At 39.0% G+C, this 144,179-nt stretch overlaps 1 protein-coding gene and 1 long non-coding RNA gene across 2 annotated transcripts; one reads left to right on the top strand and one right to left on the bottom strand.

Moving 5' to 3' along the window:
• The first annotated feature begins 45,957 nt into the window (after window positions 1-45,957).
• Window positions 45,958-115,016, top strand: PLEKHO1 (pleckstrin homology domain containing O1). Its single transcript, XM_053705376.1, has 6 exons — window positions 45,958-46,099; window positions 46,823-46,969; window positions 91,145-91,285; window positions 92,354-92,458; window positions 95,352-95,453; window positions 96,893-115,016. The coding sequence occupies exons 1-6, from the start codon at window positions 46,073-46,075 to the stop codon at window positions 97,574-97,576; spliced, it is 1,206 nt and encodes a 401-aa protein (XP_053561351.1). The 5' UTR covers window positions 45,958-46,072; the 3' UTR covers window positions 97,577-115,016.
• Window positions 115,017-139,775: 24,759 nt separating this feature from the next.
• Window positions 139,776-140,996, bottom strand: LOC128643018 (uncharacterized). Its single transcript, XR_008399756.1, has 3 exons — window positions 140,943-140,996; window positions 140,392-140,445; window positions 139,776-139,961 (listed from the first exon to the last, which is right to left on the bottom strand). It is a non-coding gene; the product is annotated as an uncharacterized LOC128643018 (long non-coding RNA).
• Between the last annotated feature and the right edge of the window lie 3,183 nt (window positions 140,997-144,179).

Genomic DNA, 144,179 nt, shown 5'->3' with positions numbered 1-144,179 from the left:
TACTCTTATATACCATTACCTCTACTGATTCTCGTTTCAGTACTGGTTTGGCTGTCTACTATATGTAGATGAGTGTCTTAGGATAAGTAAGTCTTATTTTATTATGACACTCTAAGCTATGGTTGGGCACTTTCTATGTAAAGTTCTAAATATATGTCTTTAAACTTATATTTGCCATGATTCAGGATAATCAGTATTCCTTTAAAATCCAGACTGTCAGTTTCATTATTTGGGATAATGCATTTTAATTCAATTTATTTTTCTTTACCTTGAAAATTTTCAATTGATCATTTTTCCCTGTGTGCTGTTAGGCTCGCGGGGGCAGAAAATGTTTCTTTTTATTGCGTCATTCTTGGCGCGGACTTTTTGGTGCAAAAATGTCGTCATTTCCGGCGCCGTAGTTGACACCGGAAGTTGTATTCTGTTAAACGTCATTTTTGACGCATGTGTATTCAGACATTTTTTTGCGCCAAAAAATGTGGGCGTCGGTTCTGGCGTCAGAGGATGTGGCGTCATGTGGGCGTATTTTTTGTTTCACTTTTTTCCTCACATTATTTAAACCTCACTTTTTTATTGCTTCTGGTTTCTAGAAGCTTATTATTTTGCATTCTTTTCCCATTCCTGAAACTGTCATTTAAGGAATTTGATAATTTTGCGTTAAATATTGTTTTTTTCTATTACATATTGCAAGATTTCACTGTTCCTGTTTCAAAACAATCTAAGAGGATTCCTGTTGACTGAGTTCAGTCCTACCAAAGCTAAGTTCATTTATTTTAAATGTTATGAATGTTTATCTTTAGCTATGGTTTGTAATAAGTTATCATGATAAACTTTTACATGCAGAATCCATTAGTATTTATGCTATATATATTGCCATTCTTTTTACATCTTATGTACAAGAAATATTTAGAAGATTTATAAGAAATATTTTTCTGATTCTATTTTAAAGGCTTTGTCTGACATTGTGCCTTCTAATAACATTTTTAGGTCTTTTTCAAATCATACTGATTTATCCTTCTGATTTATCATACTGATTTATCCTTCTCTGATGATGTTTTTTCTCATTCAGAATTTTCTTCATCAGATATTGACACTAACAAATCTACTTTTTTATTATTTTTTTTTATTAAAGTACATTTGTTCTTTGTTGAAAAGGTGTTGATTATTTTGGATATTAAGGTAACTAGTTCTTTAAGACTAGCTAACACTATTTCTGCTTATTTATTCTTTTGTGTTTTCAGAGGTTTTTTTCCAATTCCTCATACTAGGGAATGGAATAGGCTGAGAATTTTCTTTTATTCCTTCTTCAAAGGTTTTAAACTATATTCTTTGCCGGCAGTTAAATTCAATTTGGAGGGTTCTCCAATTTATTGGGGCTATCTCTACTCCTACTAATTATGCTATTGTTTCTATAGCAAAATAGTATTTATTTTCCTTTAGATGGTTGTATCTTATTTATGGAAAATTATTTAGTTTCAGGTACTTTTCTTGGACCTGTGATTTATTTGGATGATGTTGCAATTGCTTCATTTTTTCTGTTTACTTTAAGATCAAGTATCAGATTATGATTTATTTTAGCATTGTTAAAGGGACAAATTTTACTAGACTATGTGCTGTTGCATTTGTCTTGTTGTTTTGCATTTGTTGATTATGCAAGTCCAGTGTGTTGACTGGTCCTTTAACTGGACTATCATGCTAATAATTTCGTTTGTGTCTTCATTTTATTGAATATTTTCGCAACTGAGGTTTAATCTATGTCTTTAGCTGTTTTAGCTAGAAGAATTTTGTGATTTCTAAAAATCCATATTTCTTTTGTTCTAAGATAATCAATTATTTGTTTTATAATTGGATTCAATTCTTAACTGTTACTCTGGGCTTCAAGATTGAGTTCTAAGACTAAAACTTTAAGCTTATACTAGTTTGGTTGTTCTTATTAAGGAATGAATTCCTGAATTCTTTCCCAAGTAACATGTTTTTAATTGGAAATTTTTCAGTTCGAAATCAGCTCCCTAAAATTGCGATGTACGTGCCGTATTCCAGCTTGGCTGGCAAGGGGCAGGTTAAGATTTTTTTTGAAATGTATTTGGTTCTATTCGGTCCAAATTTCTTTGATTTTATTCCAGTAAGGCTAACACTTTCTTTAAGTGTGTTTCGGTCCTATATATTTTGGGTACTGTTGAAGCATGGCTGATCACCCGTGGGGTTCAAGTGCTGCTCAGACCTGGAATCTTCTGGGGTATTTCTTCCAGTTCCATTTTTAGGAACTGGGTTTTGGAGTTTTATTCAAACTATTCTGCCTTTTTTTTTGGTCAGTGATAGCATCATTTGTTATCATTAGATACATTTTTCTGTTTTCATTCAGATTATTTTCTGAGGATGCGGAATCTCATATGATTCACTTTGTTCTTCCAGGACATAGTTAGAGGATCTTTTTTTCAAAAGCTCTTGATTCTTCACACAAGGGTCACCTTTCTTAGGTTTTCAGATAGTTTGTGTCACTGTCTTTGTCTCTATCAGACAAGGGACAATTTTATTGGGTTCCGTCTGTCGGTACCTTTAGTCTCTATTATTTCCTTCAATTGCTATATATGCATAGAAGTTTTAGGTCTTATGGCCACAGCATTGGATTCAATTCCCTTTGCTCATTTTCAATAGAAAGAGCCTTTCCAGTCTTTTATTCTGAATTATGGTGCAGGGATTCTAGGATTTCGCATTTTAAATCTTCGAATCCTAATATTTATCTCTCTTGATTTGGTGGTTAAGATCACCATCATTTAGTTCTACAGGTCTCTTCGTTTCTTTCAACCTGGACCATGATCTCTACAGATGTGAGTCTTTTTGGTTGGGAGGCTGTCTGAGGATCTCTGTCAGCACAAGGGGTTTGGAAATCTCAGGAGGCGAGATTACCATTTGATATTTTAGAACTCCGTGCTTTCTCAGAGTTTTTCAGTTAGTTTCTTTTTGAAGAAGAGACGTTTATTGTTTTTCAGACAATATCACAACTATGGTGTATGTCAATCATCAGGGTAGGACTATCAGTCCTTAGGCTGTGACAGAAGTGTCTCGGATATTAGCTTGGGCTAAATCCAGCTCCTATCTAAATTCTGTGGTTCTTTTCCCAGGTATAGATATTTGGGAAGCGGATTATCTCTGTTAATCAAGCTTTACTTCCAGGAGAATGGTCTCTCTTACCCAGATATCTTTTTCAATTTTTCAGATGTGAGCATTTCTAGAAATAGATCTGTTGGCATCTCATCTGAATAAAGAACTTCCCAGGGGCCTATTCAGGTCCGGGATCTTCAGGCGGAAGTAGTGTATGCATTGACATTTCTTTGGAATTATCTTTTTGCCTATTTCTTTCCGCCTCTAGTTTTTCTTCCAAAGTGATTTCCAAAATTCTTATGGAGTATTTGTTTGTTATGCTGGTGGCTCCAGCATGGCCTCTCAGGTTTTGGTATGCGGATCTCATTCGGATGGCCAGTTGCCAACCTTGGACACTTCCGTTTAAACCAGACCTTCTTTCTCAAGGCCCATTTTTTCCATCAGAATCTCAAATCATTAAATTTGAAGGGATGGAGATTGAACGCTTGATTTTTAGTCATAGAGGTTTCTCTGACTCATTGATTAATACTATGTTTCAGGCTCGTAAATCTGTCTCTAGAAAGATTTATTATTGAGTCTGGAAGACCTACTTCTCTTGGCATTCTTTTAAAATTCATAGAATTTTATTATTTTTTCAGGTTGGTTTGGATAAGGTTTTGTCTTCAGTTCTTTGTTAGGACAAATCTCTACTCTTTCTGTTCTTTTTTTCACAGAAAGATTGCTAATCATCCTGATATTCATTGTTTTGTACAGGCTTTGGTCCGTATCAAGCCTGTCATTAATTCAATCTCTCCTCTTTGGAGTCTCAATTTGGTGCTGAGGGCTTTACAGGCTCCTCCGTTTGAAACTATGCATTCTCTGAACATTAAATTACTTTCTTGGAAAAGTATTGTTCCTTTTGGTTATTTCTTCTGCTAGAAGAGTTTTTGAGTTATCTGCTCTTTTTTGTGAATATCCTTTTCTGATTTTTCATCAGGATAAGGCAGTGTTACTTCCTGATATTCATCATTTTGTTCAGGTTTTGATTTGTATCAAACCTGTCATTAAGCCAATTTCTCCTCCTTGGAGTCTTAATTTGGTTCTGAAGGTTTTTCAGGCTCTTCTATTTGAGCATATGCTTGCTCTGGACATTAATTACTTTCATGGAAAGTATTGTTCTTTTTGGACATCTCTTCAGCTAGAACAGTTTTTGAATTATCTGTTCTTTCTTGTGAATCTCTTTTTTCTGATTTTTTTCATCAGAATAAGGGTGGTTTTTGCTGTCCTCATTTCAATTCTTACCTAAAGTTGTAAATTCTAACAAACATTAGGGAGGAATTATTGTTTTCCTAAGACTTATTTGGTGAGATTCTTACTTTCTTTGGATATGGTAAGAGTTTTTGAAATTCTATGTTGAAGCTATTCAGATTTCAGATAGTCTTCTAGTCTATTTTTTATCTTTTCTGGTTTTAGGAAGGTCAAAAAGCTTCTGCCATTTATTTGGCATCTTGCTTAAACTTTTGATTCATCATGCTTATTTGGAGTCGGGTGGATTCCCGCCTTGGAGGATTACGGCTCATTCTACTAGGTAAGTTTCTACTTCCTGGGCTTTTTAAGAATGAAGCTCCTGTTGATCAGATTTGCAAAGCAATGACTTGGTCTTCTTTGCATACTTTTACTATGTTCTACCATTTTGATGTTTTCTCTTTAGAAGCAGTTTTGGTAGAATGGTACTTCAGGCAGCTGTCTCAGTTTGATTCTTCTGCTTATAATTTCAGTTTTTTTCATTATAAAAATTGAAACTTTTTTGATTTGGGTAGTGGATTAATTTTTCAGCGGAATTGGCTGTCTTTATTTTATCCCTCCCTCTCTAGTGACTCTTGCGTGGAAGTTCCACATCTTGGGTATTTATTATCCCATACGTCACTAGCTCATGGACTCTTGCTAATTACATGAAAGAAAACATAATTTATGTAAGAACTTACCTGATAAATTCATTTCTTTCATATTAGCAAGAGTCCATGAGGCCCACCCTTTTTTTGTGGTGGTTATGATTTTTTTGTATAAAGCACAATTATTCCAATTCCTTATTTTTTTTTATGCTTTCGCTCCTTTCTTATCACCCCACTTCTTGGCTATTCGTTAAACTGAATTGTGGGTGTGGTGAGGGGTGTATTTATAGGCATTTTAAGGTTTGGGAAACTTTGCCCCTCCTGGTAGGAATGTATATCCCATACGTCACTAGCTCATGGATTCTTGCTAATATGAAAGAAATTAATTTATCAGGTAAGTTCTTACATAAATTATGTTTCTCCAACATTGGTGTGTCCGGTCCACGGCGTCATCCTTACTTGTGGGAATATCTCTTCCCCAACAGGAAATGGCAAAGAGTCCCAGCAAAGCTGGCCATATAGTCCCTCCTAGGCTCCGCCCACCCCAGTCATTCTCTTTGCCGTTGCACAGGCAACATCTCCACGGAGATGGTTAAGAGTATGTGGTGTTTAGTTGTAGTTTTTTTATTCTACTATCAAGTTTGTTATTTTAAATAGTGCTGGTATGTACTATTTACTCTGAAACAGAAAAAGATGAAGATTTCTGTTTGTGAGAGGAAGATGATTTTAGCAGACAGTAACTAAAATCTATTGCTGTTTCCACATAGGACTGTTGAGATGAAGTAACTTCAGTTGGGGGAAACAGTTAGCAGACTTTTCTGCTTAAGGTATGACTAGCCATATTTCTAACAAGACTGTGTAATGCTGGAAGGCTGTCATTTCCCCTCATGGGGGCCGGTAAGCCATTTTCTTAGTCTCAAACAGAATAAAGGGCTTAATATGGGCTATAAAACTGGTAGACAATTTTATGGGCTAAATCGATTACTTTATTTGGACATTTTATACATGTTTATGCTGATAATTCACACTTATAAACTTGGGGAACGTTTTTTAACGTCAGGCACTATGTTAGACACCTTTTCCAGTCAGGAAGGGCCTTCCCAGTTGTAGGCTGAGCCTCATTTTCGCGCCTTTACTGCGCAGTTGTTTTTGAGAGCAAGACATGCAGATGCATGTGTGAGGACCTGAGAGTAGTTGGAAAGGTTCCTAGAAGGAGTCATTTGGTATCGTATTCCCCTCTGGGCTTGGTAAAGTCACAGCAAAGGCTGTAGCTGGGACTGTATAGGGGTTAAATCTGTAACCGGCTCCGGTTTCGTTATTTTAAGGGTTAAAGCTCTGAAAATTGGTGTGCAATACTTTTAATGCTTTAAGACACTGTGGTGAAATTTTGGTAAATTTTGAACAATTCCTTCATATATTTTCACATATTCAGTAATAAAGTGTGCTCTGTTTAAAATTTAAAGAGACAGTAACGGTTTTGTTTTAAAACGGTTTTTGTGCTTTATTGACAAGTTTAAGCCTGTTTAACATGTCTGTGCCTTCAGATAAGCTATGTTCTATATGTATGAAAGCCAATGTGTCTCCCCCTTCAAAATTGTGTGATAATTGTGCCATAGCGTCCAAACAAAGTAAGGACAGTACTGCCACAAATAATGAAATTGCCCAAGATGATTCCTCAGATGAAGGGAGTAGACATGGTTCTACATCATCTCCTTCTGTGTCTACGCCAGTTTTGCCCACGCAGGAGGCCCCTAGTACTTCTAGCGCGCCAATGCTTATTACCATGCAACAATTGACGGCTGTAATGGATAACTCCATAGCAAATATTTTATCCAAAATGCCTGCATATCAGAGAAAGTGCGATTGCTCTGTTTTAAACACTGAAGAGCAGGAGGGCGCTGATGATAATTGTTCTGTCATACCCTCACACCAATCTGAAGGGGCCATGAGGGAGGTTTTGTCAGATGGGGAAATTTCAGATTCAGAAAAAATTTCTCAACAGGCTGAACCTGATGTTGTGACATTTAAATTTAAATTAGAACATCTCCGCGCACTGGTTAAGGAGGTGTTATCTACTCTGGATGATTGTGACAACTTGGTCATTCCAGAAAAATTATGCAAGATGGACAAGTTCCTAAAGGTTCCGGTGCACCCCGACGCTTTTCCTATACCCAAGCGGGTGGCGGACATAGTGAATAAGGAGTGGGAGAAGCCCGGCATACCTTTTGTTCCCCCTCCTATATTTAAGAAATTATTTCCTATGGTCGACCCCAGAAAGGACTTATGGCAGACAGTCCCTAAGGTCGAGGGGGCAGTTTCTACTCTAAACAAGCGCACTACTATTTCTTTTTTTCAAATATCTTTTTATTGTTGTCAGGTAAAGCAATACACACATTCCAGTTATTACATTTTGTGTGGATATCATGCCTGGTGACAGGATTTACATTGTAGATCCAAAATTAAACACAGTATGAAACATAGCAATGTCACATTATAAGAGGTGGAACATTTTCTTCACTGGACCACACTACGTTCTTATCTTACATGATATTTACTTGGTCTGAGTGATTGCACTTCCCCGACATAATCTTTTTCCATTTTCTTTTAAACATACCTACAACTGAACACTTAAGTAACCTATTCTAACTAATAACCTAAATAAATAAGTCCTTGAGGCCCGGCGGAGGAGAGAAAAAAAAAAAAAAAAAAGAGAAGAGGGGAAAGTGGGGGAGGGGGGGAGACTGTAGGAGGTGAGGGAGGAGAGGAGGGGGAATCAGGTCCCCTATGAGACAATTGTCGTTTTAAAATAAATGTGCCCACTCCCCTCTCAGTCCCGCTTCTATGAAAAGAACTGAGTCCCTAAAGGGGATCAGAATAAGTCTCTGAATCTCCAACTCGAATGTAAGTATGAGTCTACGCCATTTGCGCAAGAATAAACCCAGCCTGTTCTGAATATCCATCCTAACATCCATTTGTTCCGTGAATATTTGTGTTCTAAGTAGGTTCCTAAAGCCCACAAAGGAAGGACCCTTCCTTACTGTCCACTTTTTTAAGATACATTTTCTAGCTAATAGAATTACCAGGCTCAATATTGCGTCTTGTTGCCTATGTTGTGTTTCCCAATTCAAAAATAGAATAGTTTCTGGGCTAAGCGTGAGGTGTATCTGTAAGGACTTATTGATCCAATATTGTATTTTATTCCAGTACTGTCTGACTGACGGACACTCCCACATATAATGTAAGAGAGTAGGTGCCTCTGCTGCACACTTCACACATTGGTTAGGGTGTGTAGGCGCCCATTTGGCTAATGTTCTTGGTGTGAGATAGGCCCTATGGAGGAAACGTGTCTGAGACTCCCTGTACATGGCGGACAATGTGGCTGATTTGGTTCTTTCGAGGCCTCTTCTTATGTCTTCCCAAGTAATACCCTCAATTCCCATACGGGACCACCCTGTCTGTATCGAATCCCTTGTGTTCTGTGCTCTATGTTGTATGAGTGTTTGATAGATTTCCGATAAGGAGAACCTACCCATGGTGTATAGTGTTTGTGAGATGCGGAAGGGGGAACCCTCCCAAAATTCAGGTGTGCTCCGAATTAAAGAGTTGATGTAGTGACGTACCTGCAGAAAGGCAAAGAAATGTGTTCTCGGTATCCCGAACTCTCTCTGTAAAGCACCAAAGGTTTTAACCTCTTTTGTTAGCGGGGTTAATAATTGTTTAAGTGAGGTCAGTCCTTTCCGCTCCCAAACCATGAAAGGTTGGGTTTCCGAGCCCGCCGGGAAATCTGGATTCTTGATAATAGGCAGGTAGCTTGAGGCATGACAAGATTTCTTGAGGAACTTATGAGCCTGATGCCAGGCCTTTAGTGGTTCGCTAAATAACATATTAAGGCCTAGAGCCCTCACCGATCTCATGTTTGAGACATGTGGTAGGTATGCCAGGGAGACATCCCCCAGAGTGGCTTGCTCCACAGAGGACCGGCAATAATGGTGAGTTCCCACTTGCCAGTCAAGCACCAGGCGAATCAGAGCTGCCCAATTGTACAGCCTGAAGTCTGGCAAAGCCATGCCTCCATTAAGAAAACCCATGCTCAGTTTTTCCCTCGAGATCCGTGGTTTACCCCCCTTCCAAATGAAGCGGGTCGCCGCCGCATTTAGCATTTTGACATCAGCCTTACTTAATAGTAGGGGAAGCATAAGAAGCGGATATAGAAGGCGGGGAAGTATCACCATTTTAAGAAGATTGATCCTGCCTGAGAGTGACAGAGGAAGAGATCTCCAGCTATCCATCTGCGCCTGTAGTTTTGCGCAGATGGGTGTCAAATTATTAGAGTATAGCTTATTTGGGTTGGCAGAAATCTTAATGCCAAGGTAAGTGATGTCATGTTTAGCCACCGAGAACGGAAATTCCCCATTTGAGTTGGTTTTTCCGAGAAGCCACAGGATCTCGGATTTGTGCATATTGACTTTATAGCCTGAAAATCGGCCAAAGTCGGTGAGGGTTTCTAGTATATGCGGTATATAAGTGCGGGGGTTCTGTACAAACAAGAGCATGTCGTCCGCATATAGCGCCAGATGTTGTGGATGCCCTGCCAAGTCTATGCCAGGAAAGATCTGTCTTAACTTGATAGCCAGCGGTTCCAGGGCGATGTTAAAGAGGAGGGGTGATAAGGGGCAGCCCTGTCGGGTGCCTCTATGTAGATAAATGTTCTCCGAGAATATATTGTTAACTAGTATGTTAGCCAGGGGGGCATGGTACAAGTGTTTGATAAAAGTCAGAAATGGGCCGGAGAAGCGAGCCTTAGCCAAGGTGTAGAGGAGGTGGTCCCACTCCACTCTATCGAAGGCCTTCTCTGCGTCAAGTGACAGCAGGAAGGCCTCCTCTTCATCTCTCACTACATCGCCCTTCCTTTTGGGCCAAAAGTGTTGGATAACTTGTAGAACCCTGCGGACATTGACCACTGACGATCTTGCATACATGAATCCTGTTTGATCCATGTGAATGATATCAGGTAATATAAATTTAAGTCTCTCAGCCAGAAGTTTAGTTAGTATCTTGTAGTCGGAGTTCAGTAAAGAGATAGGTCGGTAGGACTCCGGCAAAACACTGTCCTTCCCTGGCTTGGGTATGAGAGTGATATATGCCGCTGAGAATTCTGGCACCGGTGTCTTTTCCCCTTCGAAGTAGGTGGTATATAGACTCGCCAGCGTCGTAGAGACCTGATCTTTTAAAAGCCGATAGAACTCTATCGGCAATCCATCCGGGCCTGAGGCTTTGCCCAGGGCCATGGACATGATCGTTCTCTGGATCTCTTCTTCCCCTATGGGGGCATTTAGTTTCTCCAATTGAGAGTCTGAGATCTGTGGGAGGTTGATATTGTCCCAGAATTTATCTTGTAGTTCAGTGTCTGAGGCACCTTCACTTGTATAAAGAGTGGTGTAATAAGACGCGAATGCTTCAGCTATTGCATCAGCATCCTTCACTAGTTTTCCCTGTCTTTTCAGGGCTGTGATATGTTTGGAGGATGTGCTCATATTCACTAACGCCGCCATAAGTTTCCCTGACTTATCCCCGAATCTATAATATTTGCCCCTGGTTCGCAGAAGGGCTTGTGAGGCTTGATTGGCCAGTAAGGCATCATATTCCTTTTTAGTGTCAATATAACTCCGGTAATTTAGGCCAGAGGGAGTCGCACAGTAAGTACGGTAATTCTCCGCTAGACGGTCTCTCAGCTCCCCTAGTTTCTCGGTGAATTGCTTTTTCCTACGTGCCAGGTAAGCAACAATGTTGCCCGACAAGACAACTTTCGCAGTTGCCCAGAATAATTCTGGGGTGTTCATATGCTGTGCATTATTTACCCGGTAGTCATCCCAACAGTGAGTTAGGTGGCTCTGAAAGTCCTGAGAATAGAGCAAATATTTTGGGAATTTGAGAGTTCGTCTATTGCAAACCGACGGGTTCTTGTCTATGAAAAGTGCAATCGGTGCATGGTCTGAAACCGCCACGTCCCCTATTTTGGTGTCTATGGTACGTGTAATGAGAGAGTCTGAGATCAAAAACATATCTATGCGGGACATAGAGGGTGAGGTACGTGACGCACAGGTATAATCTTTCCCATCAGGGTTCAGTTGCCTCCATATGTCCACCACACCCAGGGAGCTCTCCAGTAGAGCAAAAGTGTCTTTTTCAAATTTTTCTGAGATTTTAGCCACCTTTCTGGGCTCTCCGCTATGTGTCCCTCTTAACCTGTCACAGTGGGGATTAGGGGTGAGGTTAAAATCACCCCCTAGTATAATATGTGTACCCAGGTAGGGGGAAAGGATTGTTACAATATTATTCCAGAACCCCCTATCTTTTATGTTCGGGGCATAAATGTTACAAAGTGTATATGTTTGTTCTGCAGCACATATTTGTACAATGATATATCTGCCCTCTGGGTCTTTAAGCACTTCTTTAACTTCATGTTCAAGTCTTTTGCCTAGAAGTATTGCAACCCCCCTACTGGCAGAGTTAAATGAGGCGTATTCAACCCTCCCTACCCAGTCAGATCTCAACTTCTCATGTTCCGCATCTAAAAGATGCGTCTCTTGAAGAAATGCGATCTCTGCTTTCTTTTTCCTAAGTAGCGTGAGTATTGTTTTTCTTTTTATTGGGGAGTGGATACCCCCAATATTCCAAGAATAGACGTTAAATTTTAATACTTAAGTGGATCCTGTATCTTGTTTTTGTATCTGTATAGGTGTATGTGAATAGTGTCCCAAGTGCGAGGGTGGGGAGAAGAGAAGGGGAGAAGAAGAAGAGAGAAAAAAGAAAAAAAAAAAAAAAAAAACCCAATTTAAATTTAAATTCCTCACCGTAGTGATCAGACTCCCGGTTCAGTCTTCCACCACTATGAACCACCGCCAGGCCTCTATTAGTATCACTAAATAACAGTAGCTTTACCCTGAAAAAACATAAAAGAGTTATTACCCTGAAATGAGTCATGGACTGTTCAACAAGCATGTGGAAAAATAGTGGAAGGATAGTAATAACTTTCATACAGGATGTAATAGGTTCCATCATTCTGACTATGTCTGAATGAGTTATGATCTGAGAATATTGCATATATACATATGTGTTCAAAAACCATGAAGCATTTAACAGAAGGGTTGTTACATTCCAATAATCAAGCGAGCATATTAAATCTCTCATCAACATTGTACTTTCTAACATAACCTGTGCTTGGGGTGGAATTAGGAGCGATGGAATACAAGAGTTTACCCCCCTCCCCTTTTCCCACACAACTGATCCTACTCCTTTGCTTACATGTTCTAAGTGCCCTGGACCTAGAAAGTAACCTATGTTAACATATAACATTATAAAACTCAAACCTGAACTTAAACTGAACTTCAAAGTTCTAGGTCCGCGTGCAGCTGCGGACCCATTGTCAGTTATTTCAGTAGCCATCAGAACAGACTATTTGATTGAAAACCTAAGGTGAGTTCCTATTTACTGCAGTTTCAACCCTCTTCCCCTCTTAGATGATTCTGGCGTGGGCTGTGTGGGGGGGCCCCCCCACCCTCTAAGAAATTTTGAGCCGCAGTTGGATTGTCAAAAAATTTTGGGCCTCTGGGGGTCATAATTTTAAGCCTAGCTGGGTACAGTAAGAAGGCTTGTCTACCCTCCCTATGAAGTTGTGAGCAGATTGGTGAAAATTCCCTCCGGCGTTTCATAAGATCCGCCGAGAAATCTTGAAACAGGAGCAAGCGTGTATTTTCATACATCACATTGTCCATTTTTCTGTAAGCTCTTAGTAATGCTGTTTTGGTCTGGAAATGTAGAAACTTGATCATAATTGGCCGGGGTTGGGGCAAGTTGTCTAGGCCAGTCCTTTCCGGGCCTACCCTATGAGCACGTTCCACCCCGCCCTCAAGGTCTTGAGTAGGTATCTTCAGTAATGTGGGGAGTGTATTTTCAACAAAGTGGATGATATCTGCTGGTTTTACTGATTCGGGGAGACCTAAGAGGCGCACATTATTGCGTCTCGACCTATTTTCTAGGTCATCTAATTTTAATTGCAATGTGACGGCTTGTCTTTCTAAGGCTTCAATTTTATTTGAGTTAGATACATTAGAATCTTCCAAATCAGAGATTCTATTCTCAGCTTCTGCTACACGTGTGGAGAACTGTTTAACATCATCTGAGAGGGTATCGACCCCCCTCTGCAAATTATCAATTTTAGGCATAAATAGTAAAGATATCTGTTTAACAATGGGGTGTGCGTCAAGTGAAACATTATCTAAGCAGCTATCAGTGCTAGCTCCCGCGTTGGAGGAGTCAGCTCCAAGTTTATTTCTGCCAGAGCTAGTTTTGCTGCGGCTTGCCATGGTGGTATTCGTTAAATATTTCTCCATATACCTTTACAAGTGAGAGAATGGCTAGCATATATGGATATTATTCTAACAGTAAAATAGAAAGATCCTTTTCAACCAAAGTATGGTACAGCGTATATGAATGACTTAACCAGTACTAGCAATATCTCTATCCCTATCACTGAGGGAAACCAAATGTTAGTGGGAGAAAATGGGTTAGTACAAATATACAATACAGTAATACAATACAGTGAGAGTTCCATAGATTCTACCACTCAGCCCCCAGCAGAGTACAAGGGGGATAACTCAAGACTGTCAGCATAGCGTCCTTCATGTGCTCTTTTAGGAGTGTGAGATTTCTGTATTTGGTTAGGTATGACAATACAGTCTTACAGTTTGCTGTAAGTTAGTGGTTCTAACTTATGTGAAGATCTTGCCGGGGTCAAGGTTCCCAACTCTAATAATGCCTCTGATGGTATGCTGAGTATCCAGTATCGCCAGCTCTAAGGCCCATTCATGTGCTAACAGGGTTAACATCTGCTATCAGAGATGCTGTAAGTATGTCTTGTGGAGATTGCACAGTAGCCCTGCCAGGGGTGTAGGTGGATGATCGAATGGGCTGAGTAATATACCCCAGAGTTAGTTTCTATATGCAGATCCTTGCAAAGTCCCAGTTTTCTGATTTTATTGGCTGCCTTTGGGGAAAATTATGTATACACTGGCAGCAGGTAGCCGTTATTTTGGCTCCAGCCTCTCTCATGTATTGTTAGGCCCAGTGTTTGTGGCTATAAGGCCGTTTTCCCCAGTCCCCTATACAAAGCAGCGGTATGCAAGAGTCCCCAGGAGCAAAAATGTGGGCTGTGATGTGCATGCAATGTCGTACTTTACCCAGCGTGGGTTCTGGCTCCCGCCAGCCTGTGGAGCTGTAGATTCGCGCCCAATGGCGGCCTCTGTATCAGAGGTTCTCCGGTGTCTGTAGCTCCTCACCAATTCGGTCCGGGTAAATTGCTGAGTGGTGTGGGCTATTCCGGGGGTCAATCCCGGTGCCTGCCTGAGTCCCAGTGTTGTGCCGAGCATTCAGCACCTCTGTAGTTCCGAGGAGGAGCGGGCCACGAGGTGCCAAGATGGCGGCTCACATGTGTGAAAGGAGTCTTTCTCAGCTGGGGGATGACCGTTGCGGTAGTCCTTCAGTGCCGTTTCCGACACGGTCTAGTGTCCCGCTGCTGCAAACTGTGTCCCAAGGGTTCGATGGCACTGGTAGCCGGCTTCGGTGGTGGAGCGGTGCGTGGCTCGCCTGAAAAGGGCAGAAGGATACTCCGTTGAGAGTCCCCTCCACTCCGGGCAGCAATGTCTGCCAAGGATTTTTCAGTGGGCTCCCGGTCGGCAGCAAGACTGGTGAGAAGCAGTGTGAAGGCAAAATAAAGTATTCCAAGCCGTTTTATAAGCTCTTTTAGGCACTTTTAAGCAAAGTCTGTGCGGAGCTCTGCTAGTCTGCTGCCTTCCAGGAAGCCCACCCACCGGAAGTCCACGCACTACTATTTCTATCGAAGATAGTTGTGCTTTCAAAGATCCTATGGATAAAAAATTGGAAGGTTTGCTTAAAAAGATTTTTGTACAGCAAGGTTACCTTCTACAACCCATTTCGTGCATTGTTCCTGTCACTACAGCAGCGTGGTTCTGGTTCGAGGAACTAGAAAAGTCGCTCAGTAGAGAGACTCCATATGAGGAGGTTATGGACAGAGTTCACGCACTTAAGTTGGCTAACTCTTCTATTTTAGATGCCGCTTTTCAATTAGCTAGATTAGCGGCGAAAAATTCAGGGTTTGCAATTGTGGCGCGCAGAGCGCTTTGGCTAAAGTCTTGGTCAGCGGATGTATCATCCAAGACAAAATTGCTTAACATCCCCTTCAAGGGTAAAACTCTCTTTGGACCAGAATTGAAAGAGATTATCTCAGACATCACTGGGGGAAAGGGCCACGCCCTCCCACAAGATAGGCCTTTCAAGGCCAAGAATAAGTCTAATTTTCGTTCCTTTCGTAATTTCAGGAACGGACCGGCCTCTAATTCTGCATCCTCTAAGCAAGAGGGTAATGCCTCACAGTCCAAACCAGCCTGGAAACCGATGCAAGGCTGGAACAAGGGTAAGCAGACCAAGAAGCCTGCTACCGCTAACAAAACAGCATGAAGGAGTAGCCCCCGATCCGGGACCGTATCTAGTGGGGGGCAGACTCTCTCTCTTTGCTCAGGCTTGGGCAAGAGATGTTCAGGATCCCTGGACGCTAGAAATTGTTTCTCAGGGTTATCTTCTGGAATTCAAGGAACTACCCCAAAGGGGAAGGTTCCACATGTCTCACTTATCCTCAAACCAAATAAAGAGACAGGCGTTCTTACATTGTGTAGAAGACCTGCTAAAGATGGGAGTGATACACCCAGTTCCAATGACGGAACAATGAATGGGATTTTACTCAAATCTGTTCGTAGTTCCCAAAAAAGAGGGAACCTTCAGACCAATTCTGGATTTAAAGATCCTAAACAAATTTCTCAGGGTACCATCGTTCAAAATGGAAACCATTCGAACGATTCTACCCACTATCCAGGAAGGTCAATTTATGACTACCGTGGATCTAAAGGATGCATACCTACATATTCCTATCCACAAAGAACATCATCAGTTCCTAAGGTTCGCCTTTCTGGACAAACATTACCAGTTTGTGGCCCTCCCATTCGGATTAGCCACTGCTCCAAGGATTTTCACAAAGGTACTCGGGTCCCTTCTAGCGGTTCTAAGACCGAGGGGCATTGCAGTAGTACCATACTTGGACGACATTCTAATACAAGCGTCGTCCCTTTCAAAAGCAAAGGCTCATACAGACATCGTTCTGGCCTTTCTCAGATCTCACGGATCGAAGGTGAACATAGAAAAAAGTTCTCTGTCTCCGTCAACAAGAGTTCCCTTCCTGGGAACAATAATAGATTCCTTAGAAATGAGGATCTTTCTGACAGATGTCAGAAAGTCAAAACTTCTAAGTGCTTGTCAAGTTCTTCATTCTGTTCCACGTCCTTCCATAGCTCAGTGCATGGAAGTAGTAGGGTTGATGGTTGCAGCAATGGACATAGTTCCTTTTGCGCAAATTCATCTAAGACCATTACAACTGTGCATGCTGAAACAGTGGAATGGGGACTATACAGACTTGTCTCCAGTGATTCAAGTAGGTCAGAAGACCAGAGATTCACTCCGTTGGTGGATATCCCTGGACCACCTATCCCAGGGAATGAGCTTCCGCAGACCAGAGTGGGTCATTGTCACGACCGACGCCAGTCTAGTGGGCTGGGGTGCGGTCTGGGAATCCCTGAAAGCTCAGGGACTATGGTCTCGGGAAGAGTCTCTTCTCCCGATAAACATTTTGGAACTAAGAGCGATATTCAATGCTCTCAGGGCTTGGCCTCAGCTTGCAAAGGCCAGATTCATAAGATTCCAATCAGACAACATGACGACTGTTGCGTATATCAATCATCAGGGGGGAACAAGGAGTTCCCTGGCGATGAAAGAAGTAACCAAAATAATACAATGGGCGGAGAATCACTCCTGCCATCCATCTGCGATCCACATCCCAGGTGTGGAAAACTGGGAAGCGGATTATCTGAGTCGTCAGACATTCCATCCGGGGGAGTGGGAACTCCATCCGGAGATTTTTGCCCAGTTGACTCAATTATGGGGCATTCCAGACATGGATCTGATGGCGTCTTGTCAGAACTTCAAGGTTCCTTGCTATGGGTCCAGATCCAGGGATCCCAAGGCGACTCTAGTGGAGGCACTAGTAGCGCCTTGGACCTTCAACCTAGCTTATGTGTTCCCACCGTTTCCTCTCATTCCCAGGCTGGTAGCCAGGATCAAACAGGAGAGGGTCTCTGTGATCTTGATAGCTCCTGCGTGGCCACGCAGGACTTGGTATGCAGACCTGGTGAATATGTCATCGGTTCCACCATGGAAGCTACCTTTGAGACAGGACCTTCTTGTTCAGGGTCCATTTGAACATCCAAATCTGGTCTCCCTCCAGCTGACGGCTTGGAGATTGAACGCTTGATTCTATCAAAGCGTGGGTTTTCAGATTCGGTGATTGATACTCTGGTTCAGGCCAGAAAACCGGTAACTAGAAAGATTTACCATAAAATATGGAAAAGATATATCTGCTGGTGTGAATCCAAGGGATTCCCTTCGAATAAGGTAAAAATTCCTAAGATTCTTTCCTTTCTGCAAGAAGGTTTGGATAAAGGATTATCTGTGAGTTCTCTAAAGGGACAGATTTCTGCTTTATCTGTCTTACTACACAAACGACTGGCAGCTATGCCAGATGTTCAAGCATTTGTTCAGGCTCTGGTTAGGATCAAGCCTGTTTACAGACCTTTGACTCCTCCCTGGAGTTTAAATCTAGTTCTTTCAGTTCTTCAAGGGGTTCCGTTTGAACCTCTACATTCCATAGATATTAAGTTGTTATCTTGGAAAGTTTTGTTTTTGGTTGCTATTTCTTCTGCTAGAAGAGTTTCAGAGTTATCTGCTCTGCAGTGTTCTCCGCCCTATCTGGTGTTCCATGCAGATAAGGTGGTTTTGCGTACTAAGCCTGGTTTCCTTCCAAAGGTTGTTTCTAACAAAAATATTAACCAGGAGATAGTTGTACCTTCTTTGTGTCCGAATCCAGTTTCAAAGAAGGAACGTTTGTTACACAATTTGGACGTAGTCCGTGCTCTAAAATTCTATTTAGAAGCTACAAAAGATTTCAGACAAACATCTTCTCTGTTTGTCGTCTATTCTGGTAAAAGGAGAGGTCAAAAAGCGACTTCTACCTCTCTTTCCTTTTGGCTTAAAAGCATCATCCGATTGGCTTACGAGACTGCCGGATGGCAGCCTCCTGAAAGAATCACAGCTCACTCCACTAGGGCTGTGGCTTCCACATGGGCCTTCAAGAACAAGGCTTCTGTTGATCAGATATGTAAGGCAGCGACTTGGTCTTCACTGCACACTTTTGCCAAATTTTACAAATTTGATACTTTTGCTTCTTCGGAGGCTATTTTTGGGAGAAAGGTTTTGCAAGCCGTGGTGCCTTCCGTTTAGGTAACCTGATTTGCTCCCTCCCTTCATCCGTGTCCTAAAGCTTTGGTATTGGTTCCCACAAGTAAGGATGACGCCGTGGACCGGACACACCAATGTTGGAGAAAACAGAATTTATGCTTACCTGATAAATTACTTTCTCCAACGGTGTGTCCGGTCCACGGCCCGCCCTGGTTTTTTTAATCAGGTCTGATGAATTATTTTCTCTAACTACAGTCACCACGGTACCATATGGTTTCTCCTATATTTTTCCTCCTGTCCGTCGGTCGAATGACTGGGGTGGGCGGAGCCTAGGAGGGACTATATGGCTAGCTTTGCTGGGACTCTTTGCCATTTCCTGTTGGGGAAGAGATATTCCCACAAGTAAGGATGACGCCGTGGACCGGACACACCGTTGGAGAAAGTAATTTATCAGGTAAGCAAAAATTCTGTTTTTTTCCGCATCACTCTCCCAAACGCTGAATTGTTGAATGATGCACAGTGACACCATCTGAAGCACGATGATCTTGTAGGTCTTTGGAGGTGGTCTGTTGGCTGTTTTTGACCGTTCTCACCATCCTTTGCCTCTCTGATATTTTACTTCTGGCCTTAACAAGAACTGTGCCTGTGGTCTTCCATTTCCTAACTATGTTCCTCACAGTGGACACTGACAGCTTAAATCGCTGCGATAGCTTTTTGTAACCTTCACCTAAAACCATAATGTTAAACAATTTTTATTTTCAAGTCATTTGAGAGTTGTTTTGAGGCCCCCATGTTGTCATTCTTCAGAGGAGAGTCAAAGAGAACAACAACTTGCAATTGGCCACCTTAAATACCTTTTCTCATGATTGGATGCACCTGTCTATGAAGTTCAAGGCTTAATGGGCTCACCCTCACCAAACTAATTGTGTGTTCCAATTAATCAGTGCTAGGTAGTTACAGGTATTCAAATCAACAAAATGACAAGGGTGCCCAAATTTATGCAACTGTCTAATTTCGTTTTGATGCATATTGCACATTTTCTGTTAATCCAATAAACCTCATTTCACTACCGAAATATTACTGTGTCCTTCAGTTATTTGATAGATTAAAATGAAATTACTGATCCAAACACCCAATTATTTATAAATGAAAATCATGGAAATTGTCAGGGGTGCCTAAACTTTTGCATACGACTGTATGTATGTATGTATGTATATATATATATATATATGTATATATATATATATATATATAAAATTATCTAGGTATAGATATATACAGATATATATATATATCTATATATATATATATATATATATATAGATAGATAGATAGATAGATAGATAGATAGATAGATAGATATAGGAATATCTATTTAAAGATACATAGAACACATTCTACTATATGTACACACTTGTGGACATATATATATAAATTTTTAGAGCTATGTATGTATGTTTCCCACTGTTAAAGCCCTTTGCTTGATCTCATATTTTTGAGCCTTTATAACTTTTGTATGCAATATTTTTATTTTATTAGATAGTGTTATTATAATTGTAAGTGTACTTTGTAATGTATTTTTGATGTGTTTTGAACAACTTTTTTGTTTCGCAAGTTAACCAGAGTCAAGCGATCGCGTTTACTTTCAACTCTTAATACCGGATAAATACGACGAGAGCAAAAACCATCGATAAACCCCTTATCAATTGAGCACAAATGTTAGCGCTCCACTCGTAATCTGGCCAATAGACATGTATATGTATGTATCTATATGTTAAAGCCCCTTGCAGTCCTTTTTTGACCTCATATCTTTAAGCTCATAACTTTATATGCAATTTTTTTTTCAAATCATTTTTATAAGATAGTTTTATTAACATTTAACCAAAGCTCTAAAGCTTGACGTGTTAAATTCAACTGCGCTCCAGTGAACGCGTTTACTTTCAACTTGCAATGTGCGCACTTCATTTGATGTGCGCTACCCAGGTGCTAAACCAAAAATGGGCCAGCTCATAAGCTTACATTCATGATTTTTTTAATAAAAATACCAAGGGAACGAAGAAAATTTGATAATAGGAGTAAATTAGAAAGTTGTTTAAAACTGCATGCTCATGAAAGAAAAATTTGGGTTCAGTATCCTTTTAAGTAGCTTGCATTGGCAAAGTCCAATGAACACTGGTGCTTTCAATTATGCAGTAGGGGTGAGGCTGTCACAGAATATCTGGTAGCTACAGCTGGTAAGAGAAAAGAAGACACAAGATTACCAGCAAGCACAGGATACCCAGGGGGTACTGTTGATGAGACTGTCACCTGAAACTAGATAGGTACAGCATTCCCAGTTGGTTTGAGTAAGGCTGTCACTGGTATAGTAGGCACAGGATTCTCAGAAGGCCCAGGATACCCAGTGGGTAATGTTGGTGAAACTGTCACGGGATACCAGATAAGTACAGCTTCAGGAACAAGGTGAGCATACACAGGTATCAGGCAAGTCTGCTTGGCTTTTAGGAACCAGGTGAGCAGCATACGCAGGTGCAAGGCGTGCTAACAGTTGTGCAAAAGCGAAAAGGAGTTTATCTTGGCTCTTTGTATTATGAGTTGAAAGTAAATGCGTTCGCTGTAGTGCAATTAAATTAACGCACAATGGGATAGTGCAACCTCAGAGCTCTAGTTAACTGTTAGGCGAGACAAATAAGTTGCACAAAAACATCAAAAATACATTTAAAACTACAGTTACAATCATAATAACACTGTCATATAAAAAATTGCATTAAAAGCTATAGAGCCTTAAAGGGACACTGAACCCAATTTTTTTCTTTTGTGATTCAGATAGATCATGCAATTTTAAGCAACTTTCTAATTTACTCCTATTATCAAATTTTCTTCATTCTCTTGGTATCTTTATTTGAAATGCAAGAATGTAAGTTTAGATGCCGGCCCATCTTTGGTGAACACACTGTGTTGTTCTTGCTGATTGGTGGATAAATTCACCCACCAATAAACAAGTGTTTTCCATGGTCCTGAACTAAAAAAATTGCTTAGATGCCTTCTTTTTCAAATAAAGAAAGCAAGAGAACGCAGAAAAATTGATAATAGGAGTAAATTAGAAAGTTTACCCCTAAACCTCCGGCCTTACACATCGCCGTCACTAAATAAACCTATTAACTCCTAAACCGACAGTCACCCACATCTCAAAAAATTAAATCAAACTATTAACCCCTAAACCTAACACCCCCCTAACTTTAAATTAAAATTACAATATAACTATCTTAAAATAAATGAAAACTTACCAGTGAAATAAAAAAAAACAACTAAGTTTAAACTATAAATTAACCTAACATCACTATTCTAATAAAATTAAAAAAAAAATACCAATTAAACAATCTAAATTACAAATTTAAAAAAACCTAACACTACGAAAAAAATAATACTAAAACTAAATTACAAAAAATTACAAAAAATAGGCTGTTCAAATTAGTCAATAGGATTTCGGTAGCTCTCATCCTATTGGCTATTTTGAACAGCCAGTAGGATTTCAGAAGCTCTCATCCTATTGGCTGATTTGAATTTGAAGAATCAAATCAGCCAATAGGAATGCAAGGTACGCCATTTTGAAATGGCTACCTTGCATTCAACTTCAGTGTATGGCGGTGACCGTATGAAGAGGATGCTCCGCGCAGGATGTCTTCAGCTTTCAGGATGGCCCCACGCAGTCGAGATGAAGATAGAAGACGCCCTTGGATAGAGATGGATGTCCGGACTTCAGAAACCATGAGTAGATATTCTGGGGTTAGTGGTTTTTCTCCTACATTGGTGTGTCCGGTCCACGGCTTCATCCTTACTTGTGGGATATTCTCTTCCCCTACAGGAAATGGCAAAGAGAGCACACAGCAAGAGCTGTCCATATAGCCCCCCCTCTGGCTCCGCCCCCCAGTCATTCTCTTTGCCGCTCTGAACAAGTAGCATCTCCACGGGGATGGTAAAGAGTATGTGGTGTTAGTTGTAGTTTTATTTCTTCTATCAAGAGTTTGTTATTTTAAAATAGTGCCGGTTTGTACTATTTACTCTACAACAGAAAGTGAAGAAGATTTCTGTTAAAAGAGGAGTATGATTTTAGCACCAGTAACTAAAATCCATTGCTGTTCCCACGCAGGACTGTTGAAACCAGAGAACTTCAGTTGGGGGGAGCAGTTTGCAGACTTATCTGCTTCAGGTATGACCAGTCTAATTTCTAACAATACATAGTAATGCTAGAAGACTGTCAGTTTTCCCTTATGGGATCGGTAAGCCATTTTCTTAGACTCAGTAACAGAACTAGGCTTATAAATTGGGCTCAATGCTGGTTGACACTTCTGTGGGCTAAATCGATTAGATTTTATTATATTTATGTGACATTTGGAGTGTTTTGTGAACTTTTAAACACTTTTGGGAACGTTTATTGCGCCTGGCAGTTGGTTAGACGCCTAATCTAGTCAGAAAGGCCCCTTCACTCTGGTATGCAGAAGGAGGAGGCCTCATTTTCGCGCCTCAGTTGCGCAGTTACTTCCATAAGCAGTGCATGCAGCTTCATGTGAGAGGGTCCTGTAGCTGAGAAAAGGACTCAGAAAGGCTTATTACTGTGGAGAATAACCCCTAAAGGAAGGTAAAAGCCGCAGCAAGGCTGTGGCAGGGACTGTAGTGCGGTTAAAGCAGTTAGAGACTTAAAATTTGGGGTGCAATACTTTCAAGGCATTAAGACACTAGGGTGTAATTTTCATAAAGATCGGACGTTTCTTTGATAGTTTTTCGATCTTTCAGAAACAAAGTGTGCTCTTTTTATTATTTAAAGAGACAGTAACGGTTTTTGTTTAAATTTAATTTATTGCATTAATAGCTTGTCTAAATCTGTCTATCATGTCTGTACCTTCAGATAGCATATGTTCTGTGTGTATGGAAGCCAAGGTGGTTCCCCCATTAAATGTATGTGCAAATTGTGCCATGGCGTCCAAACAAAATAAGGACAGTACTGTCACATTTCATAAGATTGCCCAAGATGATTCTTTAAATGAAGGTAGTGGGGATAGTTCATCATCCTCTCCTTCTGTGTCAACACCAGTTTTGCCCGCGCAGGCGATACCTAGTACATCTAGCGCGCCAATGCTTGTTACTATGCAGCAATTCACAGCAGTAATGGATAATTCTATAGCAAATCTTTTATCCAAGCTGCCAGCATTTCCCAGAAAGCGTGATTGCTCAGTTTTAAATACAGAAGATGAGCAAGTTGGCGCTGACGATAATTTATCTGTTATATTCTTACATCAATCTGAGTTGGCAGTGAGGGAGGGTTTGTCTGAGGGAGAAATTTCTGATTCAGGAAAAGTTTCTCAGCAGGCAGAACCTGATATCGTGGCATTTAAATTTAAGCTAGAACATCTCCGCGCCCTGCTTAAGGAGGTGCTAGCTACTCTAGATGATTGTGATTCTTTGGTGATTCCAGAGAAGTTGTGCAAAATGGACAAATTCTTAGAGGTCCCAGTGCACGCTGATGCTTTTCCGATACCCAAGAGGGTGGCGGACATAGTGACTAAGGAGTGGGAGAAGCCAGGTGTACCTTTTGTTCCCCCTCCTATATTTAAGAAAATGTTCCCCATTGTCGACCCCAGAAGGGACGCATGGCAAACGGTCCCTAAGGTAGAGGGGGCAGTTTCAACGTTAGCCAAGCGCACAACTATTCCTATTGAGGACAGTTGCGCTTTCAAAGATCCTATGGATAAAAAATTGGAAGGATTGCTTAAAAAGATATTTGTTCAGCAAGGTTTCCTTCTTCAACCAATTTCGTGCATTATTCCTGTCACCACGGCGGCGTCTTTTTGGTTTGAGGAATTAGAAAATTCTTACATTGCGTAGGAGACCTATTAAAGATGGGAGTGATACACCCAGTTCCAACAGCGGAACAAGGTCTGGGTTTTTACTCAAACCTGTTTGTAGTTCCCAAAAAAGAGGGAACCTTCAGGCCAATTCTGGATTTAAAAATTCTAAACAAATTCCTCAGAGTTCCATCATTCAAGATGGAAACCATTCGGACGATTTTACCAACAATCCAGGAGGGTCAATATATGACTACCGTGGACTTAAAGGATGCGTACCTGCATATTCCTATCCACAAAGATCATCATCAGTTCCTGAGGTTCGCCTTTCTGGACAAACATTACCAGTTCGTGGCTCTTCCATTCGGTTTAGCCACTGCTCCCAGAATTTTCACAAAGGTGCTAGGGTCCCTTCTAGCGGTTCTAAGGCCGAGGGGCATTGCTGTAGCACCTTACCTAGACGACATTCTAATCCAAGCATCGTCTCTTTCCAAAGCAAGGGCTCATACAGACATTGTCTTAGCCTTTCTCAGGTCTCACGGGTAGAAGGTGAACATAGAAAAGAGTTCCCTGTCCCCGTCCACAAGGGTTCCTTTTCTGGGAACAATAATAGATTCTGTAGAAATGAAGATATTTCTGACAGAGGTCAGAAAGTTAAAGCTTCTAAACGCTTGTCAAGTTCTTCAATCTATTCCTCAGCCTTCCATAGCTCAGTGCATGGAGGTAATAGGATTAATGGTTGCAGCAATGGACGTGGTTCCTTTTGCTCAAATTCATCTAAGACCATTGCAACTGTGCATGTTCAAACAGTGGAATGGGGATTATGCAGACTTGTCTCCCCAGATTCAAGTAGACCAGTTAACCAGAGACTCACTCCGCTGGTGGTTGACTCAGGATCACCTGTCTCAGGGAATGAGTTTCCGCAGACCAGAGTGGGTCATCGTCACGACCGACGCCAGTCTCTTAGGCTGGGGCGCGGTCTGGGACTCCCTGAAAGCTCAGGGTCTATGGTCTCGGGAAGAGTCTCTTCTCCAGATAAACATTTTGGAACTGAGAGCAATATTCAATGCGCTCCTGGCTTGGCCTCAACTAGCGAAGGCCAGATTCATAAGATTTCAGTCGGACAACATGACGACTGTAGCATACATCAATCATCAGGGGGGAACAAAGAGTTCCTTGGCGATGAGAGAGGTATTCAAGATCATCAAATGGGCGGAGGATCACTCCTGCCATCTATCTGCAATTCACATCCCAGGAGTAGACAACTGGGAGGCGGATTATTTGAGTCGTCAGACTTTCCATCCGGGGGAGTGGGAACTCCACCCGGAGGTCTTTGCCCAGTTAACTCAACTATGGGGCACTCCAGATTTGGATCTGATGGCGTCTCGTCAGAACTCCAAGGTTCCTCGATACGGGTCCAGATTCAGGGATCCCAAGGCGACACTAGTGGATGCATTGGTGGCGCCTTGGTCGTTCAATCTAGCTTATGTGTTTCCACCATTCCCTCTCCTTCCCAGGCTTGTAGCCAGGATCAAACAGGAGAAGGCCTCGGTGATTCTGATAGCTCCTGCGTGGCCACGCAGGACTTGGTATGCAGACCTGGTGAATATGTCATCGGCTCCACCATGGAAGCTACCTTTGAGACAGGATCTTCTAGTACAAGGTCGATTCGAACATCCAAATCTAGTCTCTCTGCAACTGACTGCTTGGAAATTGAACGCTTGATTCTATCTAAGCGTGGGTTTTCAGATTCGGTTATAGATACTCTGATTCAGGCCAGGAAGCCTGTGACTAGGAAAATTTACCATAAGATATGGAAAAAATATATCTGTTGGTGCGACTCCAAGGGATACTCTTGGAGTAAAATTAAAATTCCGAGGATACTTTCCTTTCTCCAAGAGGGTTTGGATAAAGGTTTGTCAGCTAGTTCTCTAAAAGGACAGATATCTGGTCTGTCTGTTTTGTTGCACAAACGTCTGGCAGCCGTGCCAGATGTACAGGTGTTTGTACAGGCTTTAGTCAGAATCAAGCCTGTCTACAGACCTTTGACTCCTCCATGGAGTCTAAATTTAGTTCTTTCAGTTCTTCAAGGGGTTCCGTTTGAACCCTTACATTCCATAGATATTAAGTTACTATCTTGGAAAGTTCTGTTTTTGGTTGCTATTTCTTCTGCTAGAAGAGTTTCTGAATTGTCTGCTTTGCAGTGTGTTTCACCCTATCTGGTATTCCATACAGATAAAGTAGTTTTACGTACAAAGCCTGGTTTTCTTCCAAAAGTGGTTTCCAACAGGAATATTAACCAGGAAATAGTGGTTCCTTCATTGTGTCTGAATCCAGTTTCGAAGAAGGAAAGTTTGTTACATAATTTAGATGTAGTTCGTGCTTTAAAATTCTATTTAGAAGCAACAAAGGATTTCAGACAGACATCTTCTTTGTTTGTCGTCTATTCTGGTAAGAGGAGAGGTCAGAAAGCTACTGCTACCTCTCTTTTCTTTTGGCTGAAAAGCATCATCCATTTGGCCTATGAGACTGCCGGCCGGCAGCCTCCTGAATGAATTACAGCTCACTCTACTAGAGCTGTGGCTTCCACATGGGCTTTCAAGAATGAGGCTTCTGTTGAACAGATCTGTAAGGCAGCGACTTGGTCTTCTCTGCATACTTTTGCCAAATTTTACAAATTCGATACTTATGCTTCTTCGGAGGCTGTTTTTGGGAGAAAGGTTTTGCAAGCAGTGGTGCCTTCCGTTTAGGTTACCTGACTGTTTCCCTCCCTTCATCCGTGTCCTAAAGCTTTGGTATTGGTTCCCACAAGTAAGGATGAAGCCGTGGACCGGACACACCAATGTAGGAGAAAACAGAATTTATGCTTACCTGATAAATTTCTTTCTCCTACGGTGTGTCCGGTCCACGGCCCGCCCTGGCTTTTAGTCAGGTTTAAAATTTTTATTTTTCTTTACACTACAGTCACCACGGCACCTTATGGTTTCTCCTTTTTCTCCTAACCGTCGGTCGAATGACTGGGGGGCGGAGCCAGAGGGGGGGCTATATGGACAGCTCTTGCTGTGTGCTCTCTTTGCCATTTCCTGTAGGGGAAGAGAATATCCCACAAGTAAGGATGAAGCCGTGGACCGGACACACCGTAGGAGAAAGAAATTTATCAGGTAAGCATAAATTCTGTTTTTTCCATTTTTTTGGGGTGTTTTTTTTTTTAGATTAGGGCTTTGGGCTTTTTTAAAAGAGCTGAATGTTCTTTTAATGGCAATGCCCATACAAATGCCCCTTTAGGGGTAATGGGTAGCATAGGTTTTTCTAGAGTTAGGTTTTTTATTTGGGGGGTTGGTTTGGTGGTGGGTTTTACTGTTGGGGGGAGCTGTTTAACTTAGGGCCCTATTGGTAGTTTATTGTAGGCTAGGGGGTGTTTTTATTTTGGGGGGGCTTTTTTATTTTTATAGGGCTATTAGATTAGGTGTAATTGTTTTGTTTTTCTGTTTATTATTTTTGTAAGTTTAGTGTTTTTTATTTTTCGTAATTTAGTGTTTATTATTTTTTGTAATTTTAGATTTTTTAATTTTTTTCGCAGTGTTAGATTTTTTTAAATTTGTTATTTAGATTTTTTAATTGGTAGTATTTTTTTATTTTATTAGAATAGTTATGTTAGGTTAATTTATAGTTTAATGTTAGGTTTATTTTTATTTCACAGGTAAGTTTTTATTTATTTTAAGATAGTTATATAGTTATTTTAAATTAAAGTTAGGGGGGTGTTAGGTTTAGGGGTTAATAGTCTAATTTAGTGTTTTGCAATGTGGGGGGCCGGCAGTTTAGGGGTTAATAGGTTTATTTAGTGGCGGCCATGTGGGAGGCCGGAGGTTTAGGGGTTAATAACTTTATTATAGTGTTGGGGGGCGGCGGATTAGGCGTTATTAGGTTTATTTAATAGTCGCAATGTGGGTGGGCGGCAGATTAGGGGTTAATACGTTTTAAATAGTGTTTGTGATGCGGAAGGGTGGCGGTTTAGAGGTTAATAAGTAGTTTATGGGTGTTAGTGTACTTTGTAACATTTTATTTATGAGTTTTGCGCAACATTTTTGTTGTGCAAAATCCAGAACTACTGCTCTCAGATGGTGGTATGAATTGTGTCGGTATAGGCTGTAATGCAAGCATTTTAGCCAGACCGCACAACCTGTAATACCGGTGCTATAAAAATCCTACACAAAACGTATTTTTTTTGAGTGAGGAATGGACGTTGCATTACAGGCTAAAATGCTTGCGGTATAGCTATACCGACACGACTCGTAATATGCAATACTGTCCATTACACTGGAATTGCAATTTTTTCATCGTTAAAAGCTGTAAGGCAAAACTCGTAATCTAGCCGTAAGTTTGTTTATTTCTCTTAGTATCCTTTATTGAAGGTATACATAGGTATGCTCAAAAGCAGCATGCGCTACTGGGAACTTGTTGCTGATTGGTGGCTGCACATATATGCCACTTGTCAGTGGCTTACCTAGGCCTAGATTTGGAGTTCGGCGGTAAAAGGGCTGTTAACGCTCCGCGGGTTTTTTTCTGGCCGCACCATAAATTTAACTCTGGTATCGAGAGTTCAAACAAATGCTGCGTTAGGCTCCAAAAAAGGAGCGTAGAGCATATTTACCGCAAATGCAACTCTCGATACCAGAGTTGCTTACGGACGCGGCCGGCATCAAAAACGTGCTCGTGCACGATTCTCCCATAGGAAACAATGGGGCAGTTTGAGGTGAAAAAAAACCTAACACCTGCAAAAAAGCAGCGTTCAGCTCTTAACGCAGCCCCATTGTTTCCTATGGGGAAACACTTCCTACGTCTGCACCTAACACTCTAACATGTACCCCGAGTCTAAACACCCCTAACCTTACACTTATTAACCCCTAATCTGCCGCCCCCGCTATCGCTGACCCCTGCATTACACTTTTAACCCCTAATCTGCCGCTCCGTAAACCGCCGCCACCTACGTTATCCCTATGTACCCCTAATCTGCTGCCCTAACATCGCCGACCCCTATGTTATATTTATTAACCCCTAATCTGCCCCCCACAACGTCGCCGACACCTGCCTACACTTATTAACCCCTAATCTGCCGAGCGGACCTGAGCGCTACTATAATAAAGTTATTAACCCCTAATCCGCCTCACTAACCCTATCATAAATAGTATTAACCCCTAATCTGCCCTCCCTAACATCGCCGACACCTACCTTCAATTATTAACCCCTAATCTGCCGACCGGAGCTCACCGCTATTCTAATAAATGTATTAACCCCTAAAGCTAAGTCTAACCCTAACACTAACACCCCCCTAAGTTAAATATAATTTTTATCTAACTAAATAAATTAACTCTTATTAAATAAATGATTCCTATTTAAAGCTAAATACTTACCTGTAAAATAAATCCTAATATAGCTACAATATAAATTAGAATTATATTATAGCTATTTTAGGATTAATATTTATTTTACAGGCAACTTTGTAATTATTTTAACCAGGTACAATAGCTATTAAATAGTTAAGAACTATTTAATAGTTACCTAGTTAAAATAATAACAAATTTACCTGTAAAATAAATCCTAACCTAAGATATAATTAAACCTAACACTACCCTATCAATAAAATAATTAAATAAACTACCTACAATTACCTACAATTAACCTAACACTACACTATCAATAAATTAATTAAACACAATTGCTACAAATAAATACAATTAAATAAACTATCTAAAGTACAAAAAATAAAAAAGAACTAAGTTACAGAAAATAATAAAATATTTACAAACATAAGAAAAATATTACAACAATTTTAAACTAATTACACCTACTCTAAGCCCCCTAATAAAATAACAAAGCCCCCCAAAATAAAAAATTCCCTACCCTATTCTAAAATACAAATATTACAAGCTCTTTTACCTTACCAGCCCTGAACAGGGCCCTTTGCGGGGCATGCCCCAAGAATTTCAGCTCTTTTGCCTGTAAAAAAAAACATACAATACCCCCCCCCCAACATTACAACCCACCACCCACATACCCCTAATCTAACCCAAACCCCCCTTAAATAAACCTAACACTAATCCCCTGAAGATCTTCCTACCTTGTCTTCACCATACCAGGTTCACCGATCCGTCCTGGCTCCAAGATCTTCATCCAAGCCAAGCGGGGGTTGGCGATCCATAATCCGGTGCTCCAAAGTCTTCCTCCTATCCGGCAAGAAGAGGACATCCGGACCGGCAAACATCTTCTCCAAGCGGCATCTTCTATCTTCTTCCATCCGATGACGACCGGCTCCATCTTGAAGACCTCCAGCGCGGATCCATCCTCTTCTTCCGACGACTAGACGACGAATGACGGTTCCTTTAAGGGACGTCATCCAAGATGGCGTCCCTCGAATTCCGATTGGCTGATAGGATTCTATCAGCCAATCGGAATTAAGGTAGGAATTTTCTGATTGGCTGATGGAATCAGCCAATCAGAATATAGTTCAATCCGATTGGCTGATCCAATCAGCCAATCAGATTGAGCTCGCATTCTATTGGCTGATCGGAACAGCCAATAGAATGCGAGCTCAATCTGATTGGCTGATTGGATCAGCCAATCGGATTGAACTATATTCTGATTGGCTGATTCCATCAGCCAATCAGAAAATTCCTACCTTAATTCCGATTGGCTGATAGAATCCTATCAGCCAATCGGAATTCGAGGGACGCCATCTTGGATGACGTCCCTTAAAGGAACCGTCATTCGTCGTCTAGTCGTCGGAAGAAGAGGATGGATCCGCGCTGGAGGTCTTCAAGATGGAGCCGGTCGTCATCGGATGGAAGAAGATAGAAGATGCCGCTTGGAGAAGATGTTTGCCGGTCCGGATGTCCTCTTCTTGCCGGATAGGAGGAAGACTTTGGAGCACCGGATTATGGATCGCCAACCCCCGCTTGGCTTGGATGAAGATCTTGGAGCCAGGACGGATCGGTGAACCTGGTATGGTGAAGACAAGGTAGGAAGATCTTCAGGGGATTAGTGTTAGGTTTATTTAAGGGGGGTTTGGGTTAGATTAGGGGTATGTGGGTGGTGGGTTGTAATGTTGGGGGGGGGGTATTGTATGTTTTTTTTTACAGGCAAAAGAGCTGAAATTCTTGGGGCATGCCCCGCAAAGGGCCCTGTTCAGGGCTGGTAAGGTAAAAGAGCTTGTAATATTTGTATTTTAGAATAGGGTAGGGAATTTTTTATTTTGGGGGGCTTTGTTATTTTATTAGGGGGCTTAGAGTAGGTGTAATTAGTTTAAAATTGTTGTAATATTTTTCTTATGTTTGTAAATATTTTATTATTTTCTGTAACTTAGTTCTTTTTTATTTTTTGTACTTTAGATAGTTTATTTAATTGTATTTATTTGTAGCAATTGTGTTTAATTAATTTATTGATAGTGTAGTGTTAGGTTAATTGTAGGTAATTGTAGGTAGTTTATTTAATTATTTTATTGATAGGGTAGTGTTAGGTTTAATTATATCTTAGGTTAGGATTTATTTTACAGGTAAATTTGTTATTATTTTAACTAGGTAACTATTAAATAGTTCTTAACTATTTAATAGCTATTGTACCTGGTTAAAATAATTACAAAGTTGCCTGTAAAATAAATATTAATCCTAAAATAGCTATAATATAATTATAATTTATATTGTAGCTATATTAGGATGTATTTTACAGGTAAGTATTTAGCTTTAAATAGGAATTATTTATTTAATAAGAGTTAATTTATTTCGTTAGATAAAAATTATATTTAACTTAGGGGGGTGTTAGTGTTAGGGTTAGACTTAGCTTTAGGGGTTAATACATTTATTAGAATAGCGGTGAGCTCCGGTCGGCAGATTAGGGGTTAATAATTGAAGGTAGGTGTCGGCGATGTTAGGGAGGGCAGATTAGGGGTTAATACTATTTATGATAGGGTTAGTGAGGCGGATTAGGGGTTAATAACTTTATTATAGTAGCGCTCAGGTCCGCTCGGCAGATTAGGGGTTAATAAGTGTAGGTAGGTGTCGGCGACGTTGAGGGGGGCAGATTAGGGGTTAATAAATATAACATAGGGGTCGGCGATGTTAGGGGTAGCAGATTAGGGGTACATAGGGATAACGTAGGTGGCGGCGATTTGCGGTCGGAAGATTAGGGGTTAATTATTTTAAGTAGCTTGCGGCGACGTTGTGGGGGGCAAGTTAGGGGTTAATAGATATAATACAGGGGTCGGCGGTGTTAGGGGCAGCAGATTAGGGGTACATAAGTATAACGTAGGTGGCGGTCGGCAGATTAGGGGTTAAAAATTTTAATCGAGTGGCGGCGATGTGGGGGGACCTCGGTTTAGGGGTACATAGGTAGTTTATGGATGTTAGTGTACTTTAGGGTACAGTAGTTAAGAGCTTTATAAACCGGCGTTAGCCAGAAAGCTCTTAACTCCTGCTATTTTCAGGCGGCTGGAATCTTGTCGTTAGAGCTCTAACGCTCACTGCAGAAACGACTCTAAATACCGGCGTTAGGAAGATCCCATTGAAAAGATAGGCTACGCAAATGGCGTAGGGGGATCTGCGGTATGGAAAAGTCGCGGCTGAAAAGTGAGCGTTAGACCCTTTAATCACTGACTCCAAATACCAGCGGGCGGCCAAAACCAGCGTTAGGAGCCTCTAACGCTGGTTTTGACGGCTACCGCCGAACTCTAAATCTAGGCCCTAATGTGCTAAGCTAGCTCCCAGTAGTGCATTGCTGTTCATTCAACAAAGGATACTAATATAATGAAACAATTTTGCTAACAGAAGTAAATAGGAAATCATAAAAAACAAAAACGGGTAGCACGTTACATACCTTGTTGTCTTGTTCAAATATTTCTGTCTTTTGAATTTGGTTGGTATGAAATCTCAAGTTGTACTTTAATGAATGTCTGTTATTTGTTTTATTGCTCAAATATTTATTTTATACATAACGTGATGGTGGCAAACATTTATACAGCTATAAAGGGTAACACTACACTTTCTTAATCTCAGGTTTATAATCAATTACAGTTACTGCTTAAAATGGAAACATTCTTGGCTTAAAAAAGTTGAATTATTCTTCTCTATTCAGTGTCTAAGGGGTAGATTTATCATAATGCGAGCGGACATTATACGATGTAGCGTATCATGTCCGCTGCACATCGATAAATTCCGACAGCATACACTGTCGGCATTTATCATTGCACCAGCAGTTCTTGTGAACTGCTGGTGCAATGCCGCCCCCTGCAGATTCGTAGCCAATCAGCTTCTAGCAGGGGGTGTCAATCAACCTGATCGTATTCGATCAGGTTGATTTCTGTCCGCGGCCTCAGAGCAGGTGGACAACGTATGGAACAGCGGTCTTTAGCCCGCTGCTTCATAACTGCTGTTTCCGGCGAGCCTGAAGAGACATCAAGCTCCGTATGAAGCTTGATAAATCGGCCCCTAATTTTTCTTTGATTTTTCCTCTTTCCTTGAAAAAATGTATTCTTGATAGTATAAGTGGTTGAGCTTGGTAAAATGATACCACGTGAAACCACAAATATTCTATCATAAACAATGTGCATGCTACTATTATTTTAACACCTAAGGGCTAGATTACAAGTGGAGCGCTAAATTATCGCGATAATTAACCAGCCATTACAAGTGGCTGGATATTGCTACTGCGAGCTTGCGGGAGCAATTATCGCTCCGAAAATTAACCAGAGATACGATCTCTGGTTAAAGTGAATGTTACTTTTTTATGCTAAAGTGCCCGGTTTTAAAAAATTTGATTAAAAACAGGGGCACTTTAATTCATCAAAATTTACATTTCATTCCTGTTGTGAAAAAAACTTACCTTTTAATCTTCACAGCAGCTCCAGCTTCCTCCAGTCATTGCAAGCCGTTTCTAACGTCAGAAATTATGGATAGGTCATCCTTTAATCACGGCTTCCCCCCGGGGGAATCATTGTCTGATTTAACGCTGTGATTGGAGGAAGCCGGATTCCTCATTTTAGACCCAGGAAGAGGCTTTGCAACGGTTGGAGGAAGCTTGAGCTGCTGTGAAGATTAAAAGGTAAGTTTTTTTTTCTCAACAGGAGTGAAATGTAAATTTTGATGAATTATAGTGCCCCTGTTTTTAATCGAATTTTTAAAAACCGGGCACTTTAGCATCAAAATTGACATTCACTTTAATTTTCTAAAAGTGCCCCAAATGCCCTTAAAATATAGGACATTTTAGTTTTTTTTTTAAAAAAAAACAAAATAAGATTTCTTTTTAATAAAAAACTACATTGTGGTTAATAAGAACTGTGTGTTCCCAGTAAATATATATGCATATGCTTTTATATATATATATATATATATATATATATATATATATATATATATATATATATATACACATACATACATTTATGTGTTAATGTGTATATAAGCATATACATATATATTTATATATATATATCGCTGCACTTTAGTTCTGATGCTGCCAGAACGAGGCTCCCATTGGAGCCTATGGAAGCGCACTCGCGTTCACATTGCTGTTAACTTGCAATACCAATGCACATTAGCGATTCACTTGTAATTTAGCCCTACATGAAAAAGAGTATTAACAGAGCTAACAAATGTAGTCCAATTTGTGAGATTGCCCCAATTCTGAAGCTTTGCCCATTTAAAAATCCAAGTAAGGAAGACTTGTAGGCCCATGTCCCAATTATCAGTAGATTTATAAAAACTTGTTAAAGAGTCATATCTTGATATTTGTTCTAAATGCAGGTTATCCTGGATAAGCCTTATACTGTGTTGAAAGTTATTGTATGGATTTTATCCTTGGTGGATTGAATATGTCTGGAAGGTTTGCATAGATGGAGCTTATTTAGTAAATTATGGTGTAAAAGGCCACTAACTTGAATGTTGCATGTTAAAGTGATACTGAACCCAATTTTTTTTTTTTCATGATTCGGATAGAGCATGCAAATTTAAGCAACTTTCTAATTTACTCCTATTATCATTTTTTCTTTGTTCTCAATGTATCTTAATTAAAAAAAAAAAAAGCAGGAATGTAAGCTTAGGAGCCAGCCCATTTGGGTTCAGCACCTGGGTAGTGCTTGCTGATTGGTGGCTAAATGTAATAAAAATGGATAATAGGAGTAAATTAAAAAATAGGGTTCAGTATCCCTTTAAGTGACAAGGAGTCAGTATTGGTCCTTCAGTTCTGTTATGTGCCCTTACTTTCTCTTCCCTGTGAATATTTGAGCTGCAGTTAAAGGGACATGAAACCCAAAAAAATATTTAATGATTCAAATAGAGAAAAAAAATTGAAACAACTTTCTAATTTACTTCTATTATCTAATTTGTTTCATTCTCTTGGTATCATTTGTTGAAGGAGTAGCAATGCACTACTGGTTTCTAACTGAACAAATTATTGAGCCAATGACAATCAGTATTTATATGCATCCACCAATCAGCAGCTAGAAGCTTTCCTAGATAAACCGTTCAGCAAAGGATAACAAGAGAAAGAAGCAAATTAAGTAATAGAAATAAATTGGAAAGTTGTTTAAAATTGTATTCTCTATCTGAATCATGAAAGAACATTTTTGGGTTTCATGTCCCTTTAATTGCAAGCCCATGGGTATGAGCAAATACAGTGTGCTATACATACCTATAAAAGAGATTTGAAGATTTCAGGTTGTTTGGATCTGATCTGGTTGTGAATGTATAAGGCTTTATATATATATATGGTTGCTTCATTTTGAGGTTTGAATGGAATGCTGATAGTTATAATCACTTTGAAAGTTTTCACTTCACACTCAAAGTTCTTTTTTTTCTTTTACAAATGCAAAACAAATTCAAAATGATTTGAGGGAAATAATGTTTGCTGCTTGTGATCTAGTTTTTGAAATTAAAATGTATGCTTTGGCAGCATATTACTTGTCACATAGTCTATATCCTTAAGCATGTAGTAATAGTATTTGTACTAATGTCATGCTCTTCTGATGCTGATAGTTTAAAATTGTGGGCAGATAAAATGGTTTTGGTAGGAGCGCCAAGGAAGGCTGGGTCAGGTTTGAGTTAAACTGAAACGTTACTAGGGTCCAATGATGAATAAGTAAAAATGTAGAAGGAGACCTAGTAGCAGGATAAATTACCTGAGGTTTGTGTCTTATACAAATTTATTACACATATATTAAATTCAAATCACATATGAAATTAAAAGTTATACATTAGACATGATAGATATAAAAGACATGGATCCATGTTAACATGTACACATAAAAATAACAATAAAATGTATCTAAAGATGTAACATCTATAAACTATAACAGATATCTTGATAATGCCTAAAAGTGGTTGGACTTTTAGATACAAGGTGGTATTAAATCAGAATATTCCAAATCCTGATAACTAGTAATTAGTGAATAATCAGGGATTTCTCCAAAAGAATTACAATAAATACAATGAATAATAAATACAACAATACATATGGTAAAAATATAAATGCAATATTATAAAAATGATAGTAGAAAAAATATATAGAAAAAGAATTCAAAACAAATTTAATTAAAATGTACTGAGTGGGTATAGATAATGTCAATATCCGTTAATCCATTTGGATCCCAAATAAACAGTCAAAGGATAAAGTGGTGTAAATATCCAGTGAAACGTGAAGCAAATCCTAGTTCAAATTGTGAAAAAAATTTCTTAAAAATTATCAAATCCAAAAAATACAATTCCAAAAATACAATTCCAAAAAATACAAAAAATTATAAAAATATATTTTGAAAGAGTAGTCACAAATCCACTATCGTGGTATAGTGCTTCCAAACTTTTGGTGCAAAACCTTGTGGGTAATCAAACAATCCTTGCAGGGAATGAATAAAAAATCATAAGATATAAAAAATAGTGATAATATCCTAAAAACCTGTGAAAGAAAAGATATACAACATAGAGTAGTATTGGATATGATAGATTTTAAACAATGAAAAGTATCTCACCATATAAGCCAACGCGTTTTGGCCCACTTGTGGGGCCTTTCTCAAGACTGAATATGGTGATGTTTGGTGTGTTCTTATAAAAGGGCTATTGGCGCCAAAAACGGCCGAAAATTGCGCCAAAATTTGACCTTTCACCCGGAATTGTTTAAAAACCGGATGTGCTCTTTTATTTTTAAAGCCATTTATATTATTCTTTTAGGCATAAATGTTATTAATTCTTTGCCCCTTTATGTGGGCTAACACTTTGTGTGATCACTTATAGTTGATTGTTGTATCTAACTAACATCCATATACCGGGCTCTATTTAGTTTTGGTTTTGCTCGAAACCGGTAGTTCTTTTTAGCCGCAAAACCGTAAGTCACTTATATAAGAACAGGAGAAGTGGACAGAGCACTACACGCTATACCGTAAGTCACTTCTGATAACTACCTCCGGTTTTTACCATATTTACCATCTTTTATGGAGTTCAAGACTTGATCCTATTTGGCCTTCCAGTTCACTACAACCGCCGTTGGTTGGGAGTGTATATATCCATTACCAACTGGATCAGGTCTTTGTTTACTTTCGGTTCTCCTCGTGACTGGAAGTGCTATCAGACCGTGAAACCGGAAGTTGTTTGATAACTTCCGGTTTGGCGTAATTACCCATTATTAAAATGGGAAAAATGACTATGTGTCATTTTGAATAACTATCTCACATGTTCAAGATGTCTCCACCAGAATAAAACAGGAGATATATTCATGAGTAAAATAAACAAACATATTGGGTAACATTAATAAATTAATACAATAGAAGATCAAACTTGTTTTGACAGTCATAAGGATGGCATTAAATATTGCAATAAAGGGTCACATTTAATACAAAAGAGGATCAAACTTGTGGGCATAAAGCCAGCTCCTGGACGTAGCGGAGCTTAAGGGAAGGGGCCTTTGACCCATGGGAGGAGTCAGTCCCTACGTTGCGTAGGAAGGGGTTGGTGGTATAGGGAGGACCTATAGGCTGTAGCGGCAGCCATTTTAGGTCAGTATTGTTTCATTACTGAAGAAAGCAAGTTGATTTCCTCGTGCTCTGCAGTTTTGCTGGCATGGAGGTGGAAGAGCTCCTCAGGAGGGTCAAGGAGTTGGCTAGCGAGAAGGGAGCGGCATGGATGCAGGAGCAGTTTGCAGATGTCATCCCTTCTGTGGTTCCCGGTGCATCGGCAGAGGACCCCCCACGGCAGCTTTCCACACAGCGATCTCGCCCTCCTGATAGACTCAGTCCTGAGGTCGGTCAGGGAATGGGGAAGAAGCGCAAGAACCAGGGCAGTGAGACCGGGCCTGGAGGCCACGGTGAGCAAGCGGTGGCGGCTGTCGGCGATGTGGTTGGGGCAATGACGCAGCAGGAGGCTCCAATTCATCCGCATGTATATGCTGAGGTACTCCTGGTGAAGCAGAACGTTGAGACAGGTGAGTCCAGGGAGCAGGATGCAGTACACGGCCCTAGGGGGTCTGAGGATGCAGCCATCAGCCCGGTGCTTATTGACGGCTCCTGTGAGCCTGAAGGGGGGCAGGGGAGGCAGGAAGTTAGTGGCCACAGGGCACAGGAGGCCCCATTTTCCTTAGTGTCCATTCCTGGGGATAGGGATACCATTATTGTACTAGACCCTCTTCCTACTGTTAGTGGGGGCCATGATAGGTTGGGGGCAGGCTACTCAACCCCTAGCCCTGGTATTATTTCCAGAGGTGGTACTACTGTGAGGCCTTATCGTCACAGCCAGAGATGGCCAGCCAGGGGTCCTGTTCAGAGATTAGGTTTTGGTATACGGCCTATTAGGGGTTCAAAAAATAGGGGCAGGGCTTCCTTAGGGGCGGGCGCTGCCAGAGCCAGAGGGCGGGCAAGAGGGGTTGGAAAGGGGAGAGGTTTTCAGCATAGTAATTTGGTAGAGGGCGATATTGAGTCCTTTTCTAGCCTCTCAGAAAGTGAAGATGTTATTCCCCCTTCCCCTGCAGCGAGTAGTCAGGCTAAAAAGGTGCAATTTCAACAGCAGTCTCAGAGAGGCCATTTGCAGATGAGCGCAAGGGGAGGTGTTTCATATGTAGGGAGGGGCGGGGGTGTGAATATTTCAACTCCTCATATGCTTTCTTCTACAGATAGATCCAGAGCCCAGCACAAGGGTATCAGAGTGGATGATGCCACGGACGGCGGGGAGGCAGACGCCTTCCAGCTCGCTGATTCCTGGACGGATTCTATTAGTTTGGATCCTGATGAAGGTGCTATTGTTGCTGAGGAGCAGGTCAGAGGTGGAGGGGTGAGTGCTGGGGCTTTGGGGGGACGTAGGGATGTTAGGTTTGAGGGGAATGTGGAGTTTGGAAGGACGATTGGGGAAAAGACTGGTATTGACGCTGAGTATGCTCAGGGTCGCCAGCAACACAGGGGTGGTGGAAGTGGAAAAAGAAGAGATGGAGTGCAGAGGTGGTCGGAGAGCACAGGGCCTGCAGTGGCAAAAAGAAGTAGGGGGCAATCTGGGGGAACGGCCGGTCCTTCTGGTCAGCTGGAAAGGGGGACATTTGCATATAGGGATGTATCTCAACATGCTATTTTACAGGTGCAATCGGATCAGTTACGGCCTGTGGAATTGGGCCAGAGCGTTGTTGGGGTGGATCGAGTGTCAAGGGATTCGACACAGGCTGTGGATGTCGCGGCTGCAGCAGGTAAGCCATCTCTATTGGTGAACTTGGGGGTAGGGGGCGGAAGTATGGGTCATGAGTGGGCCGCCAGTGATTCCGCTTCGTTAAAAATTTGGAAGGTATCCAGGAATTGTTATGGAGGGCGGAGACAGCCAGGGGGGATGTCCCTGCCCCCTCGGCTGCTAGAGCATGGGTGTCTGATAAGGGTGCCGTTCCCGCCCCAGCGGTAGTAACAGGTGTTAGCGTCGGGGGATCAGGAGGGACAGTTTTGCCGGTTATGTCTGGGCAATCTGATCAGGTTGGGTCGGTTGACCGTCAGCCTAGTGGGAATGTGAAAGCTCAGGATGGCCCGGAGTTGAGGGTGGCTGACACTGCTATGTCCAGGTCATGCTTATGTTCCATTGGGCCTTTGGGTTTGCATTTAACGAAGGAGACTAGAGAAAAAATTTGGAAAAGAGAGTACATTGAACTATTTTCTTTGTTGCCTCTGGAGCAGTCCTTCGAATTGCCCGAGGACTCAAAGAAGGAGGCATCCAAAAAGGAGGAGGATGAACGCAAAAAACGGTATAGGAAGCTTCCTAAAACGTTTACGAATTGGTTTCAAGCCTTCGTAATATACGCCAGTGTAATGGCAGAGAGGTTTCCAGAGCAAGGCGCCTCTTTGTTTTGTTACTTGGACGAAGTGGCCGCAGCACAACGCACCTATGGGGGTATGGCCTGGTGGTCGTATGACGAACATTTTCGTCAACGGCTGGCAGTGAAATCAGAAATGAAGTGGGATGACCAGGACATGGGGTTGTGGTTGAAGGTTATGACGCCTCTGCGTGCTTCACAGCCCTTTCGGGGGTCGGCCGGCGGACAGGCTGCGGCCGGTTCGTCGGCCCCTCCCTTTAAAAAGGGTTTGTGCTTTGCCTTCAATGAAGGACAATGCAAGTGGGGATCCACGTGCAAATTTCGGCATGAGTGCTCTGGCTGCGGGGGTAGCGGACACCCCTACGCCAAGTGTTTTAAGAAGGGAAAATTGCACAATAGACTGGACTGGTCTGATAAAGGGGGCAACTCCAATACGGGTGGAAAGGATGGAACGGTGGCTAGGCCGTTACGGCAGTAAACGTGGTTGTTTTGAGAAAGCTGCCACTCTGCTCCATGGTTTCACTCATGGTTTTGTTATTCCGTCAGTTGGCGGTTTGTCGCTGTCTTCTGGTAATTTAAAATCAGCAAGGGAACGGCCACAGGTGGTCAGGGAAAAAAATCGGCAAGGAAGTGGAGTTGGGGAGAATGGCGGGACCTTTCTCCTCTCCTCCTATTGATGGTTCGCGTATTTCACCCCTAGGCGTCGTTCCAAAAAAGGAGTCTGGGGCTTTTAGGATGATCCATCATCTGTCATATCCCGATGGACAATCGGTGAACGATGGTATTCCAGTGGAGTTGGTGTCGGTCAAGTATGCCTCTTTCGACCAGGCGGTGGCTTTGGTCAGGGAGGCGGGTAAGCACGCCCTGTTGGCAAAAGTCGATATAGAGGCGGCTTTCCGCCTTTTGCCGGTGCATCCAGCATCACATAAGTTATTGGGGTGTATTTTCGAAGACGCTTTCTACGTTGATTTGTGCCTTCCCATGGGGTGTTCCATCTCATGCTCCCTGTTTGAGACTTTTATTTCTTTTCTTGAATGGGTTGCTCGGGAAAAATCAGGTTTGTCGTCCATGGTGCATTACCTGGACAATTTTTTGTTCGTCGGCCCGGCGGGCTCTCAGGTTTGTGCAAGGCTCAGGGATACTTTCTGTGGTGTTGCTAGTGACTTTGGGGTTCCCATAGCGCACGAGAAGTCAGAGGGACCTTCAACAGTGCTCAGTTTTTTGGGTATTGTGATTGATTCGGATCTCATGGAATGCAGACTTCCTGAATCCAAGGTGCTCGACTTGCAAAAGTTGATAGCCTCCTTTTTGAAGGTCAAAAAGGTGAAGCTGAGGGAGTTCCAATCCTTATTGGGTAAACTAAATTTTGCTTGTCGCATTATTCCCATTGGTAGGATTTTTTCGAGGCGTCTGGCCTTGGCTATGGCCGGAGTTAGTCGCCCTCATCATTTCGTACGGCTTTCTAAGGAACTAAAATCCGATCTCCGAGTCTGGGCGGATTTCCTTATTGAGTTTAACGGGTCTGCTTTGATACAGTCCCCTAGACTCACATGTGATGAGTTGGGGTTGTACACTGATGCAGCAGGCAGCGTGGGTTTTGGAGCGGTCTTTCGGAACGAATGGTGTGCGGCTGAATGGCCGGTGGTTTGGAAGGAGGTTGGCTTGACCAAAAACTTGGTCTTTCTGGAACTATTTCCTGTATTGGTGGCCATGTATGTGTGGGATAGGGTTTTTGAGAACAGGTCTGTGTTGTTCTATTCTGATAATATGGGAGTGGTTACGGCGGTGAATACGCTGACGGCGTCTTCTCCGCCGGTTATCAGACTGTTGAGAATGCTGGTGTTTCAATGCATGCGTTTGAATGCCATGGTGAGAGCGAAGCATATAGCTGGGGTTTCCAACTCAATTGCGGATGCTCTTTCTCGCTTGCAGTGGCAACGATTTTGGGAGCTGGCACCTCAGGCGGACAAAGAGGGGAGGTCTTTTCCGAGCTGGTTATGGAACCTTCGCATGGAGGATTAGCTACTTTGGTGAGGTCGTCCTTAGCACCCAGAACTTGGTCAGCCTATGAGAAAGTTTGGGCGGAATGGGACACTTTGCTTGCCAGACGAGGTGTTGTGGATGGTGACAGTGCCTGCATAGAGGTGTTTCTACACTGGTTAGCTGAGTGGGGAACTGTTTCATTGTCCCTCTCGATGATTGATAAAAAGCTAGCGGCACTGGCTTTTCGTTTCAAATTGTTGGGTGTCACGGATTTGACAAAATTGTTCTGTGTTCGTCAGATTGTGAAAGGTCTTAAAAAAAGGGGTTGGGCGTATTATGGATAAACGGCGCCCAGTTTCCTTTTCACTTTTGGATAGGTTGGTGACGGTCTTGAAGGCGGTGTGTTCATCTGGTTATGAAGCCTCTCTGTTTACGGCCGCGTTCGCGCTGGCATTCTTTGGGGCATTCAGAATTTCTGAATTGGTTAGTTGCAATACTTGGTCACACAGGGGTTTGGGAGTGGAGGACGTGGTGGTCACGGACTTGCAGATGTCCATTTATATTAGAAAATCAAAGACTGATCAGTTTGGAAAAGGGAAGTCGGTGGTGTTGTTCCCGACAGGGGCTTCTGTTTGTCCTTGTGAGGCCGTGAGGGAATATTTACGTTTACGGCCTAATGCGGGGGGTTCTCTGTTGATACATGAGGATGGTGGGGCTTTGTCTCAATTCCAGTTCCGGTCTGTTTTGGCAAAGGCGTTGGCGGAAGTGGGGCTGAATCCAAAAGATTTCGGATCTCATTCCTTTAGAATAGGGGCGGCCACTGAAGCTGCGGTGTTAGGTTTGGGGGATAACATTATCAAGAACGTAGGTAGATGGACCTCTTCCAGGTTTCTTTCTTACGTGCGTCCGCACTTGAGAGTGTAAGTTATTATGTTTTGTTTATTTTGTTGTAGCTCCGGTACACGTATGGGTGGTTGGTCACTCATTTATTTATTGGGCCAGGAAAGCGGCGGCGGTCAAGTCGGATGGTCTGCAACTGGGTTTTGATAGATCGGCAGTGATCGTGAAATGGTTCGGCGTCAGGGGTCTCAGATGGGACCAGTTGTTGTTGTTGGTGATTGACTATGCAAAACAATTCCCCCCCCCCCCCCCCGAAATTTCTAGTGGTACACGCGGGGGGTAACGACCTAGGTTATTTGCCCCAAAGGGAGCTCGTCCGTAGGATCAAAAGGGACTTGGCTAGGTTATTGGAATTGTTTCCGGGCTTAACTGTTTTATGGTCGAGCATGGTCCCTAGGTTGGTGTGGAGGTCGGCCTGGAATCATGACAGGCTGAATAACAGTCGCAAGAAGGTTAATAAACTGGTCACAGCTTTTATGCGAAGGGTAGGAGGGTCCGTGATTTATCACAAGGACTTGGAGGATGTTGGTAATGGAGAGTTTTATGCTAACGATGGTGTGCATCTTAATATGTTTGGTTTGAGACTGTTCATCTTGGCGATCCAAGAAGCGTTGAAAGAGTTGTTGTGAGGGGTGGCGGGTCTGGTCTGGCTGGAAGTCAGTCCAGTCTATGGCGGGTGTTAGTCCCCTCACGTAAACAAGTTGACTATGGCCATAGGTGAATGCGTTAATCTCCCCACGGGGTGGGAGAGCAGTTTAATAACTTATTGGACACGGGGTTCCTTGGAGTTGAGGTTAAATAACGGACTTATTAAGTCCAGGTAATATAAATGTACGGCCTGGTCAACAATAAAGGTGAGGATGATGTGGACAATGGGGGACTAGCATTTACATATGGTGTTACTAGCTGGGTCTAGTTATTTAAAGTTAGTAAAGTTATTAAAGTTATTTATGTTTCATAAAGAGTTATTTATTTTGGTTTCAAATTGTTATTTAAATAAAAGGCTGTGGCCAGAATTTTCACCAAACAAAGTCTCAGTGTGTTTATTTATTAAGTAAGCTTGGGGTAATTAAGGTTTAAAGGGACTGGTGTTTGACGAGTCAGGGGGTCAAGCCAGCTCCTGGACGTAGCGGAGCTTAAGGGAAGGGGCCTTTGACCCCTGGGAGGAGTCAGTCCCTACGTTGCGTAGGAAGGGGTTGGTGGTATAGGGAGGACCTATAGGCTGTAGCGGCAGCCATTTTAGGTCAGTATTGTTTCATTACTGAAGAAAGCAAGTTGCCCTCCCTCCCAAGTTGTTATTGGATTTTAATTGTCGCAGCATTGGCGGGTGTTAGTCCCCTCACGTAAACAAGTTGACTATGGCCATAGGTGAATGCGTTAATCTCCCCACGGGGTGGGAGAGCAGTTTAATAACTTCTTGGACACGGGGTTCCTTGGAGTTGAGGTTAAATAACGGACTTATTAAGTCCAGGTAATATAAATGTACGGCCTGGTCAACAATAAAGGTGAGGATGATGTGGACAATGGGGGACTAGCATTTACATATGGTGTTACTAGCTGGGTCTAGTTACTTAAAGTTAGTAAAGTTATTAAAGTTATTTATGTTTCATAAAGAGTTGTTTATTTTGGTTTCAAATTGTTATTTAAATAAAAGGCTGTGGCCAGAATTTTCACCAAACAAAGTCTCAGTGTGTTTATTTATTAAGTAAGCTTGGGGTAATTAAGGTTTAAAGGGACTGGTGTTTGACTAGTCAGGGGCTCAAGATGTTATTGGAATCATTGTGGTACCCTGCACTTTACTTTCATGGCTGGCATTAATAAAATGTTACCCATGCTAAGTAGCCTAGCTAATTTCTGTATGTATCTGAAGATATGACCATTAGCAGTTTAAAAAAAATTAAAAAAAAATTAATAATAATAATAATAATATATATATATATATATATATATATATATATATATATATATATATATATATATATATATATATATATATATATATATATATATATATATATAATCTCTACCTTTTGTAGACATTACACACTCCTAATGTACGTATATAAGGTATTTGGTTTTTTTTTCTCCAATACGGTGCTTTATAAAATAATAATTAATTCCAGTTATTATTCATAATTATTAGGGCATACTATTTAGTGCCAAGTAAGGTCACAAATAAAATCATTAAACTGATCTCATTAAAGCTAACTATCCTAGAAAAATGTGATCACCAGGGAATTCCATTCATGAGCAGTTTTCAGATGGAGACTTGAAGTCAGGAGGGGGGCTCCGTCCGAATTACACGGTCAGACAGACCCTACCCTCCTCCTTTCTCTGCACTCTCCCCTCACGTGTTGTATTGTGACACATCACTGTGACTCACCATAGATGGAGCTACTGGACAGAGGGAAATGAGACAGGCAAAGGGGGGCTGCGTGTCTGATGTGAGTGTGTGTGGAAATGTCTGTGTGTGTGCGCGCAGTAAAGAGGCTTGTCTTGTCTTAGTGTAACCAGATCCTCTGTCTGATCTCCAACCTAGAAGGATACACAGAGAGTGCAGAGAGACATCCACTCCCTTGTTGGATATACCCACACATCGGCTGCAGGAGTAGGACCACATCCCCAGACTGTGGCCTCCAGAAAGGAAGCATGAAAAAGAATCTTTCCACCAAAAGGGTGAGTGCAAAATCACAGTGATTTCCATTCATGGATGAGAATCCACACAATACAATTTAATAAAGATCATTGTCTGGCTATTGTTATCACTGATCTTCCCTGCAGTGCAAATATAGCATCCTCCACAGTAGCTCCACTGCCTGCATAAGATTACACAGACAGTGACACACATGCATATATGGATTTTATATTATCTAAATATGTACATGTTTATGTTTGTGTGAGAGAGGTTCTTAACCTGTAAATCTGTAACATGAACATATGCTGAATTACTTATGTGTAGTATATATATGTGTGTGTGTATATATGTGTGTGTGTGTGTGTATATATATGTGTGTATATATATATATATATATATATATATGTGTGTGTGTATATACACACACACACACACACACATATATATATATATCTCTGTGTGTGTTATATATATAAGAATAGCAGATAATATATAGCTATAATTATTTAATTCATTCATTCAAAATACATTGTTTAACATTTATTTGTTGATCTACTTAACATTGTACAAACACATATATCTGCATTGATTTTGGTTTAATGTGGCCCTAATGTAGGTTACTTACATAGGGCTTGTGAGGCATGGCTAGACCCTGTGTTTGAATCCTTCTATGATGACAGTAGAGGCACATGCTTTTGGGGGCTTTCACTGCTGTTATTTCAATCTGCTCACTATTTAACTTATTTTTCCCCATCACTTGCTAGGGCCCTCTAGATGGGAATCAGCCCCCCAGCCAACCAGAAAAAGTGGGTTGGATTCGGAAATACTGCGGGAAGGGAATCTTCAGGGAGATATGGAAGAACCGATATGTATTGATAAAGGGAGATCAGCTGTACATGTCAGAGAAAGAGGTGATTTAAATGTTGTTTTCAGTCTGTTGATATGGCTTCCTGAAAATCATGTAGCTGTGTTATATAAAGAGCAGGGTGAAGCCAACTGCATGCAAGTGATCAATATGTGTATTAAGAAAAGACAACTGTGTATAAGGACCAAACAATGTCAGTATGATTTGTGAGTGCTTCAGTGCACAAGCTGCAGTGTAAACATGTAATGCAAGGGTTATAGCACAACACTCTATATGTGCTGCAAATATACAGCAATGGTTACTATACATATAGAGCACTGTATACATACTGCACATAAGCACTGTATAACAAGTGCACATATACAACATAAGCATTGTATACTTACTGCACACATACAACACTGGTTACTATACATATAGAGCCCTGTATACCAACTGCACACGTACACCACTGGTTACCATACATATAGAGCCCTGTATACCAACTGCACATGTACAACACTGGTTACTATACATATAGAGCAATGTATACCTACTGCACATGTACAACACTGGTTACTATACATGTAGAGCACTGTATACCTACTGCATATGTACAGCACTGGTTACTATACATATAGAGCACTGTATACCTACTGCATATGTACAACACTGGTTACTATACATGTAGAGCACTGTATACCTACTGCACATACACAACACTGGTTACTATACATATATAGAACTGTATACCTACTGCATATGTACAACACTGGTTACTATACATGTAGAGCACTGTATACCTACTGCACACATACAACACTGGTTACTATACATATAGAACACTGTATACCTACTGCATACATACAACACTGGTTACTATACATATAGAGCCCTGTATACCAACTGCACATGTACAACACTGGTTACTATACATATAGAGCAATGTATACCTACTGCACATGTACAACACTGGTTACTATACATGTAGAGCACTGTATACCTACTGCATATGTACAGCACTGGTTACTATACATATAGAGCACTGTATACTGGTTACTATACATATAGAGCACTGTATACCTACTGCATATGTACAACACTGGTTACTATACATATAGAGCACTGTATACCTACTGCATATGTACAACACTGGTTACTATACATGTAGAGCACTGTATACCTACTGCACATACACAACACTGGTTACTATACATATATAGAACTGTATACCTACTGCATATGTACATCACTGGTTACTATACATGTAGAGCACTGTATACCTACTGCACATGCACAACACTGGTTACTATACATATAGAGCACTGTATAACTACTGCACATGTACAGCACTGGTTACTATACATATAGAGCACTGTATACCTACTGCACATGTACAGCACTGGTTACTATACATATAGAGCACTGTATACCTACTACACATGTACAGCACTGGTTACTATACATATAGAGCACTGTATACCTACTACACATGTACAGCACTGGTTATTATACATATAGAACACTGTATACCTACTGCACATGTAGAGCACTGGTTCCTATACATATTGAGCACTGTATACCTACTGCATATGTACAGCACTGGTTACTATACATATAGAGCACTGTATACCTACTGCATATGTACAACACTGGTTACTATACATATAGAGCACTGTATACTTACTGCACATGTACAGCACTGGTTACTATACATATAGAGCACTGTATACCTACTGTATATGTACAACACTGGTTACTATACATATAGAGCACTGTATACCTACTGCACATGTACAGCACTGGTTACTATACATACAGAGCACTGTATACCTACTGCACATGTACAGCACTGGTTACTATACATATAGAGCACTGTATACCTACTACACATGTACAGCACTGGTTAATATACATATAGAGCACTGTATACCTACTGCACATGTACAGCACTGGTTACTATACATATAGAGCACTGTATACCTACTGCACATGTACAACACTAGTTACTATACATATAGAGCACTGTATACTTACTGCATATGTACAACACTGGTTACTATACATATAGAGCACTGTATACCTACTGCACATGTACAACACTGGTTACTATACATATAGAGCACTGTATACCTACTGCATATGTACAACACTGGTTACTATACATATAGAGCACTGTATACCTACTGCACATGTACAACACTGGTTACTAAACATGTAGATCACTGTATACCTCCTGCACATGTACAGCACTGGTTACTATACATATAGAGCACTGTATACCTACTGTATATGTACAGCACTGGTTACTATACATATAGAGCACTGTATACCTACTGCATATGTACAACACTGATTACTATACATATAGAGTACTGTATACCTAATGCACATGTGCAGCACTGGTTACTATACATATAGAGCTCTGTATACCTACTGCATATGTACAGCACTGGTTACTATACATATAGAGCACTGTATACCTACTGCACATGTACAGCACTGGTTACTATACATATAGAGCACTTTATACCTACTGCACATGTACAGCACTGGCTACTATACATGTAGAACACTGTATACCTACTGCATATGTACAACACTGGTTACTATACATGTAGAGCACTGTATACCTACTGCACATGTACAATACTGGTTACTATACATATAGAGCACTGTATACCTACTGCATACGTACAACACTGGTTACTATACATATAGAGCACTGTATACCTACTGCATATGTACAACACTGGTTACTATACATGTAGAGCACTGTATACCTACTGCACATACACAACACTGGTTACTATACATATAGAGAACTGTATACCTACTGCATATGTACAACACTGGCTACTATACATGTAGAGCACTGTATACCTACTGCACATGCACAACACTGGTTACTATACATATAGAACACTGTATACCTACTGCACATGTACAGCACTGGTTACTATATATATATATATAGAGCACTGTATACCTAATGCACATGTACCACACTGGTTACTATACATATAGAGCACTGTATACCTACTGCACATGTACAGCACTGGTTACTATACATATAGAGCACTGTATACCTACTACACATGTACAGCACTGATTACTATACATATAGAGCACTGTATACCTACTGCACATGTACAGCACTGGTTACTATACATATAGAGCACTGTATAACTACTGCACATGTACAACACTGGTTACTATACATATAGAACACTGTATACTTACTGCATATGTACACTGGTTACTATACATATAGAGCACTGTATACCTACTGCACATGTACAACACTGGTTACTATACATATAGAGACCTGTATACCTACTGCATATGTACAGCACTGGTTACTATAGATATAGAGCACTATATACCTACTGCATATGTACAACACTGGTTACTATACATATAGAGCACTGTATACTTACTGCACATGTACAGCACTGGTTACTATACATATAGAGCACTGTATACCTACTGCATATGTACAACACTGGTTACTATACATATAGAGCACTGTATACCAACTGCACACATACAACACTGGTTACTATACATATAGAGCACTGTATACCTACTGCACATGTACAACACTGGTTACTATACATATAGAGCACTGAATACCTACTGCACATGTACAGCACTGGTTACTACATATAGAGCACTGTATACCTACTGCACATGTACAACACTGGTTACTATACATATAGAGCACTGTATACCTACTGAACATGTACAACACTGGTTACTATACATATAGAGCACTGTATAGCTACTGCACATGTACAACACTGGTTACTATACATATAGAGCACTGTATACCTACTGCACATGTACAACACTGGTTACTATACCTATAGAGCACTGTATACTTACTGCACATGTACAACCATGGTTACTATACATATAGAGCACTGTATACCTACTACACATGTACAACACTGGTTACTATACATATAGAGCGCTGTATACCTACTGTACATGTACAACACTGTTTACTATACATATAGAGCACTGTATACCTACTGCACATGTACAGCACTGGTTACTATACATATAGAGCATTGTATACCTACTGCACATGTACAGCACTGGTTACTATACATATAGAGCACTGTATACCTACTGCACATGTACAGCCATGGTTACTATACATATAGAGCACTGTATACCTACTGCACATGTACAACACTGGTTACTATACATACAGAGCACTGTATACCTACTCCACATGTACAACACTGGTTACTATACATATAGAGCGCTGCATACCTACTGCACATGTACAGCACTGGTTACTATACATGTAGAGTACTGTATACCTACTGCACATGTACAGCACCAGTTACTATACATGTAGAGCACTGTATACCTACTGCACATGTACAACACTGGTTACTCTACATATATAGCACTGTATACCTACTGCATATGTAAAACACTGGTTACTATACATGTAGAGCACTGTATACCTACTGCATATGTACAACACTGGTTACTATACTGTACATGTAGAGCACTGTATACCTACTGCACATGTACAGCACTGGTTACTATACATATAGAACACTGTATACCTACTGCACTTGTACAACACTGATTACTATACATGTAGAGCACTGTATACCTATTGCACATGTACAACACTGGTTACTATACATGTAGAGCACTGTATAGCTACTGCAAATGTACAGCACTGGTTACTATACATATAGAGCACTGTATACCTACTGCACATTTACAACACTGGTTACTATACATATAGAGCACTGTATACCTACTGTATGCCTATTGCACATGTATAGTAATGGTTACTATGTATAGCACTTTATGACTACTGCATATGTACAGTAATGGTTACTATGTATAACACTGTATGACTGCTGCATATGTACAGTAATGGTTACTATGTAGAACACTGTATGACTGTTGCATATGTACAGTAATGGTTACTATGTAGAACACTGTATGACTGCTGCATATGTACAGTAATGGTTACTATGTAGAACACTGTATGACTGCTGCATATGTACAGTAATAGTTACTATGTAGAACACTGTATGACTGTTGCACATGTACAGTAATGGTTACTATGTAGAACACTGTATGACTGCTGCATATGTACAGTAATGGTTACTATGTAGAACACTGTATGACTGCTGCATATGTACTGTAATGGTTGTTATGTAGAACACTGTATGACTGCTGCATATGTACAGTAATGGTTACTATGTAGATCACTGTATGACTGCTGCATATGTACAGTAATGGTTACTATGTAGAACACTGTATGACTGCTGCATATGTACTGTAATGGTTGTTATGTAGAACACTTTATGACTGCTGCATATGTACAGTAATGGTTACTATGTAGAACACTGTATGACTGTTGCACATGTACAGTAATGGTTACTATGTAGAACACTGTATGACTGTTGCATATGTACAGTAATGGTTACTATGTAGAACACTGTATGACTGCTGCATATGTACAGTGATGGTTACTATGTAGAACACTGTATGACTGCTGCATATGTACAGTAATGGTTACTATACATATAGAGCATTGTATACCTACTGCACATGTACAGCACTGGTTACTATACATATAGAGCACTGTATACCTACTGCACATGTACAGCCACGGTTACTATACATATAGAGCACTGTATACCTACTGCATATGTACAACACTGGTTACTATACATACAGAGCACTGTATACCTACTCCACATGTACAACACTGGTTACTATACATATAGAGCTCTGCATGCCTACTGCACATGTACAGCACTGGTTACTATACATGTAGAGTACTGTATACCTACTGCACATGTACAGCACCAGTTACTATACATGTAGAGCACTGTATACCTACTGCACATGTACAACACTGGTTACTCTACATACATATATAGCACTGTACACCTACTGCATATGTACAACACTGGTTACTATACATGTAGAGCACTGTATACCTACTGCATATGTACAACACTGGTTACTATACTGCACATGTAGAGCACTGTATACCTACTGCACATGTACAGCACTGGTTACTATACATATAGAGCACTGTATACCTACTGCACTTGTACAACACTGGTTACTATACATGTAGAGCACTGTATACCTATTGCACATGTACAACACTGGTTACTATACATGTAGAGCACTGTATAGCTACTGCAAATGTACAGCACTGGTTACTATACATATAGAGCACTGTATACCTACTGCACATGTACAACACTGGTTACTATACATATAGAGCACTGTATACCTACTGTATGCCTATTGCACATGTATAGTAATGGTTACTATGTATAACTCTTTATGACTGCTGCATATGTACAGTAATGGTTACTATGTATAACACTGTATGACTGCTGCATATGTACAGTAATGGTTACTATGTAGAAAACTGTATGACTGTTGCATATGTACAGTAATGGTTACTATGTAGAACACTGTATGACTGCTGCATATGTACAGTAATGGTTACTATGTAGAACACTGTATGACTGCTGCATATGTACAGTAATGGTTACTATGTAGAACACTGTATGACTGTTGCACATGTACAGTAATGGTTACTATGTAGAACACTGTATGACTGCTGCATATGTACAGTAATGGTTACTATGTAGAACACTGTATGACTGCTGCATATGTACAGTAATGGTTACTATGTAGAACACTGTATGACTGTTGCACATGTACAGTTATGGTTACTATGTAGAACACTGTATGACTGCTGCATATGTACAGTAATGGTTACTATGTAGATCACTGTATGACTGCTGCATATGTACAGTAATGGTTACTATGTAGAACACTGTATGACTGCTGCATATGTACTGTAATGGTTGTTATGTAGAACACTGTATGACTGCTGCATATGTACAGTAATGGTTACTATGTAGAACACTGTATGACTGCGGCACATGTACAGTAATGGTTACTATGTAGAACACTGTATGATTGCTGCATATGTACAGTAATGGTTACTATGTAGAACACTGTATGACTGTTGCACATGTACAGTAATGGTTACTATGTAGAACACTGTATGACTGCTGCATATGTACAGTAATGGTTACTATGTAGAACACTGTATGACTGCTGCATATGTACAGTAATGGTTACTATGTAGAACACTGTATGACTGTTGCACATGTACAGTTATGGTTACTATGTAGAACACTGTATGACTGCTGCATATGTACAGTAATGGTTACTATGTAGATCACTGTATGACTGCTGCATATGTACAGTAATGGTTACTATGTAGAACACTGTATGACTGCTGCATATGTACAGTAATGGTTACTATGTAGATCACTGTATGACTGCTGCATATGTACAGTAATGGTTGTTATGTAGAACACTGTATGACTGCTGCATATGTACAGTAATGGTTACTATGTAGAACACTGTATGACTGCGGCACATGTACAGTAATGGTTACTATGTAGAACACTGTATGACTGCTGCATATTTACTGTAATGGTTGTTATGTAGAACACTGTATGACTGCTGCATATGTACAGTAATAGTTACTATGTAGATCACTGTATGACTGCTGCATATGTACAGTAATGGTTACTATGTAGAACACTGTATGACTGCTGCATATGTACTGTAATGGTTGTTATGTAGAACACTTTATGACTGCTGCATATGTACAGTAATGGTTACTATGTAGAACACTGTATGTCTGCTGCATATGCACAGTAATGGTTACTATGTAGAACACTGTATGACTGCTGCATATGTACAGTGATGGTTACTATGTAGAACACTGTATGACTTCTGCATATGTACAGTAATGGTTATTATGTAGAACACTGTATGACTGCTGCATATGTACAGTAATGTTTACTATGTAGAACACTGTATGACTGCTGCATATGTACAGTAATGGTTACTATGTATAACACTGTATGACTGCTGCATATGTACAGTAATGGTTACTATGTAGAACACTGTATGACTTCTGCATATGTACAGTAATGGTTATTATGTAGAACACTGTATGACTGCTGCATATGTACAGTAATGTTTACTATGTAGAACACTGTATGACTGCTGCATATGTACAGTAATGGTTAATATGTAGAACACTGTATGACTGCTGCATATGTACAGTAATGGTTACTATGTAGAACACTGTATGTCTGCTGCATATGCACAGTAATGGTTACTATGTAGAACACTGTATGACTGCTGCATATTTACTGTAATGGTTGTTATGTAGAACACTGTGTGACTGCTACATATGTACAGTAATGGTTACTATGTAGATCACTGTATGACTGCTGCATATGTACAGTAATGGTTACTATGTAGAACACTGTATGTCTGCTGCATATGCACAGTAATGGTTACTATGTAGAACACTGTATGACTGCTGCATATGTACAGTAATGGTTACTATGTAGAACACTGTATGACTGCTGCATATGTACTGTAATGGTTGTTATGTAGAATACTTTATGACTGCTGCATATGTACAGTAATGGTTACTATGTAGAACACTGTATGTCTGCTGCATATGCACAGTAATGGTTACTATGTAGAACACTGTATGACTGCTGCATATGTACAGTGATGGTTACTATGTAGAACACTGTATGACTGCTGCATATGTACAATGATGGTTACTATGTAGAACACTGTATGACTGCTGCATATGTACAGTAATGGTTATTATGTAGAACACTGTATGACTGCTGCATATGTACAGTAATGTTTACTATGTAGAACACTGTATGACTGCTGCATATGTACAGTAATGGTTACTATGTATAACACTGTATGACTGCTGCATATGTACAGTAATGGTTACTATGTAGAACACTGTATGACTGTTGCATATGTACAGTAATGGTTACTATGTAGAACACTGACTGCTGCATATGTACAGTAATGGTTAATATGTAGAACACTGTATGACTGTTGCACATGTACAGTGATGGTTACTATGTAGAACACGGTATGACTGCTGCATATGTACAGTAATGGTTACTATGTAGAACACTGTATGACTGCTGCATATGTACAGTAATGGTTACTATGTAGAACACTGTATGACTGTTGCACATGTACAGTTATGGTTACTATGTAGAACACTGTATGACTGCTGCATATGTACAGTAATGGTTACTATGTAGAACACTGTATGTCTGCTGCATATGCACAGTAATGGTTACTATGTAGAACACTGTATGACTGCTGCATATTTACTGTAATGGTTGTTATGTAGAACACTGTGTGACTGCTACATATGTACAGTAATGGTTACTATGTAGATCACTGTATGACTGCTGCATATGTACAGTAATGGTTACTATGTAGAACACTGTATGTCTGCTGCATATGCACAGTAATGGTTACTATGTAGAACACTGTATGACTGCTGCATATGTACAGTAATGGTTACTATGTAGAACACTGTATGACTGCTGCATATGTACTGTAATGGTTGTTATGTAGAATACTTTATGACTGCTGCATATGTACAGTAATGGTTACTATGTAGAACACTGTATGTCTGCTGCATATGCACAGTAATGGTTACTATGTAGAACACTGTATGACTGCTGCATATGTACAGTGATGGTTACTATGTAGAACACTGTATGACTGCTGCATATGTACAATGATGGTTACTATGTAGAACACTGTATGACTGCTGCATATGTACAGTAATGGTTATTATGTAGAACACTGTATGACTGCTGCATATGTACAGTAATGTTTACTATGTAGAACACTGTATGACTGCTGCATATGTACAGTAATGGTTACTATGTATAACACTGTATGACTGCTGCATATGTACAGTAATGGTTACTATGTAGAACACTGTATGACTGTTGCATATGTACAGTAATGGTTACTATGTAGAACACTGACTGCTGCATATGTACAGTAATGGTTAATATGTAGAACACTGTATGACTGTTGCACATGTACAGTGATGGTTACTATGTAGAACACGGTATGACTGCTGCATATGTACAGTAATGGTTACTATGTAGAACACTGTATGACTGCTGCATATGTACAGTAATGGTTACTATATAGAACACTGTATGACTGTTGCACATGTACAGTTATGGTTACTATGTAGAACACTGTATGACTGCTGCATATGTACAGTAATGGTTACTATGTAGATCACTGTATGACTGCTGCATATGTACAGTAATGGTTACTATGTAGAACACTGTATGACTGCTGCATATGTACTGTAATGGTTGTTATGTAGAACACTGTATGACTGCTGCATATGTACAGTAATGGTTACTATGTAGAACACTGTATGACTGTGGCACATGTACAGTAATGGTTACTATGTAGAACACTGTATGATTGCTGCATATGTACTGTAATGGTTGTTATGTAGAACACTGTATGACTGCTGCATATGTACAGTAATGGTTACTATGTAGATCACTGTATGACTGCTGCATATGTACAGTAATGGTTACTATGTAGAACACTGTATGACTGCTGCATATGTACAGTGATGGTTACTATGTAGTACACTGTATGACTGCATATGTAAAGTAATGGTTACTATGTAGAACACTGTATGACTGCTGCATATGTACAGTGATGGTTACTATGTAGTACACTGTATGACTGCATATGTAAAGTAATGGTTACTTTGTAGTACACTGTATGACTGCATATGTACAGTGATGGTTATTATGTTGTACACTGTATGACTGCATATGTACAGTGATGGTTACTATGTAGAACACTGTATGACTGCTGCATATGTACAGTAATGGTTACTATGTAGAACACTGTATGACTGCTGCATATTTACAGTAATGGTTACTATGTAGAACACTGTATGACTGCTGCATATGTACAGTAATGGTTACTATGTAGAACACTGTATGACTGCTGTATATGTACACTAATGGTTACTATATAGAACACTGTATGACTGCTGCATATGTACAGTGATGGTTACTATGTAGAACACTGTATGACTGCTGCATATGTACAGTGATGGTTACTATGTAGAACACTGTATGACTGTTGCATATGTACAGTAATGGTTACTATTAGGGCTTGCAACAACTAGGGCGCGATCCAATATAGATCAAAGTTTGCGGCACAAGCGAGGGAACCCCCGCCGCCTGTAGTTTCATCTCGCAACTCGAGTTATCCAATATACCCCGCCGGCAATTGTTAAAGTGCCGTAAGTCTGACAAACCAGCGATGTCCAGAAATCTGGTACAAATTTCTGGAGTCGCCAGTGACTTACGGCACTTTAGAAACTGCCGGCGCCTACAAAACCTGACTAAGTTATTAAATCACCCGTACTGTCTAACACGCCTCCCAAACATAGCCCGACACGTATACCCCTCTATCCGCTATCCCCCCTCACTCTCCTAATAATAAAAAATTATTAACCCCTAAACCGCCGCTCCCGGACCCCGCCGCACCTAATAAAGTTATTAACCCCTAAACCGCCGCTCCCGGACCCCTCTGCCACCTACATTAACTACCCCCTAATGTGAGCCCCTTACACCGCCGCCACCTACATTAACTAGTCCCTAATGTGAGCTCCTACCCCGCCGCCAGCTACATTAACTACCCCCTAATGTGAGCTCCTACCCCGCCGCCAGCTATATTAAAATTATTATCCCCTAATCTAATCCCCCTACCCTGCCGCCAGCTATATTTAAATTATTAACCCCTAATTTAATCCCCCTACACCGCCGCCAGCTATATTAAATTAATTAACCCCTAATCTAATCCCCCTATACCGCCGCCACCTATATTAAATTAACTATCCCCTAAAATAATAAACTATCCCTACCACTAAACCTAAGTCTAACCCTACAAATAGCCCTGAAAAGGGCTTTTTTGCGGGGCTTTGCCCCAAAGTAAACAGCTCTTTTACCAGCCCTTAAAAGGGCTTTTGGCGGGGCATTGTCACAAAGTAATAAGCTCTTTTGCCTATAATCTAAATCCCCCTATACCGTCGCCACCTATAATAAATGTATTACCCCCTAATCTAATCCACCTACACCGCCGACACCTATATTAACTATATTAACCCTAATTATATTAGGGTTAATATAGTTATTATATATATTAACCCTAATTATATTAGGGTTAATATAGTTAATATAGTTATTATATTATATATATTAACTATATTAACCCTAATTATATTAGGGTTAATATAGTCAATATAGTTATTATATTATATATATATATTAAGTACAGGGAGTGCAGAATTATTAGGCAAATGAGTATTTTGACCACATCATCCTCTTTATGCATGTTGTCTTACTCCAAGCTGTATAGGCTCGAAAGCCTACTACCAATTAAGCATATTAGGTGATGTGCATCTCTGTAATGAGAAGGGGTGTGGTCTAATGACATCAACACCCTATATCAGGTGTGCATAATTATTAGGCAACTTCCTTTCCTTTGGCAAAATGGGTCAAAAGAAATACTTGACAGGCTCAGAAAAGTCAAAAATAGTGAGATATCTTGCAGAGGGATGCAGCACTCTTACAATTGCAAAGCTTCTGAAGAGTGATCATCGAACAATCAAGCGTGTCATTCAAAATAGTCAACAGGGTCGCAAGAAGCGTGTGGAAAAACCAAGGCGCAAAATAACTGCCCATGAACTGAGAAAAGTCAAGCGTGTAGCTGCCAAGATGCCACTTGCCACCAGTTTGGCCATATTTCAGAGCTGCAACATAACTGGAGTGCCCAAAAGCACAAGGTGTGCAATACTCAGAGACATGGCCAAGGTAAGAAAGGCTGAAAGACGACCACCACTGAACAAGACACACAAGCTGAAACGTCAAGACTGGGCCAAGAAATATCTCAAGACTGATTTTTCTAAGGTTTTATGGACTGATGAAATGAGAGTGAGTCTTGATGGGCCAGATGGATGGGCCCGTGGCTGGATTGGTAAAGGGCAGAGAGCTCCAGTCCGACTCAGACACCAGCAAGGTGGAGGTGGAGTACTGGTTTTGGCTGGTATCATCAAAGATGAGCTTGTGGGGCCTTTTCGGGTTGAGGATGGAGTCAAGCTCAACTCCCAGTCCTACTGCCAGTTTCTGGAAGACACCTTCTTCAAGCAGTGGTACAGGAAGAAGTCTGCATCCTTCAAGAAAAACATGATTTTCATGCAGGACAATGCTCCATCACACGCGTCCAAGTACTCCACAGCGTGGCTGGCAAGAAAGGGTATAAAAGAAGAAAATCTAATGACATGGCCTCCTTGTTCACCTGATCTGAACCCCATTGAGAACCTGTGGTCCATCATCAAATGTGAGATTTACAAGGAGGGAAAACAGTACACCTCTCTGAACAGTGTCTGGGAGGCTGTGGTTGCTGCTGCACGCAATGTTGATGGTGAACAGATCAAAACACTGACAGAATCCATGGATGGCAGGCTTTTGAGTGTCCTTGCAAAGAAAGGTGGCTATATTGGTCACTGATTTGTTTTTGTTTTGTTTTTGAATGTCAGAAATGTATATTTGTGAATGTTGAGATGTTATATTGGTTTCACTGGTAAAAATAAATAATTGAAATGGGTATATATTTGTTTTTTGTTAAGTTGCCTAATAATTATGCACAGTAATAGTCACCTGCACACACAGATATCCCCCTAAAATAGCTAGAACTAAAAACAAACTAAAAACTACTTCCAAAACTATTCAGCTTTGATATTAATGAGTTTTTTGGGTTCATTGAGAACATGGTTGTTGTTCAATAATAAAATTAATCCTCAAAAATACAACTTGCCTAATAATTCTGCACTCCCTGTATAATAACCCTATCTAACTCTAACACCCCTAACTAAATTCTTATTAAAATAAATCTAATTAATATTAATATTATTAATTAAAATATTCCTATTTAAATCTAAATACTTACCTATAAAATAAACCCTAAGGCCTAGATTTGGAGTTTGGCGTTAGCCGTGAAAACCAGCGTTAGAGGCTCCTAACGCTGGTTTTAGGCTACAGCCGGTATTTGGAGTCAGTGATTAAAGGGTCTAACGCTCACTTTTCAGCCGCGACTTTTCCATACCGCAGATCCCCTTACGTCAATTGCGTATCCTATCTTTTCAATGGGATCTTTCTAACGCTGGTATTTAGAGTCGTTTCTGAAGTGAGCGTTAGAGCTCTAACGACAAAACTCCAGCCGCCGGAAAATAGCAGGAGTTAAGAGCTTTCTGGGCTAACGCCGGTTCATAAAGCTCTTAACTACTGTACCCTAAAGTACACTAACACCCATAAACTACCTATGTACCCCTAAACCGAGGTCCCCCCACATCGTTGACACTCGATTTAAATTTCTTTCATGTAATTAACAAGAGTCCATGAGCTAGTGACGTATGGGATATACATTCCTACCAGGAGGGGCAAAGTTTCCCAAACCTTAAAATGCCTATAAATACACCCCTCACCACACCCACAAATCAGTTTTACAAACTTTGCCTCCAAGGGAGGTGGTGAAGTAAGTTTGTGCTAGATTCTACGTTGATATGCGCTCCGCAGCAAGTTGGAGCCCGGTTTTCCTCTCAGCGTGCAGTGAATGTCAGAGGGATGTGAAGAGAGTATTGCCTATTGAATGCAGTGATCTCCTTCTACGGGGTCTATTTCATAAGGTTCTCTGTTATCGGTCGTAGAGATTCATCTCTTACCTCCCTTTTCAGATCGACGATATACTCTTATATTTACCATTACCTCTACTGATTCTCGTTTCAGTACTGGTTTGGTTTTCTACAAACATGTAGATGAGTGTCCTGGGGTAAGTAAGTCTTATTTCTGTGACACTCTAAGCTATGGTTGGGCACTTTATTTATAAAGTTCTAAATATATGTATTCAAACATTTATTTGCCTTGACTCAGAATGTTCAACTTTCCTTATTTTCAGACAGTCAGTTTCATATTTGGGATTATGCATTGAATTATCATATTTTTCTTACCTCAAAAATTTGACTTTTTTCCCTGTGGGCTGTTAGGCTCGCGGGGGCTGAAAATGCTTCATTTTATTGCGTCATTCTTGGCGCGGACTTTTTTGGCGCAAAAATTCTTTTCCGTTTCCGGCGTCATACGTGTCGCCGGAAGTTGCGTCATTTTTTGACGTTATTTTGCGCCAAAAATGTCGGCGTTCCGGATGTGGCGTCATTTTTGGCGCCAAAAGCATTTAGGCGCCAAATAATGTGGGCGTCTTATTTGGCGCTAAAAAATATGGGCGTCGCTTTTGTCTCCACATTATTTCAGTCTCATTTTTCATTTGCTTCTGGTTGCTAGAAGCTTGATATTTGGCATTCTTTCCCATTCCTGAAACTGTCTTATAAGGAATTTGATCTATTTTGCTTTATATGTTGTTTTTTCTCTTACATATTGCAAGATGTCTCACGTTGCATCTGAGCCAGAAGATACTACAGGAAAATCACTGCCTGCTGGATCTACCAAAGCTAAGTGTATCTGCTGTAAACTTTTGGTAGCTATTCCTCCAGCTGTTGTTTGTAATAATTGTCATGACAAACTTGTTAAAGCAGATAATATTTCCTTTAGTAATGTACCGTTGCCTGTTGCAGTTCCCTCAACATCTAAGGTGCAGAATGTTCCTGATAACATAAGAGATTTTGTTTCTGAATCCATAAAGAAGGCTTTGTCTGTTATTTCTCCTTCTAGTAAACGTAAAAAGTCTTTTAAATCTTCTCTCTCTACAGATGAATTTTTAAATGAACACCATCATTCTGATTCTTTGGACTCTTCTGGTTCAGAGGATTCTATCTCAGAGATTGATGCTGATAAATCTTCATATTTATTTAAGATGGAATTTATTCGCTCTTTACTTAAAGAAGTACTAATTGCTTTAGAAATAGAGGATTCTAGTCCTCTTGATACTAATTCTATACGTTTGGATAAGGTTTTTAAAGCTCCTGCGGTTATTCCAGAAGTTTTTCCTGTTCCTAATGCTATTTCTGCAGTAATTTCCAAAGAATGGGATAAATTGGGTAATTCATTTACTCCTTCTAAACGTTTTAAGCAATTATATCCTGTTCCGCCTGACAGGTTAGAATTTTGGGACAAAATCCCTAAAGTTGATGGGGCTATTTCTACCCTTGCTAAACGTACTACCATTCCTACGTCAGATGGTACCTCGTTTAAGGATCCTTTAGATAGAAAAATTGAATCTTTTCTAAGAAAAGCTTATCTGTGTTCAGGTAATCTTCTTAGACCTGCTATATCATTGGCTGATGTTGCTGCAGCTTCAACTTTTTGGTTGGAAACTCTAGCGCAACAAGTAACAAATCGTGATTCTCATGATATTATTATTCTTCTCCAGCATGCTAATAATTTTATCTGTGATGCCATTTTTGATATTATTAGAGTTGATGTTAGGTTTATGTCTCTGGCTATCTTAGCCAGAAGAGCTTTATGGCTTAAGACTTGGAATGCTGATATGGCTTCTAAATCAACTCTACTTTCCATTTCTTTCCAGGGAAACAAATTATTTGGTTCTCAGTTGGATTCTATTATTTCAACTGTTACTGGTGGGAAAGGAACTTTTTTACCACAGGATAAAAAATCTAAAGGTAAAAACAGGGCTAACAATCGTTTTCGTTCCTTTCGTTTCAACAAAGAACAAAAGCCTGATCCTTCGTCCTCAGGAGCAGTTTCAGTTTGGAAACCATCTCCAGTCTGGAATAAATCCAAGCCTGCTAGAAAGGCAAAGCCTGCTTCTAAGTTCACATGAAGGTACGGCCCTCATTCCAGTTCAGCTGGTAGGGGGCAGGTTACGTTTTTTCAAAGAAATTTGGATCAATTCTGTTCACAATCTTTGGATTCAGAACATTGTTTCAGAAGGGTACAGAATTGGTTTCAAGATGAGACCTCCTGCAAAGAGATTTTTTCTTTCCCGTGTCCCAGTAAATCCAGTGAAAGCTCAAGCATTTCTGAATTGTGTTTCAGATCTAGAGTTGGCTGGAGTAATTATGCCAGTTCCAGTTCCGGAACAGGGGATGGGGTTTTATTCAAATCTCTTCATTGTACCAAAGAAGGAGAATTCCTTCAGACCAGTTCTGGATCTAAAATTATTGAATCGTTATGTAAGGATACCAACGTTCAAGATGGTAACTGTAAGGACTATATTGCCTTTTGTTCAGCAAGGGAATTATATGTCCACAATAGATTTACAGGATGCATATCTGCATATTCCGATTCATCCAGATCATTATCAGTTCCTGAGATTCTCTTTTCTAGACAAGCATTACCAATTTGTGGCTCTACCGTTTGGCCTTGCTACAGCTCCAAGAATTTTCACAAAGATTCTCGGTGCCCTTCTGTCTGTAATCAGAGAACAGGGTATTGTGGTATTTCCTTATTTGGACGATATCTTGGTACTTGCTCAGTCTTTACATTTAGCAGAGTCTCATACGAATCGACTTGTGTTGTTTCTTCAAGATCATGGTTGGAGGATCAATTTACCAAAAAGTTCTTTGATTCCTCAAACAAGGGTAACCTTTCTGGGTTTCCAGATAGATTCAGTGTCCATGACTCTGTCTTTAACAGACAAGAGACGTCTAAAATTGATTACAGCTTGTCGAAACCTTCAGTCTCAATCATTCCCTTCGGTAGCCTTATGCATGGAAATTCTAGGTCTTATGACTGCTGCATCGGACGCGATCCCCTTTGCTCGTTTTCACATGCGACCTCTTCAGCTCTGTATGCTGAACCAATGGTGCAGGGATTACACGAAGATATATCAATTAATATCTTTAAAACCGATTGTTCGACACTCTCTAACGTGGTGGACAGATCACCATCGTTTAATTCAGGGGGCTTCTTTTGTTCTTCCGACCTGGACTGTAATTTCAACAGATGCAAGTCTCACAGGTTGGGGAGCTGTGTGGGGATCTCTGACGGCACAAGGAGTTTGGGAATCTCAGGAGGTGAGATTACCGATCAATATTTTGGAACTCCGTGCAATTTTCAGAGCTCTTCAGTTTTGGCCTCTTCTGAAGAGAGAATCGTTCATTTGTTTTCAGACAGACAATGTCACAACTGTGGCATACATCAATCATCAAGGAGGGACTCACAGTCCTCTGGCTATGAAAGAAGTATCTCGAATTTTGGTTTGGGCGGAATCCAGCTCCTGTCTAATCTCTGCGGTTCATATCCCAGGTGTAGACAATTGGGAAGCGGATTATCTCAGTCGCCAAACGTTGCATCCGGGCGAATGGTCTCTTCACCCAGAGGTATTTCTTCAGATTGTTCAAATGTGGGGGCTCCCAGAGATAGATCTGATGGCCTCTCATCTAAACAAGAAACTTCCCAGGTATCTGTCCAGATCCCGGGATCCTCAGGCGGAGGCAGTGGATGCATTATCACTTCCTTGGAAGTATCATCCTGCCTATATCTTTCCGCCTCTAGTTCTTCTTCCAAGAGTAATCTCCAAGATTCTGAGGGAATGCTCGTTTGTTCTGCTAATAGCTCCGGCATGGCCTCACAGGTTTTGGTATGCGGATCTTGTCCGGATGGCATCTTGCCAACCATGGACTCTTCCGTTAAGACCAGACCTTCTGTCGCAAGGTCCTTTTTTCCATCCGGATCTGAAATCCTTAAATTTAAAGGTATGGAGATTGAACGCTTGATTCTTGGTCAAAGAGGTTTCTCTGACTCCGTGATTAATACTATGTTACAGGCTCGTAAATCTGTATCTCGAGAGATATATTATAGAGTCTGGAAGACTTATATTTCTTGGTGTCTTTCTCATCATTTTTCTTGGCATTCTTTTAGAATACCGAGAATTTTACAGTTTCTTCAGGATGGTTTAGATAAGGGTTTGTCCGCAAGTTCTTTGAAAGGACAAATCTCCGCTCTTTCTGTTCTTTTTCACAGAAAGATTGCTATTCTTCCTGATATTCATTGTTTTGTACAAGCTTTGGTTCGTATAAAACCTGTCATTAAGTCAATTTCTCCTCCTTGGAGTTTGAATTTGGTTCTGGGAGCTCTTCAAGCTCCTCCGTTTGAACCTATGCATTCATTGGACATTAAATTACTTTCTTGGAAAGTTTTGTTCCTTTTGGCCATCTCTTCTGCTAGAAGAGTTTCTGAATTATCTGCTCTTTCTTGTGAGTCTCCTTTTCTGATTTTTCTTCAGGATAAGGCGGTGTTGCGAACTTCTTTTGAATTTTTACCTAAAGTTGTGAATTCCAACAACATTAGTAGAGAAATTGTGGTTCCTTCATTATGTCCTAATCCTAAGAATTCTAAGGAGAAATCGTTGCATTCTTTGGATGTTGTTAGAGCTTTGAAATATTATGTTGAAGCTACGAAATCTTTCCGTAAGACTTCTAGTCTATTTGTTATCTTTTCCGGTTCTAGGAAAGGCCAGAAAGCTTCTGCCATTTCTTTGGCATCTTGGTTGAAATCTTTAATTCATCTTGCCTATGTTGAGTCGGGTAAAATTCCGCCTCAGAGAATTACAGCTCATTCTACTAGGTCAGTATCTACTTCCTGGGCGTTTAGGAATGAAGCTTCGGTTGACCAGATCTGCAAAGCAGCAACTTGGTCCTCTTTGCATACTTTTACTAAATTCTACCATTTTGATGTATTTTCTTCTTCTGAAGCAGTTTTTGGTAGAAAAGTTCTTCAGGCAGCGGTTTCAGTTTGAATCTTCTGCTTATGTTTTTCGTTAAACTTTATTTTGGGTGTGGATTATTTTCAGCAGGAATTGGCTGTCTTTATTTTATCCCTCCCTCTCTAGTGACTCTTGTGTGGAAAGATCCACATCTTGGGTAGTCATTATCCCATACGTCACTAGCTCATGGACTCTTGTTAATTACATGAAAGAAAACATAATTTATGTAAGAACTTACCTGATAAATTCATTTCTTTCATATTAACAAGAGTCCATGAGGCCCACCCTTTTTTGTGGTGGTTATGATTTTTTTTTTTTGTATAAAGCACAATTATTCCAATTCCTTATTTTATATGCTTCGCACTTTGTTTCTTATCACCCCACTTCTTGGCTATTCGTTAAACTGATTTGTGGGTGTGGTGAGGGGTGTATTTATAGGCATTTTAAGGTTTGGGAAACTTTGCCCCTCCTGGTAGGAATGTATATCCCATACGTCACTAGCTCATGGACTCTTGTTAATATGAAAGAAATGAATTTATCAGGTAAGTTCTTACATAAATTATGTTTTTTTAACTCCTAATCTGCCGACCGCCACCTACGTTATACTTATGTACCCCTAATCTGCTGACCCCTATATTATATTTATTAACCCCTAATCTGCCCCCCTCAACGTCGCCGACACCTGCCTACACTTATTAACCCCTAATCTGCCGAGCGGACCGCACCGCTACTATAATAAATGTATTAACCCCTAATCCGCCTCACTAACCCTATAATAAATAGTATTAACCCCTAATCTGCCCTCCCTAACATCGTCGACACCTAACTTCAATTATTAACCCCTAATCTGACGACCGGAGCTCACCGCTACTATAATAAATGGATTAACCCCTAAAGCTAAGTCTAACCCTAACACTAACACCCCCCTAACTTAAATATAATTTACATCTAACGAAATTAATTAACTCTTATTAAATAAATTATTCCAATTTAAAGCTAAATACTTACCTGTAAAATACATCCTAATATAGCTACAATATAAATTATAATTATATTATAGCTATTTTAGGATTTATATTTATTTTACAGGCAACTTGGTAATTATTTTAACCAGGTACAATAGCTATTTAATAGTTACCTAGTTAAAATAATAACAAAATTACCTGTAAAATAAATCCTAACCTAAGATATAATTAAACCTAACACTACCCTATCAATAAATTAATTAAATAAACTACCTACAATTACCTACAATTAACCTAACACTACACTATCAATAAATTAATTAAACACAATTCCTACAAATAAATACAATTAAATAAACTAGCTAAAGTACAAAAAATAAAAAAGAACTAAGTTACAAAAAATAAAAAAATATTTACAAACATAAGAAAAATATTACAACAATTTTAAACTAATTACACCTACTCTAAGCCCCCTAATAAAATAACAAAGCCCCCCAAAATAAAAAATTCCCTACCCTATTCTAAATTAAAAAAGGTAAAAGCTCTTTTACCTTACCAGCCCTGAACAGGGCCCTTTGCGGGGCATGCCCCAAGAATTTCAGCTCTTTTGCCTGTAAAAAAAAAACATACAATACCCCCCCCCCCAACATTACAACCCACCACCCACATACCCCTAATCTAACCCAAACCCCCCTTAAATAAACCTAACACTAAGCCCCTGAAGATCTTCCTACCTTGTCTTCACCATCCAGGTTCACCGATCCGTCCTGAAGAGCTCCTCCGATGTCCTGATCCAAGCCCAAGCGGGGGGCTGAAGAGGTCCATGATCCGGTCAAAGTCTTCATCCAAGCGGGGCAGAAGAGGATCTTCCATCCGATTGAAGTCTTCATCCAGGCGGCATCTTCTATGGTCTTCTATCCGGAGCGAAGCGGCAGGATCCTGAAGACCTCCAGCGCGGAACATCCATCCGGCCCGACGACTGAACGACGAATGACTGTTCCTTTAAGGGACGTCATCCAAGATGGCGTCCCTCGAATTCCGATTGGCTGATAGGATTCTATCAGCCAATCGGAATTAAGGTAGGAATTTTCTGATTGGCTGATGGAATCAGCCAATCAGAATCAAGTTCAATCCGATTGGCTGATCCAATCAGCCTATCAGATTGAGCTCGCATTCTATTGGCTGATCGGAACAGCCAATAGAATGCGAGCTCAATCTGATTGGCTGATTGGATCAGCCAATCGGATTGAACTTGATTCTGATTGGCTGATTCCATCAGCCAATCAGAAAATTCCTACCTTAATTCCGATTGGCTGATAGAATCCTATCAGCCAATCGGAATTCGAGGGACGCCATCTTGGATGACGTCCCTTAAAGGAACAGTCATTCGTCGTTCAGTCGTCGGGCCGGATGGATTTTCCGCGCTAGAGGTCTTCAGGAACCTGCCGCTTCGCTCCGGATAGAAGACCATAGAAGATGCCGCCTGGATGAAGACTTCAATCGGATGGAAGATCCTCTTCTGCCCCGCTTGGATGAAGACTTTGACCGGATCATGGACCTCTTCAGCCCCCCGCTTGGGCTTGGATCAGGACATCGGAGGAGCTCTTCAGGACGGATCGGTGAACCTGGATGGTGAAGACAAGGTAGGAAGATCTTCAGGGGCTTAGTGTTAGGTTTATTTAAGGGGGGTTTGGGTTAGATTAGGGGTATGTGGGTGGTGGGTTGTAATGTTGGGGGGGGGGGTATTGTATGTTTTTTTTTACAGGCAAAAGAGCTGAAATTCTTGGGGCATGCCCCGCAAAGGGCCCTGTTCAGGGCTGGTAAGGTAAAAGAGCTTTTACCTTTTTTAATTTAGAATAGGGTAGGGAATTTTTTATTTTGGGGGGCTTTGTTATTTTATTAGGGGGCTTAGAGTAGGTGTAATTAGTTTAAAATTGTTGTAATATTTTTCTTATGTTTGTAAATATTTTTTTATTTTTTGTAACTTAGTTCTTTTTTATTTTTTGTACTTTAGCTAGTTTATGTAATTGTATTTATTTGTAGCAATTGTGTTTAATTAATTTATTGATAGTGTAGTGTTAGGTTAATTGTAGGTAATTGTAGGTAGTTTATTTAATTAATTTATTGATAGGGTAGTGTTAGGTTTAATTATATCTTAGGTTAGGATTTATTTTACAGGTAAATTTGTTATTATTTTAACTAGGTAACTATTAAATAGCTATTGTACCTGGTTAAAATAATTACCAAGTTGCCTGTAAACTAAATATAAATCCTAAAATAGCTATAATATAATTATAATTTATATTGTAGCTATATTAGGATGTATTTTACAGGTAAGTATTTAGCTTTAAATAGGAATAATTTATTTAATAAGAGTTAATTTATTTCGTTAGATTTAAATTATATTTAACTTAGGGGGGTGTTAGTGTTAGGGTTAGACTTAGCTTTAGGGGTTAATCCATTTATTATAGTAGCGGTGAGCTCCGGTCGTCAGATTAGGGGTTAATAATTGAAGTTAGGTGTCGGCGATGTTAGGGAGGGCAGATTAGGGGTTAATACTATTTATGATAGGGTTAGTGAGGCGGATTAGGGGTTAATAACTTTATTATAGTAGCGCTCAGGTCCGCTCGGCAGATTAGGGGTTAATAAGTGTAGGCAGGTGTCGGCGACTTTGTGGGGGGCAGATTAGGGGTTAATAAATATAATATAGGGGTCGGCGATGTTAGGGCAGCAGATTAGGGGTACATAGGGATAACGTAGGTTGCGGCGGTTTACGGAGCGGCAGATTAGGGGTTAAAAATAATATGCAGGGGTCAGCGATAGTGGGGGCGGCAGATTAGGGGTTAATAAGTGTAAGGTTAGGGGTGTTTAGACTCGGGGTACATGTTAGAGTGTTAGGTGCAGACGTAGGAAGTGTTTCCCCATAGGAAACAATGGGGCTGCGTTAGGAGCTGAACGCTGCTTTTTTGCAGGTGTTAGGTTTTTTTTCAGCTCAAACAGCCCCATTGTTTCCTATGGGGATATCGTGCACGAGCACGTTTTTGAGGCTGGCCGCGTCCGTAAGCAACTCTGGTATCGAGAGTTGCATTTGCGGTAAAAATGCTCTACGCTCCTTTTTTGGAGCCTAACGCAGCATTTGTTTGAACTCTCGATACCAGAGTTAAATTTATGGTGCGGCCAGAAAAAAGCCCGCGGAGCGTTAACAGCCCTTCTACCGCCAAACTCCAAATCTAGGCCTCAGATAGCTACAATATACAGGTATACCCCGCTCATACAGCGGGTTAGGGACTGGAGCCCCGCTGTAAAGTGAAAACCGCCTTAAAGTGAAACAAGGCAGTTATAGCGTTCTTTTCAGTGTTTAAAATTTTGAAAACATGTTTGAACTAACATATATTAGGGGTGCAATAGTGCTACGTTTAGTTTAACACTAGCACAGCAAGTATTCAATTAGTATTCAATTAATACTGTACCTGTAAAATACTGACAATTACTGTAGTAAAATTTGCCAGACTAGCACTGAGACAAAGATTGCACTGCAATGCTGTTAACAGAGTGAACTAAGCATAACAAAATAGTGCCATTCACTTTTTTCGCAATCTCACGATGATTACAGCACTGTTTCAAAATCCTTGGAGGTTGAACTTCAGCTCCACAAAGCGCTGTATTAACGAATCGCTGTAAAGTGAAGCGCTGTAAAGTGAGGTATACCTGTAATTAATAATTACATTGTAGCTATTTTAGGGTTTATATTTATTTTACAGGTAACTTGGTATTTATTTTAACTAGGTACAATGGCTATTAAATAGTTAATAACTATTTAATAGCTACCTAGTTAAAATAATTACCAATTTACCTGTAAAATAAATCCTAACCTAAGTTACAAATACACCTACAAATACACCTACACTATCAATAAATTAAATAAACTACAAATATCTAAACTAAAATACAATTAAATGCACTAAACTAAATTACAAAAAAACAAAACACTAAATTACAAAAAATAAAAAAAGATTACAAGAATTTTAAGCTAATTACACCTATTCTAAGCCCCCTAATAAAATAATAAAGCCCCCCAAAATAAAAAAATGCCCTACCCTATTCTAAATTAAATATTAAGCAGCTCTTTTACCAGCCCTTAAAAGGGCTTTTTGCGGGGCATGCCGCAAAGTAAACAGCTCTTTTGCCTGTAAACTGCTCTTTTGGCTGTATGTTTTTTAAGGTGTATGTAGCATAATGTCTATTTGATGTACATATAGCACAATATGTACCTAAGGTGTATGCAGCATGATTAAATGTATATGCAGTAGTGATGCACCGAAATAGAAATTCTGGACAAAAAAAAAAAAACCAAAAATCCAGGATGCACTAGGTCGAAAACCGAAAATGTATTTTTTTCAAATTATTGATTTTTTTTTTTTTAAATAACAGACTATAAACCTGAAATAACCGAAAATAAAATTTTCGGCCGAAACATTTCTGCGGCCAAAATTTCAGTGCATCCCTAATATGCAGCAGAATTAGTATCTAAGGTATATGCAGCATAATGTACAGTATATTTAGTGTACATACAGCACAATTTGTACCTAAGGTGTATGCAGCATAATGTCTATCTGATGTACATACAGCACAATTTGTACCTAAGGTGTGTACAGCATAATGTCTGATGTTCATGTAGTTTAATTTGTACCTAAGGTGTATGCAGCATAATGTCTATCTGATGTAATTACTGCACAATTTGTACCTAAGGTATATGCCGCATAATGTCTATCTGATGTACATACATCACAATTTGTACCTAAGGTGTGTGCAGCATAATGTCTATCTGATGTACATACAGCACAATTTGTATCTAAGGTGTATGCAGCATAATGTACAGTATATTGAGTGTACATACATCACAATTTGTACCTAAGGTGTGTGCAGCATAATGTCTATCTGATGTACATACAGCACAATTTGTACCTAAGGTGTGTACAGCATAATGTCTATCTGATGTACATACAGCACAATTTGTACCTAAGGTGTGTGCAGCATAATGTCTATCTGATGTACATACATCACAATTTGTACCTAGGGTGTGTGCAGCATAATGTCTATCTGATGTACATACAGCACAATTTGTACCTAGGGTGTGTGCATCATAATGCCTATCTGATGTACATACAGCACAATTTGTACCTAAGGTGTATGCAGCATAATGTTTATCTGTTGTACATACATCACAATTTGTACCTAAGGTGTATGCAGCATAATGTCTATCTGATGTACATTCAGCACAATTGGTACCTAAGGTGTATGCAGCATAATGTATATCTGATGTACATACAGCACAATTTGTACCTAAGGTGTATGCAGCATAATGTCTATCTGATGTAATTACTGCACAATTTGTACCTAAGGTGTGTGCAGCATAATGTCTATCTGATGTACATACAGCACAATTTGTACCTAAGGTGTATGCAGCATAATGTCTATCTGATGTACATACAGAACAATTTGTACCTAAGGTGTATGCAGCATAATGTATATCTGATGTACATACAGCACAATTTGTACCTAAGGTGTATGCAGCATAATGTCTATCTGATGTACATACAGCACAATTTGTACATACGGTGTGTGCAGCATAATGTCTATCTGATATACATACAGCACAATTTGTACATACGGTGTGTGCAGCATAATGTCTATCTGATGTACATACAGAACAATTTGTACCTAAGGTGTATGCAGCATAATGTATATCTGATGTACATACAGCACAATTTGTACCTAAGGTGTATGCAATATAATGTATATCTGATGTACATACAGAACAATTTGTACCTAAGGTGTATGCAGCATAATGTATATTTGATGTACATACAGCACAATTTGTACCTAAGGTGTATGCAGCATAATGTATATCTGATGTACATACAGCACAATTTGTACCTAAGGTGTATGCATCATAATGTATATCTGATGTACATACAGCACAATTTGTACCTAAGGTGTATGCAGCATAGTGTCTATCTGATGTAATTACTGCACAATTTGTACCTAAGGTATGTGCAGCATAATGTCTATCTGATGTACATACAGCACAATTTGTACCTAAGGTGTATGCAGCCTAATGTCTATATGATGTACATACAGAACAATTTGTACCTAAGGTGTATGCAGCATAATGTATATCTGATGTACATACAGCACAATTTGTACCTAGGGTGTATGCAGCATAATGTCTATCTGATGTACATACAGCACAATTTGTACATACAGTGTGTGCAGCATAATGTCTATCTGATATACATTCAGCACAATTTGTACCTAAGGTGTATGCAGCATAATGTATATCTGATGTACATACAGCACAATTTGTACCTAAGGTGTATGCAGCATAATGTCTATCTGATGTACATACAGCACAATTTGTACCTAAGGTGTATGCAGCATAATGTTTATCTGATGTACATACAGCACAATTTGTACCTAAGGTGTATGCAGCATAATGTATATCTGATGTGCATACAGCACAATTTGTACCTAAGGTGTATGCAGCATAATGTCTATCTGATGTACATACAGCACAATTTGTACCTAAGGTGTATGCAGCATAATGTATATCTGATGTACATACAGCACAATTTGTACCTAAGGTGTATGCAGCATAATGTCTATCTGATGTACATACAGCACAATTTGTACCTAAGGTGTATGCAGCATAATGTATATCTGATGTACATACAGCACAATTTGTACCTAAGGTGTATGCAGCATAATGTCTATCTGATATACATACAGCACAATTTGTACCTAAGGTGTATGCAATATAATGTATATCTGAGGTACTTGCAGCATACATCTGATGCAGAACACTTTCTATGTAAGCTTTAGATGTAGATTAGTATGAACAGAGCTGTGGTACCCTATATTCTAGGATTAGCCAGACCTCTGTCTAACACAGAACAAAGTGTATCTGACATGATCTCTATAAACCCTCATTTAATTAAACAGACTCTTGCCTGATCTCTAAAACAAGTATTTTAACAGAAGAAATGTATTTGGTTGATGAACATTTTATTTTTCTACCTTATAGAGTCACATCTCTGAGACATCATAAAGCTGGGTTTAAATGTAATTATGTGCATAGATCTTTGTAGTTTGGGGCCAGTGAAGGACAAATTCTGCATCTCTTGCTCAGAAGCAACGCTGCAGAGAGTAAGAAGCTTAGCAAACCATCATGGGATACTGTTCTGATTGGCACTTGGCATGTCTCATTGTTTGATAATTCTCAGGGGCCATGTATTTCATGTCTTCATTTCCAGTTCCTATTTAGCAAGAAGAGTAAGTTTTTCAATCCACTATTACATCAAAGCATCTAAATCCATTTGACTCCCCTGCACTGCCTGTTTGTTATGACTCCTTTATATGACCCTCTAATATTTTTGTTTTTCTTTAGTTTTTCAATATCCCTGGCTGTTTCCCTCCTTCTTTTCCCTTACTATCTCTCCTGATCTTTGCTTTCCCACTCTTTCTCTCTATTCCCTTATCCTGAATACAGGTGGCCCTCGTTTTACAACGGTTCAATTTACACCGTTTCAGAATAACAACCTTTTTTCCCAGTCATGTGACTGCTATTGAAAAGCATTGAGAAGCACTGCATTTATTAAAATAGCCAGTAGGTGGAGCTGTCCGCTTGTGTTGCAGCAAAGCCAAGCAAGCTGAAATTAATCAGTTTAACCAGACCTGAGCTATAGAGCAGATTTCAAAGGACCAAGATCTTCCTGTCTATAAATCAGTCCAGATTGGAATGCATAGAAAGAACTGTTTGCAGAAAAATGCAAGTGAAGTCTGTGTTGTGTGATTATTGTATTAGGTTTATAATGCTGTTTAGCAAATGTTTTTGTTCATTTAACTTAGTTTAATTATATATTCTGTGTTGTGTGGTTATTTTATTAGGTTTATAATGCTGTTTAGCATTTAAAGTCTTCATTTCAAAGCTTTAAAAATAATGTATTAGGTGTTACTTATGACAATTTTGAGAGGGGCCTGGAACCTATCTCCCTCACTTCCCATTGACTTACATTATAAACTGGGTTTCAATTTACAACAGTTTCGATTTACAACCATTCCTTCTGGAACCTAACCCCGGCGTAAACTGAGGGCTACCTGTATATTTTTCTCACTTTAGTTGGCGCTTCATGTTAAAATATTATACCTTGCCAATATAAAATAAAAAAATATGTAGTTATGAAGATATATTTTGCATGATGAATGGTTGACATGAATACTTGAGTAGAAATCTTACTAGTTGCCCCTCAGCGCAAACTTGTGTCTGTAAAGATTGTTTCACTTTCTCTTGTCAAACAATAGCTTGGCCTCTGCAATTCAAAATATAGTTCAAAATAAGTTTCTTCAATAATACTTACTGGGCAAAATACTTCTCAGATGCAAACCGACATACTCTGATGAAAGCTTTTTAAAATGGTATGCTTGTACCAAACAGCTTTGTTTATAAATCTTGTTTTATGTCCCTTTAAATGCATGATAGTTGGTTTCATGTCCCTTTAATTTTATATTATAGGCCCTTCTGCAGCTGAATACTTAGAAACCATCTCCTGATTATAGCTTTCAAGAGATGTTATATTTGTGTGTCTCAGTAGCTTCTCAAACACCATGGGAACGTTAGTTGGGGAATACGTGGGTGGTGAATCAGTGAGAGCAGAGAGGACTATGGGAAATAAAAAAAAGACTTTTTCAAAGCCGCTCACAATCTCCAATACGTACAAGCTCCTTTAGTCTTGGGGATAGCACAGAAAGCAGCTGCAACTGCCGTCTGCATTATTTATCCCATCAAAAAACTGTAATTATACCAGAAAACATGCTATCTGCTTTTTTCCCATGTAAATGTATGTTATAATTAATACTGTATGCTTCATGCTTTTAGACAATCATGGGTTCCAAGATATCTAATGAGTGCTGTAATAAGATTTAATCTATTTTTTAAAATGTAAAGTACATTACCAAAATGTGTTGTTTCTATGGCAATAGAAGTCACAAAATTCTTGCTAATGGATTAAAATGACATGAAACCCCCCCCCCCCAATTCTCTGTCATGATTAAGAAAGATCATACAGTTGTAAACAGCTTTCCAGTTTACTTCTATTAGCAAATTTGCTTCATTCTCTTGGTATCTTTTGTTGGTAGAGCAGCAATGCACTAATGGGTACTGGCTAAACACATTGGCTGAGCCAATGACAAGAGGCATATAGGTGCAGCAGCTAATCAGCAGGTAGCTCTCAGTAGTACATTGCTACTCCTGAGCCTCCCTAGGTATGGTTTTCATTCAACAAAAATATAAAGAGAACAAAGCAAATTATATAATAATAATGACTTTACTATCCCTTTAAAGGGATATTTAACCCACATTTTTTCTTTTCTGATTTGGATAGTGCATACAATTTTAAGCAAGCTTTCAGAAATGAAAGCTTAGAAGCCAGTCCATTTTTGGTTCAGCACCCTGTATAGCGCTTGCTGATTGGTAGCTACATTTAACCACCAATCAGAAAGCGCTACCCAAGTGCTGCTCCTAAGCTTTCATTCCTGCTTTTCAAATAAAGATACCAAGAGAACGAAGAAAATTTGATAATAGGAGTAAATTAGAAAGTTGCTTAAAATCATAAAAAAAATAAAATTGGGTTAGTATCCCTTTAAAGAGACACTGAACCCACATTTTTTCTTTTGTGATTCAGATAGAGCATGACATTTTAAGCAACTTTCTAATTTACTCCTATTATCAAATTTTCTTCATTCTCTTGGTATCTTTATTTGAAATGTAAGTTTAAATGCCGGCCCATTTTTGGTGACCAACCTGGGTTGTTCTTGCTGATTGGTGGATAAATTCATCCACCAATAAAAAAAATTCTGTCCAGAGTTCTAAACCCAAAAAAAAGCTTAGATGCATTCTTTTTCAAATAAAGATAGCAAGAGAACGAAGACAAATTGATAATAGGAATAAATTAGAACGTTGCTTAAAATTGCATGCTCTATCTGAATCACGAAAGAAAATATTTGGGTTCAGTGTCCCTTTAAGTAAAAGTTAAAGCAATTCTACAGAAGCAATTGAGAATATTAGCAATAATAAACAAAATATTAGCAATAATAAACAAAATTCTTTATCTGTAGATCAGCAATTACAATACCTGTTTAAATGCTAACTGTACTGTATCTGGCAGAAGTATATTCTGCACCTACACGACACCTCCCTTCTTGCATTTGTTATATCCCCAGTTTACCAGCTCTGTATTTTACAAATATACTTCTTTCCTGCACTTGCTATCCCTCTTATCGGTCATACTTCTGTTTTCACAGCTCATATATTACTGGGCTTTAGATACTCAGTGATCTGCAGACTGATTTTCATTTGACCTATTTCTAAACCAATGTCTGCTCTCTGTCTCTAGCATAAGCTTCAAACAACCTGCATGGATTTCTGTGTATCCTTTTCCAGTTAAAAGGTTTAAACAATTTTAAATAATATTAAATAATGTCTCTGACATCATTTATATACTGCAGGCTAGATTCACTAAGTCTAGTGTAGGAGGCAAGGAGAGATAACAGAGGGGACATCTCACCCACTTTGTCATTTCAAATAAAGGCGTGCATCTTACATTTCTCAGGGAGATGTGAAATCTTATCATTAAAGGAAGTCTACTCCAAATTTTTTTATTCCTTGAAAAAATAGATAATTTATTACCAATTCCCATTTTTGCACAACCAACACGGTTATATTAAATATACGTTTGACCTATGTGATTATCTTGTATCTAAGCCCCTGCAGAGTGAGTGTATTAAAGGGACACTGAACCCACATTTTTTCTTTCGTGATTCAGATAGAGCATGCAATTTTAAGCAACTTTCTAATTTACTCCTATTGTCAAAATTTCTTCGTTCTCTTGCTATCTTTAGTTGAAAAAGAAGGCATCTAAGCTTTTATTTTGGTTCAGACCTCTGGACAGCACTTTTTTATTGGTGGATGACTTTATCCATCTAAACTGACATTCTTGCATTTCAAATAAAGATACCAAAAGAATGAAGAAAATTTGATAATATGAGTCAATTAGAAAGTTGCTTTAAATTGCATACTCTATCTGAATCATGAAAGAAAGCATTTGGGTTCAGTGTCCCTTTAATGTATTTATGTTGTGCTTGGTGCTACATTTTATTTAGCCCTAACCCTTTACGTGAGGATTTCAGTCGCACTAACCTGGCGAGCGAAAATTTAGTTTGTGGTTGTTCGGTGTTTACCTTCAACTTGTAATACGTGCTTAAGTTGTGATATTGCAATATTGCGCCCATGCTAAGGATAGCGTGCTACTATCGCTAGCCCAGAATGAGCTAAATGTGATAATAGTAATGTGAAAAATAAATTGTAATGTTTTTTATTTTTTATTTTTTAAATTGTAAGCTCTTTCTGAATTATGAAAGTTTAATTTTTTGTATCGGTAAAGGGACCTTTTTTTTAACCTAAAACTGTCCCTTTAATAAACTCAGTAGTTCTTCAATAGGTGTTTTATGCTTTTAATATAGGCTTTTTGGTTTACACTTAAAAATTCAGAGCGTTATAAACGTATATACTTCGAGAAGAAACATTTTAAAAACTATAGAAAGAAAAACAACACTGGAACTTCTAATTACTAAGGAAGTTTATTTTAAATGTGAATCTTGGATATGTTGCCAATAACTAAAGCAATGCTACATCACTTTTTTACTTGCTAACACCTCTGGCGCAGTTTGAAAGCTTGTACCATAGAAAGTTCTCTATTTATAAAATCTTATGAATAATGCATGAAATCTGTTATTTCACTTTTATAAAGTTTGCAAAGCTGTAATAGTTCCTTATAGATAGGGTTGCCATATTGCCGCTTTAAGGGAGTACACTTATGAAAAATACATATGTCTGTTTTAAGAAAGTTTTGAATAACGTTCCATTATAAGAACCCTGACATATGCATTTTTCATGTGTCCCCTCTTAAAGTGGCAATGTGGTATCCCTACTTATAGAACATTTTGCAGTGAAATGCAAGCTAGAATAAATAATACCACCAATATGGGGATGGTGATAAATAACTCAAGGTTGTCTAGTATTAGTCCTGGATGGCTGGAGATAGACAAAGTTTTTAAAAGAAATTAAAGGGACATGACACGCAATATTTTACGCTTGTGATTCAGACAGCATATCATATTTAAAACATTTTCAATTTATTTATATTATCAAATGTATTTTATTCTCATGGCATTCTTTTTTGAAGCGATATCTAGATAGGCAGAATGCTCATGTCTGGAACTGTACATGAGATGAAACACTGCTGCCAACTACCATTCTGGCAAATGCATAATATACAGTTGTGCTCATAAGTTTACATACCCTGGCAGAATTCATGATTTCTTGGCCATTTTTCAGAGAATATGAATGATAAAACAAAAACTTTTTTTTTTCACTCATGGTTAGTGTTTGGCTTAAGCCATTTATTATCAATCAACTGTGTTTACTCTTTTAAAATCATAATGACAACAGAAACTACCCAAATGACCCTGATCAAAAGTTTACATACCCTGGTGATTTTGGCCTAGTAACATGCACACAAGTTAACACAAAGGGGTTTGAATGGCTATTAAAGGTAACCATCCTCACCTGTGATCTGTTAGATTGTAATTAGTGTGTGTGTATAAAAGGTCAATGCGTTTCTGGACTCCTGACAGACCCTTGCATCTTTCATCCAGTGCTGCACTGACGATTCTGGATTCTGAGTCATGGGGAAAGCAAAAGAATTGTCAAAGGATCTGCGGGAAAAGGTAATTGAACTGTATAAAGTTCAACTACCTTTTTCCCACAGATCCTTTGGTACACATCCTAAACCACAGCAAACTCCAGGTTTTCTGTGTGTTGTGTTGATAATGTTTGTAATGCTTCCCTGTGGGCCTGTCACACAGGCTGCTCTGGGGTTAACTGCCTGGGATGCTGGGAACTTTGCAGCTGTCTGTCAGTGTTCAGGGCTGTGGAGTTTTCTGTGGCTTACGATGTGTACCCAGTCCAGTCTTTGAGTGCGGTCAATTCCTGTGTTTTGTATTTTTGATAGGGGAGGCTACTAAAGCCTGTGTCACCCTGGGAGGTTCCCAGTTCGTTTGTATGAAAGCATACATTGTGTGGGTGCTGGTTTAGGGTCACAGGAAGGGGAGACTTTGTCGTGTTCCTAGGCTTGATCCTTTGGCGACAAATGTACTGTAACTGACTTCCCCCAGTTTTGCTTTTAAACATTACTGTGAATCTGCTGGCGAGTGCCAGTTTTTCTGTGTGTTGTATATATGTGTGTGTATATATATATATATATATATATAAAACACATACATCTTTGAGCCCAGTCCAGCACCTGATCATAGACCATATCCCTTTAAATCACTGTTAACATTTTTAAATAATAAATGTTTAGTTTTTTACATATAGGGGCCGAATTATTATTGTCTGGCGGACATGATACGCTACAGCATACACTGTCGGCATTTAACATTGCACAAGCAGTTCTAGTGAACTGCTTGTGCAATGCTGCCCCCTGCAGATTCGCGGCCAATCGGCTGCTAGTGGAGGGTGTCAATCAGCCGGATCGTATAGGATCTGGCGGATTGATGTCTGCAGCTTTAGAGGCGGTGGACCAGTTAAGTAAGGAGCAGCGGTCTTAAGACCACTGCTTCACGACTGCTGTTTCCGGCAAGCCTGAAGGCTTGCGCAGAAACAGGGGCATCAGGGGCCATTCGGCCCTTAATAAATTGGCCCCTTAATGTGTATAAACATTAGTGAAATGCTTTATTTTTTATATATTTTGATGTGTTTTTTGTTTTCAAAATAAATTTTCCAGTGTTAATTTGTGGCACGCTCGACCACAACACTTAGCTTATCACTTGTAATATGAGCGATAATAACGCACCTTGCGCTATCCATTAACTTAGAGCATGCTAAATAAATGTCTGCCGCATTAAGGTTCTCTAGTAAACCTTTTTTACAATCCATTTGTAGTACCAAATCGTTTACAGTCCTTTGTTTAATTGCTGATCTGAAATTACTATTTGCCTACCACATAAATATCAATATGACTTATCTTCCCTTCAAGTTCTGGTCTGTTTCGAATCTACATTTAGACAGAGCAATGCTCATAGATCTTCAGCCTACAAAACCACCCACGCTCTCCCTGTAACAGCGTATAGATCACCCACCCTTTTTGTGCTAGTGTTACACCCTTTGTTGCAAATAAAATATAGATCATAATGATTTGCATAATTCATTATTCATCATCATACCGAATCACAAGCTGTTACTGCTGAAATCCCTCAAACCTGTAAGAATTTCTATACATATGATGGTAATATTTAGTTCTTCAAAACTATATTATTTACTTTGACCCAACCTTCCAAAATACTATATCAACCCCACCCATATCTTCATAGTCCAGCACCTGAAATATTTAATCTGCTTTCTAATCAGTTCTTTATTGATTAGCATCCTGTGCAGATAATTAGCTCTCTCACTGATGAATGCTCCATAGATTAGCACTGCCTACAGATCATTCAGTTCTCCCTGCACCTTCATTACATCATCCAGATCTAAACATGTGTGTGGGGGGATAAATATGTGCTTCAACAATAATAATGGTGATAGACAAACACACACATGTATGAATTCTCTCCCCCCCGCCCGATCCTCCATGGGTCTAAGGTAGACCAGTTTGTTTTACTGATCATGCAGCGTCTCACACTCAGACAACACCACCATGTACAGACTATAAAAACCTCTTCCAGCACTCCCTCCTGTGTTACAACTCATCCACCCTCTCCCTGAACACTGCAAAGATAGAAACTTATTACACACAACTTCCCCCTTATCATCTTGATAGATAAAAAAACTCACCCTCCCTCTTCTGACACATCTCATAGATCAGTACCTCTTAAAGATCATCTATCTCCTTCACTTCCCCCTCATAAACCACTCTGATTACCAAATATAGGCTGTAACCCTGTTCACATCATTATTCTGAATAAGCCCCCTCTCCCAGTTTCTTACACAATGCCTGCTGTGACATTTTTTCCCCTCAAGTCTGTGACACACTGGTTGATAATTACTACGTCAAAGCCTTGTGCAGTTTGTGCACCAGTGACAGTGAACAGTTAAAACAATGGTATTTGGCTGCTGTTGTACCAGAATCCCTTAGACTCTGGATGTCTGGCTCTCAGACAGTTTGGGTCTGGGTGTTCCCTGGGGGCCATATCTAGGGTTTCTATTTCCACCCCCAGGGCTGCAGTTTCACAGCTTTGTCAATAATAGATGCTTCTTTAATACATACTGTGCAGCTGGGCTCACAGGCAAGACAGAAGCAAAGGTCATATGACAAGCAATAACGCTGCTGTGAAGCTACCATTTTACTGTATTGAGTTCCGCTGCTCTGGAAAACGTAAACATATTGTTTTTAGTACAGGTATTACGCAAATATAATAATAAAATAATTCTTCCAGTGTTAGATTCACTTATCATTTTAATAAACTAAAAATTATCGGCCCTGAATTTTAAAGACAAAGAGTTTCAGATTTGTATATGTAAAGCAGGGTGTCATGAAAAAACATCTAGCGCTACGGTATAAGGTGGCGCTACGCAAATAAAGAATACTAATAATAACTGCTGGCTTATCACTGGCCTAATCTGAACTGTATCAGCATTTCTGACATGTTTGCCAAACTATAGGAAGCCAGAGTCAGACCTGTGCCTCTGAGACTATTAAGGAACTAAAATCAGGAACTGTCTTATTAAAAGAAGATTAAAGCCACAATTGATTTCTCAATAAAATGTTCAGTAAAAAAATAAATAAATTGTAATGTGCTTTCATTTTTTGTTTGGCCATTTTCCCTATAATTAAATTCTGAAAGATAATATTATAAAGAGGTATGTCTCTAGATTGCAAAACAACACTTTCTTAAAAATGTTAAATGTTTTTTTTTATTTGTATTTGCAGATCTTTTGCGATGCAATATTTAACTGCTTATTTATTCTTTGAATATATGCTCTGTATGATACATATATCGATAACTAAAAGAATAAACAGATGGGGTGGACAGAACTTTGGATGGACAGAGACCGGGCAGTGGAGAAATAATGAACAAAATTAAGTAGGGCAATAGAGGAAGGCAATTATAGGAAGAAGTTGGTAGAGCAATAAAGACAGAGAGTATTATGGAAAATAATCTGAGAGATACATAGAGAAGAAATCTAGAAAAAGGAAGCTGAAAGACAGCGTAAGTGCTACTGTAGATCCGGACTAAATCACCCAAATACTCACAAAGCATTCTGGGAGATCCTGCATGCTGTGTATAACGTGTATGGTATAACACATGAACAGAACATTAGGTATAATTACACCTATATCTAGGTTTTCCCTGATATTATTTACATGATACCCGTGGCTGGAATAGTGCTAATGGACTATGTATTAAAGGAATAGGAAAGTCTGAATTAAACTTGCAGGATTCAGATAGAGTATGTTATTTTAAGACACTTTTAAACTCACTTCTATTTTCAAATGTCCTAATTTAGTTAGAGCTAACTGCTGATTGGTGCCTGCATACATTTGCTTCAATCTCTTGTTATCCTTTAATGATGCAACAGCATTGCACTACTGGCAGCGAGCTGAACACATCTAGTTAGCCAATCACAAGAGACAAATGTGTGCAGGCACCAATCAGCAGCTAGCCCTCAATAGTGTAGGATATGTGCGTATTCTTTTTCAACAAGGGGTACAAAGAGAATGTAGCACATTTGAAAATAGAAGTGAATTTAAAAGTGTCTTAAAATGAAATGTTCTATTTGAATCATGCAAGTTTCATTTTGACATTCCTATCCCTTTAAGTCAGGGATCACAAAGGGCACTTCATAATGTCTGTAATGTGTGTTTTTCAGTCTTTTAATGTGAGCCGTGCAGTATTGCTCTTGTGCTGGTTGGATTCCCAGAGCTTGTTTGAGAGCGTCTTGCTGGAGAAGTGCTTTGTTCTCATGTTTAGACCGTAGAGAGAGCTTTGAATTCTGTGCATGCCGATGAGGGAATTCATACAAAATATCTATCCGTACGCGAAGCAAGATGATTACCTCACTGCCCTACTTTAGGAAATAGATCTTCCAGACTGCTTAAACCCAGTAAACTTAATAGTGCAGACAGCTAGGCAAGCAAGGAGATATCATTACTGTTACTAAATATACCCGTGACAAACAGGGAAAGCTGTTACAAGAACCTTAATATTTACATGCAATCCCTGCTTTATTTTAGTGGAAATACAAATTTCACAAACAAAATATTCACAAACAAGATATTATATGTAAGATAATTATATGTATGTGTATATATAGATCTCTGATGAAGCGCATGTGAGCGTGCGGGAAACGCGTCCGATCTAACCCTGCACACTGTGATTGTGTCTCTTACCTGTCTGCTCAATAAATTATCCACTTTGGAAAGAGTTCTGCAGCTCCTCGTTTTTCTTCTCCCTAATCCTATATATATATATATATATATATATATACAGTATGTACATACATACATACAATGAACAGTGATATCACAGGATTTTCCAAAACAGTTCAAATTTATTTAATTTAATAAATTTAACCTGTTTTGGAAAATCCTGTGATATCACTGTTTATTGTTTATTATTCATTTTCAGTGCTTACACAGCTGGCTGTACCAGGAGGGCAGATTCATAATTGGATTTTGGGGGTATATATATATATATATATATATATATATATATGGTTGTGTGTGTGTTTGAAAATTTAAACATAAGAAATATTATATAGTATAATTATGATGATAGATAATGGCCATCTGCTCTGTCTACCCTCATATTGTGTACTTGGCCAATTGCGCTTTTACGCTTCCTCCTGTTTATCTTTAATACCTTTGAATAATCTGAAACGAAGCAAATTTGATAATAGAAGTAAATAGGATAGTTGTTTAAAATGATATGTTCTATCTGAATCATGAAAGTTTAATTTTGACTTTACTGTCCCTTTAAACTCATAGCAAGTCTTAAAATGACATTCTCTAACGAATGAGGGCATGCCGTTTTTCGACTATAATGGCCCTTTAAATGCATTGTTTACTATAAGTAATTTATAAACTTACAATAATAATTAAAAAGTTAATATCCTTGTGATCAAGACTTTGTAGGCTTATGCTATATTAGGGACCAAAAGACCAACTTCCTCTTCTCCAAGGCTAAAAAGAAGGAAGCAGAAACATGCACACGTTACACAATTTTAAACAGTTGATATCACTGTAAGTAAATTCTTCCAAAAATAGATGGTCAGCTTTTTGACGCTAATAACTACTTCCTTATTTCTCAGATATGACAACATAAAAAAACATGTCTCTTTTGGCACTGTGGAAAGATCAGGGTACCTGGCTTCTCTTCCACTGCGCTCCATGGGGCTGATTTATCAAATGTCTGTCCGACATGATCCGCTCAGCGGATCATGTCCAACAGACATCGCTGAACGCCTACAGCATATGCTGTCGGCATTTATCATTGCGCAAGCAGTTCTGGTGAACTGCTTGTGCAATACCGCTAGCAAGGGGTGTCAATCAACCCGATCGTACACGACCGTGCGGATTGATGTCCACAGTCTCAGAGGCAGCAGACCAGTTAAGAAGCAGCGGTCTTAAGACCGCTGCTTCATAACTGCTGTTTCCGGCACGGAAACAGGGGCATCAGGGGCCATTTAGCCCTTGATAAATTGCCCCCCATGACTATAGTTAAAGAGATACTAAACCCAAATTTTCTCTTTCATGATTCAGATAGAACATGCAATTTTAAGCAACTTTTTAATTTACTCCTATTATCAATTTTTCTTAATTCTCTTTGTATCTTTACTTGAAAAAGCAGGAATGAAAGCTTAGGAGCCAGCCCATTTTGGTTCAGAACGCTGGATAGCGCTTGCTGATTAGTGGCTACATTTAGCCACCAATCAGCAAGCTGTACTCAGGTGCTGAACCTAAAATGGGTGGGCTCCTAAGCTCTACATTCCTGCTTTTCAAATAAAGATACCAAGAGAACGAAGAAGAATTGATCATATGAGTAAATTAGAAAGTTGCTTAAAATTGCATGTTCTATCCGAATCATGAAAGGATAAAACTGGGTTTAGTATCCTTTTATCCATCCATCCATCCATTAGTAGTGGGTTGGGCTTCAGTATATCAGTCACAGGCTTTCTTGGTTGTCGTTTTCAGCTTCCTATGTTTTGTTGCTGTCCAAAAATAGAATCTTGTAATCCCTCAATGTTATGTAGAGGCTGATTCTTGATCTGCAGATAGCAGCTGTGTGGGTATTAAAAGTCGCTTTGGCGCTTAATAGCTTGAGTAAGGTTATAAAGCAGGCTCTTTGCAGACAAATACATTACAACTGATTTGTTGTGGGATTTGAGGGTTAAACTTGGACACTTGGTTTATTGGAGAGTATAAATCAATCAATGCTTTTTTCTTTTGCATATGATTTTTGTTTCAATTTGCCACATTATTTATATTTGTTGACTAAATTACATTTTAAATTAAAGAGATATGAAAGCCAAACATTTTCTTTTATGATTCAAATAGAGCATGGGACTTTCTAGTTTACTAATATTATCAATTTTTCTTTGTACATTTGGTATCTTTTGTTGAAAAGCAGGGATGTAAATTCGATAATACAAGTAAATTGGAATCTTTTTAAAAATTGTATTCTCTGTCTGAATCACAAAAGACATTTTGGGGATTTCATATCCCTTTTAATTGCAGTTCTATTGTGAATGCATTCTACATATTATATAGCCATATTTCTCTCCTATTGTTAGCTGCCCCCTGAAAGGATATAACGGGGTGGGAACAATCGCAAGAAACATATACTGCAGAGCACTTTTTGACCTTCTTTCTCAGCAATTTGAGTAATGAATCCAAAGTTACTACACTGGACAAAGTGTTTTGAAGCATTGTGGTTGTTACTGCTGCTGTGCAAACATTAGCCAGGACCTATTATGATGTATTTGCTGGAAGGCTATATAAAAGGGTATTAGTCTGTCTTTGGGTGGAATTGTGTTGTACTTTAGGGGAGTCATCGGCCTGTCCCGTTTCTATTAAGAGTTCACTAATGTAGTATACAAAGTACAGCTGTATATAAATGTAGTATATAAAGTACAGCTGTATATAAATGTAGTATATAAAGTACAGCTATATATAAATGTAGTATATAAAGTACAGCATTGCTGCTAATAAAACTAATAGTTACACACATATGTGGTTTTACATGTTAAAGAGACATAAAAGATCAATAATAACATGCTGTAATGTTCTTTCGCATGCTATTACTGCTCTATTGCATGCATAGACCTATGTGTTTAACCCTCACAAAAGCTTTAAATTTATAGTTAAATTTATGTCTGGATTGACAAGACAGAGCTGAAAATGGCTGTTGATTGATTGGTATGCACATATGCTGCCCCATTAGGGTTGCCACCTCGGCCATGTTTTCCTGGACACTTATGAGTTACACATGAATAGTGCTGTCTAGGGCAGTGATTTGCAACCTTTTTTTTGCCGTGGCACACTTTTTTACATTAAAAAATCCTGTGGCACACCACCATCCCAAAATTTTACAAAATCACACATTGTAGCCTAATACAGGATATATATATACAGTGTGTATATATATATATATATATATATATATATACATACACACTGTACTGTCATGCCATGCCTCCTACAAACTATACATGACATATTGACATTCATTCACAAACACCCCCACACTGTTGTCAGTCTGCCGCGGCACACCTGAGGACCTCTCACGGCACACTAGTTGAAAAACACTGGTCTAGGGTCACTATTTTTTTGCTGTCCAGCAGCACAATGCAGTTTTCCCTCTGAGCACCCTGCAGCATGTGTAAGTCATAAGTGTCCAGAAAAACATGGCCGAGGTGGCAACCCTATGCCCCATACTGGCTCAGTGGCCATGTTTAGCGCAGGCCCAGTACTGCATTTTGGGTCCTTAGCTGACTTTCATTATGCGTTAAACCCCTTTGCAGGGTTAAGCTCATAATTTGGAGCATTTAATTGTACAATAATAATAAAATCATCTAGCACATTACAGCATTTTATAATAATGTCCCTTTAAAATCTGAGAGACTAACAAAGGTTCCACGAGGCTGCAGATCACGGCTGGAGCGTGGTACTGGCGGGTGAGGGGGTGATAATTTTTACAAAATGTTCCGGCTTTTTATTATTTAAAGCCACATTTTCTCTACCTCCCCCAAGAGCTTATGCCGGCTAAACCCTGTGTGTCACTAAATGAAAATTTATTAAAGTATTTTTTGTTATATATTTTATATATATTTAAAAAACAGCGCAAACTAGTGCTGAAACCCTTGGCTGTGAGAGAGCTGTGTAATTGCGTAGAAACGCTTTGCTGTTGGCATCTTTGGCAACAGAGGAGTTAATGTTTATGGATAGAGTTGCCAGGTGTCCAGTATTCAACTGGGCACTCCAGTATTTTAGCAGTCTGCCCAGTAAAATCTTCTACAAAATACTCGACACCTAAAGTCTCTGAGTGTAAGGTGAATATAAAAGTCCTCCTATGCCTAAATGCATTACTAATATGGAGCACAAAAAAGTGAGGAGTAGTAAAGGGGGTCAAATTACTTCTATTTACTTATGTTACTGGCAACCAAGGAGTAAAATTACTGTTGTGAAACATATACATTGTGGGATCAAGAGTGAGAGCTAAGGTAGAGCTTTTAGGGGGCATTGTGTTACCCCACCTACCATTCTGTCCAGTCAGCGACAGATTGTCCAGTATTTTTGTGGCAAACTACTAGCAATAGTATTTATGGCTGCACATGTCTTCCACAGGGTACTAGGAGGGTTTTCTGGATTGTCCAGTGAGTTGCAGAAGCTGATACAACCTTCTAGAACTGCCCAGTGGATGCCAGCTGCATTCTCAGAGCTGTGAAAGCGTACACCAAGCGTATATGTGTTGCTAGGGAGTTCAGTCATTGCAATCCTTACCTAGTTACGCAGGCAAATTAGTTCAAGTTGGACAGGCCAGCAGGGCATTTTTAGGCAGCTTTGTTCATGCAAAGACTCACTGAATATTGTACACACAGCTAATTATAATACACTGAAATTCTGTGACTTAAAGGGACAGTACAAACCAATTTTCATTTAACTGCATGTAATAGACACTACTATAAAGAATAATATGCACAGATACTGATATAAAAATCCAGTATACAACTTTTCAAAAACTTACTTAGAAGCTCACAATTTAGCACTGTTGATGAGGTTAGGCTGGAACAAACACTGAAAAACGCTGAGAGTACCCCCCTGCATATGAAAACTTATTATACAATCTGAAGTCTGTATACATCAGTATACATCTAAAACTTTGGGGATTGGTTAGGAGTCTGCAAATCAGCACAATGTTATTTAAAAATTAGCAAAACTATACATTTTTTTAAAAAAAACTAGTGTACAATGTCCCTTTAAGTATTAGTCATGTAGCATTTGAAGAATATTCCACCTAAGGAAAGATATTTAAATATAATCTCTTGGATTGCACTGGATTGTAAAGTGCAGAGTAACAGAGAGGATTTAGTGCAAACTCCTGGATAGTGATCAGGCCACACAGGAATCAGTTATATCGGTAAAACGTAACAGGACCACACACACAGACCTCTTATGAGAAATCTCCAGGCTCCCAAGCAAGCGGCTGGAAGAGGTGCAGCCGGAAGATGCATATAAAGACCTCACACACAGAGACAAGTAGCCACCTCTTCTTGTATTGATAGTAAGAAATGTTATGCTTGGTCTGTATATAATTATGCATAAGGTAAAGGTAAACAGTATTTGTCATGGGAACAAAATGTTGTTATAAGTTTGCTAGGTACTCCAATTATTATTCTTGCACTCCAATTCTCAAAGCCGCCAACCACCATAAATATGTAATGTAATCAATTTGTTACTCATCCTTTTTTTCTACCCCTTAAATGGTCAACTATATAGCATAAGCGACTGTAGCCAGGAAGATTGCACTCTAATGCAGGACCTGTTTAATGGGCACAACTGATTTTACTGACCACCTGCCTAATATTTAAGCCAATATTAAGATAAAATGAGCTCATATTACATTTTTTCAATACTGTTGGCAAAAATGATCTTTGAATCAATTTATGTTAAATTATGCAATAAATGTGTGCTTTTTAAAAGTATTACACTGCCCCCACCCAGCTACTTCAAAATGCCGCCCGGCTGGCACAATTTCCTTTGGAGAACATTGTAGTGCTAAGCGTAACAAGTATTTTGAGGTCTACAACAACTGTAATGTGATATGAAAATATAAATGTAATTTATATTGGTGACAAAGTAACGGGTACTGGTTTGCTGCCTACTTTCAAAATTGCATGAAATACTAAATTTGAATTAGAAGTTAATTCTGCCTATGGATGCACCTTAGCTAGAGATGTTTCTCTTAATGACCTGTGGACCCATCGTTTCTAGGTGAAAGAAGAAAAAAATGGACAAGAAGTTTTTGACCTAAGTGACTATGAGAAGTGTGAAGAGTTGCGAAAGTCAAAGAGCCGGTCAAAAAAGAACCACAGCAGGTTCTCGCTGATACGATCCAAACAACCTGGAAATACGGTAAATTGTTATATTGTAATGGTTAGAGAGACATTAAAGGGATTTAAATTTTTTTTATATATATATATATATATATATACTTTAGAAATTAAATGGACATATTACTCATATAATATACCACTCAAAAGTAATGCAGCATATATGTAAAAAGGTGACTAGAAAATATCACATGAACATCTCAAAATGTCCCCAGCACCTACATCCCCATCTTCTGCATTTGTTAGCTCCCGAAGTGCACAGATGCACATATCTAATACCAAGAGAACAAAGAAAATTAGATAATAGAAGTGAATTAGAAAGTTTAAAATTGCAGCTCTATCGCGGGGGTTTTCAAACCTGTCCTCAGACCTCCCTAACAAACCAGATTTTAAGGATTACCTTTTGTGAGAGCAGGTTAGTAACCATGTTTACTAATCCGCTGGTTATTTCACCTATGCTACAGTTCAGATATCCTGAAAATCTGGCCTGTTAGGGAGGCCTCAGGACAGGTTCCAAAACCCCTGCTGTATCTGAATCATGAAAGAAAAAGTTTAGTTTTCGTGTCCCTTTAAAGGGATATTAAACCCATTTTTTTTATTTCATTAAGATAGAGCATGCAATTTTAAGCAAATTTCTAATTTACTCCTATTATCGATTTTTCTTTGTTCTCTTGCTATCTTTATTTATAAAGCAGGAATCTAAAGCTTAGGAGCTGGCCCATTTTAGGTTCAGCACCCTGGATAGCACTTGCTTATTGGCGACAGTGAAGCATGCATCCAGGCTTTTCTTCCTCAGTTCAAGGAAGTTTACTCTGACATTTTGTGAGATCACAGAAAAATCTCACAAGATTATGGTGAGAAAAGCAAATTGTCCACTCAGCACTAATGATGTTGATTGACTGCTTTTCTTTGTTTTCTTTTTTCAAAACCATTTAGAAAAGTTGATAAAGATAAATAAGGTTTATATGCAAACTCTGAAGTCTCCAGAGTTTGCATATAATGTTTTCACACAGCTTTTCTAATAGTGTGGAATTAGGGGACCTATGTATTCTTACATATGGACTCAAAGATGCTTACTTTTTTTCTTTAGGCACCAAACTTGATCTTCCTTGCAGTCAGCCCAGAAGAGAAGGAATCTTGGATCAATGCCTTGAACTCTGCAATTACTCGAGCCAAGAACCGCATCTTAGATGAGGTAAGCAGTATCCAGCCGAGCTGCATTTAGGCTCCTTGCCAGTGGCCATTCTCTTCATAAGCAACCGAGGCAAACGTTCTGGACCCCACGTGCATCAGAATCTAACAATAGCTCAGGACTCTGTAATTATTTCTCTAGACTTTTTTTAACCCTTGCATGGATTGCTGCTCTGAAATCAAACATAGCTGAATGGATAAGCAAAACTAATCATGATAACTTGAAAAGCACCGATGATGTACAATATTAGAAATATATCAATACATATAAAATAAGTATGGAAACATCAAATAAGATTTCAATAAAAATTCTGAGTGATTTGAATGTAATTATTCAGGGGAAGAGGCAAAGAGATAGCCTTGGGGAGGGAGACGAGAGAGAGGGATAGGAATAGGATGGAAACAGACTAATAGAATAAACAGAGAAAGGTAGGTGAGGAATGCAAAGTTAAAGGGATGAAAGAAATAGACTCCAATAAAGGGAGAATGAAACATGCAGAAGACAAAGAAACCAGGAATAGGAAAGGGAAAACTCGGAAAGCAAAAAGACAAGGAAGAATATGAAAGGAAAAATACAACAGGGAGAAGAGCAGAAAAGGTAGAGACAGACATAGCAAGTAAAGGAGATACTGCCATAGCTATGAAAGGAAGTGACAGACATAGCAAGTAAAGGAGATACTGCCATAGCTATGAAAGGTAGAGACAGACATAGCAAGTAAAGGAGATACTGCCATAGCTATGAAAGGAAGAGACAGACATAGCAAGTAAAGGAGATACTGCCATAGCTATGAAAGGTAGAGACAGACATAGCAAGTAAAGGAGATACTGCCATAGCTATGAAAGGTAGAGACAGACATAGCAAGTAAAGGAGATACTGCCATAGTTATGAAAGGTAGAGACAGACATAGCAAGTAAAGGAGATACTGCCTTAGCTATGAAAGGAAGTGACAGACATAGCAAGTAAAGTAGATACTGCCTTAGCTATGAAAGGAAGTGACAGACATAGCAAGTAAAGGAGATACTGCCATAGCTATGAAAGGAAGTGACAGACATAGCAAGTAAAGGAGATACTGCCATAGCTATGAAAGGTAGAGACAGACATAGCAAGTAAAGGAGATACTGCCATAGCTATGAAAGGAAGAGACAGACATAGCAAGTAAAGGAGATACTGCCATAGCTATGAAAGGAAGAGACAGACATAGCAAGTAAAGGAGATACTGCCATAGCTATGAAAGGTAGAGAAAGACATAGCAAGTAAAGGAGATACTGCCATAGCTATGAAAGGAAGAGACAGACATAGCAAGTAAAGGAGATACTGCCATAGCTATGAAAGGAAGAGACAGACATAGCAAGTAAAGGAGATACTGCCTTAGCTATGAAAGGTAGAGACAGACATAGCAAGTAAAGGAGATACTGCCATAGCTATGAAAGGTAGAGACAGACATAGCAAGTAAAGGAGATACTGCCATAGTTATGAAAGGTAGAGACAGACATAGCAAGTAAAGGAGATACTGCCTTAGCTATGAAAGGAAGTGACAGACATAGCAAGTAAAGTAGATACTGCCTTAGCTATGAAAGGAAGTGACAGACATAGCAAGTAAAGGAGATACTGCCATAGCTATGAAAGGAAGAGACAGGTATAGCAAGTAAAGGAGATACTGCCTTAGCTATAAAAGGAAGTGACAGACATTGCAATTAAAGGAGAGACTGCCATACCTAAGAAAGGAAGAGACAGACATAGCAAGTGAAAGAGAGACTGCCATAGCTAGGAAAGGGAGAGACAGACATAGTGAGTGAGAGACTGCCATAGCTAGGAAAGGAAGAGACAGACATAGTGAGTAAGGGAGAGAATGCCATAGCTAGGAAAGGAAGAGACAGACATAGCTAGGAAAGGAAGAGACAGACATAGTGAGTGAGAAACTGCCATAGATAGGAAAAGAAGAGACAGACATAGTGAGTAAGGGAGAGACTGCCATAGCTAGGAAAGGAAGAGACAGACATAGCTATGAAAGGAAGTGACAGATATAGCAAGTAAGGGAGGCACTGCCATAGTTATGAAAGGAAGAGACATACATTGCAAGTAAGGGAGAGACTGCTAGTTAAGGAAGAGATGGTCATAGCAAATAAAAGAGAGGCTACCATAGCTATTAAGGCATATCAATTAGAATACAGTAAAGGAGTGATAGCCATAGGATGTTTGTCACTGAAAAGTAGTTTACAGGGAAAATGGAAAAAGGCAGGTACAGATAACATTCTGAACCTTCTGAAATTAACTGGGACACCCTAAATATCATTCTTGCCAAGGGCAACCTTAGTGGTTCTACACATCTCATAATTGAATGGTCTATGTGTCTGAACCAGGGAGAAATGTTTTTTAGTCTTTTGCTCTTATAATAGAACCAGTAAGTGTGCACTGAGATCCTGTATGTGTCTGTAAAATAACCCAGTTGTATCACTGTAATCTGTTGCCAGTAAATATTGGCACATGTGCAAGCCAAAACAACAACATTAATCTAGTAAATGTATCTTATTAGTATTTTTAAATTTGTCCTCAGCCCTATAATTGACAACTATTTACAATCTGGCCCCTCCTGTAAAAATATTGGACACCTATACTATATATTAAAATATACACAAATTAATATGGAATGTAAACTCACTAGTCCATCTGTCCTGTTTACCATCTTATGTAAGGGGGGCGGGTTGCCACAGTTGCTCGTATATTATGTAAATGCATTTGGGTTATTGTACGTTTTGTCATGTAGTGTGTAATATGTATTTGGTTCTTTATAAATACATTATAATAGTTAATTATAATAGTTATGACTATTGTGGGTGTTTCGGTGCTTTTTGCTGTTAAACAGACTATCTTGTTGCTTCCCTTTTCTTTCCTGCAGGTTACAGTGGAAGAAGAAAGTTATCTTGCTCACCCCACCCGTGACAGGGCAAAAATACAGCACTCCAGACGCCCACCTACAAGGGGCCATCTAATGGCAGTGGTGAGTCACCAAAGGCTTTGTGTGGTTATTTACTGCTTGGGGTGATTTATGCTTACAGTAATCCAACCCAAGACAATGGCATCTGATACAAAACACTACCTTAGCCATGATGTGGAAATTACTCAAAAATGCAAATACATTTCTCCACTCTCATTGATACCCGAGTATCCAGAGCAGTGCTCCCATGTAGCCAAAAGAGGGAATTCTTGAACTTCCCCCAGTATTCACTCTGCATAATAGTATCAGTTTAGTCATAATTTAGTGATAGATAGCAATTATGGTGAACATACAGTGCAGTACAGCGATAAAAACAAAAATCATGGCATTTCCTCAAAGCATACGGTGAGGTAACGGTACTTTCTTTATTAAATGCATCAGTATTTGTACAGCACTGTATGTTTACCCTAATTATTAATCAACAAGGAAGTGGCTTTGTACCTAAAAAAGATGATTCTATTGTGCAAGATGTGGTTAATCAGATGATATAAGGAGAGTCATGATAAGAAGCCTCATGAGGTCCATGGAGGGCACGGGTGTACTGTCTGTCATTTTCTTAGCTATCTTCGCCTACACTCTATCTAAATATATGCATTTAGGGTTTTGGCCCCACAATGTCACTGCAAGGTCCCTGTGGCTTTGCCCCACCACCAGTAAAAATGTGACCTTTGCAAAATATATAATTAGTAATTTAAAGTATATATTGACTAACTATTCATTTATTAATCCTATATACATAATATACATAGTAACTGAACTTGTAGATATTCATAGACACAGTTTGTGATACATCCAGTTGTACTCAGCCAAGTGGAAATAGTGCTTCAAGCAAATTGTTTAGTTTAATAGTCTCCTTAGTGCTTATTTCTAGTAACAGATGTAGCGGCTCAACCACATGCAAAGAAGCTGGGCTTTGTCAGACCTATGTATTTCAAATATTATTTCTTTTACATGAAACATTCCATGAGTTCAGCAGATTTAAACTATTTTCCCCTTTCAAAGTGCATGAAATGGACTAAGCACTCTATAGCAAGTTTTGCAAAGATATTTTTTGTAATGTAAAATTAAAGGGCTATAAATGTCAGGATAGCCAACCATTCAGCTCTTTGTCACTTGGGGCCTGATGATCTAAAGCTCTACGCTCAGGTGAGATGATCTAAGAAGTGTTGTCAGTATAGTGAGGTCCCTCAAACAATTCTAGAAACATAAATTTTACCTTAAGAGAAGTGTATCTCACTTTGCAGGGTTCTTTATGTGAATGGGGAGGCACCTATATCACAATACAAGTAAAAAAAAAAAAAGTTTTTTTGTGTGAATTTACTCTGGCAGAGAGTTTTCGATCATCAGGCCCTTAGAATCATTTACCATAACAAGAAACCTGCAATGGATTCACACTAGGTATTTTTTCTCATGGCTAAAATGTTTGTGTCACATTTCTGCAGGCATCTACCTCTACATCTGATGGTATGCTGACATTGGACCTTATCCAGGAAGAGGAAGCTTCCCCAGAGGAGCAAGCTTCTTGTGACCAGAGCTTCAGGGTGGACCTGGATAAATCTGTGGCACAGCTGGCATCCAGCCGTCGAAGGTCAGACTCTGAGAACCTCAAGTGCCCAGAAAAGGGCAGATCAGAAAACTTACAAGGTAGAGACCACTTATCATGGGACAAGTGGGGGCCTCACCGCGATTCTTTTGGGAAGGGCACCACTTACACACCTCAGGTCCCCAAAAGGTTGTCTTATTCTGAAAAGAACAAATGTGCCTCCATGGAGGAAATCTTGTCTCGATCAGACTCTGCAGCTCAACGATCTACACCCAAAAAGGTGCCAGAGTCTGAAAAATTATCCCATATACAGGAACTGATAGCAGTGAAGATTGAAAAAACTCAGGAACTTCTCTCAGAGGTAAAGGACTGTGGAGATGTGAAAAAGAAGGCTAAAATTGACTCAGAGAGTACCCTTCTGGAGGCAGAGAGGCTTCTGTCTGAGGCCTCCTCCAACTGGAGGCAGGCTAGGAAGGTTCTACAAGAAATAAAGGAACTGAGAGACCTGTACAAACAAGCAGACCATCAACCCTTAGACCCCAAACAGAAACTTAGCAGTCATTACAGGAAAAGTCTAATGTGAGGGACAAAAGCACTCAAAAAACCCTCAAGTTCCCAAACGGATATTTTCCTGTTTGATCCTGCTTCTGGCTTGACAGGTCCATGCCAAGCTCCAAGGCTGACCAGGAGCCCACACAAGAGAAGATGGTTGTCTTTGGAAGGGTCCCTTGGCTTTGCACTCGAATCCCCATGGGCAGCTGAACAAGCTGTGAATCACATTAGGCTGGTGATACATGCAGGGAGCACAATGGGAGTGCTTGACATCTACTAACGTACACAGCCTGCATATCCTGGCTTAGAATCTTTGCATTATCAGTGTTTACAATTAATGAGATATGGAAAGCTGGAACAAGCTGTAGGCGAATGGATGAAGCATGTGGCAAATTGTAGTTTTTGTAGTATGTTCTATCCAATTTGACGCAAACTAACCTGTTTCAATGTTACCTACTGTATGTTTACACGCATTTCTCCCTATTGCGTTTCTAAAGAAGCTCTATGCAGAGTTGATACTATAAATCTCCAGGGGTTTCTGATTACTAACCTCTAGTCAGACATACATAAGCTGTAGCATATGCCAGTATGGAGTATGACTATGCACTTTTCTATTCTGTCCAAGCTTATTTTATTTACTATGTTTAAATGTTACAGGGGTCATCAGTTTACTGCTGGATATCCAAAAGATTTGCAGTTTTTCTATTTGATTGGGGTTGGGCACCACAGACTGAAAACACAACAGGCGTAGCTGTGGCCAATGAGTAGATCTTTAGCAGAAATAATTTAGTTTGACCTGAAGCCAATAGTTAGTGCAGCATATCTGTGTCCCAGTTCACCTGCTTCCCACCATTAAGGACACTTGTATTTTAATTTAAGTATTCACTGTAAGTTCATTTACACCATTTTTTATTTTGACTCTTTTCAAATCCAGTAAATTAATTATTCCCATACATGATACACCATGTATCTCACCTTATAGTTTTCGATATATAATGGTTATATCAGTGTTTAGATTAAAAATACCAGTGACTTCCTGGTCTTCTGGCTGTGAAGGGCTTTATCCATCGTATGTATACGTACTTCGTTACTAGCATACAAAATCAGGAGCAACTGAGTCTGCCTCTAAACCTTCAGCATCAGCTAGCGCCTTAAATGGAGGGTATGGTGCCTTTTAATGAACCTACTTTATATTTCTTCATAGATTGCACTGGATGTGTTATATAGTTTTGACTTTTATACATCTATTGGGAACTACCACATCTGGAAAAAAATCTTACCAAGAAATAAAATGTTCACTCTTCTACAGGAACAACAGGGCCAGTTATGATTTGAATACATTGTGATTGTCCTTAGTCAAAATACATTTTGATGTTTGGCGTTATAGAGTTTACAGTTCTCTGATCATTAATGACAGTTTGCACCTTTGTTACTAAAAACTAACTCAATTACCACCATTTGTATCTGCTGCCATTGTGGTAGCACTTGGCAAATAGCTCAAACTAGGAAAATTATCTAACCTTAATGGAAATTATAATTATTTTCTGATGCAGAATAGGTAGATTAAACAAAATTCACTATCTATAAACCGTTTTGATATACAATAATAATTTTAAAAAAACTGTGGGCTTTGACCTTTCCATGTTTTTTATTACTCTACATATATAATATGTATATACAAACTACTTTGGCTCATAACAAAATGTGTTACTGGCTCCTCACTATTGTCAATTTGTCAACCCCTATATTAAGATAATAGTCAGACATTCTAACATTTTTCTTTTGTGCATATGTGAATAGAAAAGATCAGCAGTTAAACTTTTTTTGCATCAAACAAAGTTAAAAGATGTTTAAATTTAAAGGGAAGCTAATATAACTGATACTGAGGTATATACTGCTCACTGGATGACAGAAAAATTACCACAGGAAAAAAAAATGGTTTATTCAGTATGGTTTATTTCCAAAATAGAAAGCACTATAATATTGTATTTTGAAATGATCCCTTATAGGTGGAACATAGAACATTTTGTGTAATCATGTACCTTTTATTTGGCTCATTATTGGATTATAGGAACCTGAGTTATATGGCCATGCAATCAAGTGAATGTTCATACCATGATCTCAGAATGTTCATAGCAATCATAGAAACTGGTTGTAGCATAAAAATTCTCCATAGACTTTACTGGAAATAGATGTTTTTACCAACAGTTTCCAAACTTTACCATCTCAATGGAAACTAGGCCTCTGTTGGATGCCAGAAGCTGCTATCTTGTGTCTAACTGGAAAGTTTCTTCACCAGGGTACTCAGGACACCATATATTGTTATACAAATGTAACCTTAACATAAGAATCATAGAGCCCTGGTTTAAGGCATTTATGTCTAACTACATTTTGCATATTTATCTGATATAAATGGCTCCCCAGAAATCCAATGCTTGTAATCACTTATAAATCACTTAGGCCTAGTTTCCATTGAGGTGGTAACATTGTGGAAACTGGTGGTAACATTAAAAATCTCCATAGACTTTAACGAAGATTAAGGATTTTATCATCAGTTTCCACAATGTTACCACCCCAATGGAAACTAGGTATTATTTCTTTCCTAAGATATAGTGAGTCCAAGGATCATCTTAATTACTGTTGGGATATCACTCCTGTCCAGCAGGAGGCAGCAAAGAGCACCACATCAAAGCTGTTAAATACCACCCCCTTACCCATAACCTCCAGTCATTGTCTTTGCCTATGCAAGGAGGTGGTAGATTCTTCAATCAAGAGTTTGTTATTTTTAAAGCAGAGCTGTTTGTTCTGGTTTTTTTACTGGGGTCTAGCTGTGTTCCACATCAGTCTCTTCAGTAGAGCTGTGGTGGCTTTTGAGCACTTGAAAACTGGTGGGATTTTTCATTTCACCATGCCTTTCATGTTTGGTGCTGCCCTACCCTGAATGCCTGATTAACTTTAGGCAGTCCTTCATTTGTTCCACGGGTCTATGGAGGGAGGAAGCCTTTCCATATCTGTGAACTGCCCTGCTGCCGGGCAGATGTGACTCAGGTAAGTGCCGGTTTTTATTTCTTTATTAAAAGAGAGTTTGGCACTTTGATGGGTACAGGGACTGTTAAACCAGTGTGGGTTTATATTTGGGCACTGTATGACTCTCAGGAGAGGCTCTGTGTGGTTTTTTAAAACGTGTTTTTTTTTTCTCACTGTAATAGAAGGCTGGCCTTTAGCCACGCCCACAAATGGGCGAGGCTTAGTCTGTTTGGCGGTTTTCATTGCTTTCAAAGGCTGCTGTGTCCAGATTGTCAACATTTTCCAGCTTCAGGGGGGTCAGGTAGGCACTTCAGCAGGGCCTGTTGAGGTAAGGAGGCTGCCTGAAGGTGTTTTTTAATTTTTAAAGCAATCGTATTTTTTTGCAGTAAAAAAGTTGCAGTTTAAAATTTAAAGTGACAGTAACATTTTTTGTTTTAAGCCAATTTAATTTGTTTTTGGTAAAGATGGAACAAGCTTTGCAAGATGTTACATGCAGCTTTTGTTTTGATTCTAATGTGGAACCTCCAATGCCTTTTTGTGCCTCATGTATTGAGAGGACCTTACAGTGTAGGGAAAAGATTTTTCCTGAGCCATCATTAGCTGGGGTGGATGCTGTTCAGGGGTCTCCTGTTCAGAATATGCCACAGCTTTCTCCTCATGTGTCTCTTCATTCAGTGTCATCTCATGCAGTGCCCAGTGTTTCTACTCCAGTTGGATGTTCACCAGGGTCTGGAAAGGCAGCCTGTGGTGTGTATTGCTACTGTTACCAGTGCGGCAGCATATTGGTCTAAGAAGCCTGTTTCTGACTCAAAGTCAGCATTAGGAGTCTGCCCCCGGTCCGGGAGCAGATCCTGTGGGGGGCAGACTTTCCCTGTACGCTCAGCCTTGGGTTCGGAATGTTTCGGAATCCTGGGCAGTGGACGTAGTGTCCCACGGGTACAAATTAGAGTTCAAAAGTTTTCCTCCCAGAGGCAGGTTCCATCTTTCAAGGTTATCTGTAAACCAGATAAAAAGAGAGGCATTTTTAAAATGTGTTCAAGATCTGTCCGACCTGGGAGTAATAGTTCCTGTTACAATACAGGAACAAGGTCTGGGTTTTTATTCCAATCTGTTTCGCGGTTCCCAAAAAAGAGGGAACTTTCCGACCAATTCTAGATCTCAAGAGTGTAAACAAATTCCTCAGAGTTCTGTCTTTCAAGATGGACACTATTCGCTCCATCCTTCCTCTGGTTCAGAAAGGTCAGTTCATGACTACTGTGGATTTAAAGGATGCGTATCTACATATTAACATCCACAAAGATTATCACAAGTTTCTGAGGTTTGCATTCCTAGACAAACATTTCAATTTGTGGCCCTTCCTTTTGGTCTGGCAACGTCTCCCAGAATTTTCTCAAAGGTCCTGGGAGCGTTGTTGGCAGTTCTCCGATTGCAGGGTGTTGCAATAGTGTCTTATCTGGATGACATTCTGGTCCAGGCATCATCTTTTCAACAAGCAAACTTCCACACGGAGTTGTTGTTGTCTTTTCTCCGCTCCCACGGTTGGAAGGTGAATTTAGGAAAACGTTTCTTGGTTCCATCTACAAGGGTAGTATTCTTGGGAGCAAAACAAAGAAAGGATTGGATGGAGCACCGACAATTTAAAACACAATTTTCTTTATTTGTAAATCCTTAAAACAAAAAGGATTAAAAAGGATAACAGGATGATATGTCCTAAAAAAGAGTCAGCTCACACAGCTGACATGTTTCGGCTGAATGCCGTTCTCAAAGCTGCTAACCTGCGTGGGTTTAATCCCACCCTTAAAAACACAGTACATGACTCTAATTGGACAATGATAAATTGCACCTGTTTAACACATTCAGTGCACTTTAACCCCTGAAAGTTGCCAATACGCAAATAAGTAGAGTGTAATGAGGATATGTTTTCTAATCAGAACACAAAATACTAATATTCATTCAACTTACCCTATACATTTATTGTGACTGTTTAAATTAATGGATTACTATATGTGAAAACTATCTTTGCTAGACAGAGGCTTTTACTAGCAATAGCATGCTAGCACATTTGGACAATGGATTATACAGCTCAATTTTCCTGTGCAGGAAATAGCTAGCCTCAACCACTCATTAACTATATAGCTAATGTTCCTGTTCTCAAAGATGTTAAGACAGGTGGTTAACTCCTATTTAGCTAGCGAGGTATTGTTCCTCCAACCTGTTTAGGCTCTATGCTCCCTATGTAAAATTTAAAACTCAATTATGGGTGGGGGAGGGATATATGTTCTAGTTATACAGATGCCACCCTGTTAAATCTAGCTACCAGATTTACTTATTGCAAATCATATAGATTTTTACTATATTATGGTAACCCTTAGTTTAAATGCTCCAGTGGTGTAGCAGTTCCAAAGCAGAACAACACAAAACGAAACAGAACAGAAGGGGGGTATTGTAGCATATCTCCAGAAACCAATATCCTGAACAGAGAGCAAATCGGTCAATCCAGACCAAGATAAACATTAAAAGCCCCCGGCAGGTATTATATAAATACTAGCCCTTATTAGTAGTGTCACAGGGACGGTACACGTTAGATTTGAACTCTTACTTGTACTTAGTAGAATACCAAGTACTGGTAGATGGTGGATGTTGATGTAATGTATTACCTCACTGATTGTATTGACCACCTACTACTCCCAGTAGTTAATTAGGTCATACATTGAGTTCAGACCTTGGGGGTGTCTAGTTTTTAACGTGAAGATCCAAAAGATCTCTTGTTTGGCTAGTAGTAGATCTCTATCACCCCCCCTTGGTGGTGTGAGTACCTTTTCAATACATGTCCAGCGGAAGGTATCTGCACTTTTTCCATGGACATTAGCAAAATGCTGGACCAGGGGAGTGCTTGCCTTTCCTATTCTGATGCTGGAGAGGTGTTCTCTAATGCGGGACCTGACCTCCCTTGTAGTGAGGCCTATGTATTGTATTCCACACTTTTCGCAGGAGGCAAGATATATTGTGTACGTTGATCTGCAGTTTAAACACATATTTTTAGTGAATACTTTGCCTGTGACAAATGAAATAAACTGACTCCCTGTCTGTACCTTCTCGCAAGCGACACATTCCCTATTATGGCATTTGAACATCCCTTTTTGGGTAAGCCAAGAGGATGCCTGTGCTTCATTCTTGCTGATTTTTGTTGGCGCTACCAGATTGCCTAAGGTTTTGTTCCGCCTATAGGAGAAGTGGCATGATTTGAGCAACAGATCTGTCAAGCCCTCGTCCGCCTTGAGCATTGGTAGGTGCTTTTGGATTACATCACAAATTTGTGTGTACTGTTCCGAGTAGTCAGTGACAAAGTATAATTCATCCCTGGTACTATCTGCTTTTCTGATTTTTTGGGCCTTGGGGCACAGGAGATCTTTTCTATCCAAATGCCTCACTTCTTCTAGGGCCCGATTTACCAGGGTTTTGTGATAGCCCCTTTTCTGCAATCTAATGGAAAGTAATGAGGCTTCCTCTTCAAAATCTGAGTTCAAAGAGCAATTTCGTTTCAAACGAGTGAACTGTCCCTTGACAATTCCCTTGAAGACTCCCTTGGGGTGGCTACTTTTAGAGTGCAGCAGTGTGTTGCCTGATATAGGCTTCCTATATGCTGTGGTGCAGATTTTTTCACCAATCACCCCCCACAAGGTAACATCCAGATAATTGATGTTAGAGGAACTGAATTCAAAGGTGAAACCCAAAACTAAGTCGTTGTTATTTAATGATTCCACAAATGTGGTAAGTTCGGTTTCATCACCCTTCCAAATAAATAGGAGGTCGTCAATGAACCTCCTATAAAACACTATCTTCGAGCTGAGGGGGTTCCCACCTCCATAAATGTGGTCCTTCTCCCACCAACCCATGTAAAAGTTGGCGTACGAGGGGGCAAATTTTGCCCCCATCGCAGTCCCACAAATCTGGAGGTAGTACACCCCCTCAAACTCAAAGTAGTTGTGTGACAGCAGAAATCCAGCCATTTGAATGACATATTCACAAAAATCACTGTCATCTCCATGGTAAATGTTGAGAAAGTGGGACAGGGCTAATAAACCCTTGGAATGTGGGATGGAAGAGTAGAGCGATTTTACATCGACTGTAAGCCAGATATAATCATTCTTCCACTCAACGTTTTCAAGGAGATTTAGAATATGCAGGGACCATCGGCTTCAAAATTTGGTCGAGCCACTCGGAGGTGTGCTCAAGGAGTGAGCCGATACCACTCACAATGGGTCTGCCTACCACATTGACAAGTGACTTGTGGACTTTTGTCAGGAGATTGAAAATAGGGATCTTGGGGTTGCTAACCAATAGGTAGCTTGCGGTATCCTCATCAATAAAGCCAGCTTCCATAGCATCATCTAGCAGACTTTCAAGTTTTTTCTTAAACTGGTTTGTTGGGTCCAAATCGAGAACCCTATAGTCCTTGGTGTTATGTAGCTGTCTGTGGGCTTCATTGATGAAGTCACATCTATTCAGGACTACCACTGAGCCACCTTTGTCCGCTGCCCTAATTACAATTGTGGTGTTGTTACTTAACTTTGCCAATGCTTCCCTTTCTCTTACAGATAGATTCTGTCTGCTCCTTGTATCTGAATGATAGATCATACTCAGATCGGTTTCAACCCTACTGTGGAACCTCTCAATTATGGGTCCCCTAGTATGTAGCGGGTAGAACCTGGAAGGATTTTTGAACTTTGGAAAGCTTTTAACAGTGGAAACCAAATTACTTTCACTGGACATATCCAGAGACTCAAGATTTTGTGGACTACAGAGATCCTGAAAATCCCAATCATCCATCGCCAAAATGGCTCTATCATTACCTGTACTCTGTTGTAAAACATCAGAAGTACCACAGCTCTCTGTGTTGCTTGAAAAATGCTTTTTCAAGGTAATTTTCCGCACAAATTTATTGACGTCTATTAGGGTGTTAAATAAATAAAATTTTCTAGTTGGGACAAATCCCAACCCCAACCCTAGAATCTTGGTTTCCACTGTGTTTAGTTGGTAAGAAGATAGATTTATCACTGATATCTTGTGTTCATTTGGTTTCTCCTGAGCGCATAGCCCCCCTTGTTTGTTCCCTTTGGATCTTCTCCCCCCCGCATCTCTTTGGGGGGGGGGGGGGAACCTGTTTTAATTGGTTGTGCATTCTTTAGAATAGAAGGTGGTAAAGCATTATTTTTCTCTTTCTGTTTTATTGCTTCCTGTGTCTGTATTTGAGGGGCAGATCTAGTCTGTGTGTGGGAGTCAGGAGGGAAATTATCTTCCTCTCCAGAGGTCCCACTTCCACCTCCTGATGAGGATTCTGCTTCACTTTCTGAGAAGTGAATTCTCCTGTGTTGTCTGCCTCTACCTCGCCCCCTCCGTCTACCCCTGAAACCTCTACCTCTGTTGTTAGGGCCCAAAGTGTGATTATACTCTGTACTTTTGTGTGCGTTCCCTTCTGTTCCACACATAAATGGTATTATTGTTAAAATCTGTCTGATCCCTTATATACTTTGTATGTTTGATTTCTAATAACAAATTTTTGGCTTCTGCCACAGCATCTTGTAGTAGCTTATCAAATCGAGCAAAATCAACATCCTCACATCTTCTATTTAATTCATCCTGTACTTCAGTTATCTTAGTGGTAATTTCCTGAACCTGTTTATTTTTGTATATAATCAACACGCGCATGAGGTTCCAGGAACATTCAGAAAGGGTGTCATTCCACTCGTTAATAAATGCCCTATCATCAGTGGTGAAAGTGGGGTATTTATTAATTCTAAGCTCCCTAGGTATAAGTTTGAGCTTAAGATAATTTTCCATAGTCCAAATGTCCCATTTATATTTATTTTCCTTGTTCAACAGATATTCAATTTCTTCAAAAAGGGTAGTTAGTTTTTGTTGTATTCTGTCTAGTGTGAAAAAGCTTTCAGCTAATACTGTGCAATCATGCCTTTCACTTGCATTCCGCAAAGAATAAAAAGTCACATTAGTAACAGATCCTGCATTCATCTCTGTCCTGTTATCCATAGTCCCAAGTACACACTTAGTTGCAGCCCAAACACAAAAACTCTTAATCAATACAATTCAGTCAGTGTTCAATTTCAGTCCGTTGCTAAACACACAGTAAATGAGGGTAAAAAGGCCTGACCCATGAGCCTATGTAAGAAATACAAAAGACGAAACCCCCTCACAGCTGTGTGTTTTCAATATAAGACTGTTGTCCGTTGTATTAATATGGCATAATGTGCAACCTTATATAACATACATAGTATTCTTGGGAACCATTATCGATTCACTAGAGATGAAGCCAGAAGAACAAAGATCTTCAATTCTTGTCTTGCCCTTCAGTCCTCTCCTCAGCCGTCAGTGGCTCAGTGTATGGAGGTAATCGGTCTGATGGTGTCAACTATGGACATCATTTCGTTTGCTCGGTTCCATCTCAGGCCTCTGCAGTTATGCATGCTCAGTCAATGGAACAGGGATTATGCGGATCTGTCTCCGTGTATTGTTCTGGATCAGGTGACGAGATTCTCTTCTGTGGTGGTTGTCTCAGGAACATCTCACTCAGGGAACTTGCCTTTGCAGGCCTTCCTGGGTGATTGTGACCATGGATGCCAGCCTGCTAGGATGGGGAGCTGTCTGGGGCTCGTTAAAGGCTCAGGGTCTATGGACTCAGGAGGAAGCGTTTCTTCCCATAAACATCTTAGAGCTGAGGGCAATCTTCAATGCTCTTCTGGCCTGGCCTCAGTTAGCTTCAACCCAGTTTATCAGGTTTCAGTCAGACAGACGTTTCATCCCGGGAAGTGGGAACTTCACCCGGAGGTGTTTGTCAACTTGGTTCGCAAGTGGGGGCAGCCAGAGCTGGATCTTATGGCATGCCAAGCTTCCGAGGTACGGGTCGAGATATCCTCGGGCTGTGCTAATAGATACGCTAGCAATTCCTTGGGACTTCAGCCTAGCATATGTGTTTCCTCCATTTGCTCTCCTTCCACGAGTCATTGCTCGAATTAGACAGGAGAGGGCGTCAGTGATTCTCATTGCTCCGGCATGGCCTCGCAGAATCTGGTATGCGGATCTTGTGAAGATGTCATTTCTTCCACCTTGGAGTCTTTCGTTAAGGAAGGACCTTATACTTCAGGGGCCCTTCCTTCACCCAAATCTTGTTTCTCTAAAGCTGACTGCTTGGAGATTGAACGCTTGATTCTATCTAAGCGTGGGTTTTCAGAGTCTGTCATTGAGACTATGATTCAGGCTTGCAAGCCTGTTACTAGAAAGATTTACTATAAGATATGGCATAAATATCTATTGGTGTGAATACCAAGGCTACTCTTGGAGTAGAGTTAGGATTCCTAGGATTTTGTCTTTTCTCCAGGAGGGTCTGGAGAAGGTTTTAGCTGCAAGTACCCTGAAGGGTTAAATTTCTGCTTTATCTATTTTGTTGCATAAGCGTCTGGCAGATGTGCCAGATGTGCAGTCTTTTTGTCAGGCCCTGGTTAGAATCCAGCCTACGTTTGCTACTCCTCCATGGAGTCTTAATTTGGTTCTTAGAGTTCATCAACAGGCTCCGTTTGAGCCTATGCATTCTTTGGATATTAAAATGTTAACCTGGAAGGTTTTGTTTTTGGTTGCTATCTCTTCGGCTAGAAGAGTTTCGGAGCTCTCAGCACTGCAGTATGAATCTCCTTACCTTATTTTTCATTCTGATAAGGTGGTACTGCGTACTGCCTTAGGTTTCCTTCCAAAAGTGGTTTCGGTTAGGAATATTAATCAAGAAATTGTTGTTCCTTCTTTGTGTCCTAATCCTTCTTCTCAGAAGGAGCGTTTGCTGCACAACCTGGATGTGGTTCGTGCGTTAAAATATTATTTACAGGCGACTAAGGATTTTCGCCAGTCTTCTTCTTTGTTTGTTGTGTTTTCTGGAAAACGCAAGGGTCAGAAAGCTACGGCTACTTCTCTTTCTTTTTGGCTGAGGAGTGTTATTCGTTTGGCATATGAGACTGCTGGACAGCAGCCTCCTAAGAAAATCACGGCTCATTCCACAAGGGCTGTTTCCTCATCTTGGGCCTTCAAAAACAAAGCTTCTGTGGAACAGATTTGCAAAGCTGCCACTTGGTCATCTTTACACACTTTTTCTAAATTTTATAAGTTTGATACTTTTGCTTCAGCTGAGGCTTCTTTTGGGAGAAATGTTCTTCAAGCAGTGGTGTCTTCTGTTTAAGGTTACCTGTCTTGTCCCTCCCTAATCATCCGTGTCCTATGGCTTGCGTATTGGTTCCCAACAGTAATTAAGATGATCCGTGGACTCACTATATCTTAGGAAAGAAAACATAATTTATACTTACCTGATAAATTTCTTTATTTCCGGATATAGTGAGTCCACGGCCGCCCTTATTTTCAGACAGTTTATTTTTTATGTAAACCTCAGGCACCTCTGCACCTTTTTGTCACTTCCTTTCTCCTTGCTTCTGGTCGAATGACTGGAGGTTATGGGTAAGGGGGTGGTATTTAACATCTTTGCTGTGGTGCTCTTTGCCGCCTCCTGCTGGACAGGAGTGAAATCCTAACAGTAATTAAGATGATCCGTGAACTCACTATATACGGAAATAAATAAATTTATCAGGTAAGCATAAATAATGTTTTTGTTGCCCTACTGAGATGCAAAGCCCATGTAATTACATTTTTTATAACTTTACAAGTTGTAAATTGTGGTAATAGAAATGGACAATATCCTCAGAGGTGAATTGTGCATTTTTTTTTGTAATGCATCTGAAGAATCAAACTTAAATAGGAAGACACATTTACCTTTTACATTTTGGTTTTACAAGTGCAAGGATAGTTACAACACCGTCTTTTAGGGCTAGGTTACGAGTGTAGCTTGTTTTATTGATCCCGCATTGCAAGCTAAGTCCGCTAGAAGTAAGCTTTTTGCGTGCCTGGGTACTGTGCCTAGTGCAAGTTGAAAGTGAAAAGTTTTCACTTGCCTGCTAACCCGATGAGGGCAAAAGGCGAGTTAGAATATCACGACCGCTTTAATGTATTCCCCCAAAGACTTCAATGGATCATGAAAAAGGGGGGGGGGGGGGGAGAAACACTTTTACTTGCGTGCAAACCCGATCGCATTTTCTCTAGTGCGCTAACCTGACATGAAATATTAAGATTTCACATTACGATGTTCCTCATATAGAAGAATATGTTCTATTTATTCATAAATATATGTCAAATATTTACAGTACAAACACAGTTAAATACTTTATTAAATATGATTATTGCATAAATATGATTTTTCATGTTTTCCGATACTTGACTGCAAAGGGCTCCAATACACTTATAAATATGTCTATATATATGTATACATGTGTATTATGTGTCTATATACACATATCAATACATATGTACACACACACACATATATATATATATATATATATATATATATATATATATATACACACATACATGCATATACATATTTAGACTTGTTTATGTATGTTACACTATTTTAAAGCCCTTTGCATGCCTTTTTTCCTAAGACCTGAGACATCATATCTTTGACCCCTTTTAACTTTTTAATGAAACAAATTTATTAGATGGTGTTATTATAAGTGTAACTGTACTTTTTAATGTATTTTGTGAAACCTTTTTTTTTCGAGGTAACAGTTAAACAGAGCTCTGAAGTTGCATGTTAAATTCAGTTGGCTCAAGTGAACGCATTTACTTTCAACTTGTAATATGCGCGCTACTTCCAATGCATGCAAACACTTGCGATAAACCCATTATCGTTTGCACGCTCATACTCTAGCCCTCATACAGTAGATTATAGTGGAGACTGGGATTAGGATACTATAGGCTTTGTTTTTGAATTATTGGGATTATTAATTAGTTCTTGTGTGCAACATTGTATGCGCACAATATCAACGCCTGTATGAAGGGTTGCCTGTTGTCTAGCATTAACTGAACAGTCAGGTATTTTAAACTAGCTGGTGAGTATGTACACAAAAACAAAATGGACACTGAACTGATTGGTTCTAATGTGGGGGCATATAGCTGTCAGGGCTTCAGGTTGATGAGTCTGGCACCTGATACATACATCAGGCCACTGGATCTGATTTGCTGTCCATTGTGTACTCATGGTGGACATAAACAGTAGAGCCATGGGAGTTAGTCTAAGGTCTCTTCAATGCTCTGCCTCCTCTTTTCCCCGGGTTTTCATCCAGTATTCTTATGGATGGCATCTGGCAACACTGTGTGTGGGATAAAGCTGAGGGCATCAATATGGCAGCATACCCATAGTCCTTACTATCGTCCAGCGGTATAATGACTATTGCCATGTCAGTGTTACAGCATTATGACTTGCTAGATTGTCATAGCTAATAATTTAAGTGATTATACAAGTTCTCTGAAACTATGTCATCTTCCTACCACAGACATTACTGATGTTGCCATGTTAATTTCAAGAATGATATTTTGCTTTTTATTCATAAACTGGTGTGTCACTGATTGTTTATTTGAATTTTCTTTTGGAATGTGGTATTGAAAAAATGTATTTGTCTTCACCTAGTACCATTTGGCGTTTTACATTCATAGAGCTATTTCTAAATTGGCTTGGTAAGTTAATCTTTTGCTTTTGTCAAGGTGTGAGTTTGGATATTATCTTGGGAGGCTATTACATCATCAGTTCTATTTACTGATTAATATCCAATTTGTTTACATTTTGTTTGTAGTTTAGATTTTTTAAGCACCTAAATGCTTAACACTTTGGCTGCCAGGAATTGTATAGCAATGTATAGCAACTCCTTACGGGGAAAAAGTACTATATTGAGAATTTTGCAAAATAAAGCTTAACACTTGTTTATTTTAAGTAGTAGCCTTGTTTACTACAATTAATACTTGCCAATATGTTTACCAATGTTTACATGGCATTTTACGTAGTTGTTAAGGTTATCATACAATTTAACATTTTCACACCCTCTTTTCTGTTCATTCACAAGAAATGTTGTTTAACTAATTCCCAGTTGAGATTTCCTGTGAGAACAAAGGACGTGTTTAGTCAATTTGTAACCTTCTTTTGCTATTAGTTGCACTGAATATACTGCACCATATTGGTAGAGCTTAAAAGTTGATGCTGATATGTATAACTTTGTAAGATTTGTTTTGCTGATGTTGAAAGTGCCCGTAGCAAAATTATATCTGCACATTTATTTTATATTATATTTGGAGAACGGATCTTAGATGAATGTAGATTATAGCTGCATAACAGAATTCTGAAACAGCACAGTTAAAGTGATGGTAAACTATACATGTTTTAAATCAGGTCCAGAATCTAAGCGGTATTTTACACAGACTTTATATGATCACTTCTAATAAAGATGCAATGTAATTAACTCTTTAATCTAGCAGTGACATTCTAATACCTGCGCACTGGCCCCCCACTTCGAAACTCATATTTTTTGTGACCTAACGGTTTGAACTGTTCTCCAATCGGCACTCTAGCCCTACGGCACTTTTTTTGTAGCAAGGGCACCAATTGGAGAGCAATTCAAACCATTAGCTCAACAAAAAAAAAAGAGTGTTTTCAAGTGGGCGGCTGGAGCGTGGGTTATTAGAATGGCGCAGCTAGATTAATAAGTAAATAACAGCGCTTCTTTATTAGAATTGATCAATTAAAATCCCTCTAAAATATTGCTTAGATACTGGACCTGATTTTAAAACATATAAAGTTTACTATCACTTTAAAAGGACATTAAACTTTACATTTAATCTCCTGATATAATGATGAATTATGGAAATGAAACACTGTAATATATATTCATTATACGTTTTGCTGCAAAATGCCTCTGAATTAGTTTCATTACCTGAGTCTGCAACATTTTAAACAGTGATTGGTTATCTCAAACTAATTTTCATCTGTTCTAATTGCCACATTACAGTAGACCAGGAAAAAGATTTTTACCTGGTTTCTCAAGTGGTGCAACATTATAAATTGTGCTAACAAAATCGCAGCATTAGATGATTTTAATAAATTTATTTTGCAGTGCAGTTTTTACTTACTGATATGTGCTATGTGATTAATGTCCCTTTAAGTAACATCACAGCCATAAATGACATGTCAACTTGTCATTACTTTCAGGTAATCTGCATACATGGTAATATGTCTATAAACATGTATCTCTTTTGAATGTATACTTTTGCTTCAAGGTAAATATTCAGTAAAATTAGCATGTACTGCAGTAAGCTTCAGGGAACATCCTGTATTTTGTTTGTCTAAATAATTAAGTGAAACATTTAACTACAGCTCCTGAAGCTGTATTTAGACCCAAAAAATCACTATGCACCATTCAGTCTTTTGTAGGGATTCAGTTATTATCATCTGATCTAAACTAAAGTAGGGCTCTGTGTATGTAACAATTTCAAGAGAAGCTGCAATCTTACATATGTAAGGGTTTTACTTTGTTTCAGTGATTGATGCATCAATTAAGTTTCCTGTTATATAACAGTTCCCTTTTTCTTTTAATAAAAGCATTTTTATTTGTTGCATGTGAAAACTGTTTCAGAGAAAATCTAGGTACCTATGTGGTTGATTCACTAAGATTTTGAGGGGTACCTCATGGTTTAACTCCATAAGACACCAGGTTGCTGCTTGAATTGACAGATCTAGGGATTTTTTTTTTAACTGGTATGACAGTGTGGAATAAACTGCCATTTCCTGAGACTTATGTAGTCTTTTCTCTGTCTACCAATGAGAACAGTGTAATATGCCCTCAGCCAATATTCAGCTGTATAATTTGCATTTCTTTCAGGTGTCTGTTAAAGGTTCAACAGCTTATACTGTAATATGTCATTTTTTGTAATGCTTGGACAATGCTTGGACAAGCCATTTTAAGGATATTCTTATGTAAGTTAATCAATGGCTAAGTCACAGCTATGTACTCATACATAGATTGTTAAAATTTAAAGGCAACAGTTAAATAAGGGTTCTTTCTTATCTAGCTCACACCTCAGTGTACATTTACCTGAAAGTCTGATATGCTGAAAAACATTATGTGTACTATTAAAGTACATTGAACTGAAAACTAAAATGTACATCACTTTTGGGACCAGATATTCAAAAGCTTGCTGTCATATAGAGAAATCATGCAAAATCTTTAGAATTTGTTTTTAGACCTTATATTGTATAATGTAGATGTCTCTCCATCACATCAAAAACGCTGCATAGTGTGATAAATATCTTTCAAATTATAATTTTTTTTAGGGACCTCTCCATGCTGACGAGATGTTTAGATCATCTCACCTGAGCAGAGAGCTTTTGAATATCAGGTCCTTAGTCGGGTGGTGATCACAACACGTTTAGAAATAATTCTATAAATATTTGTTTTTATATAGATAATTTTTTTGCAGCAACGAATGTGTTCCTTTAAAGTGCAAACTTTCCTCTTACTCTGCTGAAGTACAGGACAAACTACTGACACACATCATTCTGTTGTAGTGTGACACTATAAATTAGTTTTAAAATTCTACTTTTAAAGGGACATTAAATCCAATCCCCCCCCCCCCCCCACGATTCAGATAGGGCATTCAATTTCAAACAACTTTCCAATTTACTTCTATTATCTAATTTGCTTCATTTGTTTGCTATTCTTTGTTGAAAAAACAACAATGCACATGAATGAGCCAATAACATGAGGCATATACAGTATGTGCAGCCACCAACCAATCAGCAGCTCCTGAGCCTACTTAGGTAAGCTTTTCAACAATGGATATCATCAGAATTAAAAAAAATTAGATAAGCAAAGTAAATCGGAAAGCTGTTTAAAATTGCATGGTCTCTCTGAATAATGAAAGAAAAAATTTGTGTTTCATGTCCCTTTAATATTTCACTAATTCCATATTTGATCCACAATCTCTGGCCCTTCTAGGTTTAACACACATTATGATACTTGTGTTCACATTACAATTATCTGTATGCTTTGTAGACCATTTATAATGTATACCACAAATCATTTATGTTATTTTCTCTCTAATAAAAACATCAATCAGGAAATGGGATTATATGAATATTTGAACTTGCAGTGGGATAAATAAAATGTATTTTTTTGTTTCCAAACCTTCTATGGCTCTGGTAATGTGAACAGTGACACAAAATCCTTTTGACCGTTTCATGGTGCTTATAATTGGATCCTATTGCAATGTGCTAATGTAACACAGCTGGACAAAGTGACATTCTATAGGACTTGATGTTTTTTTCCCCTGTTTCTCCTCTGTTTAAAAGTTTGTACAATGTGTCAAACTTTCTCTTCTTCCGCTGGGGATGAAACCTGCACTGATATTTTATGCTTTCTATATTTCCCTGGCCAGCCGCCGATAGCAGAAATGTTACAAAATAAAGCTGTGATAATGAATAAATGATATGGGAATTTTATATAAAACTCTGTGTTGTGTGTGTGTGTGTTTTTATTTACCTTCTCCATCAAATAAACACAGGTTGTAGTTTCCTTTAAAAATAACTAATGATCTTTTTTTTTTTTTTTTTTTTTACTGGAATTTAAAGAAAATATATTTTCCTTCTTTTTAAAGGGACACTGAATCCAAATTGTTTGTTTCGTGATTCAGATAGAGCATGCAATTTTAAGCAACTTTCTAATTTACTCTTATTACCACATTTTCTTCATTCTCTTGGTATCTTTATTTGAAATGCAAGAATGTAAGTTTAGATGCCGGCCCATTTTTGGTGAACACACTATGTTCTTGCTGATTGGTTGATAAATTCACCTACCAATAAACAAGTGCTTTCCATGGTCCTGAACCAAAAAAATAGCTTAGATGCCTTCTTTTTCAAATAAAGAAAGCAAGAGAACGAAGAAAAATTGATAATAGGAGTAAATTAGAAAGTTGCTTAAATTTGCATGCTCTATCTGAATCATGAAAGAAAAATGTTGGGTTCAGTATCCCTTTAAGTTTTGTAACTCAGTGCTGACATAAATAACTCCACTGGAGTGAGGACAATGTTATCTATATGGCACACATGAACTAGCGCTGTCTAACTAAATTTATGTCTTCAGTGAGTTATTAGGATTGAGATTGGAATGAGATGAGATGTGCAGCCATGAAATTTTTGTTTCAGACAAACTTTTTGTTCCGTATATTTAGGGAAATCCGTTTCCCCAAATATTCGGTGGCTGTACTATTTGGTATTTGTTTAGTTTAAAACAAAATGAATACTGAATTTTCGTTAAACATTTACATTTTGTTTTTTGTTAAAACTATGTAAATGTTTCAAAGCTACAAGTTTACCTGTATCTACAATACGTACCTTAAAGGGACACTGTACCCAAATTTTTTCTTTCGTGATTCAGATAGAGCATGACATTTTAAGCAACTTTCTAATTTACTCCTATTATCAAATTTTCTTCATTCTCTTGGTATCTTTATTTGAAATGCAAGAAAGTAAGTTTAGATGCCGGCCCATTTTTGGTGATCAACCTGGGTTGTTCTTGCTGATTGGTGGATAAACTCATCCACCAATAAAAAAAAGTGCTGTCCAGAGTTCTGAATAAATAAAAAACTTAGATGTCTTCTTTTTAAAATAAAGATAGCAAGAGAACGAAGAAAAATTGATAATAGGAATAAATTAGAAAGTGGCTTAAAATTGCATGCTCTATCTGAATCATGAAAGAAAGAATTTGGGTTCAGTGTCCCTTTAATCTGCTATGGAGAGCATGCTATGTTAAGTATTAACCGCTTAAAATAAATAAAGTAAACAAATTAAGACTATTTTTGTCAGTATTCTTTTGTTTTCTTTTTTTCCGTTGGAGCATTCATTCAGATATTGATTTAGTTCAAATTAAATGAAAATCCGGTTTTCATGACAAATGTGCAATCGTCCAAAAACGAATGTACATCTCTCGATTGTAATAATGTATTTATTTATTACACTATTGCTTGCATATTGCATTTTGCTTCCTTTGAAAGGGTTAAACACATAGTTAAAAAGGGATAGGAAAGTCAAACCTGAATTTGCATGATTCAAAAAGATCATGTTATTTTAAGACACTTTTAAAGAGACAGAAAGGTCAAAATTGAATTGTGCATGGATTCATTTCAATTTTAAATATAAGCATTTTTACAATATACTTCAATTAGCAACAGTCATTCTAGTAAAAGATATTATTGTTTTTCAGCAGAATACGCAAATATCCTGTTAGTGCCCATGCACTATTTTTTAAACACTTTCTTAGCGAGTCAGCAGTGGCTTATATGATACAAATTAAAAGGACAGTCTAGTCAAAATTAAACTTTCATGATTCATTTAGGGAATGCAATTTTAAAAAAAATTCCAGTTTGTTATCAGATTTGCTTTGTTCCCTTGGTATTCTTTGTTGAAAGCTAAAACTTGGTAGACTCATATGCTAATTTCTAAGCCCATGAAGGCCACCTCTTATCTCAGTGCATTTTGACAGTTTTTCAAGGCTAGACAGCGCTAGTTCATGTGTGCCATAGATAACACTGTGCTCACTCCCGTGGAGTTATTTATGAAGCAGCACTGATTGGCTAAAATGCAAGTCTGTCAAAAGAACTAAAATAAGGGGGCAGTCTGCAGCAGCTTAGATACAAGGAAATTACAGAGGTACAAAGTGTATTAATATAACAGTGTTTGCTGTGCAAAACGGGAATGGGTAATAAAGGAATTATCTATTTTTTTAAACAATAAAAATTCTGGAGTAGACTGTCCCTTTAATTGTCCATAGGCACAATACACACCACCCCAGGTCTCTGAGTTTGAATACTGGTGCACGGTCCAAGGATATGTGTGAATGCTGCTGGAAAACAGTAATGACTTTTACTAGAAGCATTTTAGCTAATGGAAGTATAATACAAAAATGCTTCGATTTAAACTTTAAATGCACCTTTGCAAATTTCAATTTTAACCTTTAAATTCACTTCTATTTTCAAATGTACTTTGCTCTCTTGGTGTACTTTGTTGAGAGGGAATATGTACGTATCCTACAATACAGGAAGCTAGCTTGTGATTAGTTGCTACACACAATTGTCATTGGATGACTAGATGTGTTCAGCTAGCCAGTAAGCGCATCATTGTTCCTTCAGCAAAGGATAGCAAGAGAATTAAGCAAATTAAATAATAAATATAAATTGTAAAGCAATAAATAGAAAAAGTTTCTCAAACCTGCATGCTCTGTCCAAACCATGACATTTTGACATTCATGTCTCGTTTCATTTTTTTAAATAAAATATTGCCCTACATAAAACATATTCCAGAGACCCCTTCAAATTATTTTGGAATAACCAGCATATATTTAAAGTTTTTTGTTTGCTGTTTAAATCCTATTGGCATTCTCATTCTTGCAGTGTCAGGCATTTTTATTTGTGTCATGTTGATTAGAAGGAAGAAAGATCTGTAAGCATTATAAAAGGGAAGAAAGAGATCCTCTGACATTGGTGTAGATAGTTTTTCAGAGAGAATAAAAAAAACAGAGCTTCAAGCATCTCTCATTTTGAGACTGACGTGGGTTTGGAGTTCTATCTTATCTTTTCTGCAACATTTTTTTTTCCAATCTTTGTCTTTGTTCCTATAAATATAACACGGACCATCCAAACTGAGCTCAGAATGTATAGCCCCCAGGGATGCCAGAAACCTGTCCATAAAACAGACCAACTCCAATGCCAGACTGTCTAGTCTCCACTATGTGTCTCCTCGCATTGAAATGGGAGCAGAGAATGTTGGGAAGTATTGGAAGCTTCCTCAGAATTTTAATACAAGGACAGAGACTTATATTTTGCATAAGCCTTTTCCTTTACTACTCAACAGCCATTTAAAGTAACATAATACATTTTAAACATATAACATAGAAAGAATAGATATAAAAACAATGAGCAATGAAAAGCAACGTTGAAAGTTGATATTCAAAACAGACCAATCATCAATGTTCAATATGTTATAAATAGTCCACACACAATCCCAACTGCCTCTTTTCTTTTGCTACTCTCAAAGATAAGTATTTTCTTGCTAGCTCATTGGAAATTATTGTTGTTGTGCATTAAAAAAGTTGTTCTCTTTTATTATTATCGTTATTCCGATTTGTTTGTCAAATATATATTAAGTTTTATTTTAGCTTCGTTTTTCTTATTTTTTGTTTTATGTCCGTTTTTTCATTGTATTCTATTTTGTTTTAATACCTTTTATTTTCTTATATCGTTGTTCTATCCTCATATTTCCGTTTTTGGTCCCCCTCCTGATTGTTTTTTATACCTGTCTCCTGCTCCGGTCGGTCTTACAACTCCTATGCCGACATTTTAGCCTCTGGTCACGTGGGTACGCCCATCTTGTGACGTTTGTTTTTTCTTCTAGTCCTAGTGACGCAGCTCTTTCCCGCCCACTTTACCTCAGCTGTTAGACTAAAAAAGACCGTTACATCGTTGCTCTCTGTATATTTTTGGCTACTCGCCCAGACTTATTTGTTACTTACTTAACGTTATTGACAATTTAATCTGGTGAAGCTCCCTTATTATTTTATTCATATTTATTCAGTTCAAATGTTTTATTATATTTTACTTATATTAATTATTAGATTATTAATTTTATTGCACAATCTCCTAACTTTTAACCCCTTAGTTATTTACTAATTATTTAATTAATTTTTATAAATTAATGTTATGTATCTTATTTTAAAAATATATTTTATTCACATTTACAATATGTCTCTTTTGCTTTTAATGCAGAGTCTGTCAAAACTTTGATTGACTCTTCCATAAAAGATTTAAGGAATCAATTCCAGACAGCAATTAATATTGTCAACAAAAATTCTGGAACCCCCAGAAAAGCTACTCATAAGAGTAAGCATTTATCTAAAAAATCAAAAAGAAAGATTTATAATGATTTTGATGGAGCATCCAGTCTGTCTAGATCAGACTCTAGATTTAAAGATCGCAAATTAAAATTTTTTAATTCAGATTCTGATTCCAAAATAATTGCTCCTAAAAAAACGTGCTGTCAAGAGAATGGTTGACTTAGTCTCTACAACTGAGTCTTCGGACTCCAATATGGAAACTGACGTTAATTCCGATTTAAATTCTTGGCAGTCCATTTATTCTCCAGAATTTTCTGAAAGTTCCTCTTCAGATTATTATCCTAAGGCCAAAAGAGCTAAAAAAGCTAAAAAAAAACTAACATTTTTTAAAAAATCAGTAAAGAAATCTAAAATTAAATTTGTTGATAATGAAGGCTTAGAATACTTGGACCCAGAAGATCTCCAACACCCTTGATCTTCTAATTGGAGACCATCTAAAAGGGTCGCTATATTTCTGGACCACTATTTGAGAAAATCTCTCTCTAATAAAGCCAACTTTAAAAGCCGAGTGTCCTCGACCAGACTTACCCCACAAAACTGCAATTACCCCGGAGATTGATGCAAACATTATTAAATTTGTTAATAATAAAAACTTTAATCTTAAAAAAGGTCCTGACAGATACCTTAAGGCATGCCAGGATAGATATTTGGGGGCATATGTATCAAGCTCCGAATGGAGCTTGATGCCCCGTGTTTCTGGCGAGTCATCAGACTCGCCAGAAACAACAGTTATGAAGCAGCGGTCACAAAGACCGCTGCTCCATAACCTGTCCGCCTGCTCTGAGCAGGCGGACAGACATCGCCGGAAATCAACCCGATCGAGTACGATCGGGTTGATTGACACCCCCCTGCTGGCGGCCGCGAGTCTGCAGGGGGCGGCGTTGCACCAGCAGCTCTTGTGAGCTGCTGGTGCAATGCTGAATACTGCGAGCGTATTGCTCGCCGTATTCAGCGAGGTCTGGCGGACCTGATCCGCAGTGTCGGATCAGGTCCGCCAGACCTTAATAACTATGGGTCTTGGACTCTTTGGGTCCAATTACAAAAATTGTTGAGCTCACAGAGGAGGCAATTGTTAATAAGGTTATGTTGGATCCTTACACTGTAAGGCAGTGGATCCAAAGATCCGTTTATTTATTCGGGGACGCCAACACGGCCATGTCTTCACAACGCAGAAGAATGGTCTTAAGACGCATTGACCCCAAAATTTCAGATTTTGCTCCCACAGAGATGGGTCCTCAGGCAGAGGGCCTCTTCTTTGGAGATCTTGGATTGAAGGAACTTAGTGCATATGTGAATACCTTCAATTCTCTAAATAAAGTTAAAACTTCCACAAAAAAGATTTTTTATCCTCAACACAATCGTGTTTTTGAATGGGCCATGAAAGGAAGAGGTCGCTTTCCCGGTCGTTCAAACTTTAATAACCGACCTCAATTTCAACAATTTCAACAATATCCTCCTCCCAACCCTTCACTCTCAAGTTTCTTCCCCTCAAGACAACGTCCCTGGAATCCTAGATTCTCAAGGTCAAGATCTCGTCCCAGACCTTTCTCAGGTAAAACCATTTTCTTTACACTTCACAAATTTTTCTACACACAAAGTTGGAGGCAGATTATCCCTTTTCATAGAAAATTGGAGAGTAATTACTTGAGATCTTTGGGTAATAGAAGCTGTTTCAGGTCTTCTTCTAGATTTTCTTTCCCCTCCCTTTCAAGTTCAAATTCCAAACCCCATCATGTTTGCAAAAACAGATTCAGATTTATTAGATCAAGAGATCTCCAATCTCCATTTGAAACAAGCTATAGAACTGGCTCCAGACACGTTAGACTCCTTTCTCAGCAACATGTTCTTTGTGAAAAAGAAAGAAGGTTCTCTTCGTCCAGTGATAAATCTGAGAAATATGAATGCCTTCCTATCGTACAATCATTTCAAGATGGAAGGTATTCATCTTTTGAGAGATTGTCTTATGGACAAGGATTGGTTAGTAAGATTAGACCTAACAGATGCTTATTTAACAGTTCCTATTCATTTTTCCCATCACAAGTTTCTCAGATTTCTTGGGAAAGATTCTATTCGGCAGTTTACTTGTCTCCCTTTTGGTTTATCTTCCGCTCCATGGGTTTTTACCAAGATTTTAAAACCAGTTGTAGCATGGTTGAGACTAAGGGGAATTCGTTTAATTATTTACTTAGACGACATTCTCATTATGAATCAAGATCCTAGATGCATTTCTCCAATCTTGGCCACGTCAAGGAGCTTATGCCTTCCCACTTTTCTTGATGATCCCTCGAGTGTTGAATGTGGTCAGGAGGAGCAAGATTTTGCTACTCCTGATCTCCCCCTTCTGGCCAACCCAGTCCTGGTACCCGTCCCTGTTGGAGATGTCATATAAGTTTCCAATCCTTCTTCCCATGGTTCCTTACCTTCTGTCAGATCCAAATGGAGATTTTCACGACCTAGTTCTTCAACGTTCTCTGCATCTTATTGCATGGACAATTTCAGGGGATCTTGGGCTTCCGAAGGTCTTTCTTCATCAGCTAGATCATTATTACAAGACTCAAGGGCTCCAGGAACTAAGAAATCTTACTTATCTTCCTGGTCTAGATGGTCTGGCTGGTGCAGTCAAAGACATTTGGATCCCTTTTCAGCTACTTTAAACAAAATTTAGAATTTTCTTTCTTCCCTTTATGAGGAAGGTCTGGCTTATAGGTCTATTAATGTTTATAGATCCGCTATTTCGGCAGGCCATTAATTAATTAACAATTCTCCTATCGGCCAACATATTTCTGTTTCCAGACTTATGAAATCTATAAAGATTAAGAGACCTCCTTCGACCTAAGTATTCCTCTTTTTGGGATGTTAATTTAATGTTTTCACTTAAACAACTTACCTGTAAACTTGCTTCTCTTCTTTGTCTTTTATCTTGCAGAAGAGTTTCTGATGTCAAGGCTATAGATTTTTCTTCTAAAATGTTTTCCCCTCAAGGTGTAATTTTTAATATTTCTAGAAGAGCTAAGTCTATGTCTTCTTCTATATTCTATCCTTATTTTTCTGATCATCCTTCCTTATGTGTATAATCTGTATAATCTGTATAATCTGTCTTTACATATGCAGAGCGGGGGTCTGCTGTTTCTGCTTTCCCAGCCCCTTTCACTGGGTGTCCCAACCTAACCTCATCAACAGTGCCGCTCTGGGAGATTCTAAGTAAGTTTATAATACTGGATGTTTAGATTATTGCCTGTGCATATTCTTCTTTATAGTAGTGTCTATTACACACAGTTATATGAAAACTGGTTTACTCTCTCTTTAAAGGGACAGACTACTCCAAAATTTTTGTTTAAAAAGATAGATAACGCCTTTACTACCCATTCCCCAGCTCTGCACAACTAACACTGCTAGATTAATATACTTTATAACCTTTAATCATCTACATTTCTGCCTTTTTCTAAGACCCTGCAGGCCTCCTTTATCTCAGGGAATTTGTATGTTGTTTCCTTTCATGTAATTGGCAAGAGTCCATGAGCTAGTGACGGATATACAATCCTACCAGGAGGGGCAAAATTTCCCAAATCTCAAAATGCCTATAAATACACCCCTCACCACACCCACAATTCAGTTTTACAAACTTTGCCTCCTATCGAGGTGGTGAAGTAAGTTTGTGCTAAGATTTCTTCATTGACATGCGCTTCTCAGCATTTTGAAGCCCGATTCCTCTCAGAGTACAGTGAATGTCAGAGGGATGTGAAGGGAGTATCACCTATTGAATGCAATGGTTTTCCTCACGGGAGATCTATTTCATAGGTTCTCTGTTATCGGTCGTAGAGATTCATCTTCTACCTCCTTTATTCAGATCGACGATATACTCTCATATTCCATTACCTCTACTGATAACTGTTTCAGTACTGGTTTGGCCATCTGCTATATGTGAATGGGTGTCTTTTGGTAAGTATGTTTTCATTACTTAAAGGGCCATAATACCCAAATGTTTAAACACTTGAAAGTGATGCAGCATAGCTGTAAAAAGCTGATTAGAAAATATCACCTGAACATCTCTATGTAAAAAAGAAAGATATTTTACCTCAAAAGTTCCTCAGTAGCCACCTCCCATTGTAAAGGATTTCTAAGCAGCATATTAGTGTGTCTGTCCCGGGACAACTGAAAGGATGAGCTTCGTGCACTCTCATATTATTTCACCAATCAGGTAAAGGAAGCTTACTATGAAATCTCATGAGAGTTAAGTCAAATCTCATGAGATCACAGTAAGAGTTCATGACCTCAGCACTGCTGATGCGGATTGGCTGCTGTTCATTTCTTCATTTTTTTTATTTTTTTACCTGCAGCTGGGAGCAGCTGAGTATAACTTTTTACACAGAACTTACTCTGGTGAGCTGAGGAAATTGTGAGGTAAAATATCTTCCTTTTTTACATAGAGATACTCAGGTGATATTTTCCTGTCAGCTTTTTACAGTTATACTCCATCAGTTTCAAGTGATTTAGCATATGAGTATTATGTCCCTTTAAGACACTCTCAGCTATGGTTTGGCACTTTATGTATTAATATAAAGTTCTAAATATATGTATTGTACTTATATTTGCCATGAGTCAGGTTTATGTATATTTCCTTTTGCAGACTATTCAGTTTCATATTTGGGAAAAAACATATTTAGGAAAATATTTTTCTTACCTGGGGTATAGTCTTTTTTTCAAATTGACTGCTTTTTCACAAAATTTTCACGGGCAAAATTAGGCTTGCGAGGCACAAAATGCTGATGTTTATTGCATCATTCTTGGCGCGAGAATTTTTTTGGTGCAAAGGATGTCCATTGACGCAAGTTTGACATTTCCGGCATCTTAGTTGACGCTGAGTTCCTTGTACAAGGTGCGTCTGCAATGACGCGTGTGTCATTTCCGGATGTTGTTAGCGCCAAAAAAAATTCAGTATGCGTTGTGCGTCATACTTGGCGCTAAATAATTTCATTATTTAAAACCCCATTTCTATATGCCTCTTGCCTTTTTCTATGTCAGAGGGCTATGCTGTTTGCATTGTCTTCCCATTCCTGAAACTGCCATATAAGGAAATTGATAATTTTGCTTTATATGTTGTTTTTTTCTCTTACATTTGCAAGATGTCTCAATCTGATCCTGTCTCAGAAATCACTGTTGGAACCCTGCTGCCTGATAACAGTTCTACCAAAGCTAAGTGTATCTGTTGTAAATTTGTGGAGATTATATCTCCAGCTGTGGTATGTAATAGTTGTCATGTTAAGCTTTTACATGCAGAGAATGTATTCGTCAGTAATAGTACAATGCCTGTTGTTCCTTCAACATCTAATGTACATGATATCCCTGTGAATATAAAAGATTTTATTGCTGATGCGATTCAGAAGGCATAGGCCCATATTTATCAAGGTCTGTCGGACCTGATCCAACAGTGTGGATCAGGTCCGACAGACCTCGCTGAATACGGTGAGCAATACGCTCCCCATATTCAGCATTGCACCAGCAGCTCACAAGAGCTGCTGGTGCAACGCCGCCCCCTGCAGACTCGCGGCCAATGGGCCGCCAGCAAGGGGGGTGTCAATCAACCCGATTGTACTCGATTGGGTTGATTTCCGGCGATGTCTGTCCACCTGCTCTGAGCAGGCGGACAGGTTATGGAGCAGCGGTCTTTGTGACCGCTGCTTCATAACTGCTGTTTCTGGCGAGCGTGCAAGCTCGCCAGAAACACGGGGCATCAAGCTACATTCAGAGCTTGATAAATATGCCCCTTTGTCTGCTATCCTGCCTTCTAATAAACGTAAAAGGTCTTTTAAAACTTCTCATAAAGTTGATGAATTTTCAAATGACCGACAACATACTGAATTATCCTCCTCTGATGAGGATCTATCTGATTCAGAAGATCCTACCTCAGATATTGACACTGACAAATCTACTTATTTATTTAAAATGGAGTATATTCGTTCCTTGTTAAAAGAGGTGTTGATTACATTAGATATTCAGGAAACTAGTCCTCTTGATGTTAAAACTAGTAAATGTTTAAATTCTGTTTATAAACCTCCTGTGGTTACTCCAGAGGTTTTTCCAGTTCCTGATGCTATTTCTGATATGATTTCTAAGGAATGGAATAGGCCTGGTACTTCTTTTATCCCTTCTTCAAGATTTAAAAAATTGTATCCTTTGCCAGCAGTTAGTTTGGAGTTTTGGGAAAAGATCCCCAGAGTTGATGCGACTATTTCTACTCTTGCCAAATGTACTACTATTCCTATGGAAGATAGTACTTCCTTTAAGGACCCCTTAGATAGGAAACTTGAATCTTGTCTAAGGAAAGCTTATTTATATTCTGGCTATCTTCTCAGGCCTGCCATTTCTATGGCTGATGTTGCAGCTGCATCAACTTTTTGGTTGGAAAGTTTAGCGCAAGGGAAACAGATCCTGATTTGTCTAGCATTGTTCGCTTGCTTCAACATGCTAATCATTTTATCTTTGATGCCATTTTTGATATCATCAAAATGTATGTTAAATTGATGTCTTTAGCTAATTTAGAGCTTTGTGACTTAAATATTGGAATGATGGACATGGTATCTAAATCTAGATTACTATCTCTTTCTTTCCAAGGTAATCATTTATTTGGTTCTCAGTTGGATTCAAATATTTCAACTGTCACTGAGGGGAAGGGAGTTTTTTTGCCTCAGGATAAAAGACCTAAGGGTAAATCTAAAGCTTCTAACCATTTTTGTTCCTTTCGACAAAATAAGGAACATAAACCCAATCCTTCTCCCAAAGAATCTGGTTCCAGTTGGAAACCTTCTTCAAGTTGGAATAAATTCAAGCCGTTTAAGAAACCAAAGCCAGCCCCCAAGTCTGTATTAAGGTGTGGCCCTCATTCCAGCTCAGCTGGTAGGGGGCAGATTAAGATTCTTCCAAAGCATTTGGCCAGATACTGTCCAAAATCAATGGATTCAGAGTATTGTCTCTCAAGGGTACCGAATAGGATTCAGAGTAAGACCTCCTGTGAGAAGATTTTTGCTCTCACGCATCCTGGCAAATCCAGTAAAGGCTCAGGCTTTTCTGAAGTGTGTTTCAGACCTGGAGCTTTCAGGGGTAATCATACCAGTTCCGTTTCAGGAACAGGGTCTGGGATTTTATTCAAATCTATTTATTGTCCCAAAGAAAGAAAATTCATTCAGGCCAGTTCTGGATCTGAAAATTTTGAATTGTTTTGTAAGAGTGCCAACTTTCAAAATGGTGTCTATAAGGACTATTCTGCCTTTTGTTCAGCAAGGTCATTATATGTCCATGATAGACCACGATAGACTTACAGGATGCATATCTTCATATTCCGATTCATCCAGACCACTATCAGTTTCTGAGATTCTCTTTTCTAGACAAGCATTACCAATTTGCGACAGCTACAATAATTTTTTCAAAGGTTCTCAGTGCCCTACTCTCTGTAATCAGAGAACGGGGTATTGCGGTGTTTCCTTATTTGGATGATATCTTGGTACTAGCTCAGTCTTTACATTCTGCAGAATCTCACACGAATCAACTAGTGTTGTTTCTTCAAAGACATGGTTGGAGGATCAATTTACCAAAAAGTTCCTTGATTCCTCAGACAAGGGTCACCTTTTTAGGTTTCCAGATAGATTCAGTGTCCATGACTCTGTCTCTAACAGACAAGAGACGACTAAAATTCGGTTCAGCTTGTCGGAACCTTCAGTCTAAATCATTGCCTTCAGTAGCTATGTGCATGGAAGTTTTAGGTCTCATGACTGCAGCATCGGACGCAATCCCCTTTGCTCGTTTTTATATGAGACCTCTCCAGCTTTGTATGCTGAATCAATGGTGCAGGGATTATACAAAGATATCCCAATTTATATTCTTAAATCCCAATGTTCGACTATCTCTGACTTGGTGGTTAGATCACCATCGTATAGTTCAAGGAGCCTCCTTTGTTCGTCCAACCTGGACTGTGATCACAACAGATGCAAGTCTTACAGGTTGGGGAGCTGTCTGGGGATCTCTGACAGCACAAGGGGTTTGGAAATCTCAAGAGGCGAGGTTACCAATCAATATTTTAGAACTCCGTGCTATTTTCAGGGCTCTTCAGGTTTGGCCTCTGTTGAAGAGAGAACAGTTCTTTTGTTTTCAGACAGACAATATCACAACTGTGGCATATGTCAATCATCAGAGTGGGACTCGCAGTCCCCAAGCTATGAAAGAAGTATCTCAGATACTTTCTTTGGCAGAATCCAGCTCTTGTCTAATTTCTGAGGTTCATATCCCAGGTGTAGACAATTGGGAAGCGGATTATCTCAGCTGTCAGACTTTACATCCAGGGGACTGGTCGCTCCATCCAGATGGGTTTTCTCAAATTGTTCAGATATGGGGTCTTCCATAAATAGATCTGATGGCTTCCCATCTAAACAAGAAACTTTCCAGGTACCTGTCCAGGTCCAGGTATTCTCAGAAGGAGGCAGTGGATGCGTTAGCAGTTCCTTGGTGTTACCATCCTACTTATATCTTCCCGCCTCTAGTTCTTCTTCCAAGAGTGATCTCCAAGATCATCATGGAACAATCGTTTGTGTTGCTGGTAGCTCCAGCATGGCCTCACAGGTTTTGGTATGCGGATCTTGTTCGGATGTCCAGCCTTGGCCACTTCCTTTAAGACCAGACCTTCTGTCCGTTTTTCCATCAGGATCTCAAATCAATAAATTTGAAGGTATGGAAATTGAACGCTTAGTGCTTAGTCATAGAGGTTGCTTTGATTCGGTGATTAATACTATGTTACAGGCTCGTAAATCTGTTTCTAGGAAGATTTATTATCGAGTTTGGAAGATTTATATTTCATGGTGTTCTTCTCATAAATTTTCCTAGCATTCTTTTAGAATTCCTAGAATTTTACAGTTTCTTCAGGATGGTTTGGATAAAGGTTTGTCTGCAAGTTCCTTGAAGGGACAAATCTCTGCTTTTTCTGTTTTATTTCACAGAAAGATTGCTAAGCTTCCTGATTTTCACTGTTTTGTGCAGGCTTTGGTCCGTATCAAGCCTGTCATTAAATCAATCTCTCCTCCTTGGAGTCTTAATTTGGTTTTGAAGGCTTTACAGGCTCCTCCGTTTGATCCTATGCATGAAAGTGTTGTTCCTTTGGCCATCTCTTCTTCTAGAAGAGTTTCTGAATTATCTGCTCTTTCTTGTGAATATCCTTTTTTGATTTGATCAGGATAAGGCAGTTTTGCGGACTTCATTTAAATTTTTACCTAAGGTTGTGAATTCTAACAACATTAATAGAGAAATTGTTGTTCCTTCTTTGTGTCCTAATCCTAAGAATTCTTGGAGAGATCCTTATATTCTTTGGATGTTGTGAGAGCTTTGAAATATGTTGAAGCTACTAAAGATTTCAGGAAGACTTCTAGTCTATTTGTTGCCTTTTCTGGTCCTAGAAAAAGTCAGAAAGGTTCTGCCATTTCCTTGACATCATGGTTAAAGCTTTTGATTCATCAGGCTTATTTGGAGTCAGGTCAGGCCCCACCTCAGAGAATTACAGCTCATTCTACTAGATCAGTCTCCACTTCGTGGGCTTTTAAGAATGAAGATTCAGTTGATCAGATTTGCAAAGCAGCAATTTGGTCTTTGCATACATTTACTAAATTCTACCATTTTGATGTATTTGCCTCTTCGGAAACAGTTTTTGGTAGAAAAGTTTTTCAGGCAGCTGTTTCAGTTTGATTCCTCTGCTTATGTTTAAGTTTTTTTCTTTTCATTTATGAGAATACACTTATATTTTGGGTTGTGGATTAATTTTTTCAGCGGAAAATACTTGTTATTATTTTTATCCTTCCCTCTCTAGTGACTTTTCTGTGGAGTTCCACACCTTTGGTATTACTATCCCATACGTCACTAGCTCATGGACTCTTGCCAATTACATGAAATAAAACATAATTTATTTAAGAACTTACCTGATAAATTAATTTCTTTCATATTGGCAAAAGTCCATGAGATCCATCCTTTTTATGGTGGTTATGTTTTTTTGTATAAAGCACAATTATTTCCAAATTCCTTTTTTTTATGTTTTTTACTCCTTTCTTTATCACCCCACTACTTGGCTATTTGTTAAACTGAATTGTGGGTGTGGTGAGGGGTGTATTTATAGGCATTTTGAGGTTTGGGAAACTTTGCCCCTCCTGGTAGGATTGTATATCCCATACGTCACTAGCTCATGGACTTTTGCCAATATGAAAGAAATTAATTTATCAGGTAAGTTCTTACATAAATTATGTTTTTCACAGCAAGACACTCAGTCATGTGTGCCATATAGATAAAATTTGTGCTCACTCCGGGGAGGGATTCATGAATCTGCACTAATTGTCTAAAAGGCAAGTCTGTAAATAGAACTAAGAAAAGGAGGCATTTTGAAGAGGCTTAGATACAAGGTAATCACAGAGGTAAAAGTATATTAATATAACCAAGTTGGTTGTGCAAAACTGGAGAATGGGTAATAAAGGGATTATCTATCTTTTTAAACAATAACATTTGTTAAATAGACTGTTTTTTTAAAGGACCAGTCAATACTGTAGATTTGCATAATCAACATATGCAAAATAACAAGACAATGCAATAGCACTTAGTCTGAACTTCAAATGAGTAGTAATTTTTCTTTCTGCCAATTTTAAAAGTTATGTCTATTTCCACTCCCCTTGTACAATGTGACAGCCATAAGCCAATCAGAAATGCATACAAGTACCATGTGGCAGCCATCAGCCAATCACAAATGCATACATGTTTTATTCTGTGAATTCTTGCACATGCTCAGTAGAAGCTTGGTGACTCAAAAAGTTTAAATATAAAAAGACTGTGCACATTTTCGGCTAGATTTAGAGTTCGGCGGTAGATGGGCTGTTAACGCCACGCGTGTTTTATGTCTAACGCACGTCATTGTTTGACTCCGGTATTTAGAGTTAATATAAGACCATCTAACGATGCTCCTAACGCGTGTATGTCACACGCGTAATCCTGCCCGCGTTAGACAGTCTCCCATAGAGATCAATGGGAAAGGCAAAAAATAGCTTTTTTTACCTAACACTCGATCTCGCGAGAATACGCACAGCTCGGTCATATGACGCATACCACATCATGCACAACAATAACACGCCGCAAATGTCACAACATCAATCAATCAACAAAGCACACAAGCATTACACATTCACAAGCGGGGGAAGTTTTAATACTATTTATACGGGGAATACGCATATACTTTAAGATGCGGAAAATCGCACAATAACAACAAGGAATAAAAAATATATACATACACTAAAAAAAAAATCGCATTCAATATCATTATATATTATGAAAAACATACATATACAACACTTCACGAAGAACACACCATCGCAAATTCACATTTAAAAAGAATACTATTGGACAATGTTAGAGAAAACGACCACTATGACATCATCGCATTCTACACATTCCACAAATACCAACTCAAAATGAGCATGCGCAAATTAACACACCTAATACACATTGCAATAATATTAATTGCTAATAAAGCACACCTGAACACTAATTACAATGGAAATTGGGACATCATTAAACATTTACACAGGGTATATAAGCACCACACAAGCAGGGCTTCTTTGACTGTGTTGCTGGTGGGTCTTTGGAGATTTAAGAATAGAGATTTTGCGAATTTTTGAGAGTGTGTTAGCGTGAGATAGTCAGTTGGTAGTGTTAGCGTGAGAGAGTCAGTTGGTAGTGTTAGCGTGAGATAGTCAGTTGGTAGTGTTAGCGTGAGAGAGTGAGTGAGTTAGTGGGAGTTAGCGGGAGTGGGAGAGAGTCTGTTAGTGGGAGCGTGAGTGAGTTAGTGGGAGTTATTAGTGATAGTTGTTAGTGTGAGCGTCAGTTAGTGGTAGTTAGTGAGCGTTAGTGGGAGTGTTTGTTATTGAGAATTAGAAGTAGTGTTAGTTAGCGAGCGAGTGATTTATCTGTACACTTAACACATTTACACGCAAACACATTCAATACATACATACACTTATCAATAACACTACATACACTCCATACCCCCTACCCCCTCATACTACACTCCATACCCCATTCCTTGTAGTCCCATTCCCTTTCATCCCATTTACTCTTATCCCATACCCCATACCCATCCCATACCCATCCCCTAGTTACATTTAGTTTACATATCCTCCTTTTAGTCTTATTCTTTTCGTTTATTTAAATACTCCTTACCCTCTTTTTTTTTTACATCCCTCACACTTTAAGCACCTTTTTTGTCTTTTTAGTTCTTTATTTTGACCCCCTTTCATTTCATCACACTCACTTTTTTTTGATTATTTGGGGTTTAGTTTAGGGAGGAGATGGAGGCCAGGCAGGGGACAGGTAGAGGGGGGAGTAGAGGGAGGGGGAGAGGAACAGGGCAGGAAGGGGGGCAGGAAGGGGGGCAGGAAGCGGGGGTGGAAGCGGTGGGTGGACCCAGCCACTTGGTTCAAGATGACCAAGTGGCTGGGCCCAGTGGCGGTCAGAGTAGGGCTTCACAGTCCGGGAAACAGAGGGCATCGTCACAGGGGAAGGCCAAGGCGACTAGGGAGGCGAGGTTTACGATGGAGGAGAAGGAGGCCCTCGTAGAGGCCTATATGGCCAGGTATAGGATGCTGCAGCACCAGAAGACTACCCCGACTGACAGGAGGAGGCTCTGGAACGAGATTCGGAATGCAGTCAATGCAGTGGGTGGCCGGAACCGGGATATGGATTCCATCAAACATCGGTACCGGGACTGTAAACTTGAACTTAAAAAAAAGTTAAGCCTGGAGGCCCGACATGCTGCAGGGACCGGTGGCGGCCCTGCCCTTGAAATGGAGTACTGCAGATGGGAGGAAATGTTGCGGCCCAGCATCTCCGAGGTGGAAGTAGTCGGTATCGGAGGAATCGATACCGGGAACCTGCCACTCTCATCTGACGGTAAGCTCATTGAACAATAATTTCACATACGAATGTATTTCAATGGACACTATACGCAAACATTTACTTTCATGATTGAGGTAGCGAATACAATTTGACAAAACATTCAAATGTACTTATATTACATAATTTGAATCATTCTTGAGATATATTTTAATGAAGAAATAGCCATGCACACGGTGAAACAATCACAGGAGGCAGCTATATTCAGCTAACAATCAGAATCTTATAAACATATTTAGATATGCTTTTCATCAAAGAATATCCAGAGAATGAAGCTAATTAGATAACAAAAGTACATTCGAAAGTTTATACTAAATGTATGCTTATAAATCATGAAAGATAAAACATTGGGTTTCATGTGTTAAGGATCAGATTAATGCTATTACGCTGTTTACACGCATTCTATTACTTAGCGGTTACATCAGTATCTAGGCTATAGGTTAGGTGTGCATTTAAACAGACTGAAAACAAACGCAAAAACATTCACATTGACCAGATATCACAAACACTGTTTAGAAAAAGCGGAAATAGAATTGATTGTTTGTTAGATTTCAAAGTGGATTAATGATTCTGCATTTGTAATTGTATCGTAAGCTAAGTCATTTAAAACTTTATTTGCAAATATGCTAATATATACATTTCTTTTTTTCTTTTTTTTTTAATATACAGAGTCTGGGGACGAGGCAGCACAGCCTCCTGCATCTCCCCGGGATGAGAGTGGTGGTGAGGAATTCCCACTTCGGAGGGAAGAGGCCCCCCGTGACGAACAGCGCACGGGAGATGATCAAGAGGCCCCGGAAGCACAGGAGGATCCCGCTGAACCCGCGGAACCCGAGGTCCCTCAAAGACCCGCACTCCGCCGTGCACGGGCACCCCGCCGTGCACGGGTTCAACAGGCACAACAAGAAGAAATAGCGGAGGTGCGGGTTCTACTGGAGTACATAGACCAGATGCGTACCTCCCGGATAGAAAACATAGAAGGACGGCGCAGAATACTTGATGGGCAGAATCAAATAATTCAAGGCCAAACTGAAATAATCAGTATACTGAATACAATACAAGAAGGACAAACAAGAATGTTCAATCTTCATCAGGAAATGTTCACATTTTTCCGGGAGGCGCATGCTGGTCTACCTCCTGTTGCTGGGCCTCTTGTTGCTGGGCCTCTTGCTGCTGGGCCATCTCCTCCTGCCGGCCCATCTCATCATCCTCCTCCTCAGCCATCTACTCCTCCTCCTCCTCAGCCATCTACTCCTCCTCCTCCTCAGCCATCTTCTCCTCCTCATCCATCTTCTCCTCCTCCTCCTCAGCCATCTACTCCTCACCTTGGTCGTCCCAGTACTCTTCCTTCCACTCCTCCCACAACAGCTCCAAGGAGGACTCTTCGGAGTCGGCAGTTGCCTCTCCCAGAGCCTCAGCCCCGTGGGAAGAGGGGAAGGAAGAGGAAGTAAGTATTTTTTTCCATCTTAAATTATTTTTTTTGGGTAATGGATAGGTATGTGATGATGTGGTTTTCATACACTTGTGGACCACACTCTGTATATAATCGACTTCTATGGGACCGGGTCCATGGAGGAAGATTCTTTGCAGAGTGTGGGTTATAAGTGTGTGAAAACCACATCATCACATACCTATCCTTGTTCATGATATTGATTGGTTTCTGTGATGTGATGTCCAAACTGTTTCCCGAATCGCTAACTAAATTACCATAACAATTATCCATGATGGCATATTACTGTTTGAATGCCAATAACACAGCTTAAAGGGACAGTCAGAAAATTATTGATTACAAAGAAAACACTGTATTACGCATTATAAAGTTTGAAACAACAAAACATGGAGAAATACATGTGTGACTTATGTGCTTACCCTTGTATCTATGACTATGAAAAATGACCACTTATTTGTTGTTCTGACATAACAACATTTTAGATATCAATGATCAATACATGGTCAATAATATGCTGTATGAGCACAAGGTTTTACATATACAAATGCTATCCAAATGCCCTCTAGTGCTCAAATTGTATAATGATTACAAGCACTCTTCAAGATTTAAGAAATGAGCACACCAACCTCATAGGTTTAGATAGCAAATTTAAATAAACCCAGACAAATGTTCAATTGTTGAGAAACATTTGATATCCTTGTTATTACAGAATTTACTTTTCGAATAATGTAAAAAAAAATTTTTTCGAAACTGTCCCTTTAACAACATTACATATGCTAACACATTTTAAGCTTGTTGCTATATATACATGTACTTTTTACAAAAAAAAATTTGAAAATCACATTTATATTGACGTGTTAAATAAAGTCTATTTTCTTTAAGAGACATTATTGTGTTAATATTTTATTGTAACTATTTTTATTTTAACAATGAATATGGTTTAAATTCCTTTTAGGAGTGGGGGGGTGAAATATGCTAACAAAAATATATTTGAAGATTAAACTATGTGGATCTCATACATGATACAAAAAAACAACATTTGCATTCAAGGGACAGTATCCTATATTTTTTACATAACTGTATGTAATAGACACTACTACAAACAACAAGATTAACATATACTGATAGCAATATTAAAAAGCTTCAAACACTTGCAAATAAAATAGGGTTAGCTATATTTTAAATATAGATGAACCACCATTACAACCGTAAAACACAATACCCCATCATTAACATATGAAAAGAACCTTTACACAAACTGGACAAAGCTGGAGATGGTACTCACATGAAACTCATTGGCTTTGCGAGGAGTAAGAAAATAACTTACATTTTCTTACAACACAAGACAAAATAAACCTATTTGTTAAACAATGGACTATCTAACTATAGACAAAATCAAATATTTTTATTTATAATGTGAGTGTCTAATGAACCTTTCATAAAATATACAACGAAATTACATTTAGAAGAAGTCGGCATCATATATTTAGCATATGATAAATGCATATTGATTACTTTATTCAAACACAATAGCGCATATTTATTAATTAGATATGTTCAACATTAAACACAACATTAATTTTTAAGAAAAAGGAACATTGTTGACAAACATATTAAACATGGACTGTAGAGATTTGCACTTGCCTAGAAATATCCTATGCATGAAAACATTTTGCTTTCGTTCGTTGATTCAACCAGACATCCAGCAAAAGAGAATGTGTTGGTCTTTATCAGCTACGGGTCAACAATGTAACATGATGCAAATAATACATATTCGCAAGCTTTTTAAAATTGCATGCAGTCACAAACGTTTTTAACGTGCACAAATATTGCGGGACTACGCAATCCAATCACACGTTTTTTTAACTTTACATGTGCCGTCTTAACATGGCGCTTCCTTGATCACGTAAGAACGCCATCCAATGAAAGGCACATTATTGATCACGTAAGAACGCCCCAAAAAAAAAGGCGCATCCTTGATCGCGTCAAAACGCAATCCAATAAAAGGCATATTCCTGATCACGTAAGAACGTCAGTCAATACAAGGAATCATTGGACAGCCTGGCAGGTGACGTCTTAAGCAAAATGGCGCATCCGAGATCGCTGAAAAACCGCAGACAATACAAGGACTCAGTGACATCTTGGCATATCATTAAGAAACGTATTTATATTTTATGAACTAGTATGTGTGTAGATTGCTATCTAGGAATGTCACCAAATCATGAATCATCTTTTCGGACTTGACTGTCCCTTGAACTATAGCTATGGTGTATATCTTTAACATTTAAAAGATACACATGAGAAATACATATGCCATTGATGTTTTAAGATATGTTTGGATTGTTGTTGAATAACAATAGTTATACATGTATTGATTAAACGTGTCATTTATTCAAGTTTAATTATGGTCAGCCTACCTATAGCCATATATGGGAGGAGATGTATTTTGTTAACATATTAGTTAACTAATATTCATCATCTACATTATTTGTATTACACACAGAGATTGATTTGGTTACACTTTGACAATAATATAGATTTGAAAATGAAATACAGGTGCTGTCAACATTACAATAAGATTGTTTATTAATAAAATTATATGTCCTTGTTCTTGTAAAAAGGACAAAAACGCTTTACAAATGGAAATACATTCATTTACAATAGTGATCAACATCACTTAAAGGGACATTATTTTGTTTTTAAAAAGAGCATACACATAGTCAATACTATTTAAATAAAATGAACACTTTACAGGGATTAGATCATTGTATCAATACTCAGATCATTTTGTAAAGGTGCATCAATTCATGCAGAGTTTATAAATACACACATGGATATGAACATTTAAATATACATATATACACAAATACAAAAATATATATACATATATAAAGAAATTACTCTGCTAATCATAATCAGGCAATGATAGAGCTAAGAGAAAATAATATAAACACAAATAATAAGATTACATTGGAGATGTTAATCTTAAAGTCATTTACTATTGTCTTACATATATGATTTCATTATAACAAATAGATTTGTTAGGTCCCTTTAAGGATAAACAACATAAACTAGAGCTTGCAAAAAATAACAGGAAGAATGAGGACAAAGATTTGTGAAATAAAATTTATTTTATTAGTATGTAAGAAAACATACACAACGTTTATAAATAATCTTTTAAAAATAAGGAATATATGAGCCATATGACAAGGTAACACAGTGCATCACAGTCCATGAAGAGAGTTGCCAAGGGCCAGCATAGCCCCATTGGAGACACATGACAAGGTAACACAGTGCATCACAGTCCATGAAGAGAGTTGCCAAGGGCCAGCATAGCCCCATTGGAGACACATGACAAGGTAACACAGTGCATCACAGTCCATGAAGAGAGTTGCCAAGGGCCAGCATAGCCCCATTGGAGACACATGACAAGGTAACACAGTGCATCACAGTCCATGAAGAGAGTTGCCAAGGGCCAGCATAGCCCCATTGGAGACACATGGCAAGGTAACACAGTGCATCACAGTCCATGAAGAGAGTTGCCAAGGGCCAGCATAGCCCCATTGGAGACACATGGCAAGGTAACACAGTGCATCACAGTCCATGAAGAGAGTTGCCAAGGGCCAGCATAGCCCCATTGGAGACACATGGCAAGGTAACACAGTGCATCACAGTCCATGAAGAGAGTTGCCAAGGGCCAGCATAGCCCCATTGGAGACACATGACAAGGTAACACAGTGCATCACAGTCCATGAAGAGAGTTGCCAAGGGCCAGCATAGCCTCATTGGAGACACATGACAAGGTAACACAGTGCATCACAGTCCATGAAGAGAGTTGCCAAGGGCCAGCATAGCCTCATTGGAGACACATGACAAGGTAACACAGTGCATCACAGTCCATGAAGAGAGTTGCCAAGGGCCAGCATAGCCCCATTGGAGACACATGACAAGGTAACACAGTGCATCACAGTCCATGAAGAGAGTTGCCAAGGGCCAGCATAGCCCCATTGGAGACACATGACAAGGTAACACAGTGCATCACAGTCCATGAAGAGAGTTGCCAAGGGCCAGCATAGCCCCATTGGAGACACATGGCAAGGTAACACAGTGCATCACAGTCCATGAAGAGAGTTGCCAAGGGCCAGCATAGCCCCATTGGAGACACATGGCAAGGTAACACAGTGCATCACAGTCCATGAAGAGAGTTGCCAAGGGCCAGCATAGCCTCATTGGAGACACATGACAAGGTAACACAGTGCATCACAGTCCATGAAGAGAGTTGCCAAGGGCCAGCATAGCCTCATTGGAGACACATGACAAGGTAACACAGTGCATCACAGTCCATGAAGAGAGTTGCCAAGGGCCAGCATAGCCTCATTGGAGACACATGACAAGGTAACACAGTGCATCACAGTCCATGAAGAGAGTTGCCAAGGGCCAGCATAGCCTCATTGGAGACACATGACAAGGTAAAAGAGTGCAACAGGCACAACAAAAAACTGATAAAAAGGCCAAAGGGCAACAATATAAATACAAATTCAACATGTGGACGGAGGATTATTATCTGCCACCATGGAGCATATCCAGATCCTCCACTTACTGGTCATCCTCTTCATTGTCCTGTGCATGTCCAGCTCCAGATTCAGGCCTTGAACGTAATTGCATAATTTCACGCAGAGTCAAGTCCTGAACCCGGAGCTGGGCCTGCATGGTGTCGTTCATCCCTCTCAGGACAGCTGCGTTCCTCAACACGGCCTGCTCTACTCTTGCTATCCCTTCTAGCATGAGCCATGCTGAGTCACAGCCTAAAATAAAATAAAAATTAATATTAAGGATAATTACACAACAGAATAAAAGATTTTAATACATACATTGTCATCATAAAGACAAATAATTATTTACATCAATTATTTTTCATATATTCTTTACACATGAATTAGGTTATTCAGACAGACAGAAATCATTAAAGGCTCATGTTACTCAAACATGTTGAACCCTTTAATTGGTTTTAGATGATCCACTTATACAGCTTGAGTGTATCAAATCTTGTTAAAGGATTTACATTGTACTTACATCAGCAATTTAAAAATTCAATTTAGACTGTGGTAGGCACACCTATCCTTAAACATTTTGGCATTGAGGACAAGCTGTGTAAACATAGCAACCAGAAGAAATTACATTCCCACTGGGTTAGACAAGAGATAATGTATCCACATTTGGACATAAAATTTTGGATCCAAGTAGTGGTGTTTGGTATATGTAGTGATATCCAATTAAAGGGACACTGAACCTAAATATTTAATGGACTGATTCAGATAGAGCATGACATGACAAATCTTTAGAAATTACACATATTCATTATATGTTTTAATTGTCAAGCTATATTTTGAATGCAAGAATGTTGGTTTTTATGGAAGCCAATATTTGTTGATGAACCTTGTTTGTGCATGCTGGTTGATGGATACATTCATCCAACAATAAAGAAATGATGGCCACATTTATTTTATTGTTTAAACTAATTATAGGAATAAGTTGTTTTCAATAAATATATCAAGAGAATGACGAATAATTCATAAGAGTATTCTATGATACATTGGCTTAACATTGCATGCTGGATTTGAATCACAATTTAACCAATTGAACTTCACTGTACCTTTAAGTATCTTATAAAGTGTATTTAGAATGATACTTACAGCTGTGCCTGGGAAGGACAATCTGACACCCAGGACAATGAAGGTTTAAACAGGGGGAAGGGATGGGATTGGCTCGGGGAGGGATGGGAATGGCTTGGGGAGTGGTGAGCTGCTGCTCCAGGGTAGGCCGTACAGCTGGGGAGTGGGGAGTTTGGGTCTGGGCAGCTGTACGGGCCAGAATACGGGGAGAGCGGCGAAGGGGGGTGTATGGGCGTTTTTTGGGAGGGACAGGATATGAAATATGGGAAGGGCTGGCAGTGGTCGGGGCATGGTCATGGGTTTGGTGATGGGAAGGGCTCTGGGTGTGTGCAGAGGTGTGGCCATGGTCAGGGGTGTGTGCACGGGGAGGGGTCTGTGACTGGGCAGGGGCGGAATCCAGATGACCAGAAGTGGTGGATCCATCTGAAAATGTAAAATAAATATATTAACATCTCATACATCCTGACATCAAATCAACGCATTTAAAATTGATTATGTTTTCAATATACCTCGAAGTGTGTTTGAATCTGTAAACTATTCTGAAATGAGGATATGGTATCTATATAGGCACTCAGATGAATCTCAATGACTGTCTGTACAATGTGAAACTTATTATTGTGTTTTGGCATGGAATATGCATGTGACATAATGATGGCATGAATTATATATTCTTAAAAAAATATATACAAGCAGATTTTCATGCTGCCTGATATAGAAAGGGGGCAGTAGTGTATTTGAACAGACAAATAATATTCCTTTTTAAAGGGAAAAAGCTGTAGACTTTGAATGTCTTCAATAAAATGATTTCAAAAAAAGAAACATGTTGGAAACATGATAGATATATTTCACATACCATCAGACTCCAAGGCAGCCTCTTCCTCCTCCATCCCACATGTGACATCAATCTCTGTAAAACATAACATGTTGTGTACACCTTAAGATCAGATATTATAACATATGTTACTGTTGCTCAAATACGCACATCAATGTTGCATTAAAGATATACACACACAAAGTTATGATTTACATCATTTTGATGGAGCATACAAATGACAATAGATTTGTTATTGTCAATAAATCAGAATCTTAATGTATTGTTTGTCTTAATGTTAAATTCATAAAAGCATAGTACATAGAACATTTAAGATTTCTCATGTGTGTATCACTTGATGACTGTTGTTAAAAAAATTAAAAAATGAAAAAAACATATGTTAGACATCTTATGAATAACAAATGTGTAGAATAATAAAGTAGAAATTATTAATCGCTCAATATAAAAAATAAATATATAATCAGAAGATAAATTCTATGATTTTTTATAATGTTATGCTTCATCGGAATCATGATCATAATATTGATTAGCAATACACCTTCAATTACATATAAATGAGTCAATGGACTTACCAGGAGCCCGCAAAGGCGGCTCTATGTCACTGCTGGATTCCTGTGGGCTCCCCACACCAACTCTCTCTATGAATGATATAGATATATATTATTAAACACATTTTGGATATCACTAAATCACATCTGTCTAGAATTTTAACATTAATCAACTTTAAAATGTGAATAATAGAGCAGTCATTACACCAGAAAATGCTTGATTGAATCAAGGGGATTCTGTAAACATATCTGTATTCAACATATGTTTAATGTCAGACTACATTAGACATCAAATTCATCTCAGATGCTGCTATTGCATATCTAAATATACCCAATGATCAATGTTCTTAACCCTTTAAGGACACAGCTTTCACTTAGCTCAATTGTTTTATGACGGAATAATTCCGTCATATGTCCTTAAGAAGTTACAAGAATACACACAAACCACATATTGAGGAGCATCTGTTGACAAATCTAAACAAACATGTGTCACATCGAGCCATTTTTTCAATGTACAGTAATCTTGTTTAGGACACAACACATATTTATCACAATACATAACAAACTTTATTATTACTAATATGTAATCATGGTGCTGTTAGAGTATGCAGATATATATAAAGTAACTCCAACAGATAATTAGATTTATATATCAATAGTTTTTAATAAAAATAATGTAATGATGAATGAATCTATTTTGTCTTAAAGGGACACTGACATGATTAATTTAAATAATTGATTTCTATGTTCAAACTGTAAAAAATGATTTAACATTGACTCCTATTATAATTCGAATGTTGTTCGATATTAATCTTAAAGGCAGATAAGGAATATTGGATTCAATAAATATTGTTTGTTGAAGGTATCCACCAATCATCAATATAAACCCAGGTTGGTCAACAAATATTTAGATGCACATAAACGTACTTTCTTTATTTTAAACTACATTTAGCAATAGAATATGTCACATATGATGATAGTATTATATTTTATGTTTATTAATATTGCATACTGTATGTGAAAGACAATATTAATAATTGTAGTTCAGTATCCCTTTAATCTAAAATTAAATAGATTCCACAATGTTGTTGTTTGTTAATGAATTATCTACTCCATATGTTGATGTAATGAATGGTATTGAGCATGCAATTAAAATCAAATATGTTATTTAAGTATATCCGAATAATTATATAATTTTCATCTATTAAATAGACATTACATATAAATATAGAACAATGTGTATTTAGTATGTAATGTTCATTCCATGTTTCTAAGACAAATGTCAATTAAAATGAGACATACCATACTGTGACAAGCCCTGGCTTGAGGATCCAGCAGCCACATCCATATCTGTAATATATTAAATGAGGATTGCATATCATTAATACTAATCATGCCATGTTTAAAATATTTACATTAATAACAAATCAATAGAAAAATATTAATCCTTTGGTAGTCCCATGAGTTAATAGTTTCCGCAATTTAATGAATGATAAATATATCCTGGACTCTTATTTTCAATCAGTTGTGTTGTTTACTGTATCTTTAAGAATATATGCTTGTTATTACATAATCATCAATTGATGGCCATATGTTATAATTTATTAGTATTATTCGTTTTTTATTAGATATAATATTTAAAATAAGAATACTGTATTCTTCACTAATCTAAGATTTTCCATTTAATTTTTAACAACATGTATAAAGCAATGCCACTTTCCGCAAACCCATGTTAACGTGGATGAGAAATGCCATTTTCGCGATCATTGCGCAATGATTCCAAGCGGAATTACGCATCCGTCATTTGACCAACATGTATAAAGCAATGCCACTTTCCGCAAACCCATGTTAACGTGGATGAGAAATGCCATTTTCGCGATCATTGCGCAATGATTCCAAGCGGAATTACGCATCCGTCATTTGACCAACATGTATAAAGCAATGCCACTTTCCGCAAACCCATGTTAACGTGGATGCGAAATTACATTTCCGCTCTGTGACGCATATTCTGTAGAGCGCAAGAAACATCATTCCAATTTCATGTATCACTAATGTAAAATCAGATATCTAAACATCATATGTAGTGTATGTTGTGAGATCTGTATAGGTTTAGTATCTGACTAAATACAATTTTTGGATTTTTAACATTATAAATATTATATGAAGTTGGATAATTACCTGGTTCAGATTCTCTATCGGGTCCTCCCAGGCCACCGGACGGAGAAGCATCTGCCCTGTCCCCCGCGTCAGGACTTTCAGATCCCGCAGCTGGGAGGGAAGAAGAGGAGGCCGAGGATGGCGAGGATCTAAATCTTTTGGGGACCCGGAGATTGAGGAGCTCGCATAAAGTCACCTCATAAGGGAGTAGGTACAGTTTCCGCGGGGCCTTTCTTTGGCCCCCTCTTTTACGGGCTTGTACCCAGTCCCTTATGAGGTTGACTTTTTTCGATAAACGCAACCTCATATCTCCGAATCTCCTCATGATCTGATCCTGGGTCCTCTGGACGTCACACACCAATCTAACCGCATTGGTGATAGACTCCCAGAGGGCCTTCTTAACAGGCGCATCTGTCGAGCTCCTCTTGTTCCCAAACAGCTGGGGATAAAAGTCCTTGACGGCGTGGACCAGTGCAGCGCTCTCCTCCTTGGTGAACCTGGGAACTGACATGCCTGCTGGGTTGTATAATAATAATATATATTGCCTGCAGGCATTAGAGAACTGACAAAGATGGCAACGTGTAATGGACTTTTATATGGTGAAGTAAACATGAGATGCACCATGGGACAATTTATCTGTACATCTGATTGGATAAAAGTTTGAAATATTGTTATAATGTCTGTGAGACCATCCTGACTCAAGTTGTGTTTGTGTGATGAACTCTGATTGGCCGTTCCTTAATGTTTCATATCTTAGTAACTTCCTTACACATACCGCTTGGTGGTGCTGTAACTTCATTTTTCATGTAGACTTATTTGTAACTCATGGGCCTGTCATGCGGATATGTGTGACGCAGATTTAATATCCGTGATCCGTGAAATATTAATGATTAAATACTCTTTAAAATCTAATCCTGTCACATTATTAATGTTGTAGAAATTTCTCGGTTTAATAACGGTCTGTTTCTTTAATACAAATACACATTTAATATTGTATGTCTTTATTGTTCTTTAAATAAATTTATTGTGAAGTATTGACATTGCTCTATTAAATGTATTTATAATGCACATTGATTGTGTGCTATTGCGTGACATTACACTAAT

This window comes from Bombina bombina, chromosome 1, assembly GCF_027579735.1.
Source record: "Bombina bombina isolate aBomBom1 chromosome 1, aBomBom1.pri, whole genome shotgun sequence".
NCBI classification, from domain to species: domain Eukaryota; kingdom Metazoa; phylum Chordata; class Amphibia; order Anura; family Bombinatoridae; genus Bombina; species Bombina bombina.
The sequence above is the reverse complement of the archived record's forward strand: the minus strand, read 5'-3'. Positions and strand labels throughout refer to the sequence as shown.

Bases quoted from the DNA above. Each gene is read 5' to 3' on its own strand.
- PLEKHO1 (XM_053705376.1), top strand. From the start codon at position 46,073: ATGAAAAAGAATCTTTCCACCAAAAGG. The intron at 46,100-46,822 runs GTGAGTGCAAAA...ATCACTTGCTAG, and splicing joins AGAATCTTTCCACCAAAAGG to GGCCCTCTAGATGGGAATCA. The intron at 46,970-91,144 runs GTGATTTAAATG...CATCGTTTCTAG, and splicing joins TGTACATGTCAGAGAAAGAG to GTGAAAGAAGAAAAAAATGG.